This window comes from Trichomycterus rosablanca, chromosome 6, assembly GCF_030014385.1.
Source record: "Trichomycterus rosablanca isolate fTriRos1 chromosome 6, fTriRos1.hap1, whole genome shotgun sequence".
In the NCBI taxonomy this organism is placed as follows: Eukaryota; Metazoa; Chordata; class Actinopteri; order Siluriformes; family Trichomycteridae; genus Trichomycterus; species Trichomycterus rosablanca.
Genome location: NC_085993.1, coordinates 23,572,648 through 23,716,826, shown reverse-complemented (window position 1 = coordinate 23,716,826; position 144,179 = coordinate 23,572,648). Strand labels below are relative to the sequence as shown.

Below are 144,179 nucleotides of genomic sequence, written 5' to 3'. Positions count from 1 at the left end.
AAAATAGATGTTAAAAACTTAGATGAGGGAAAAAAGGATTTCTGAAAGATTTTACTTCTTTCATTAAGATGTAGTATTACAAAGTGTGGACATGAAAAAATAAATTCAGTGTTAGAGGGAGTTTATTAACATTTTAAATTATATATCCTAAATTTGCAATTGCAGGACATCTTGCTCAATTAAAAATTAATAATTTAAAAGTTAATTTTCATATACATGTCTTGGTGATGGAAATGGCACAGATTTGGTGGAATGGCCTTTATATTGGTGTGTTTACTCTGTACAGACTCATGTATGCACTTATAACATGAATAAATTATTACAAACCAAATTGTTACTTACTATGCCTTAATACCAGCACCATTTTAAATGTATTGGTTTATTTGCCACTATTATTAGAAACTTGCTGTGCCCCTTCTATGTATTCAACATGCTTTCCTCTTTAGCTGCTTGTGCATCACAATTGTACTTGTGTGTGTGACCTTATGTGAAACGTTTTTATACATTAAATTATTGTTGTATGTAGTCTATGAAATTTTAAATTTTAGTTTGTACATGCTAGTTAGACAGTGGTTTTATTTTTTAGGTATGCTAGTATGGAATTAACAGACTTTCTAATAAATATGTAATTATAATTATAGGGCCGCTAAGTTAAATCTCTTAAAAATAAAAATAAGCAACAAATTAAGTTTTTGTAATTATTATTGTGTTCTGAAGCTGCTGACTAACAAGCTTTTCTTTTTCTTTTTTCTTACAGGGTATTTCCATCTCTGCATTCCTAGTGTGATCCTACACCTTTACTGCTGATTGCAAACACTGCTTTCTAATGTGCTCCCAAAATACAAATAAACTATTGGTATAACTACAGCAATGTAATTTTTTGTGTCCAATAAAATGTATTTATACCATATGTTTGTTTAATGTGTCAACATCTGTTAATATGTTTAGTTGACAATGGGGTAAGACATTTGTATTCTGTATTCTGTACACAATGCTTTTTAGTCTGTATTGAAGTATTTCACTGAAGAAGTAATATGTAGTTTTCTTGCATAAAGGCACTTGTGAATGCAGGTAAATTAGTACTAATTAAATGTATAATATTACATAAATACATTATAAATAATACTACCTTATTAAATTATAAAATTACTATCAATAATGGCATAATTTTATTGAATGGAGTGCCAGTCCTATCTACAAAATATTTCAATATGAGAAACTTGATTATGGTAACTTCATGTAGATATTAAAGTAATTTGACTAAATGTGAAGTAAATTAGATAGCTTAATTATTTGTAAATTGGTTAGTTGGTAGAACTTATTTGTGCCATGAGTACAAAGATTGCAAGTGAAGGCTTATAAACTCAGGTTGTGCTCTGGTTCTCTATTATTTCAAATTGCATTGAAATATTGCCTTGATGTCCTCTTGTGATGGTGCGAGATGAGAACTTGAGCTGCTGGATATCAGTACTGATCGAAGTTCAGTTGAACTCTTACCAAATTCTCAGAAGTTGTCCTTGGTCATTTTGTGATGACCGAGACAGATCAACATGGGGTGGTTGAGTCAAAAACCTAACTCAAGTTTTTGATCAGTGGTCCTGATGAATTTATATGTGATTTAGTTTCACACTAAAGAAACTGATGCAGAAGATAGTGATTGGTTAAGAAGTGTTCTGGGTGGGTGTTCCACCAACCCCTCTCACAGGATGGATGTAGAAAAAAAGTGAAGCATATTAAAACCGTGTTTAAAGTTTTAAACATTATTGTAGCATGCATTTAAGACCAAAATTATGTATTGCATTCCCTGAGTATTTTAGTAAAGCAAAGAAATTAAACAATAATGAAATATGCTACAATCTTATAAATTACATATGATGCAGAGGGTCTTATGAATGTCCTGTAAAAAGGAAATAGTCTTTAATGTTGCTTTTTCACACATTCAATTATCTTGTTATTTTGTCTTGTTAGCATACAAATTCAGTGTGTTACGCTAACAAGGACAAACGTGTACAGGACATTGTTATTGCACAACCTTTAACTACAGATCATGCTGGTGCCTGTTACAATTAACCCATAAATAACTTTCGCTATGAGCTAATCATAGTGGACGCTGCCATTTTTGTGTCTCAGAATGTCATGTCACTTTACAGAGGGGGGAGGCTGAGGGTGTGGTTATCCTGGCCTCTTCCAGGGTTCACTGCAACACACTAAATAATGTAATTACAAAATAATGAATGTGGCTTTAGGTGTCTACTGGATGGAAGCTGGCAATGTGTACATGATTTGTGTCCTTGGATGGAATACACTGCATGCCAATATCAAGTGGGGTGAGTTATTCCTACTGCAATCACACTATAAACTATAATGGTGTATGTAACGATTGATACCTGTTGTGTTGAGGTATGTGCATATGTTGCTTTTGGGGTGCTAAGCCCTATGTTCAATGCTAACTTAGTCTTAGAGTAGTCCCAGGAACTGCCTGTTCAATAAAAGCACTTTTCCTATGGCTGTGTCTTTGATTGATGTCTTGTTGGTGTCAGAAGCGGGGATGGATAGAGAGCTACCTGTTGGTGAGGTTGATTGGCTGCTGGGATGAGGAGAAGCCTGAGCTCAGTGTGTGGAGCAGGTCATCAATGACACTCTTTAGGGATTGGTTACTGAGCAGGATGCCTGCCCAACCCCAGCTGTCAGAGCCAGTGCATCACCCTAACGATGGTGAAGCTGAGTGGAGTTGACACAGGGACAGCGCTGAAAGACTTTAGTTGTCTACCGGATGGAAGCTGGCAATGTGTACACGATTCGTGTACCTGGATGGAAGTGCACTGCATGCCCATGTCAAGAGGGGTGAGTTGTTCCTACCTGTGAGATTTGTGATAATGTCTGTGCATATACTGTATATAGGCGTGGGTTTCCTCCGGGTGCTCCAGGTTCCTCCCACAGTTCAAAAACATGCAAGTGAGGTGAATTGGAGACACTAAATTGTCCATGACTGTGTTTGATATAACCTTGTGTGAACTGATTAACCTTGTGTAATGAGTAACTACCGTTCCTGTCATGAATGTAACCAAAGTGTAAAAACATGACATGGGGATAACATGCAAACTCCACACAGAAAGGACCCGGACCGCCCCACCTGGGGATCGAACACAGGACCTTCTTGCTGTGAGGAGACAGTGCTACCCACTTAGCCACATTTTTGTGAGATTTGTGATAATGTCTGTGCATATATACACATATATATATATATACAGTGTATCACGAAAGTGAGTACACCCCTCACATTTCTGCAAATATTTCATTATATCTTTTCATGGGACAACACTATAGACATGAAACTTGGATATAACTTAGAGTAGTCAGTGTACAGCTTGTATAGCAGTGTAGATTTACTGTCTTCTGAAAATAACTCAACACACAGCCATTAATGTCTAAATAGCTGGCAACATAAGTGAGTACACCCCACAGTGAACATGTCCAAATTGTACCCAAATGTGTCGTTGTCCCTCCCTGGTGCCATGTGTCAAGGTCCCAGGTGTAAATGGGGAGCAGGGCTGTTAAATTTGGTGTTTTGGGTACAATTCTCTCATACTGGCCACTGGATATTCAACATGGCACCTCATGGCAAAGAACTCTCTGAGGATGTGAGAAATATAATTGTTGCTCTCCACAAAGATGGCCTGGGCTATAAGAAGATTGCTAACACCCTGAAACTGAGCTACAGCATGGTGGCCAAGGTCATACAGCGGTTTTCCAGGACAGGTTCCACTCGGAACAGGCTTCGCCAGGGTCGACCAAAGAAGTTGAGTCCACGTGTTCGGCGTCATATCCAGAGGTTGGCTTTAAAAAATAGACACATGAGTGCTGCCAGCATTGCTGCAGAGGTTGAAGACGTGGGAGGTCAGCCTGTCAGTGCTCAGACCATACGCCGCACACTGCATCAACTCGGTCTGCATGGTCGTCATCCCAGAAGGAAGCTGACGCACAAGAAAGCCAGCAAACAGTTTGCTGAAGACAAGCAGTCCAAGAACATGGATTACTGGAATGCCTTGTGGTCTGACGAGACCAAGATAAACTTGTTTGGCTCAGATGGTGTCCAGCATGTGTGGCGGCGCCCTGGTGAGAAGTACCAAGACAACTGTATCTTGCCTACAGTCAAGCATGGTGGTGGTAGCATCATGGTCTTGGGCTGCATGAGTGTTGCTGGCACTGGGGAGCTGCAGTTCATTGAGGGAAACATGAATTCCAACATGTACTGTGACATTCTGAAACAGAGCATGATCCCCTCCCTTCGAAAACTGGGCCTCATGGCAGTTTTCCAACAGGATAACGACCCCAAACACAACCTCCAAGATGACAACTGCCTTGCTGAGGAAGCTGAAGGTAAAGGTGATGGACTAAACCCAATTGAGCACCTGTGGCGCATCCTCAAGTGGAAGGTGGAGGAGTTTAAGGTGTCTAACATCCACCAGCTCCGTGATGTCATCACGGAGGAGTGGAAGAGGATTCCAGTAGCAACCTGTGCAGCTCTGGTGAATTCCATGCCCAGGAGGGTTAAGGCAGTGATAATAATGGTGGTCACACAAAATATTGACACTTTAGGCACAATTTGGACATGTTCACTGTGGGGTGTACTCACTTATGTTGCCAGCTATTTAGACATTAATGGCTGTGTGTTGAGTTATTTTCAGAAGACAGTAAATCTACACTGCTATACAAGTTGTACACTGACTACTCTTAGTTATATCCAAGTTTCATGTCTATAGTGTTGTCCCATGAAAAGATATAATGAAATATTTGCAGAAATGTGAGGGGTGTACTCACTTTCGTGATACACTGTATATATATATATATATACAGTGTATCACAAAAGTGAGTACACCCCTCACATTTCTGCAGATATTTAAGTATATCTTTTCATGGGACAACACTGACAAAATGACACTTTGACACAATGAAAAGTAGTCTGTGTGCAGCTTATATAACAGTGTAAATTTATTCTTCCCTCAAAATAACTCAATATACAGCCATTAATGTCTAAACCACCGGCAACAAAAGTGAGTACACCCCTTAGTGAAAGTTCCTGAAGTGTCAATATTTTGTGTGGCCACCATTATTTCCCAGAACTGCCTTAACTCTCCTGGGCATGGAGTTTACCAGAGCTTCACAGGTTGCCACTGGAATGCTTTTCCACTCCTCCATGACGACATCACAGAGCTGGCGGATATTCGAGACTTTGCGCTCCTCCACCTTCCGCTTGAGCATGCCCCAAAGATGTTCTATTGGGTTTAGGTCTGGAGACATGCTTGGCCAGTCCATCACCTTTACCCTCAGCCTCTTCAATAAAGCAGTGGTCGTCTTAGAGGTGTGTTTGGGGTCATTATCATGCTGGAACACTGCCCTGCGACCCAGTTTCCGGAGGGAGGGGATCATGCTCTGCTTCAGTATTTCACAGTACATATTGGAGTTCATGTGTCCCTCAATGAAATGTAACTCCCCAACACCTGCTGCACTCATGCAGCCCCAGACCATGGCATTCCCACCACCATGCTTGACTGTAGGCATGACACACTTATCTTTGTACTCCTCACCTGATTGCCGCCACACATGCTTGAGACCATCTGAACCAAACAAATTAATCTTGGTCTCATCAGACCATAGGACATGGTTCCAGTAATCCATGTCCTTTGTTGACATGTCTTCAGCAAACTGTTTGCGGGCTTTCTTGTGTAGAGACTTCAGAAGAGGCTTCCTTCTGGGGTGACAGCCATGCAGACCAATTTGATGTAGTGTGCGGCGTATGGTCTGAGCACTGACAGGCTGACCCCCCACCTTTTCAATCTCTGCAGCAATGCTGACAGCACTCCTGCGCCTATCTTTCAAAGACAGCAGTTGGATGTGACGCTGAGCACGTGCACTCAGCTTCTTTGGACGACCAACGTGAGGTCTTTTCTGAGTGGACCCTGCTCTTTTAAAATGCTGGATGATCTTGGCCACTGTGCTGCAGCTCAGTTTCAGGGTGTTGGCAATCTTCTTGTAGCCTTGGCCATCTTCATGTAGCGCAACAATTCGTCTTTTAAGATCCTCAGAGAGTTCTTTGCCATGAGGTGCCATGTTGGAACTTTCAGTGACCAGTATGAGAGAGTGTGAGAGCTGTACTACTAAATTGAACACACCTGCTCCCTATGCACACCTGAGACCCAGTAACACTAACGAGTCACATGACATTTTGGAGGGAAAATGACAAGCAGTGCTTAATTTGGACATTTAGGGGTGTAGTCTCTTAGGGGTGTACTCACTTTTGTTGCCGGTGGTTTAGACATTAATGGCTGTATATTGAGTTATTTTGAGGGAAGAATAAATTTACACTGTTATATAAGCTGCACACAGACTACTTTTCATTGTGTCAAAGTGTCATTTTGTCAGTGTTGTCCCATGAAAAGATATACTTAAATATCTGCAGAAATGTGAGGGGTGTACTCACTTTTGTGATACACTGTATATATATATATATATATATATATATATATATATATATATATATATATATACTGTATATATATAAAATAACAATTTTAAAACTCCATTATTTGTTGAAAATAAAAAAGTTTATAAAAAATCTGCCTGTTCCATTACTGCAATATCTTCAGCTCAACTATACTAGTATAGTATCGAGTATGCGACGAAAGGAAACCATACTATGGTGGAAAACAAAAATATGAAGGTTCCATCCACTTTTTAATGGCATCTCGAAACTGACCGCGTTGCATGACAGGATAAAGTACCCCACGAAGATAGCTCTAGTCGCGTACTGAAATTTTTGGCAGGAGTAGTATGTCATCCGGTGTCATGTCGGTGTCTTTCTCATACTGGAAAAATCATTTTGGTCGGATACTGTATACTGCATACTGATTTGGGGACACGTCGGTATGTGAGTAGTATGTAGTAGGCTATTTCAAACACAGTGGATGTCTGCAGCCAGACTACCTTAAAATTATAATTTTTATTTTTATTACTTTACTACTTTTTTATGACTTTACTGGAACTGATGTATTTTTCTTTACACCGTATATATTTTTATGATTTATTATTTAAAGAAACAGTATATAGTAAAAAAAAAAACAGTACTGTAGACCCTTGAGTTACGAATGGTTTACCATACGAACATTTCGGGTTACGAACGATCTTTTTCAACTTAACGTAAGAACAAATTTCGGATTACGAACAAAAATTCACGAAATACGTGATGTCCCGATCAAGTTGACTCCAACCATCTCTCTCTCTATAAATATATACAGTGAGCGAACATTCGAACAGCGGACGGTGTTTTTCCGGTGTTTTCTTTATATTTTGTAAAATTCTATATTAAAATGTCCTCAAACAAGGTGCAGAGAATGTCCAGTGGTTAGAAAATGAAAAAATCACTATTTGTTGTGTTGTATAATTTCTCCTGCCAGTAACTGTCACTGTGTATCAGACAGAGGGGGCAGTGAGTGAGAGAAAAGAAGGAATTCGGCTCAGTAAAGTATTCTTTCTTTCGTGCAATTGCACCTACAAAATACAACACTATTGAAATAAAGAAGGAAATAATGAGAAATATGAGAGTTATTGTTTTTTCTGGTAGATACATTTTATATAAAAAAGAAGTAAATTTATTATGGTGTATAGTACAGCACACGTACTGTACTGAAATGTGATGTATGTGTTTTATGTACAGTACTACTGTGTATTGTTGTTTATTATTGTTTATTACAGTAATGTATATTCTATAATTTAAGATTTAAGGGAAAATATACTTGTATTTATAACAAAAAAGACCATTTAAAACATTAGAAAGGTTAGGTAAGGGGGGGTTTGGGAGGTCTGGCACGGATTAATAATATTTACATTATTTCATATGGGAAAAATAGGTTTGACATTTTGACTTAAGTACAGCCCTTCTGAGCCGAAGTCAAGGGTCTACTGTACACTTAATATACATATTACCAAAAAATATGCTTTAACATGAATACAACAATAACCAGTATATAAAAACATCAAAGAAAAAAACAAAGCCAGAGGAATAGCAAATCATTTAAGAAATCTTGTTCCAATAGCTTAACATATATAATAAGATAAAAGAAATGCGTTATCTTTATATAAATCTACACCATATTTACAACTGTGTCGGGTTTCGGTTTAAAAAATCAAAGTCTTCCTCAGAAATATTTTTTCTTTGAATACATTTACGTCAATTAAAGGTTGGATTTTACTCATTTCAGTGTAAGAATAATCTGTTTTATCAAAAGGTGAATTTCTTATAAGACTTTTATTTACTTTTATTAGGGGTGTTAATAGTTATGGCGAAGACACGACCGTTATTTTGAAACAGTCGGAAGTTGTTACCGTATTAACAACAACGTGTAGCACGGGGGCTGAAATATCTGACTGTACAATAATAACATTATGTGTTTAATATAGCTCTAGTTGTTTTTTATAGAAGGGTTTATTCCGGAGCGTCTTGCACTGCTCGGAGTGAATGTTAGGTAAGTTATAAGTTCATGCTGTGATTCCTGGGTGAGCTTTATAGCTCTTTTTGTTTTTAGCTCACTAGCTCTATGCAGCTGGCAGTGTGATGTCTGTACAAGATGCTTTTGTTTCTAACCAAGTTTCCCTCGTAGGCATGATAGTGAAATAAATGTTAGATCTCATTAATAAATCATTTATCTCTTTTACATCCATCTAAGTGACACTGATAGACCGTAACGCTTCAGGGGGATGTTTTGTCAATAGTTAGCCTTAGCTTGCTGCCGGAAATTAGCTAACCATGTACATGGCTTCCTGTCATTCTACAATATTGAAAAACTTAATAAAAAAAATAAAAATAAATATATTTATATAATATATATATATATATATATATATATATATATATATATATATATATATATATATATATATATATATATATATATATATATAATGTAAAAAAAATTAAGTCCACCTCACGTGCATTTTTGAATATATATATATATATATATATATATATATCATATAAACATAAATGTATGCAGTTATGTGAATTTATTGTTTACTATTTATTATTATCTTACCTCAGACTCCTTGCCTTCGGCTCATTTTGTTTTGAAGAACATATAAAATAACAAGTTTTTAATGAGTTCACTCTGTACACCCCCCCCCCCCCCAGACAGACAGACAGACAGACAGAGTGAGAGGCAGACAGACAGAGAGAAACAGACAGAGAGACAGAGAGCGAGAAAGACAGACATACAGAAACAGATGGACAGACAGAGAAACAAAGAGACAGGCAGAGAGACAAAGAGAGAAACACAGACAGATAGATAAAAACAGACAGGCAGGCAGAGACAGACAGCGAGAGAAACAGACAGACAGAAAAAAACAGACAGGCAGAGACAGAGAGAGACAGACATACAGAGAGACATACTGAGACAGACAGACAGACAGACAAAGACAGAGAGACGGACAACACACAGTAAAGCTGACCCTCATGTGTTGTATAGGCTAGCATGAATAGACTGTGTTCAATGGGACTGATGTGTAGACTGATACAGATACTGTATCTGTTCAGGCTGCTGTTTCTTACACTGACAAATGTTTTACATTTCTTAAGGTTGTTTCATTTCGATTTGTTCAAAGTAAACACGTTTTTCCAGCCATATTTTGATAGTGATTTTTCCTTTTTTATATTTTATCACAACAAACGGATGGCACTGTTATTTATAAATATGTTCCAACATAGGTAAATAGACAAAAAACTATGAACAACACACAAGGGTTAAAGATATACACTTGGTGATGTACGAATTTAACTTAACATGTAGTGCAAGAGTATACAGTTTTAATTTACAAATGACTCAGAAGCTACATTTAGTATCTTATTATATAGGTCTATACAGTGTACGTTAACACACTTAACAAAACGTTTCATTGGCTATAGTTTTATTAAAACAGACTAGATTTTTAAGGTAAATCAGCTGTCTTAGAGTGATCTGAAGTAATCAGATTATTTCCAACTTTATTGGCAGTTGTGTTAATGTTCTTGGTATGTAAATGCAGACATTAATGCAAAGCTTTTGCTGACAACAAGACTGCATGTCAATTTAAGAACATATATTTCATATGCAGTTATCTGTATTGTCTGTTCAGTTACACTTTACTGGTAGTTCAAAAGGATCATGTGACTGAAAACCAGTTGAGCACATCTGAGGTAAAATGAAAAAAGCATGTAAGGCTAAATAGCTTGTTACGAAAAATCTTAGCATAATGTAATTTGTCTGTCTTTTCTTCAGGTACCAGACTGGATCTGGACTTGCAACTGGAATAATATTCAACTTTGTTGAAATCATCAGACCTTGAAGAGTATAAAGGCCCTACTTTTTGTGGCCCACACATGAGAACAGAATTCTATTTCCACAGCGCTCAGCGCAATGCCTGACCGGGATAGCACCTACCTGGCAGGTGGAGGCGGTGGTAGTAGTGGGGCGGGGACTGGCAGTGGTGTGGGTGAGGACGGGGGCACAGGGTCAGGTTTAAGTGGTGGCACAGAGGGTCGAGGCGGAGTTGGGGTAAACTCAGGTGGTGGTAACGTTGGTTCCACGACCATGGAATGTGGCAGTGCCCTGGGAAACTGTCACAGCTGTGGTGGATGTTTTGGCTCCAGCTCTGTGTCCAACGGCGTTTGTCGAGATTTTCTGCGCAATGTGTGCAAACGCGGCAAGCGCTGCCGCTTCCGCCACCCAGACTTTAACGAGGTACCCGACATTGGTGCCCAAAAGAGCGAGTTTGTTTTTTGTCACGATCACCAGAACAAAGAATGTGTGCGCACTAACTGTCGCTTTGTGCATGGCTCCAAGGAGGATGAGGACTACTATAAGAAAACTGGTGAACTGCCACTGTGGTTGCGGTGGAAGGTGGCAGCAGGCCTGGGTTTGTCACTTACCGACCTGCCACAGAACCGAGGTGAGGTGCCAATATGCAGAGACTTTTTAAAAGGCGAATGCCAGCGGGGCAACAAGTGCAAGTTTCGCCATCTGCGGAAGGACCATGAGCATGAGGCTTCACGCTTTAGCACTGGGGGAATGATGAGTGTCTCAAGTGGGGTTGGTGGCATTATGAACGCAAGTGGAGCAGGTGTTGCCTGCGGTGGAATGGCCGGATTAGTTGGAGGAAGTGGAGGTAACCTAATGGGCATGGGCAGCCCCAACCTAGGAGGGTGCAGGGATCAGGTATTGTGTGGTGGGGCAGGAGGAGGATCTGTGGGAAGTTGTCTCTCCATGAGTGTTACTGGACAGCGGCGCTACGACAGGGGTCCCTGTTCTGTTTATGACCCACTGTTCGAAAATGGACTGTTCGATACTGGCCCACTGGAGAGCCCTGTAGATCACGCTGCTTACCAGTTAAAGAGGAGACGATTGGAATCATTGCGGCTGGCTGACGGAGGAGGGCATTACGACTTGGGGATGCAGACAGCCCTGTCCACTCGGCCACTTGAATACCGTTTTTTGGAAGAGGAGAATGCTCTACTGCGAAAGAGAGTAGAAGAACTCAAGAAACAGGTAAGGATGTTGGACTGTGCTGCACTAAGGCTGCTTTCACATGACCTGGTAAAACCGCTTTTGTGCTGGCTGTGCCATTGTTTCCTGTGTAGTCAGGCTGTCAGTTAACATTATGTATTGTTTTTAAGCTTACTGATTAGTGGCATGGCCAGCAGAAAGAGGTTTTGCCATGTATTAGGGATGTAACGATGCATCATGAATCTGCAAAAATTCAGCACTGGTCTGTAAAATGCGTTTGTCCAAAACGGCATGTTTTTTTTTTTTCCAGGGGGTGCGAAAATATACGAAAACGCAGCACTAAGGTCCACAAAACATGCACATATAATCAACAGTAAAATGAACAACACAAATAGATACGTAAATATGTAATGTAAAACCTGTAAATAAATATTAAAATTGGTGTACTGTAGTAATAGGGAGACATTTCATTTACCTTGTGTGGTGGAGGAGATGATTTATTTGCCATGATTGTATAGCGGGGACTCAGAGTATCTATTCTTCTGAGTCTAAAGTACAGCTGGTGGCTACTAGAGCAGCGCTGGTGCATAAATAAGCAATAGAACTTCTCAGAACCACTGAGAAAAAGGCGCAAACAAAGCGAGCCTCCTAACAAAATAAAGCCCATCACTCATGTAAACAGAGAGACTAGAAAAAGGCGAGAACAAAGCGAGCCTCACGACAAAATAAAACCCATCACCCATGTAAACAGAGAGACTAGAAAAAGGCGAGAACAAAGTAAGCCTCCCGACAAAATAAAGCCCATCACTCATCTTGCAGAAATTGTAAATAATCGGACTGGACTTTTGGTTTTCCAGATTTTGTCTGTTTAAACCTAAAATGGAGGTCCATTAAATCGAGGTCCCACTGTAGAAATGTGTAAGAATTAAAACTGACTTGAGATGAGGGCATAGGGCATAATCTAATTCTGATTTCACTTCTTCGACATCAGATGTCACTATGTGTTCGATGCCGTATGTCACATTCAGTTGTTGGTTGGTTATTCAGAGGGAACAAGAGACTTGGCTAGTGATTTTGAAATAGAGGATGCATTGACCAGTTGTAAGTCAGCAGTGTGACAGTATTTTGAAAATGATGTAAAAATCACAGACAAGACAAAAACAGCATACAAATACAGTAATAGGCAGCAGACGACTCACACCAATAGCACAACCAACATGTTACAGAATGTCAGCCAGCACCATAGTGAGTTCAATCCGCCACCACCTAAGCGAAAATTACCAAGAGAAGAAACTACGCTGACAAGTTACACTTGCCCCAACCAGTGCAATAGCCAAGGAGATTACAAGGTGCATTGGTGTTTTCATGGCAAAAGATATGATGCCATTTTCCATTGTTGAAAATAAAGCCTTTCAGCTGTCGTCAGTACACTGGAACCAAAAAACGCATTCCATCATACTTGCTACCTTTCTTCAGCCAGATGGTGCCAGAGCTTTACAGGAAAAACAAACCTACCATGTAATTTTTTATATTAAATATCATGTACATTTCAAGCTGCACATGCAGGTTATAGTTCATTTATTTAGTTATTTTGATGTGTTTTGTTTAAAAAATCCAATTGTTATTTAAAATAATGCAATTTGAGTTTCATTTTTGATAAGAAGACACTTGTTTTGTACAGTTTATACTAGGGATGCATCGATACAATTTTTGCCCAACCGAGTACGAGTACAAGTACATGTATTTTTGTACTTGCCGATACCAATACCTATTTAGAATACCGTTTTTTTTAAACAAAAACACACGTGAGAAGTGACGAGAAGTTTAATGATACCACGTCCAAAAATGCACGTCAACAAGTAGCGAGTGATCAAAGTGTTTGTGCGCTTATGTGATGAAATCAAGGAGGAAAAATAAATGAATCTGAGTGGATCTGGCAACACGAATAGCATGGATTGTTCTGTAGTGAGTTGGAGGTTAATAAATATTTTTGCAATGTTGGTGTTTTGTTGTTATGTTTTGTAGAGAACGATCAGGTCAGAAATACTGTATTCTGATATAAACTATATTATCCCCCTGTCCCACCTGTTTACACTCCTCTCCTGCATTTCCCCTCACACCGTATCCTGCGTTCTCACTGGCTGTTCGACATGTCACTCATTCCCAGTCGCACATCTGAGATCAGATATCTGACGTGCTAGAAAACTCGAGCGCTCGGTGAGCCGGTCGGATCGAGTTATTGGATAGTTCACACTTAGCGATCGAGAGCCGAGTTTTGATCGCCGAGCGAACGCAGAGTTGCTGCCGAGCTGGCAAATCTAGCGCCGACCAGTCGCCGAGTGAAAATCAAGGCAAAAATCGTGTGGTGAGAACTAGGCATAACGCAGCAACGTGCACTAGGCACACGGTATCGGATGTTTAGTATCGGAGCCTTGTTTGCGAGTACGAGTACAAGTTAATGAGCACGGTATTGGGCAAATAACCGATACCAGTATCGGTACTCATGCATCTCTAGTTTATACAAATTAAGGAATATTTTTTTAGTTAAAATTTGTCTGTAGCTCATTCTGTTAAAAATTGTGAATTGCATCAAATCGTGAGTTGAGTGTATTGTTACATCCCTTCTGCATGTCATGTAAAAAGCTTAAGCACCGTGGTAAACGTGTCTGGCCTTGTGGTTTTGAAACACAAAATGCTTATCATGTGAAAGCCACCCAATACTACAGTATATTTCTCAGTTCTGATACTTCCACATTTCTCATCTTTTACAATTCAAATCTGTAGTAGTTTCGGTTATGAAAAATTTTGGTTACCAAAAAAAGTGTATTTTTTAATGTGAGCTATCTGATAGGATTTGGTGCGGGTTTTTCTGAACATCACTTTCTACAGCCTTATCCTATATTGACACCAGCAGCAGATTTCGTATCACATAGGCCAGAACTTCTTTGCTTTTACTAGTGGGTGTTGCGTTTAGCTGGTTTTCACTGGTTGTTCTGTTTTCCTGACAAGCTATCTTGGTTTTTCTATACTTCTGTGAAAGCAAATGTTAGCAAATTCTTTAAATCCATAGCTGACTGTCATGCTTTCCATGCTAGTGTCATGCTTTCTGCACAGGTGCCTTTATCTGGCAACCAGGGTCCTTACACAGTATTTGAAGACCCCACCCACTTAGTCCGGTCATCCCACCCACATGGTGGCCAAGTATTGTCTGCTGCTGGCACTGCCAACTGTGCCCGCTAGATGGCGCCCGAGGTGTTTAGAATCTCGGGGCTGGTGTGTTAGCGGAATATCCCGCTGCACCACCTGGGCGACATTTTTGAATCTTAAATGCATCAGTGCTTTTCATATCAACCATTCTTGAGTTTATGTTTATATTACAAATGGTCCATGTCTACTGTGAAAGTTAAGTAGAAAAGTTACATGAACATAAAAACCCTTAGCACAGCAAAGTATTTAGAATGCACATTATAAACAAAGAATGCACGTAGCAGTCCATTTTGCGCAAGCGACAGCAGATCCAAAATCGTTAATTGGAAATGACTACATTGGGAGACAACAGACATATAATACAGTACTACCTAATAATTTATTTTGGTAAATGACATTACATGTTTATTACAGCAGATAATTGCTATTTATGATTAACACACTTGTGGTCAGGTGGCCACATACTTGATCATATAGTATATGTTAATGATACAAAACATATTGTTGGAAGGTTCTAGACACTTAGCTGTTTTATTTGTTGTGTTTCCATTTCACATGTAAATGACACTAAAGGGGTTTTATCTTTGAAGAGAACAACCTGAGGTAAGCAGGAGCGTAAAGACAAATGGACAAAATATGCACATCAGAACAAGTGCATTCCATTTACATAACTGACCTTACAATCTTTATAAGCAATATCAGTAAAAATGTATTCATCTCTTCTAAAGTATACTTTGCTTACTTCAATTTATTTCTTTACTTTACTTCAGGTCTCCAACCTGATGGCCACCAACGAAGTCCTGCTGGAGCAAAATGCTCAATTCCGCAGCCAGACTAAGGTCATGACCCTCTCCTCAACGCCGGCTCTTTCGGAGCAGAGCCTACCTCTGCCGGTTGGATCCATAAGCTCCTACAACCACAGCATCGCCCAGACCCGCACTACACTGAGCAGTGCCGGCCTCCAGCCTCGAGCCGTGACCCAGCAGGAACTGGTGGCACCGGCTGGGGCTCCCACTGGAGCACTGCCAACCAATGCTGCACCTCCGCCTGCCGTACCCCCTCCACCTCACCTGAACCCTGAGATCACTCCGCTGTCAGCTGCACTCGCACAGACCATCGCCCAGGGCATGGCAACACCCGTCTCCATGGCACCAGTGGCAGTCTCTGTGGCACCAGTTGCTGTGTCAATCGCGCAGCCTCTACCGGGCATTACTATGAGCCATGCCACCACACCCATGGTGTCATACCCTATTGCCAGTCAGAGCATGAGGATTACTACCATGCCACATTAGTGAAGAATTTAACACAAAATGGATAATCACTGATTAACAGCACATTTGGCATTCAGGATGGCTACTGTTACAAGAAAGTACAGTAATGATCATTCATCTGTGGGTGTTTTAGAAATGCGTCCCAAAACCAGCTCATTAAGCTGAGGGGAAACCCTAAGAACATCCTCTTACCAGTATAAACTCATAGTGAAACTCAGCTAGCACCTTATACTTTAGACTTGGACAGTTGTGTGACTGACTATGAGTACATGAAGTGTGCTAGAGCCTTATTTTTAGTGAATAGAGTTTGTCTCTCTCTTTAATTAGTTTTTAATGTTGATTTCTTTGTATAAAGTAATATTTGTTGTTTTCTCACACAAAAAACTGTAAATAGCAATAAAACTGTAAAGTATGTAGATCATACTTTTATGTTGCTTTATTTGACTGTCCATTATATTGATGTGTTTTTTTTTTCCATATCAATGTTTGTTATGACATGCTAGTCCAGTATTTCTGAGATCCAGGTTTCAAATATCAGCGGTGCTGTCAGCTGGTCAGGAGTCTTTTATTTAGGGCTGCACGATATTGGAAAAAACTGACATTGCGATTTTTTTTTCCTGCGATATATATGCGATATTAAAAAAATTATTAATAATATTAATAATGCATGTATCTTACTCTAAATAAGGGGCTCATCTGTAAAAAAGGGTGTGGTGCCTACAAGGGATACAAAAGATTATGACAAGCTACATCTTTGTACTCGGTTGAAACTGAGCATTAAACTAAGAAAGCTTCAATATCACATGAGGGAATTAACAGGATTGACAAAATGGGTCATTTAATATTTTATTTCACAATCAAAACCTCTTCAAGTAGTAAACATTATTTTTTTTTAAAAACTATACAAACAAGAGCAGTTATACACCTGTTCGAAATCCGAGATGCCTTACTAAGCTCACTACTGAGGCATCTTAATATTTCAATGTTATTTTGACTTAAGAACGAGTGAGGGTCGGAAGCATCCTTAGTGATGAAGGCAATCCCAGAATTCATTGCGGTATCTCTTCTCTCACAGAAAAATAAACATGGCTGACGGTGCGGACAAAGTTATTTTCAAACGTAAATAAATAATTATTGATTTTTAACAAGTGTTTTTATTTGCAAGTTTGGGCTTGTCAGCAAATGTAACCGTTTTCTGTACACGAATCGAGATGTTATATTGACATGTTAGCGCTGTCCCACCTCATTCCATTGGTTTTAATGGCAAGATGCTAAACGCGAAACCCTATGGAATCGCTAAGTAGCGCGTTCAAATAATCTGCCTTATAAGTCAATGACTTATTAGAATCCTCTCTACTGAGGCAGTTGCATATGTAGGCAGTAAGACAGCGAGGCAGCTCCCTTGGTTTTCGAACACACTTGTAGATATGTCATGGAAAATGAGAATGGTGTGAATTTTCGTTTTGTGTCAAGCAGCAAAAAAGTTGTAGCATGACTTATTTGATTTAATTTGCATGAAGTGACAATGCACGTCCTGCGATGTGACTATTGCGCATGCACACATCGCGATGACGATGCTGAACTGATGTATCGTGCAGCCTTACTTTTATTATTATTATTATTAGTTAACCTTAATTTATTTAGACAATTAATAAGATATTCTTGTCAGCTACATGACATAGAGGGGAACAGAGGGGGGCAAATGAAATTACATAAAATTAAAGGCAATAAACATGACTAAAAGCACAAGTAAGCAATTAAAATCCTGTCATGCTTGGTGGCATAAAACTACTAAACAGGTAAATATTCCTGAAATTGGCACCTAGGTGGCACAGCGGTAAAACATGCTAGCACACCAAAGCTGACATTTTGAACTTGTCGGTTCAAAGCTGGGTGCCTACACAGGATGGCAGAGCTGAATCCATACAGGGTAGGAGCCGGACGGGACCTCATAACTGATGCAATTTTTTTTTTAATGCATTTTTCTCCAGATTTAGCACATCCAATTTGTCTTCCGCTGCTGACAGACACCAGATTTGCATCCAAGGAGAGCACGCCTCTGCCCACGCCTTCTTTACATGTGTACAGTCCTCTTCTTCTTGTCCGTGCTTCCTGCACGGGCGTCTTCTCTGCCAATCAGGGTCCTTACACAGCGTATGAAGACCACCCACCCACATATAGTCCGGTCCCCACCCTGCAGATACGGTGGCCAATTAGTATCTGCTGCAGGCACTGCCAATTATGCCCGCCAGATGCCGCCCAGCCGACTGGTGGCAACACCAAGCCTAGAACCCGGGAGTTCAGAAACTCGGTGCTGGTGCGTCAGCGGAATATCCCGCTGTGTCACCTGGGCACACTGATGCAATTATGACCTCTGCTGGCTGATTGATGGTGCCTGCACAGAGTCAAGAGATAATACGTTGTTCAGGGTGTTTCTCTCCGTACACAAAGCTGAACCGTATATGAAGGTGAAAAGATGCAGTCGGCTACTGCGCACGTGTTGGAGGGGTCGTGTGTTAGTCACTACTGTCCTCGGTCAGGAGTGGAGGTCAGCATTAGTAGAGAGGAAGCGTAATGCAATCAGGTAATTGGATATGACTAGAGTGGGAGGAAAATTGGGAAAAATGCAAAAAAATTCCTAAGATTATGTCAGCATAAGGAATCCAACTGATTTCAAAGGTTCATTATTGGGACACAGACAGCAGGAGCTTCAGTCACAAAGATTTCCCACCTGATTAGTGCTTTGGTTGAAACAGTAACTATCTGCATGTTATGTATACAACCTCGGTAAATAGGGTTGCCACACAGCTCTAAGGTTTTAGGGACCTGGGTTTAAACCTTAGCACCAATCACTGTCAAATATAAGTTTGGCATGTTCACCTAGTGTTCACATGTAATTTCTCATGGATCTCTAGTTTCCTTTTAACTTTCTAATACTTGCCAGAAAGTGGATTGATGACTCTAAATTTTCCCTTAGTAAATGTGAGTGGGTGTGTGATTTCCAACGATAGTTTGGCTTCCTGTACAGGGTGTGTTCTTGCCCTGTGACCCTGTTCGGAAGCGGCCACTGCAGAATCAGGTGTATTTAGTTCCTGTTTTGTTAACTATGCAGTAATATAAACCCCATTTTCAGAAAAGTTGTGGAATTTTAGAAAATTAAAACAAAAATCTGTTTTTGTTTAATTCTCTTGAATCTTCATTTAACTGACAAAACATGCAAAGTTATAATGTTTAATATTTTTCTATTTTATTTATGCATTTTCTCCCATTTTCTCCCAATTTAGCCTAGTCAATTTGTCTTTTGCTGCTGGAGGATCGCTGATTGTAGTCAAGGTGGTTTTATTGCTGCTCACGCCTCCTCCGACCCACGTGCAGCCCTTAGCGGAACCCTTTTTCACCCGTGCATTTTGCACAAGTGCCTCTCTATCTGCCAGTCAGGGTCCTTACACAGCATTTAAAGACCCCACGCACATAGTCCTGTCATCCCGCCCTAGCTGAAACGTGTCTGCTGCAGGCACTGCCAATTATGCCTGCTAGATGGTGCCCAGCCGGCCGGTGGCAACGCCGAGTTTCCAACCCGAGGGGTTCAGAATCTTGGTGCTGGTGTGCTAGTGGAATATCTCACTGCTTGGCTGACCATTTATCATTAAAAAATATAAACACATTTTGAGAAACCACCATGCTGCAATAATAAGTATAGTCACACGTTACTTAAAACAGTCCTCTACATCAAGGAATGCAACCTGAAACTATTATGTGAAGAGAAATCTGTACATCAATTCTATGCAGAAATGCATCGAGTTATCTGAGCCCAAGCTCATCTCAGATGACCTGAAAGCAGGCTTCATAGACAGTGTGTGTGTGTGTGATCTGTCTCCTGTTGAAATGTATTGAGCACCATGAGAGAAGAATTAGTAAATGGTAGCTCAGTGGGTAGCACTGTCGCCTCACAGCAAGAGGGTCCTGGGTTCGATCCCCAGTTGGGGTGGTCCAGGTCCTTTCTGTGTGGAGTTTGCATGTTCTCTCTGTGTCTGCGTGGGTTACCTCCGGGAGCTCAGAGACATGCAAATGAGACATGCAAATGAGGTGAACTGGAGATACTAAATTGTCCATGACTGTGTTTGACATTAAAGACTTGAACTGATGAATCTTGTGTAACCAGTAACTAACGTTTCTGTCATGAATGTAACCAAAGTGTATAAAACATGACGTTAAAATCCTAATAAATGAACAGTAAATGGCAATTAATGTTAACCAGCTGAAGTCTTACATCAATTAATTAATTGAGTAATTAATTGAAGCGCAGTAAACACAGCAGTAAACATGCCTCTGTCACAATTATTCGAGTGTGTTGCAGCCATCAAATTCTAAATTCGTTTAGATGTACAAAATACAATTAAGCTGGTCAGTGAAAACATTGGAAATCTTTGTACTTGTTAGTTAAATAATACATAAAGAATTAACAAATCATTGATTCTTATTTTACTATATTTTATAACATGTCAGAAATGGGGTTTATAATTACAAGTAAAAAAACTACTGTGAATTAGGTAAAAGCAGTCTGTTGGTATTCTCTCTCTGAGGAAGAGAGATAAACTGGTCTAAGGTGTATCCCTGCAAGTAAAAAATGTAAATGAATGTACATTCAGATCAAAGCAGTCTGTTGCCTCGTCTGTTGCTTTTTCTGTTGCCTCTTGGGACGGCAAACACAATTTTATTTTAAAAACCTATGGGTGGCTTTAAAAAATTGGGATTGCTTGCAACACATTTCCACTTGCACTATTATAGCAGTTAGTGTCCTTAGTTCCCATAGGATTGCAGAACAATGTTAAAAGTAAAGGTGATAACACACACTCATAACATTTTCTTGTCTTTTTTAGAATGTGTTGCCACCAGAATGCCCATATAGCTGGATATGTATGTATCTGTTTTTTGTTTTACCACTGTTGGTTACAGAGCAACACACTTTGGACAGGACGTCAATCTGTTGCAGAGCTTTGGCCACATGATCAATAGTACCTTCACATATATACAGGTTGCCCATGCCATTAAAGATGCTGGTTTTTGCATTTTTGTTGGTAACAGTCTGGATGGTCTTTTTTACCTTTGGCATGTAGAATCCAATGTCTGTTTTCCCCAAAAACAAGCTGAAATGGATGTTTGGATGATCCTTGTAGTGCCTTTCTTATAACTTGTTCTCCATGGATGTTAAACAGTCATGCTGAGATGTTACATCTTTGTCTGACTCGCGTTTTTACCCTGAACCATGCTGATGTGTGATTAACTGTCCTAACAGCAGGATGTTGTTCGCTATACAGATTTCTCAGTAGTTGGACCAGGTGTGAGGGTAAACCCATCTCAAGCATTGTTATCCATATTTGGTCACACTGTACCATGTCAACTGCCTTTGTTAAATCAATGAAACATAAATCTAGTGCCTGGTTCCTTTCTCTTGCTTTCTTCATGATGAGGTTTGTGATCTGATCCCAGCCTCCCACACTTTCCTGCAGACCATCAAACCTAAGCAGTTCAACTGTTATGTCATCTGGACCAGGTGCCTTTTGCTTATTCAGTTCTAGCATGTCACAATTGATTTCTTCATTCAGTTGTGGCTGTCATTTTTCTTGAACTGTGTGTTCAGCTCTTCAAAATCATACAGATCTTTACAGTAGTATTTCCATCTTTTTTTTCTATTTTTATTTATGTGTTTTCTTAAATTTTCTCCCAATTTAGTGTAGTCAATTTGTCTTCCGCTGCTGGGGGATCCCTGATTGCAGTCGAGGTGGGTATATTGCTGCTCACGCCTCCTCCGCGTAAACCCTTTATCACCTATGCACTCTGCACAGGCGCCTCTCTGTCTGCCAGTCAGGGTCCTTACACAGCGTTTGAAGACCCCACCCACATAGTCCGGTCATCCCGCCCTAGCAGAACCATGTCTGCTGCAGGCACTGCCAATTATAGCCACTGTGGCACCCAGTCGACCTGTGGCAACGCTGAGTTTTAAACAGAGGAGCTCAGAATCTCGGTGCTGGTGTGCTAGCGGAATATCCCTCTGTGCCACCTGGGTGCCATCTTTCCATTTTTTTACATATTTTCTTTGGTTGGACAAGTTTTTTCACTGTCTGTCTGCTGTGTGTGGTTCCTTAAGTATTTTAGGTCTTTACTGTTGGTCTGTTGGTCACTTCCACTTGGTATTGCTGTTTGAACTGGTGATGTCTAAGTTTTTCCAAAGTCCAACAGCAGTGACTTCCTGATTTGCTTCCTTTTGAATCTGAGTTTCATCATCAACATCACAAGATTGTGATCAGTCATAATCTGCACTGAGGCATGTGCATGCATTCACTGCTGACTGATCAGGATGTAGTCAATCTGAGTTCTGGTCTCTTGATTTAGATTCTTTCAGTTGTATCTGTGCCTGTTGTGTAGGCTAAAGTGTGTTGGTGATATACACTGATCAGCCATAACATTAAAACCACCTTCTTGTTTCTACACTCACTGTCCAGTTTATCAGCTCCACTTACCATATAGAAGCACTTTGTAGTTCTAAAAATTACTAACTGTAGTCCATCTGTTTCTCTACATGCTTTGTTAGCCCTCTTTCATGCTGTTCTTCAATGGTCAGGACCCCCACAGGACCACTACAGAGCAGGTATTATTTGGGTGGTAGGTCATTCTCAGCACTGCAGTGACACTGACATGGTGGTGGTGTGTTAGTGTGTGTTGTGCTGGTATGAATGGATAAGACACAGCAGTGCTGATGAAGTTTTTAAACACCTCACTGTCACTGCTGGACTGAGAATAGTCCACCAACCAAAAATATCCAGCCAACAGCACCCTGTGGGCAGCGTCCTGTGACCACTGATGGTCTAGAACAGAGGTCACTAACAGGCGTACCGCGGTCCGGATCCGGACCCAGAAGCTGTCCCATACGGACCCGGACCTACAGCCAAAACAGAAAGTTATTATTTGAAACCTGACGGAGCGCTTCTATTTTAACCGGCGCAGCTTTTGTAGTCTTTACGGTAGCGGTTTAGCGGATGAGGAAACGCACAGACCAATCACGTGACACCACTCAGCCAATCAAGTCTGTGCATTCCAGCCGGTAAACACTGCGACTCTACAGTGCAGACAGATGAGAGAGTTAGAGGCGAGTTACATGTGGAAAGACGGTGGAAAGAAAAAGAAAGATAGCGAACGTAGAAAAAACGAAGGGAGAGATACAGACGACTGTGCAGGAGAAAGTTGAGAAAAAGACGAGTGAGACAGGAGACAAATAGCGCTCTCCAAAAAAGAAACGTGTACAGCAAAAATACAGCATTTAATCCGTGATGGAGAGACTCATTTCTGTTCTTACTTCCCACTGGAGCACAATTTATTTTTATTTTCTCTTAATTTGATAAGAGAAAGGTTTGATAAGGTGGGGCGGCCCGGGTCCTCTCTGTGTGGAGTTTGCATGTTCTCCCCGTGTTCGCGTGGGTTTACTCCAGGTGCTCCGGTTTCCTCCCACAGTACAAAGACGTGCAAGTGAGGTGAATTGGAGACACTAAATTGTCCATGACTGTATTCGATATAAACTTGTGACCTGATGAACCTTGTGTAATGAGTAAATACTGTTCCTGTCATGATGTAACCAAAGTGTAAAACATGACGTTAAAATCCTAATAAACAAACAGACATCTGATTTGACAGTCAGTTATTGATTACATGCAGATGTTGATACAACTACTAGGCTATTTATATATAATATTTATCAATATATATGTTATATATATATATATATATATATATATATATATATATATATATATATATATATATACTGTATATATATATATATATATATATATATATATATATATATATATATATATATACAGTGTATCACAAAAGTGAGTACACCCCTCACATTTCTTCAGATATTTAAGTATATCTTTTCATGGGACAACACTGACAAAATGACACTTTGACACAATGAAAAGTAGTCTGTGTGCAGCTTATATAACAGTGTAAATTTATTCTTCCCTCAAAATCACTCAATATACAGCCATTAATGTCTAAACCACCGGCAACAAAAGTGAGTACACCCCTAAGAGACTACACCCCTAAATGTCCAAATTGAGCACTGCTTGTCATTTTCCCTCCAAAATGTCATGTGATTTGTTAGTGTTACTAGGTCTCAGGTGTGCATAGGGAGCAGGTGTGTTCAATTTAGTAGTACAGCTCTCACACTCTCTCATACTGGTCACTGAAAGTTTCAACATGGCACCTCATGGCAAAGAACTCTCTGAGGATCTTAAAAGACGAATTGTTGCGCTACATGAAGATGGCCAAGGCTACAAGAAGATTGCCAACACCCTGAAACTGAGCTGCAGCACAGTGGCCAAGATCATCCAGCGTTTTAAAAGAGCAGGGTCCACTCAGAACAGACCTCGCGTTGGTCGTCCAAAGAAGCTGAGTGCACGTGCTCAGTGTCACATCCAACTGCTGTCTTTGAAAGATAGGCGCAGGAGTGCTGTCAGCATTGCTGCAGAGATTGAAAAGGTGGGGGGTCAGCCTGTCAGTGCTCAGACCATACTCCGCACACTACATCAAATTGGTCTGCATGGCTGTCACCCCAGAAGGAAGCCTCTTCTGAAGTCTCTACACAAGAAAGCCCGCAAACAGTTTGCTGAAGACATGTCAACAAAGGACATGGATTACTGGAACCATGTCCTATGGTCTGATGAGACCAAGATTAATTTGTTTGGTTCAGATGGTCTCAAGCATGTGTGGCGGCAATCAGGTGAGGAGTACAAAGATAAGTGTGTCATGCCTACAGTCAAGCATGGTGGTGGGAATGCCATGGTCTGTGGCTGCATGAGTGCAGCAGGTGTTGGGGAGTTACATTTCATTGAGGGACACATGAACTCCAATATGTACTGTGAAATACTGAAGCAGAGCATGATCCCCTCCCTCCGGAAACTGGGTCGCAGGGCAGTGTTCCAGCATGATAATGACCCCAAACACACCTCTAAGACGACCACTGCTTTATTGAAGAGGCTGAGGGTAAAGGTGATGGACTGGCCAAGCATGTCTCCAGACCTAAACCCAATAGAACATCTTTGGGGCATCCTCAAGCGGAAGGTGGAGGAGCGCAAAGTCTCGAATATCCGCCAGCTCCGTGATGTCGTCATGGAGGAGTGGAAAAGCATTCCAGTGGCAACCTGTGAAGCTCTGGTAAACTCCATGCCCAGGAGAGTTAAGGCAGTTCTGGGAAATAATGGTGGCCACACAAAATATTGACACTTCAGGAACTTTCACTAAGGGGTGTACTCACTTTTGTTGCCGGTGGTTTAGACATTAATGGCTGTATATTGAGTTATTTTAAGGGATGAATAAATTTACACTGTTATATAAGCTGCACACAGACTACTTTTCATTGTGTCAAAGTGTCATTTTGTCAGTGTTGTCCCATGAAAAGATATACTTAAATATCTGCAGAAATGTGAGGGGTGTACTCACTTTTGTGATACACTGTATATATATATATATAGTTAAACATTCCGGACCTTTGCTTCAAGAAATTTTCTCTAACTGGACCTCTTTACATTTTAGTTGAATACCCCTGGTCTAGAAGATAATCAACTAAAACAGCAGCAATAGATGAGCGATCGTCTCTGACTTTACATCCACAAAGGGGACCAACTAGGTAGGAGTGTCTGATAGAGTGGACAGTGAGTGGACATGGTATTTAAAAATTCCAGCAGCGCTGCTGTGTCTGATCCACTCATACCAGCACAACACACACTAACACACCACCACCATGTCAGTGTCACTGCAGTGCTGAGAATGATCCACCACCTAAATAATACCTGCTCTTTAGTGGTCCTATGGGGGTCCTAACCATTGAGGTACAGGGTGAAAGCAGGCTAAAAAGGTATGTAGAGAAATAGATAGACTACAGTCAGTAATTGTAGAACTACACAGTGCTTCTATATGATAAGTGGAGCTGATAAAATGGACAGTAAGTGTAGACACAGAGGTGGTTTTAATGTTATGGCTGATCAGTGTATGTTTAGCACAGAAATCCTCCTGTGTGACCCCTATTGTTTCTCGCACCATGGCCATATTTTCCAAGATCTTCACTTTCTTCTGCATCTTCTCGTCTTGCATTGAAATCAGTGCTGATCACAAGTAGGTTTTGCTTGAGATTTACTGCAATTACATGTTCAATTTAATTTCATCATCTGGTTTTTCACTAGTTGGTGCATAACACTGGATAATGGCTGATATGACTCTGCTACTCACTATGTTGTAGGATGTTAGGCATGTAGCAATGCTTCTGTGAACCCAGACTCCATCATTTGAGAACAACACTGCATCCAATGTCTTGAAGTGCTCAGTGCCTGACCACTTAGTCACAGACAACCAAGAAATGCTGATATTCAGTCTTTCCAATTCACTACAGAGTATTTTGCCTAGTGAATAAAGACTCGAACCTTTTACTTAGCATCGTGGCTCAGTGGGTACCTTTGTCGCCTCACAGCAAGAAGGTCCTGGGTTTGATTGCCAGGTGGAGCAGTGTTTCTTTGTGCTCCCCATGTCTACGTGGGTTTCCTCTGTGTACTCTGGTTTCCACCCACAGTCCAAAGACATGCAGTCAGGTTAAGTGGAGATACAAAATTGCCTTAGCTGTGACTGTGTGTGTGTGTGTGTGTGTCAAGTCAATTTGTATAGCCTTGTTAAGCAAGCCAAGGGCGACAGTGACAATCCTCCTTGGGTGAACTGGAAAATAATTTGAATGAACAGGATGTACACAAACCATACAGATACAAAATTAATTTAATAGTCAAAAGATTCAAGCAACTGGAGTCCTTTATTATTCAATTTAGTCTGTGATAAAGTCAATTGTGAGTTCTGGACATTTTTGGTGCAAACATGCCAGGTTCTCATCATGTCTAGCAGGAGCAGCAATGTTGGCACGGCAGTCTCAACTTGCAGGAGTCAACCTCAGGTGGGTAAACAGGGTTCCGTCAGAACCACCTTGGGGTAAACAACAAAAAAAGGAAGTTAAAATGGGATATGAAATCATCAATGGCAGTTTTGCAGAGACTCCAGCGCCGTAATTATTACAGCATAATTAAAAGGGCTAGCAGGTCATGAGGGCTTTCATAGGACGTCAGCACTCACAGTCAACAAACAAGTGAATGGACAAGAGAGGCAGAACAGCAGCAACTCAACATCCCTGATAACCACAAATTGCTATGACTAGAACTGAATGGAGTAAATGTGCTGGGTTGTAGTGCTTAATAGGTTCACTTAGATACGGTGGAGCCAGACCATGCAGTGTTCTATAGGTTAGTAAAAGTATTTAGTAATTAATGCAGAATTTAATTGGCAGTCAGTGTAGAGATGATAAAACAGGAGTAATATGATCAAATTTTCTAGTTCTGGTTAGAACTTGATCGCCTGCATTTTGAACCAACTGGAGTTTGTTTATGGCTCTATCAGAGCATCCAGTGAGAAGAGCATTACAATAATCTAACCAAGAAGTTATAAACGCATGAATCAGTTTTTTAGCATCATTAACAGAAAGTAGATCAGGCATAACATTATGACCACCTCCTTGTTTCTACACTCATTAGACATTTTATCAGCTCCACTTACCATATACAGTGGGGCCAAAAAGTATTTAGTCAGCCACTGATTGTGCAAGTTCTCCTACTTAGAAAGATGACAGAGGTCTGTAATTTTCATCATAGGTACACTTCAACTATGAGAGACAAAACGAGAAAAAAAAATCCAGGAAATCACATTGTAGGATTTTTAAAGAATTTATTTGTAAATTATGGTGGGAAATAAGTATTTGGTCAATAACAAAAGTTCAACTCAATACTTTGTAACATAACCTTTGTTGGCAATGACAGAGGTGAAACGTTTCCTGTAAGTCTTCACCAGGTTTGCACACACTGTAGCTGGTATTTTGGCCCATTGCTCCATGCAGATCTCCTCTAGAGCAGTGATGTTTTGGGGCTGTCGCTGGGCAACACGGACTTTCAACTCCCTCCACAAATTTTCTATGGGGTTGAGGTCTGGAGACTGGCTAGGCCACTCCAGGACCTTGAAATGCTTTTTACGGAGCCACTCCTTCGTTGCCTGAGCGGTGTGTTTGGGATCATTGTCATGCTGGAAGACCCAGCCAAGTTCCATCTTCAATGCTCTCACTGATGGAAGGAGGTTTTGGCTTAAAATCTCATGATACATGGCCCCGTTTATTCTTCCCTTAACACGGATCAGTCGTCCTGTCCCCTTTGCAGAAAAACAGCCCCAAAGCATGATGTTTCCACCTCCATGCTTCACAGTAGGTATGGTGTTCTTGGGATGCAACTCAGCATTCTTTTTTCTCCTAACACGACGAGTTGAGTTTTTACCAAAAAGTTCCATTTTGGTTTCATCTGACCACATGATATTCTCCCAATCCTCTTCTGGATCATCCATATGCTCTCTGGCAAACTTCAGACGGGCCTGGACATGTACTGGCTTAAGCAGGGGGACACGCCTGGCACTGCAGGATTTGAGTCCCTCTCGGCGTAGTGTGTTACTGATGGTAGCCTTTGTTACTTTGGTCCCAGCTCTCTGCAGGTCATTCATCAGGTCCCTCCGTGTAGTTCTGGGATTTTTGCTCACCGATCTCATGATCATTTTTACCCCACGGGATGAGATCTTGCGTGGGGCCCCAGATCGAGGGAGATTATCTTGTATGTCTTCCATTTTCTTACAATTGCTCTCACAGTTTATTTATTCACACCAACCTGCTTGCTTATTGTAGATTCACTCTTCCCAGCCTGGTGCAGGTCTACAATTTTCTTCCTGGTGTCCTTCGACAGCTCTTTGGTCTTGGCCATGGTTGAGTTTGGAGTCTGACTGTTTGAGGCTGTGGACAGGTGTCTTTTATACAGATAACGAGGTCAAACAGGTGCCATTAATACAGGTAACGAGTGGAGGACAGAAGAGCTTCTTCAAGAAGAAGTTACAGGTCTGTGAGAGCCAGAAATCTTGCTTGTTTGTGGGTGACCAAATACTTATTTTCCACCATAATTTACAAATAAATTCTTTAAAAATCCTACAATGTGATTTCCTGGATTTTTTTTTCTCATTTTGTCTCTCATAGTTGAAGTGTACCTATGATGAAAATTACAGACCTCTCTCATCTTTCTAAGTAGGAGAACTTGCACAATCAGTGGCTGACTAAATACTTTTTGGCCCCACTGTAGAAGCACTTTGTAGTTCTACAATTACTGACTGTAGTCCATCTGTTTCTCTGCATGCTTTGTTAGCCCCCTTTCATACTGTTCTTCAATGATCAGGACTCTCCCAGGACCACTATAGAGTAGATATTATTTGGGTGTTGGATCATTCTCAGCACTGAAGTGACACTGACATGGTGGTGGGGTGTTAGTGTGTGTTGTGCTGGTATGAGTGGATAAGACACAGCAAAGCTTTAAACACCTCACTGTCACTGCTGGACTGAAAATAGTCCACCAACCAAAAATATATACAGCCAACAGCACCCCATGTGCAGCATCCTGTGACCACTGATGAAGGTCTAGAAGATGACCAACTCAAACAGCGGCAATAGATAAGCGATTATCTTTGACTTTACATCTACAAGGTGGACCAACTAGGTAGGAGTGTCTAATAGAGTGGACAGTGAGTGGACACTGTATTTAAAAACTCCAGCAGCGCTGCTGTGTCTGATCCACTCATACCAGCACCATGTCATTGTCACTGCAGTGCTGAGAACAATCCACCACATAAATAATACCTTTAATAACCCCTGTTAATAACTCCTGTGGTGGTCCTGTGGGGGTCCTGACCATTAAAGAACAGGGTGAAAGCAGGCTAAAAGAAAGTATGTAGAGAAACAGATGGACTACAGTCAGTAATTGTAGAACTACAAAGTGCTTCTATATGGTAAGTGGTGCTGATAAAATGGACAGTGAGTGTAGAAACAAGGAGGTGGTTTTAATGTTATGGCTGATCGGTGTATACAGCTGTGTGTCGTCTGTAGAACAATGAAATTTGATACCTTGTTTATGAATTTTCTTTCTAATAATAGCATATAGAATGTAAATAATAGAGGTCCCAATACTGACCCCTGTGGAACACCATGCTTTAGTAGTTTCTGAGCATAATACATTTATAAATACGACTTCAAAATCAGAGTGTGTCACCTGGCACAATTCACTTTGAGCAGCAGGGATGATAATAGTGACTTATCCAACAAGTATATCCAACTAAATTCCTTTAATCCAATCTCTTAAACTGAGCTAACGGCAAATTCTTGGCTCTGGACAGTCAATTACTACTATCTGCCTCTACACTGACACCATAAAGCCTGTCACCTATGCTGCAAGAAATGAGAGCAGCACCCTCCCGCAAGGGCTGGATACTGTTTTGTTTCAATAGACCAGGTCTTACGTCAAAGGTGGACCAGTTATCTATAAAAGCAATGTTGTTTTCTGAGAATCATTAAGACATCCAGCAGTTAAGTGACAATAACCTGGTGTGGGTTTCGCCACTGCGCCAAATTGGTAAGGGGCCAGAGCATACTACTACCTAGCCAGAGCACTTTTATTAACAGGCTACTAAGCGGGTGAGTTGCTTAGTATGGAAAATCTGTTGGACACATGGACCTGAAAAGTTTTGTGCTTATCCCTACAATTATGTCACCGAGTCACACTGTTGCCTCACTGTAAGGGCTCTAATGCCATAGCTGCTGCAGCAGGCATAATAACAGTGAACAAGATACTTAGCTTTAAATGAAGAGTTAAAGTGCTGTTTATGTTGGATCCATGTATCTGCTGGTAGTCACAGAAACCAGCTTTAATAAAGCTTTAATAGCTGGAGCAAAAAGTAAACAAAAGCATGCTTTGTTTTAATGCCAGTAGCACAAGTTTCCTGGCAACATACTTCAAACAAATAGGGATTTATGTCAGAGAACACGAGTTCTACTTTAAGATAAACAAAATAAAACACTATAAATCTATAAAAATGTTAATTACCAGTGCAAGATTATTTTTCTAATTTTTAACTTTGCTAATTAAAAAATTACTTAGCTAATGGCTACAAACAACCCGTTTACAGAGTGTGTTTGTTTGTGTGTGTGTGTGTGTGTGTGTGTGTATGTGAGTGTTTGTGTGTGTTTGCCCTGTGATGGAGTGACAACTTGTCCAAGGTGTTTCCTACCTTTCGCCCAGTGAACTGCACCCACTGCGATCCTGACTGGAATAAAGCGATGGTAAAACAGACAATAAAAGAATGAATGAACTTTTTACTGTCCTATCTTGCCATGAACGTTAATGTTATGGAAGAAGAACAGGGTGAAACGGGGGGAAAGAGTTTTATGGAGAGACAAATCCAAGTTTGAACATTTTGGGTCCAATTGTAAACAATATGTGAGAAGAGTTAGAGAGAGATAGAAGAATAAGTGCTTGCGGCCTTCAGTGAAACATAGTGGAGGGTCTGTTCTGTTTTGGGGCTGCATTTCTGCCAGTGGTGTTGTCGATATTGTCTGAATTGATGGGATCATAAGTGCTAAAAAGTACAGACAGGTTTTAATTGTTTATGCCATTCCTTGAGGAAAGCAACTGATTGGGAATGGTTTTATTTTGCGGCATGATGACTATCCTAAGCAGATTGCTGATAAAACACTGACAGTCATGGACTGGCCTCAGAACTGAATATTATAGAGGCAGTATGGGATCACCTGGACAGAGAAGGAAATAAAAGACAGCCTAAATCTAAAAAGGAACTCTGGAAAGCACTAAAAGAAGTCCGGTATAATATACTAGAGGATAACTTCTCCCCAAAAGAGTTTCAAGATGTGCTTAGTCCAAAGAGTGGTCACACTAAATACAGACTTTTGCCTGTAGAAGGCATTTTGTTCTTAAAATAGTGTTTTTGTGTTTATATTTCCTGTATTTTCCATTTGTATCTTATAAGACTGATATACTGTTATATAGAAGGGTTCTTCAATAAGTTTCCACACTTTTTAAAACTATTTTTTTTTAAATTCAAAAACATATTACATCACTTTTCTACAAGGTCATCTTCCAATAAATTTTTCCCAGGGTCATACCAACCTTTTTATGCCATCAGCAAAAATTGTTTTTGGTTGAGCACATAGCCACTGATGCACCGCTGCTTTCACATCATCATCACATGAAAATCTTCTTCCTCTTAAAGCTTCTTTGAGCGGTCCAAAAAGGTGGAAATCACATGGCGCTAAATCCAGACTATAAGGTCTCTCTGTAATCCAGACACGTCCAATTACTACTCCTCCCACCCTCACTGTTTCCAACCAAAATATAAAAGTGCTGAAACTTTTTGAAGATCCTTCATATATACAGTACGTATATAAAAGTCATGTAAAATGCAGACAGTGTATACTGCAATATCAAGGTCCATTTACATAACTTTTTTACTACAGTGTGCCCATTTATGAGAAATTTTTATTGTTCATTGTTGCCAAGCTTTATGATCTATTAGGAATACAAATGGCCATTAAAACCTGTAGTGTATCTGTAATCATTACCTTTGGTGCAGGTTTTAAAAAAAAGAAACCTTCCTGACATCTTATTTAAGTGTCATATTCCTCCACAAGCTGAAGATGATATTTTGATGTGAAAGAAAAGAGCATTTGCCATGTCACGGTCTCAGTAAAAAAAGTGCACAGGTTGATTGTGGTACAGGCCTTCTCCAAGAAGCTTCTCCTGCTTTTTATAATAACTTACTGAAAAGTAAATAAGTAACTTTTGATGTTTCCTATAAAACACCAGATCATCATGCCACTCCCTGACTGTTGTGCCACTCAGAGATTTTAGGGTCATTCCCATAATTGACAGACATTCTCTGTCCCATCCATGAAATTGCAGTTAATCCATGCACAAAATTCTAGAACATGCACGCTTTGTTTTAAATTATTACTTGTCCTGTGACGTATTCTAAATTATGCTGTAGAAAATTTTTTTTAAAAATAGCAAATAATATTTATTTAAAATAGCAAATAGCTCAAGTACTACACCCCCCCTTTTTTCTCCCAATTTAGCGCATCCAATTTCTGCCCGTCAATCAGCCTCTCACTAATGCTGGTCCCTGCTCCTGATTGAGGAGGACGAGGCTGCTCCACGCCCCCTTCAACATGTGCACAGCAATCGAACATCTTATCACCTACACTTGACGAGTGCAGTGCAGTACAGCGCTGTGTACGGAGAGCCACACCCTCTACCGCACTCCTTTCCCATCTCCATGCAGGCGCCACCAACCAGCCAGCAGAGGTCGTAATCGCACTAGTCTGAGAGAGAGTCCCCATCCGGCTTAGTCCCGCCCCTATCTGAACAACAGGCCAATCGTTGTTCATGTGGCTGCTCAGCCTCGGACGGCAGGCAGAGCCGAGATTCGATATGATTTATTGGAGATCTCAGCTCTGGTGAACAGCGTGTGTTTTTACCGCTGTGCCACCTGAGCGGCTCTTTTTTCCTATTATATTTCTGCATTTTCTCCCATTTTCTCCCAATTTAGTGTAGTCAATTTGTCCTCTGCTGCTGGGGGATCCCTGATTGTAGTCGAGGTGGGTATATTGCTGCTCACGCCTCCTCCGACCCGTGCGCAGCACTTAGCGGGACCCTTTTTCACCTATGCATTCTGCACAGGCGCCTCTCTATTTGCTAATCAGGGTGTCACAAAATATTGTCACATGACGCTGAAATAATGACATCGTCATTTGCTAACACTATGGTAAGACCAACGGTAAGTCCTCTTCTATGTGTCATAGTTTTCCAATCTTTTCAGCCTTGATTGAGTGTCACTCTAACCAATGTAACCCTGTTACTCATATTTTCAAAATCAGACAAATTAACTTTAAAGTATTCATTCTTTTTTTATATAAGTACATTTGTTCTTGACTGCCAGCTGGATATTCCTGTTCACTCAGAAGTGACAATTGATATGGTGCAATTAAATGTGTATGTATAATTTAGCATATTCTTCATGTTTACTATCTTACATGCCTTTACTTATATTACATGCCAATTTAGTTTTATTGCCACTAGTTAACCTACTTGTAAGCAGGGTAATATTTGAACAGCTACCTGGAGTAAGAATCCAAAGTGTGATTGCCAAAAAACTAAGCGCTTCAGCTTTAATAACACAGATGTCCACACATCTGTGCAGAAGTGCAGTGGCACAGTTCCGAGGCTAGGGGAAATGGTGTGCTGTAGTGTATGACCACAGAATCTACCCAGGGATCATCCAAGAGTGAAATGTATGCATATAGTGGGGTAAACCATTTATACACTGTTGAGGGAAGATCTCATTTGGTATCTTTTCAAGGTGCTGACCCTTATTCCTCCCCCAGAAAATGTTACCTCACGCCACATGGACATCACAAGAGAGCTATGGAATACTCTGGCCGGCCATAAAAATTTAATATTCACGTTATAACCAGCTTTTTAAAATATTAATAATTCCATGAACATTCTGACATGCTTATTTATTTCAATGCCAGATAGTTGACCTATTATAATATGACACTTTTATGTTTATCAATTTGAAAATTGATCATATTCAGTCTTGCTAAAGTTTTTTTTTATCATTTCTACTCATCCTGTTGATGCTTTTTTAAAAGGCTATATAAAACATTACTAAGCAACACTCTTGTGGTCCTGAGTATTTATTTGTCACATTTACAGTATGTCATAATCTACAACCAAATGTAATGTATCCATTCAACCCTGAAATTTTGTGCAACCCTGTAATTTAAATTGTTATTTTAATTTAATTAAAATAAACATATATTATATTCTAAGCTCACAAAGGTTTAAGCTTTTGTTTATGATGAATAAACAAATGAATAAATGACTATAGGCATAATGTATTTAATCTAATATATAAAAATAAAAACTGAACTCAGTAAAAAGAAAGGTGTGACTTGAAAAGTTGGGCATGATACATTTTAAAAGTTGCTTAAATTAATATGTCAAGTTTGAGCTAAAATTAAATGAGTATTTAATGTGAATGTGACTTCCTTTATTAAATGATAACAGATGCATTAAAATCTTTTTTTCAGGTTCCCCAGCGTTTGTAACAGGGTTGTGCCAAGCTTAGCACATAACAAATTAAACATCTAATAAAAAGTTTTACTTTGATGCCTGGACTGGATAAAAGAAATTATTTGATGGTTCATGAACTGTTTTTTTTTTATTACAACCCCAAATCAAAAAAAGTTGGGACTGTATGGAAAATGCAAAAACATTTGATCCCTCAGACAGCACTGCATCAAGCAATAGCAATAGCCACTCACCAATATCTGATATAACCACATGGGTAAGGGATTACTTTGGCAAACCTTTGTCAAGCTCTACAATACAGAGTTACTTGCACAAATGCCATTTACAACTTTACTGTGCAAAAAAGAAGCCTTACATTAATCATGTCCAGAAGCGTCGACTTCTCTGGGCTTGGAGGCATCTAGAATGAACCATCACACAGTGGAAACGTGTATTGTGGTCAACTGAATCAGCATTCCAAGTCTTTTTTGGAAAAAAAATGAATGCCATGTGCTCCAGACCAGAGACGACTGTTATCAGGTCATTTACACTTCTGTGATTGCAGCATTAATGCAGGAAAGTACATTGAGATCTTAGAGCAACATATGCTGCCTTTAAGATGTCATCTTTTCCAGGGACGTCCATGCATTTTTCAACAAGACAATGCAAAACCACATGCTGCACACATTACATGGCTGCGGAAGAAGAGGGTACGGGTACTGGACTGGCCTACCTGCAGTCCTGACCTGTCCCCAATAGAGAATTTTGAAACAAAAAATGTGACAACGACGACCCTGTACTGGTGCACATCTTAAGACGTGTTTGCAGGAAGAATGGGACAAAATAAAATCTGAAACACTAAATCACTTGGTATCATCGGTGCCAAAACGTCTTTTAAGTGTAGTGAATAGGAATGGCAACATTACAAAGTGGTAAATGCTTTACTGTCCCAACTTTTTTTGGAATGTGTTGCAAAGTAAAGCAACTTGTTTGTTTATAACACTCACTCTCATAAATGTGTAATCTATCTTAATATGATTGTTAGGAATCTTAGTCTTTTTTCTATCCCCATTATCTAAGAATCTTGTCATTTCCAATTACCTACTACAATTCCTTTGCCACTTGCACACCCCTCCCTCTGACTGAAAAGAGCCACAGACTAGCAGTTGCTCCCTCCTACATGTGTGCAGTTGCCAGGCTGCTTCTTTTCCAGCTTGCATTGGAGAGAGACATACTGCATAGTTAGAGTAATGCTATGCCGTATGTGTACCCACTACTCCTGCTAGTGCTTCAACCAAACAGCAAAGTTGCTATTGCAGTGATAGTGAAGAGAAACTCTATCTGACCATTCTTGCCTCATGACTGATCATGTCTGTTGAGTGCCCAGTCAGGCCATTATAGAGCCCAAATTACTGTTAAGGTGGGAGCCAGGTGATGCAGCAGTCCAGTACGCTAGCCCACCACCTAACAGAGTTTAAGCTCTTGAGTTTAAATCTTAACTGTGCTTGTTAACTGTGCTATTTAAGCTTCAAGTGGTGGGCTAGCGTATTGGACTGCTGCCCCAGTAATTTGACTAATAAATATTGAGAGACTGATAAATGCATCCAAATACAGTAACTTTGAAAAAAACCCTTCCAGAGTGCATGTAAACTCAGAACAAGACAATGTGCCAAAACATGCAGCCAAATCTTTGAATGTTCCCTAAGTGACCATTCATATCTCAGACTTAAACCCCCATTAAATGTCTGTGGAGAGACCTGAAGATGAAAGTTTACAGATGCTCACCGTTCAATCTGACAGACAGCAACTTGTCATGAAGAATGGTATGAATTCAGGTTAGCAACACTTGTAAAGACATATCTAAGAACATCTGCAGCTGCATTTGCTTCCAGTGGGGCTTTTCTGGGGTTAAGCTCATCTGAGATGGACTGACAACCAAGTGGAAATGTGTACTTTTTCGAAATAATAGATGTGTTTTATGTAGTAAAAAGGAAAATGACCATACCCTTCTTAACAAGGCAATATTCAAAGGGCTGAATCTGTAATGGTATGAGGGTGTGTCAATGCCATGGCCATTTGGACACGTACTAATGTTGAGGTATAAATACTCATTTTAGAGCAGATGTTGCCTTTTTAGGAATGTCCTGCTTGTTTCAGCAAGGCATTGCCAAGCTACATGATGCATGTGTTACAGCAGTAATTTCACAGTAAGAAAATGCAGGTCTTAAGACTTGGCCTGCCTACAGTCCAGACCTGTCTGGTGCTCTATGAAGAAATTACAAACATACAATACACACAATGTGCTCAAAATGGGTACACAGTAAAAGAAGTATAGAGTAGGAAGTCAGTGTGTGCGTAGTGGCTATTAAGTGAGTATGCTATTGGCACAGAGTGGGTACTCGTTATTTGCTGCAGATTGAGTTAACAAGGGGTACAAAGTGTGTAGATAGTGGGTACAGTGTGGGCACAGAAGGTGTAAAATGGTCTCAGAATTGGTACACAGTGGGTTCATAATGGGTAGACATTGGATACTGAGTGTGTAGATAGTGGGTACAGTGTGGGCACAAAAGATGTAAAATGGTCTCAGAATTGGTACACAGTGGGTTCATAATGGGGGGTACTGAGTGTGTAGACAGAGGGTACAGTGTTGACACAGTATTGACACAGAAGGTTAAAAATAGCAACGAAGTGGATATAAAGTCAGCACAGAGTGGGTACTCATTTGTTGCTGCAGATTGAGTAAACAGCGTGTACAATGTAGGTACAGTGTGGGCACAAAAAGAGTAAAAATTGTCTCAGAATTGGTACACAGTGGGTTAATAATAGGTAGACATCGGGTACTGAGTGTGTAGCCAGTGGGTACAGTGTGGGCACAAAAGATGTAAAAATGGTCTTAAAATTGGTACACAGTTGGTTCATAATGGGTAGGCACTGGATACAGGGTGGACAATGAACAGACACAATTGGAACACAGTGTGTACAGAGTAGGTAGGGGTTACAGACTGGGCACAACATGGATATACAGTGGACAAGAAGTGGGTCCACACAGGCCACAGAAATAAAAATGGCTGCAAAGTGGATGTAAAGTCAGCACAGAGTGGGTGCTCATTAGTTGTTGCAGTTTGAGTAAACAGTGGGTACAACGTGGGTACAGTGTGGGCACAGAAGGTGTACAAATGGTCTCAGAATTGGTATACAGTGGGTTCATAATGGGTAGATATTGGGTACTGAGTGTGTAGACAGTGGGTACATTGTGGGCACAGAAGGTGTAAAAATGGATATACAGTGGACAAAAAGTGGGTCCACACAGGGCACAGAAATTAAAAATGGCTATGAAGTAGATATAAAGTCAGCACAGAGTGGGTACTCATTCGTTGTTGCAGATTGCAATAAACAGTAGGTACAGAGGGTACAGACAGTGGGTACAGTGTGGGCACAGAAGGTGTAAAAATGGTGTCAGAATTGGTTCATAATGGGTAGACGTTGAGTACAGAGTGGACAAAGAACAGACACAATTGGAACACTGTGTACACAGTAGGTAGTGGTTACAGTGGGCACAACATGGACATACAGTGGACAAAAAGTGGATACACACAGGGCACAGAAATTAAAAATGGCTACGAAGTAGATATAAAGTCAGCACAGAGTGGGTACTCATTATGTTGCAGACTGAGTAAACAGTGGGTACAACGTGGGTGCAGTGTGGGCACAGAAGGTGTAAAAATGGTCTCAGAATTGGTACACAGTGGGTTCATAATGGGTAGACATTGGGTACTGAGTGTGTAGACAGTGGGTACAGTGTGGGCAAAAAGATGTAAAAAATAGTCTTAGAATTGGTACACATTAGGTTCATAATGGGTAGACATTGGGTACAGGGTGGATAAAGAACAGACACAATTGGAACACAGTGGGTACAGAGTAGGTAGTGGTTACAGACTAGGCACAACATGGATATACAGTGGACAAGAAGTGGGTACACAGGGCACAGAATTTAAATATGGCTTCGAAGTGGATATAAAGTCAGCACAGAGTGGGTACTCATTAGTTGTTGCAGACTGAGTAAACAGTGGGTACAATGTGGGTACAGTGTGGGCACAAAAAGTGTAAAAATTTTCTCAGAATTGGTACACAGTTGGTTCATAATGGGTAGGCATTGGGTACAGAGTGGACAATGAACAGACACAATTGGAACACAGTGTGTACAGAGTAGGTAGGGGTTACAGACTGGGCACAACATGGATATACAGTGGACAAAAAGTGGGTACACACAGAAATTAAAAATGGCTACGAAGTGGATATAAAGTCAGCACAGAGTGGGTACTCATTTGTTGCTGCAGATTGAGTGAACAGCGTACAACGTGTGTAGACAGTGGGTACAGTGTGGGCACAGAAGGTGTAAAAATGGTCTCAGAATTGGTACACAGTTGGTTCATAATGGGTAGACATTGGGTACTGAGTGTGTAGACAGTGGGTACAGTGTTGACACAGAAGGTGTAAAAATGGTCTCAGAATTGGTACACAGTAGGTTCATAATGGGTAGACATTGGGTACTGAGTGTGTAGACAGTGGGTACAGTGTTGGCACAAAAGGTGTAAAAAGGGTCTCAGAATTGGTACACAGTTGGTTCATAAAGGGTAGACATTAGGTACAGAGTGGACAAAGAACAGACATAATTGGAACACAGTGTGTACAAAGTAGGTAGGGGTTACAGTGGGCACAACATGGGTATACAGTGGACAAAAAGTAGGTACACACAGGGCACAGAAATAAAAATGGCTGCTAAAGTGGATGTAAAGTCTGCACAGAGTGGGTACTCATTAGTTGTTGCAGACTGAGTAAACAGTGGGTACAATGTGGGTACAGTGTGGGCACAGAAGGTGTAAAAATTGTCTCAGAATTGGTACACAGTTGGTTCATAATGGGTAGACATTGGGTACAGAGTGGACAAAGAACAGACACAATTGGAACACAGTGTGTACAGAGTAGGTAGTGGTTACAGTGGGCACAACATGGATATACAGTGGACAAAAAGTGGGTACACACAGGGCACAGAAATTAAATATGGCTACGAAGTGGATATAAAGTCTGCACAGAGTGGGTACTCATTCGTTGTTGCAGATTGAGTAAACAGTGGGTACAACGTGGGTACAGTGTGGGCACAAAAGGTGTAAAAATGGTCTAAGAACTGGTACACAGTGGGTTCATAATGGGTAGACATTGGGTACTGAGTGTGTAGACAGTGGGTACAGTGTGGGCACAGAAGGTGTAAAAATGGTCTCAGAATTGGTACACATTGGGTTTATTATCTAGACATTGGGTACTGAGTTGACAAAGAACAGACATAGCTGGATACAGTGTGTACAGAGTAGGTAGGGGTTACAGTGGGCACAACATGGATATACAGTGGACAAAAAGTGAGTACACAGGGCAAATTAAAAATAGCTACTAAGTGAATATAAAGTCAGCACAGAGTGGGTATTCATTTGTTGCTGCAGATTGAGTAAACAGTGGGTATAAAGTGTGTACAAAGTGTGTAGAAGTGGGTCTACACTGGGAACAGAAATAAAAATGGCTGCAAAGTGGATATAAAGTCTGCACAGATTGGGTACAGTGTTGGTACATACCGGATACAAAGTGGGCACAGAATAAACACAGTATGTCTAAACAATAGGCACATAGGGTGCAGGTTGGTACACTGCCAGTCTGCAGGAGCACACCATAAGTAGTTTACTACCCAATCATTTAGTGAGTGAGTGAGGAGGGGGAAGATCTCTCATTCTTTCTGGCTGAGTCACGACTCGAAATGATCCGCACTGCGACGTGTTTCTTCCTCTCGTTTTTATCCGAGTATAAGTAGTTTTACAGCTGTTAGCTAGAACCGATGCACAGTTTCAGCACTGCTGCACTGAACGCTGCGTAAGATCTGAATTCACTTCTTAAATCGTTTCACAATGTCTGAGAAAGAGACAGAGCCGAGCGCTCCAGAAACTAAGCAAAAAGAAGAAAGCAAGGAGAAGATAGTCGCTAAAGTCAAACGCATTGATGCGATGGGTATTTTATGGACTTTTGGGAAATGCCTGACAGCTTTGTTGCCTATGTACCTGGCTGGATATTACCGTGTGAGCAGCAGTTTGGTTGTGTTTGGATTAGCGCTCTATTCAGGATGGAAACACACACGGGAAGCCAAAGAGGCGCGTCTGAAATCCGCCATGCAGTTACTGAACCAGGACTCAGACAGCGAGGACAAAAATTACAGAGATCTGCCTGCATGGGTAAGAAACTTAAAAAAAAAACCTTAAAACCACAATGTAATATTTTACACATCAATATAACTGTTAATTCTACGTGTTGGAGTTTAATTTCCTGCAAAATAGAAGAAACGTGTTAAAACCGTTAGTACCACGTGGTGGCGCTACTAAGCGTAATAATAAGGTAATGAGGCTGCAGCAGCTGCTACACAGTGGTGATATAAGGATTGTTTCAAGGCCCTACACGGAAAGGAGCCAGACACTTTTTGAAGTTAATTTCAGATGAGCTTAAGCACCAAAAAGTTAGCAGCGTTTCTGTCTCAACTTGAATTCTCAAACCTATGTGTCTGTATCAGTCACAGAAGCATGCAGAGAGTTTTATGCAGTACCATCAGAGGGCTCAAAGGCTTTGGACATTGAATAAGAATTTTCTGTTCACCTAAATCTTTTGATGATATTATGCACTGTATAGTGTCATACATTTCATTGGCTGTAATGCAATATGTACACTATTTTCTGGGTTCTCCGGTTTCCTCCCACAGTCCAAAGACATGCAAGTGAGGTGAATTGGAGATACAACCTTGTGAAATGATGAATTATGTGTAATGAGCAACTACCGTTTCTGATGTGGATGTAACCGAAGGGTATAAAACTTGACGTTAAAAATCCTAATAAACAAACAAACAAAATTGACACTTCTATGTTTCAGCCCCATTATCTAGTAATTCAACCAGTAAACCAAATTCATTTGATTATTGGGTTCAGTTTCACTAGCCACACCCAGGCATGATTTCTCCCAGAACTACTGAATCTAAACATCGCTTAAATAGAACCTTTCTGGCAATGTGAATCAGGCTAGAAAGTCTCAAAAAGCAGTTAAGTTCAGTGTATATGATTTTCCAATAAGAAAAACACAGGACCAAAATGACAGATGATGGGAGAGTTGCATTGTGCAAAACACTGCTGTCAAAAACGAGCCCCTAAATGTCTCACATGTGCCATAGACATCTAGATAACCCCATTCCATTCTGCAGACTGATAAGTCAAAGGTGGCACTTTTCGGAAGACATGGATTCTGTTACATATGGTGTAAAGAAAACATGGCATTTCACTTTAAGATTATAGTGGTCAAACATGGTGGTGGTAGTGTGATGGTTCACAGAACCTGGACGATTTGTCATAATTAATGGAACCATTACTTCTCCTTTATATCACTGGGACAGTGGTAGCCTAGTAGGTAGAGTTTTGGGCTATTAATCGAAAGGTTGAGAGTGTGAATCTGGGCTCTGCCATGCTGCCACTGTTGGGCCCTTAAGCAAGGCTGTTAATCCTCTCAACTCCAGGGGCGTTGTACAATGGCTAACCCTGCGCTCTGACCCCAGCTTCCAAAACAAGCTGGGATATGCAAAAAAAGAATTTTGTTGTTCTGTTCAGCTGTATATGTATGTGTGACAAATAAAAGCATTCTATTCATTCTTTTATTCTAAAAACAGCAGTTTTTTGTATGAAAGTCGTCAGCTAAAATGTTATAATCACAACAGGCCTAGAATCTGGTTAAAATCTGTCAAATTTTGCTTCCATTGCCTTGCTTCCATGTTTTTTTGCCAAGACAACACTGAACTTTGATAAACACCCCCTCTTTTTTATAGATCAAAGTTTTAGCCATTTTAAAGCCTGTTTTGAGATTCTTTCCTATTACTTGGCTGTCTTCCCTCTGTGTTTCTCTCTCCTTTTCCCTAGTGTATTATATTGATGTGGTTGTTTCTGTTTTTGGCATTTCAGATCAGATGAGCTGCCATGTGCTATGCAGGGGTGGGGGAAAATTTCTTCTGAACACATAGGGAAAATATGCATGCTATTTTTCCATAAAAGGTGTACCACAGAGTCTTTGTAACAACTGGTTTGTCTGTGAATTTGCCTGAAGTTGTGTGATTGCTCTAAACTCTAAAACTCTAAACTGATGCAGCTCAAAACATATTTTAAATAAATATTATGTCTCTGTATTCCTGCAGGTCAATTTCCCAGACGTGGAGAAGGTTGAGTGGTTAAATAAGGTATGCCATTTTGTTCAGTCTGACCACGCCCTTTTCATAGATCTTTACATCTGCTACCCTGCTTATCCTGCATACACAGCCACCAGCACAACCACCCCCTCGGGCTACACACACACACTCTCAAAGACCCAAACGTGTAAACAGTGCAGAATCTGTCATCTTCAGTGCTGGTACATGCTGAGACTGTCCTGTCTAGAATTTGTGTCAAGACTTGTCTGCCTAATTATCTCCTTTTTGATTTTTTAATTATAGCATAGACTATGAAGCAACAAATGAGAGTCAGATGCATTTATACTAAGAAAAACCCAATTTGTTACTAATGTGCTGGTTTTTGTATGTGCACTAGTAATTTGAAGTTCTGATAATGTTATCATTTAAATCAAGGACGCGTATTAACCAATAACTGACTGGCATTAGTTGATAGTTAACTGCATATAGCTTGTCAAAATATAAAACATCACTGAGGTACTTGTGCGCGTCCTCATGCTTTATGGATTAAAAAAAGCTCAACAGAGACTGTGTCAGTAATGAAGAACAGTAAGATGAACATAAACACTATGAGCATAACAGAACTAATTCAACATTCAGAATGAATTGGTAAAGCTGAGTCACATATTTCTTTGCAACTCTAAATCAGTTTAAAAATGCAGCAGCGTACTAACCTGTCAAATTTAATATAAGCAAATTTTATCATAATATTTATTAGCTAAATATTGCTATAATATACACTGATCAGCCATAACATTAAAACCACCTCCTTGCTACTACACTCACTATCCATTTTATCAGCTCCACTTACCATATAGAAGCACTTTGTAGTTCTACAATTACTGATTGTAGTCCATCTGTTTCCCTACATGCTTTTTTCGCCTGCTTTTACCCTGCTCTTCAATGGTCAGGACCCCCACAGAGTAGGTATTATTTAGGTGGTGGATGATTCTCAGCACTGCAGTGACAATGACATGGTGGTGGTGTGTTAGTGTGTTTTACTGGTATGAGTGGATCAGACACAGTTGTTAAATACCGTGTCCACTCACTGTCCACTCTATTAGACACTCCTACCTAGTTGGTTCACCTTAGATGTAAGATGTAAAGTCAGAGATGATCGCTCATCTATTGCTGCTGTTTGAGTTGGTCATCTTCTACACCTTCATCAGTGGTCACAGGACGCTGCCTACATGGCACTGTTGGCTGGATATTTTTGGTTGGTGGACTATTCTCAGTCCAGCAGTGACAGTGAGGTGTTTAAAAACTCCATCAGCACTGCTGTGTCTAATCCACTCATACCAGCACAACACACACTAACACACCACCACCATGTCAGTGTCACTGCAGTGCTGAGAATGATCCACCACCTAAATAATACCTGCTCTGTAGTGGTCCTGGTAGAGTCCTGACCATTGAAGAACAGCATGAAAGGGGGCTAACAATGTATGTAGAGAAACAGATGGACTACAGTCAGTAATTGTAGAACTACAAAGTGCTTCTATATGGTAAGTGGAGCTGATAAAATGGACAATGTGTGTAGAAACAAGGAGGTGGTTTTAATTTTATGGCTGATCAGTGTATTTTTAATGATCACAGTGCTACTTTAGTGTTTACAGACAAATGCATGCAAATCAGTGTTTGAGTGGGTTGTGTAATAACCTGATAATAATTAATACAAATTTATACAACAAAAGAAGTGTTGATTTTTAAAAAAATGCGAAATGCTTTTTAATAAATAATTTGAGGCCTAAATTAGCAGTGATAAATACACAATCACAATTACAATATTGTGCAAACTAATCAAAACAATTGTTGCTGTTATTGTGCAGTTTTTCTGATTTTATATTGACCCTAAAAGTATTGAACAAATTAATAACATATATCATTAATCCTTTTTTACTCTTAATAACAGCTTTGCAATATCCAGCTTCATAAACCAATAACACTTCTTTTAACATTTTTTTTTCCAAATGTCGTTACCTAAATTATTGCCAAAGAATTGTATTTTTGTTTAATCAGTAGCTTGTTGGCAAATTTAATATGCACATCACTATATTTCTTTTTTAGTAGACGAGTTCTTTATTGGTTTACTGTGTCAATCAATGCTTATTGATTATTGTGCAATTCTACAGCTTTTAAATTGTCTGATTTACTGATGGTTTTCTGTAATGGGTTGATTACCTTCATCCATTTCATCTTGTGGCAGAAAGAGTTAGATGACGTTGTATTTTTAATCAGACTACAAAACCCAGGAGCTGTAGTGCTCATGCAATGCACCTGATTTCAAGGCTATTTAAAAAACTTAGGATATCAGTGTAGTGCTGAGTCATTATCTTCACATATTCTGTAAGCAAGTTGGCCAGTGTGCATTCTTTTTTGCTTTTGAGATCTCTTTCAAATTTGAGATCTCTTTCACGATCTGTTTACCTTAGTGTACGCTTCCGCTTCAATTAAAGTCATGTTTCCTTATTTTGAATCTCTACTGTTTTTGTTTTTTTATACTGACTCATTTTCTTCTTTTGCAAGTTTTTTGTCAGTTTATTATTTAAATTGAGAATCATTGGAATGTTGGTGGTATGTCAGTTGATTGGTAGACCCAATAGCTAGTTGTCTACCAATGGTCACAGTTCTGCTTAGCACTTTATGTAGTTAGACACATAAGACAACCATGTCGGGTAAAGAGTCGACTCCCTGACTCCTTCCCCTCGCTTTACTTATTGTTAGGCCAGGCAGCCATTCAGCTCAGACTGTAGAGCTTTTGAATTTAAATCTATAAAGCCTAATGGTCTGCGAACTATTTATGAACCAACCATCCATAAACCCACCTACCTGAAGGGGAACTCTGTCTTTGTAGGGGCTTCCTTTTGCAATTCTTGTTGGCATTCGAGCCCAATGTGTGTGGTTGTCCACATTATTGCCTTTCTCTCTATATTGGCCCTCACATGACACTTCATTTACACTACCCTTTTAGGGGCAATGGGCATACCCGCAACACCCCTACAGGCTCTGTTACCAATTACAGCCATTGATGGTCAGTCACTGGGGTCTGGAGGGGTTACCCAACAAACTTGACCTGTAACCTTGCAACTGGGTAAGATATTTGTTCTCCATAGTAAGGCACCGAACTTGCCTTGGATCTTAGGATTTCCATGGTTGGTGCACACATTCAGCATCTTTTTGGGCACTGCTTTGTAAAAAGACCGGTCTCATAGAGGCACCAGGGGCAACTTGCAGATGGAACCAGATAAGACCAAGGCCATCACTGAATGGCTTTGTCCCACCTTAGTCAGGCTGGTCCAGCACTTTCTGGGCTTTATCAATTTATTTAGACATTTTATCCTTAACTTTAGCACCATTGCAGCACCCCTTAATGCCCTAACCAAGAAAACTGCAGGCATGTATTAGGTTGAAGCCTAATCTTATTAGGTTGAAGCCTAATCTTATTAGGTTGATGCCTTTGAAGTAGGGGTCAGTGCAGTCTTGTCCCAACATGCAGGACCCGACAACAGAACACCCTGGCGCCTACTTCTCTTGTTGACTGACTTCTTAGTCTGAAATAATTTATGATGTTGGGAACTGGGAGCTATTTGCAGGCCATGCTTGTGTCAACAAAACAAGAGTTTTATGCAGATGGTTGTGGTGGCCTAGGGACATGCTGGTCTCCTGTCCCTTGGTCCCACCTTTCCCTTGACTTTATGACAGAGTTACCTTTCTCCTTCTCAAGGAAACTACCTTGTGGCACTCATCTACACATGATGCCATTTGAGTGTTAATTCAGTTATCTACCTTTTAATGTTCTAAGAGCATGTTTCTAGAGCAGTAGGCAGACACTGGTGTGTCCTCTGTGCAGCATTTTGTTAAACGCTGCAAGAGAGCCTGTCAAAGGGCTTGTAACATCCTCCTAGCCACCACAGCCTCTAGAATGCCTGCTGCCAACTGAAAGCCTTGGGTCCTTCCCTTTACCTGGGGCAATGGGTCTGGTTATCCACTAAGGACCTTCCTCTGTCTCTGGAGTCAAAGAGGTTAGAGGACCAAGATATGTGAAACCATTTAAAATAGTAAGAAATCCTCTACCACCTCAAGTGGTTGCTGTGGCCACAGCTTTACTGTTAAGTGCATCCTCAGTTTGCATCAGGGCAAGGGCAGGGGCTTTCTTCCTTTTTTTGTCAGATTCTCATTTAGGGAGAGTGTTTGGGACTTTGGCCATATGTCAGTTGATTGGTGGACCAAGTAGCTGGTTGGTTGACTGTGGTTGAAGTTTTACTTAACACTCTCCCCCTTTAGCTGTAGATAGGCAGGTGAGAGAATCATATGTATTTGACTCCCTGACTTTTTACTCTTACTTTACTGTGAGATCAGTGGGCCAGCCAACCATTCAGCTCTGACTGTAGAGCCTTTGCCTTCAAAGCTTTACAGGCTAATATCAAATCCTGCCTTTACGGTTGTTAATATTTTAATTTTTTTCTTTTGCACCTTCCTTCTTTTGAATTTTTGAGTTAGTTATATTTTTAGACTCCCTTCATTCATTCTAAATTGGTCCAGCTTTTGGGCCCAGAATCAGTGTGGTGGTGATTTCCCTTCTGTTGTTCTTACCACCCCATTACACTTATCATTAGTTTAAAATCATGTTGTGCAAGATGTGTGTGAGGGCACCTGTCTGGGCATGATTGTGGTTCCATAAACCTTTCAGTTGGAACCACAGTTTTCCTGTAGTTATAATTAGATGGTAAGTTCTTTATGCTGTATGTTGTGGCATGATGCAAAATATCTACATCATTTTTGTTAAAAGCAAACAAACAAAAACAACAATCAAAAAAAAAAATCAACATTACACACAAATCTGCATATGCTGAGTTTAACACCCAGTCAGACTTCATACTGACGCAAGACAATGTTATTTTTTGTGATTTGAATCTGTAATTTTGTTGTTTGTGAAAAATGCATTATAAAGCATGTCTATTGAAATTAGAATTTTTTGAATGCATCTGTAAACAGAAGTGGCAAACACACTAATAGTGCATTACAAATCAACACCCTTACTCTGTATAGAAATGTAACTCTGCTTGCAATTGAAGTCAAACATCAACTGCTGGAAATTAATTTAAATGACATTTTTAACTGACATCATTATGCAAACAATGACTTCTTTATCAGTTATCAATCAACCATTTAATCAATCAATTTGGCATGTACAACCCCAAATCGGAAAAAGTTGGGACAGCATGGAAAATGCAAATAATAAAAAACACTTCTTTCTTACATTTACTTTGACTTTTATTTCATTGCAGACAGGAGGAACCTGAGATATTTCATGTTTTTTCTGCTCAACTTCATTTCATTTATTAATAAACATCCATTCCTGCATTTCAGGCCTGCAACACATTCCAAAAAAAGTTTGGACAGTAAAGCATTTACCACTTTGTAATGTTGCCATTCCTTTTCACCACACTTAAAAGATGTTTTGGCACCAAGGATACCAAGTGATTTAGTGTTTCAGCTTTTATTTTGTCTCATTCTTCCTGCAAACACGTCTTAAGATGTGCAACAGTACGGGGTCGTTGTTGTTGCATTTTTCATTTCAAAATTCTCTATTGGGGACAGGTCAGGACTGCAGGCAGGCCAGTCCAGTACCCGTACCCTCTTCTTCCACAGTCATGCCTTTGTAATGTGTGCAGCATGTGGTTTTACATTGTCTTGTTGAAAAATTCATGGACGTCCCTGGAAAAGATGACGTCTTGAATGCAGCACATGTTGCTCTAAGATCTCAATGTACTTTTCTGCATTAATGCTGCCATCACAGAAGTGTAAAGTACCTTAGCCAAGGGCACTGACACATTCCCATACCATGACAGACCCTGGCTTTTGAACTTGTAGCTGATAACAGTATGGATGGTCCTTTTCATCTTTGGTCCGGAGCACACAGCGTCAATTTTTTCCAAAAAAGACCTGGAATGCTGATTCATCTGACCACAATACACGTTTCCATTGTGTGATGGTCCATCCAAGATACCTCAGAGCCCAGAGAAGTCGACACCGCTTCTGGACATAGTTAACATATGTATACATTCTTTTTTTAGCACAGTAAAGTTATAAGTGGCATTTGTGCATGTAACTCTGTATTGTAGTGCTTGACAAAGGTTTGCCAAAGTAATCCCTCACCCATGTGATTATATCAGCTATTGTTGAGTGGCGGTTCTTAATGCAGTGCCATCTGAGGAATTGAAGATCACGGGCGTTCAGCTTAATCTTGCGCCTTTATTCATCATTTAGTTTTTTCACCTCATTACAATCCCTAAATTGCTCCCGTCCCAACTTTTTTTAGAATGTGTTGCAGGCCTGAAATGCATGAATGGAGGTATTTTAACAAATGAAATGAAGTGGAGCAGATAAAACATGAAATGCCTGCAATCAAATAAAAGTCAAAGTAAATGTAAGGAACACATTTTCCATACTGTCCCAACTTTTTCTGATTTGGGGTTGTAATCATTTGCTGATCCATGTTAAAGTCTGTTGTTCTATGTTAACCCAGCCTGATTGTACAATATTCAAGAAACATCTTGTGATGTTACCACATGCATGGCTTTTTCTGTCTTCAAGCGCTTCTATAAATGTTTGATGGGGTTTAGGTCAGGTGACTAGTTTTGTCCATAATTCTGCAGCTGTATTAATCCTTTTGCACAAAGATCCAGACCAGAGGGTAAATTGTCACTGAAAAATAAGTGGTACTTCTTCTTTGTCAGGGTGTGGTTGAATATTTCCACCACCATGCATCACTGTTGTTTTGGTACACTGTAAGATAATTTTCTTTTCTGTATTTCACCTTACTTAAATTCTCAGTGGGTAGCACTGTCGCCTCACAGCCAGAAGGTCCTGGAATTGATTACCAGGTGGAGCTGGCCGGGTCCTTTCTGTGTGAAGTGTGCATGCTGTGGCTGTGTGAATTTTCTCCAGGTACTTCGGCTTCCTCCCACAGTCCAAAGACATGCAGTCATGTTAATAGGAGCTACTAAAATTGCTCTTAGATCACACCTGGGCATTGTACGGTCCACGGGCCACATCCAGCCCTTTGGCTGTCCTCAACCGGCCCGCGTGAGGTCAGTGGCAATTAAAAATCAGACGTAAATAAATGTACATCACACATGCCATACAGCAGGATTGTTTTTATTTTGAAGGGACCGCTATTTCTTTAAATGCGCGTAAATTTCATTTTATGTGTGTGCAAGTGTATCCAGCTTCACCATAATGTGTTAGCGAACAGGACTGAGTGTGATTCATAGAGACGGTAGAGTTTTAACAAGCCATGAACTAAGTATTTATGTACTGGAATCAGATGTAAAGCTGTTTAAGGATCACAATTTAAATCTAGGGCTTAATTCGCCATTACGGTACTAAACACAGATAAATACAAGAACTTGAATAATGCAGAACGTTTACATTTACTGCTTTTTCTAAAGAGATACAAGAGATAATATTGAGCAGAATTGTGTTCAGCCTATTGGTCTGGCCGTCCACAACACTCCCAGTTTTTTATGTGGCCCCTTGGAAATCTTATTTGCCCACCCCTGCCTCAGATGTAAATGTGTGTTTGAGAATGTGATTAATGGTGCTTGCACATGCTTTAATGGAAAACATGACTCAAACAAGACTCAGGAAAATCTGTTCTTTTCAATTAAGGCAAAATGACATGGTCATTTTCACAAATGTGTTTACTTGCTAAGACATACTGAAATATCAATAATAATTGAAATTATAGTACTTTATACTTTTTTTCTTTTATAGGATGACTAGTAAATACATCTCAGTAAGTACACACACATAGAGTAGCCAGAAACAGCTAACGTTCTGCCATAATAGTTTTAAAGACTGACTTGGGTCGAGTATGACATTATTGTGTAACAGCAAAGTCATGTAGATGTTTCACAATCTTCTGTTGTGTAGTATAATCTGGTCTGTGTTTAAATTAAAGTAGTTTTATTTTTCAAGTCAAGTACCTAAACATGACTAATTAGGTAGTCGATATTTAAAATAACCAGAATTGTCATTTTATGATCTTTGAATTAAAAACACTGTAGGTAGACATTTAGGACATCTAATTGTGTAAGGGTGGCCGCTCAGGTGGCGCAGCAGTAAAAACACATGCTGGAACCAGAGCTGGGATCTCGAATACATCGTATCGAATCTCAGCTCTGCCTGCCGGCTAGGCTGAGCGGCCACATGAACAACGATTGGCCTGTTTTTCAGATATGGGTGGGACTAAGCCGGATGGGGTCTCTCTCTCATGACTGGTGCAATTACATGCTGATTGATGGCGCCTGCACAGAGATGAGAAAAGAGTGCTCTCAGGGTGTGTCTCTCCGTACACAACGCTGAGCTGCACTGCACTCGTCAAAGTGTAGGTGATAAGATGCATACGGCATGCTGCCCATGTGTCGGAGGGGGCGTGGGTTAGCTTCATTCTCCTCAATCATAGCAGGGATCGGCATTGGTGGAGAGGAAGCATGACGCAATCGGGCAGTTGGACACGCTAAAAGGGAGAAAAAGGGGAGAAAATGCATAAACAAACAACAACAAAAGAAATTGTGTAAGGGTGTGGTTCTTAGCCATTTTTGTCAGCTGGGTTGGTCCAGGCCACACAGGCCACAGGCAGAGAATGCCCTGGCATTATGTTTGACAACACAAACCACAGTAGGAGCTGCTGCTGCAGCAACACAGACATGGATAACAGTTCTTACAGGTCACATCAGTCAGGTAGCACCATTCCCACTGTAAAATGTAATGAAGGTAGCATTATGTAACATTGATGCTTTTTTATGAGCAAAACTGGACATCTGCTCAGGGCTACCCTGTGGTATGACATGTTTTTAAATCCATGAGCCCACATTTAGTGGTTGGTTCCGTTGTCAAGTGACTGTACCTAAATACCCATGCTAAATTTGGTCCACAGCAACTGCAGCAATGCAATTAAAACTACTATTCAAAACTATTCCTACTTTCATGTGTACCCATTCACAATTTAAACACACAATTAAAAAATAGCACATTATGTACAGCACATATAGTTTTAAATTTAGATGTGTGAAAAAGAGAACAGCTAGTCTCCTGGGGAGACGGTGGTGGATTTCAGGTGCAATCCACCCCCCAACATCCACGAGTCTGTGGTCTCCACTGTGGAGTCACTGAAGTTTTTGGGCACCACCACATTCAGAGACCTAAAGTGGGAGAACACACTCTTTATCACCAAGAGGGCTCAGCAGAGAACATTCTAGTTTTTAATTTATTGTGGAATAGAGTACTGAGCAATGGAAACCAATACTCTGTATCGGTATCGGTCCGATATTGCCCAAATCACTGAATCGGATATCAGAAGAAAAAAAAACATGTAATCCGATCCGATACTGTTGCTTAATGTAAATAACACTTAATGTAAATAACACTTCAGAAATTCAGAAATTAAAACACACTGATCTACTTAAACTTTTAGCATTTTTAAAAATCATCTAAAAACACTGTTTTACGGCGTGTCATATAAAGTGTCTACAACTGGAAGATGTGGATGTCAGTCAAACCCGATGGACCAATTAGAATTGACGCAGTGCTTGGTTGAGATTTTCTGTTAAAGTTCTGTCACGTTTTTAGATTATTAAAAACCAAAGCGCGCTTATTAAAAAACCCTTCTGTATGTTGAAGAGGACGTCTGTGGCTAAACAGGAAACGGTGTAGTTTGTTTTATTTCATAACACTAATGGATTCAACTTCGTTGAGGATGTGAGAGATCTCCAAGCTGGGACAAGATAGATACATTTGTTTATTTGTTATTATTTAATTGTTTCATTTTTATTGTTTATAAATAATATTTTTTATTATTTATTTTATAATGTTTTCGCTGCCTCTTCACGGTGTAGACTTGAGAGTTGACAGATCTAGAATTTTATATTGAAATTATAATTTGTTTGTTAAATACAGATAAAGTTGCCCTTTAAATTTTATTTTAAATGTTTGTACGGTTCTGTTAAACAAGCCAAAAATGCTGCTAAATGTTCTGTGTGTAAAAGTGAAAATAAAAACAGCAGTTTTGCAGAAGTGTGATGTTGGAGGTTCTGTATTTATTCCTTTAGAATCTTTGTTTAACAGTCTGAGCATTGTTATTTAGATAGCTAGTTTAACCATGGTGCATTGAGACGTATTATTACTGCTTAGTTGTTTTAAGAGGAGAAATGACGGTATCAGATTGGTATCGGTATCGGCAGATACTCAATTTGCAGTTTCGTATTGGACATAAAAAATGGTATCGAGCCAGCCCTAGAAAAAGGGACATTATACAGATCACAGAATATTAAAAAATTAGTACATTATATGGCCAAACGAATTCAGTCACCTGACCATAAACTTGGACATTCCATTTTAAAAACAAATGGCATTAAAGTAGTGACCGCTATGTGATTCTTTCAGCTATAACAGCAGCCACTCTTCTTAGACTTTTCACAAGACTTTGAAGTATGTCTATGGGAGTTTGTGTGTATTCAGTTAAAAAAGCATTTGTATGGCTGGGCACTGATGTTGGTCAAGAAACCCTCAATTGATGTTCCAGTTCATTCCAAAGCTGTTCAGTTGGGCTGAAGTCAGGGTTATGTGCAGACCACTGGAATTTATTTAAAACGAGCTTTTCTTCATGTTTTTATAGACTCTGCTTTGTGCACATGGTCATGCTGGAACAGAAAAGGGTTTTCTCTAAACTGTTGTTGCATGGTTGGAAGCATATAATTTTATGTATTTATTACATGTGTTTGCAATTGTTGTGGCTAAAACACACAGATTCAATCACTAGAAGGGGTGTCCCAAAACTATTGTTCATATAAGACTAGGTCAAAATGATCTAAATAAAATGCATGTAATATTAATATTGTATTTAAAGTACATTATTAAAATTAAGCTCATTTAAAGATTGCTCACATTGTTGCAGTGCTTGGATTGCATGTTGAATTTCTTCACAGTATAACTTATGCACCTGATTCAAAATGCTTCTTCTGAAAAAGTGTACCTTATCTAGATTCTAAGAACAAAATGAAGAAATCCCCAGTTACAGGAAAAAACTGTTTTTGTGGTTGGTATCACATCCGTGAGTAAAAACATTGCAGCCTGTTGCTGTAGTAACAAAGCAAACACTGTTGGTAGGGTCGGTGTGAGTGTGTGTAGTAGGGTAAAATGAAATGGTTGAAAGTTATACTTAGAGATAGGTAATACTGTTCCACAAGCATACGTTTTAATAAAGCTGTGATGAAGTGAATTCTAACCACTAAACTCAAACCAAAACTATTAGAAACAGGAATGCTTACACCTATGATAACTACTATGCTAAGCTACCAATAAACATGGCAAGCAGGGACAGAGTTCAGGGAGACTGTCTGGGACCGGCAAGTATTCAGGCAGGCCGGCTGGAAATGCAGACAAGATCATAAGATAGCCACCTGGAAACGGTAATGAGACCACAGGATAGTTGCCTGGATATGGCGAAAAGGACCCTGGAGCGCTGTATGGAGTAGGCGGTAAGGACCTTGGAGCGCTGTATGGAGTAGGCGGTGAGGACCCTAGAGACAACAGACATAGGACCTCAGAGAGCTGGCTGGACCTGACAGGCTAGCTATATACAGTGTATCACAAAAGTGAGTACACCCCTCACATTTCTGCAGATATTTAAGTATATCTTTTCATGGGACAACACTGACAAAATGACACTTTGACACAATGAAAAGTAGTCTGTGTGCAGCTTATATAACAGTGTAAATTTATTCTTCCCTCAAAGTAACTCAATATACAGCCATTAATGTCTAAACCACCGGCAACAAAAGTGAGTACACCCCTAAGAGACTACACCCCTAAATGTCCAAATTGAGCACTGCTTGTCATTTTCCCTCCAAAATGTCATGTGATTTGTTAGTGTTACTAGGTCTCAGGTGTGCATAGGGAGCAGGTGTGTTCAATTTAGTAGTACAGCTCTCACACTCTCTCATACTGGTCACTGAAAGTTCCAACATGGCACCTCATGGCAAAGAACTCTCTGAGGATCTTAAAAGACGAATTGTTGCGCTACATGAAGATGGCCAAGGCTACAAGAAGATTGCCAACACCCTGAAACTGAGCTGCAGCACAGTGGCCAAGATCATCCAGCGTTTTAAAAGAGCAGGGTCCACTCAGAACAGACCTCACGTTGGTCGTCCAAAGAAGCTGAGTGCACGTGTTCAGCGTCACATCCAACTGCTGTCTTTGAAAGATAGGCGCAGGAGTGCTGTCAGCATTGCTGCAGAGATTGAAAAGGTGGGGGGTCAGCCTGTCAGTGCTCAGACCATACGCCGCACACTACATCAAATTGGTCTGCATGGCTGTCACCCCAGAAGGAAGCCTCTTCTGAAGTCTCTACACAAGAAAGCCCCCAAACAGTTTGCTGAAGACATGTCAACAAAGGACATGGATTACTGGAACCATGTCCTATGGTCTGATGAGACCAAGATTCATTTGTTTGGTTCAGATGGTCTCAAGCATGTGTGGCGGCAATCAGGTGAGGAGTACAAAGATAAGTGTGTCATGCCTACAGTCAAGCATGGTGGTGGGAATGCCATGGTCTGGGGCTGCATGAGTGCAGCAGGTGTTGGGGAGTTACATTTAATTGAGGGACACATGAACTCCAATATGTACTGTGAAATACTGAAGCAGAGCATGATCCCCTCCCTCCGGAAACTGGGTCGCAGGGCAGTGTTCCAGCATGATAATGACCCCAAACACACCTCTAAGACGACCACTGCTTTATTGAAGAGGCTGAGGGTAAAGGTGATGGACTGGCCAAGCATGTCTCCAGACCTAAACCCAATAGAACATCTTTGGGGCATCCTCAAGCGGAAGGTGGAGGAGCGCAAAGTCTCGAATATCCGCCAGCTCCGTGATGTCGTCATGGAGGAGTGGAAAAGCATTCCAGTGGCAACCTGTGAAGCTCTGGTAAACTCCATGCCCAGGAGAGTTAAGGCAGTTCTGGGAAATAATGGTGGTCACACAAAATATTGACACTTCAGGAACTTTCACTTAGGGGTGTACTCACTTTTGTTGCCGGTGGTTTAGACATTAATGGCTGTATATTGAGTTATTTTGAGGGAAGAATAAATTTACACTGTTATATAAGCTGCACACAGACTACTTTTCATTGTGTCAAAGTGTCATTTTGTCAGTGTTGTCCCATGAAAAGATATACTTAAATATCTGCAGAAATGTGAGGGGTGTACTCACTTTTGTGATACACTGTATATATATAGTATGTAGAGAAACAGAGGGACTACAGTCAGTAATTGCAGAACTACAAAGTACTTTTATATGGTAAGTATAATATATAATATATATACAGTGTATCACAAAAGTGAGTACACCCCTCACATTTCTGCAAATATTTTATTATATCTTTTCATGGGACAACACTATAGACATGAAACTTGGATATAAGTTAGAGTAGTCAGTGTACAGCTTGTATAGCAGTGTAGATTTACTGTCTTCTGAAAATAACTCAACACACAGCCATTAATGTCTAAATGGCTGGCAACATAAGTGAGTACACCCCACAGTGAACATGTCCAAATTGTGCCCAAAGTGTCAATATTTTGTGTGACCACCATTATTATCCAGCACTGCCTTAACCCTCCTGGGCATGGAGTTCACCAGAGCTGCACAGGTTGCTACTGGAATCCTCTTCCACTCCTCCATGATGACATCACGGAGCTGGTGGATGTTAGACACCTTAAACTCCTCCACCTTCCACTTGAGGATGCGCCACAGGTGCTCAATTGGGTTTAGTCCATCACCTTTACCTTCAGCTTCCTCAGCAAGGCAGTTGTCATCTTGGAGGTTGTGTTTGGGGTCGTTATCCTGTTGGAAAACTGCCATGAGGCCCAGTTTTCGAAGGGAGGGGATCATGCTCTGTTTCAGAATGTCACAGTACATGTTGGAATTCATGTTTCCCTCAATGAACTGCAGCTCCCCAGTGCCAGCAACACTCATGCAGCCCAAGACCATGATGCTACCACCACCATGCTTGACTGTAGGCAAGATACAGTTGTCTTGGTACTTCTCACCAGGGCGCCGCCACACATGCTGGACACCATCTGAGCCAAACAAGTTTATCTTGGTCTCGTCAGACCACAGGGCATTCCAGTAATCCATGTTCTTGGACTGCTTGTTTTCAGCAAACTGTTTGCGGGCTTTCTTGTGCGTCAGCTTCCTTCTGGGATGACGATCATGCAGACCGAGTTGATGCAGTGTGCGGCGTATGGTCTGAGCACTGACAGGCTGACCTCCCACGTCTTCAACCTCTGCAGCAATGCTGGCAGCACTCATGTGTCTATTTTTTAAAGCCAACCTCTGGATATGACGCCGAACACGTGGACTCAACTTCTTTGGTCGACCCTGGCGAAGCCTGTTCCGAGTGGAACCTGTCCTGGAAAACCGCTGTATGACCTTGGCCACCATGCTGTAGCTCAGTTTCAGGGTGTTAGCAATCTTCTTATAGCCCAGGCCATCTTTGTGGAGAGCAACAATTCTATTTCTCACATCCTCAGAGAGTTCTTTGCCATGAGGTGCCATGTTGAATATCCAGTGGCCAGTATGAGAGAATTGTACCCAAAACACCAAATTTAACAGCCTTGCTCCCCATTTACACCTGGGACCTTGACACATGACACCAGGGAGGGACAACGACACATTTGGGCACAATTTGGACATGTTCACTGTGGGGTGTACTCACTTATGTTGCCAGCTATTTAGACATTAATGGCTGTGTGTTGAGTTATTTTCAGAAGACAGTAAATCTACACTGCTATACAAGCTGTACACTGACTACTCTAAGTTATATCCAAGTTTCATGTCTATAGTGTCGTCCCATGAAGAGATATAATGAAATATTTGCAGAAATGTGAGGGGTGTAGCCTGCTTTCACCCTGTTCTTCAATGGTCAGGACTCCCCCAGGACCACCACAGAGTAGGTATTGTTTGGGTGGTGGATCATTCTCAGCACTGCAGTGACATTGACATGGTGGTGATGTGTTAGTGTGTTGTGCTGGTAAGTAGATCAGACACAGCAGCGCTGATGGAGTTTTTAAACACCTCACTGTCACTGCTGAACTGAGAATAGTCCACCAACCAAAAATATCCAGCCAACAGCACCCCATGAGCAGCATCCTGTGAGCACTGATGAAGGTCTAGAAGATGACCAACTCAAACAGCAGCAATAGATGAGCGATCGTCTCTGACTTGACATCTACAAGGTGGACCAACTAGGTAGGAGTGTCTAATAGAGTGGACAGTGAGTGGAGACAGTATTTAAAAACTCCAGCAGCGCTGCTGTGTCTGATCCACTCATACCAGCACAACACACACTAACACCATGTCATTGTCACAGCAGTGCTGAGAATTATCCACCACCTAAATAATACCTGCTCTTTTGTGGTCCTGTGGGGGTCCTGACCATTGAAGAACAGGGTAAAAGCAGGCTAAAAAAGTATGTAAAGAAACAGATGGACTACTTTCAGTAATTGTAGAACTATAAAGTGCTTCTAAACGGTAAATGGAGCTGATAACATGGGCAGTGAGTGTAGAAACAAGGAGGTGGTTTTAATTTTATGGCTAATCGGTGTATTTATATTTATTGTGGTGTCGACGAGAAGGAACAAGACATTTCTGCAGGAGGCAGCGCTCTATATTTAGTTGCTTCTGAGTTACAAAACCACAAGGTAGAGGCTACATCTGAAATACACAGACCACTCCCACTATGCTTTAACAGTCCAACAGAACTCAAAGGTCACTAAATATGACATACTTAACGTAGACGGGAACTTATACATTCAACATAAACATGAACACAAAACACACCATTAATCATGTCATAACAAAATAACTATGTGCATGTGAGCAAATCGACATTCTAACCACAAAACCCACTTTTTTCCCTTAAAAATGCTTCAGCTGTTGTATTAAATGTTGTATTTTGTAAATAAAAAAAATTAGAATTTGATGCTAGCAACACACTCCAAAAAAATTTGGGACAGAAGCACATTAAGAGATTTATAGAATATTTAAGAGAGCTGTTAAAGCTGAGGCAATCATATTTGGTTATTAGAGGAAGATGTGTTAGTCAGTTCAAAAATAACATTTCTCAATGTAAGATTGCAAATAATTTCACCATCTACTCTTTATAATATTGTGAAAATATTCAGGGAATCTGGAGAGATCTCAGTCTGTGTAGGGCAGGAGTGTCCAAACTTTTCTTGTTGGGGGCCAAAATTATGCACACACTGGCTATATGACTCTTTTGTAATAAAACTAATAAAAATATAATAGACCTACTTGATTACTAACAATTGGCCTTTTTTATTTGGATAACTATGTTTGACAGAGTTGTGTATAATAAGATTTTGCCAATTTTACTAACCAGTATATAATTCTAAATGGAAAAGGTAGTATACTTCTTTAAATTAAACGCACATACTTTCCTCTGAACTTACTTAAAAATATTCATTTTCCCAGCACTCCTGAAATCTTCTGCATTCGCAAAAAATGTTTTTGGTTGAGTGTGTAGTCACTGATGCACTGCTGCTTTCACATCATCATCACATGAAAATCTTCCCCTTAAAGCTTCTTTGAGCGTCCAAAAAGGTGGAAATCTATGGAGCTAATTTAGTGCCAAAACTTCGCAAACAACCAGAACGTATTCTGTAAATATGATTCGATTTGCAAACAAACACAACACGATCTACAAATAAAAAACACGATTTGTAAACAAACACAACACGATCTACAAATAAAAAACATGATTTGTAAACAAACACAACACGATCTACAAATAAAAAACACGATTTGTAAACAAACACAACACGATCTACAAATAAAAAACACGATTTGTAAACAAACACAACACGATCTACAAATAAAAAACACGATTTGTAAACAAACACAACACGATCTACAAATAAAAAACATGATTTGTAAACAAACACAACACGATCTACAAATAAAAAACATGATTTGTAAACAAACAACACGATCTACAAATAAAAAACACGACTATCTAACGCACACAGTGTGATTTACAAATACAAAACACCACTGTTGCAAATGCATATGTGACTTTCAAATAAATGCACAGCTGTTTTCTAATACACTGCACTTCACAAACAAATAGAACAAGTTTTACAAATACAAACGCTGTTCCGCAAATGCCGTTTGTGAATCACGTGACTTTTGGCACCGTTCTGGCGCCGTGTGTCATTTAGTGTCAGATTTTCTCACAAATGCATCCAGACTCGTACAAATGCGTCGCACCTGAGCAGTAGGGGGCGCTGTGGTACACTTTTCAGCATTTACTGGAGCGGTCAAGCCAGCCTCCACTTCGAAATGCTCAATCAAATCAGCCCCCACATTGTTTGTGAAGATGTGCGCATACTAAACATTACGGTAAAGGCAAGGCAAGTTTATTTGTATAGCACCTTTCATACACAGTGGCAATTCAGTGTTTTACATAAGGAAAAAAAAAAAAAAGCATTAAAACATTCCTGAGATCTAGAACCTCAGAAACACTTCTAAAAGCATCTGGCGATACTGGTTAAAAAAATCACGACGTGAACGTGACTATATCAGTATCAGTATAAATATATCAGTTAAAATAATATCTAAATATATCAGTTAAAATAATATATAAATATATCAGTTAAAAAATGAATACATTAATAAACCCATATCTTCCTGCAAATTGTATTTGGGATACAACTTCAGACTTTGAAAAAAAGTGTTGGTAATAACTGCATATAATGATTTTACTTTAAATTTAAAGTAAACTAAAATGTCATCTAAGCTCTTCCGTTTTAGATTTAGATTATTATTAGTTATTAAATGGAATAATCTTGATTACATAAAGTGTTATGGTCATTAAAAGGAATTCCACTTCATAATGATAGTACACCACCTGTAGTTTACACTCAGTATCGGGGCGGCACAGTGGCTGAGTGGGTAGCACTGTCGCCTCACAGCAAGAAGGTCCTGGGTTCGATCCCCAGGTGGGGCGGTCCGGGTCCTTTCTGTGTGGAGTTTGCATGTTCTCCCTGTGTCTGTGTGGGTTTCCTTCGGGTGCTCTGGTTTCCTCCCACAGTCCAAAAACATGCAAGTGAGATGAATTGGAGACACTAAATTGTCCAAGACTGTGTTTGATATAACCTTGTGTACTGATGAACCTTGTGTGTAATGAGTAACTACCGTTTCTGTCATGAATGTAACCAAAGTGTAAAACATAACATTAAAATCCTAATTAACAAACAAAAGAAAAAACACTCAGTATTAGACCATTCTGATGTATCATTTCTAAATAAAGACTTTTTTGTCACATTTTTGTCACTATTATTTTCACTCTAAACTGTTATTAAAATTCTCTCATTATTATTAGAGATTATATGCGCACATCTTCACAAACAATGTGGGGGCTGATTTGATTGAGCATTTCGAAGTGGAGGCTGGCTTGACCGCTCCAGTAAATGCTGAAAAGTGTACCACAGCGCCCCCTACTGCTCAGGTGCGACGCATTTGTACGAGTCTGGATGCATTTGTGAGAAAATCTGACACTAAATGACACGGAACAGCGTTTGTATTTGTAAAACTTGTTCTATTTGTTTGTGAAGTGCAGTGTATTAGAAAACAGCTGTGCATTTATTTGAAAGTCACATATGCATTTGCAACAGTGGTGTTTTGTATTTGTAAATCACACTGTGCGTTAGATAGTCGTGTTTTTTATTTGTAGATCGTGTTGTGTTTGTTTACAAATCATGTTTTTTATTTGTAGATCGTGTTGTGTTTGTTTACAAATCATGTTTTTTATTTGTAGATCGTGTTGTGTTTGTTTACAAATCATGTTTTTTATTTGTAGATCGTGTTGTGTTTGTTTACAAATCGTGTTTTTTATTTGTAGATCGTGTTGTGTTTGTTTACAAATCATGTTTTTTATTTGTAGATCGTGTTGTGTTTGTTTACAAATCATGTTTTTTATTTGTAGATCGTGTTGTGTTTGTTTACAAATCGTGTTTTTTATTTGTAGATCGTGTTGTGTTTGTTTGCAAATCGAATCATATTTACAGAATACGTTCTGTTTGTTTGCGAAGTTTTGGCACTAAATTAGCTCCATAGGAAATCAGATGGTGCTAAATCTAATTAAAATATAAAAAGTTGATGTGTTAGAAGCAGGAAATTAAGCGAGTTTGACAAGGGCAAAATTGTGATGGCTAGACGACTGGGTCAGAGCATCTCCAAAACTGCAGCTCTTGTGGGGTGTTCCCAGTCTGCAGTGGTCAGTATCTATCAAAAGTGGTCCAAGAAAGGAACAGTAGTAACCGGTGACAGGGTCATGGCGACCAAGGCTCATTGATGCAAGTGGAAAGCGAAGACTGGCCCGAGTGGTCCGATCCAACAGACGAGCTACTGTAGCTCAAACTGCTGAAGTTGATGCTGGTTCTGATAGAAAGGTGTCAGAATACACAGTGCATCTCAGTTTGGGGCTGCATAGCCGCAGACCAGTCAGGGTGCCCATCTTGACCCCTGTCCACCGCCGAAAGTGACAACAGTATGCACGTGAGAATTGTAACTGGACCACGGAGCAATGGAAGAAGGTGGCCTGGTCTGATGAATCATGTTTTCTTTTACATCACATGGATGGCCGGGTGCATGTGTGTTTCTTACCTGGGAAACACATGGCACCAGGATGCACTATGGGAAGAAGGCAAGCCGGCAGAGGCAGTGTGATGCTTTGAAAAATGTTCTGCTGGGAAACCTTGGGTCCTGTCATCCATGTGGATGTTACTTTGACACGTACCACCTACCTAAACATTGTTGTAGACCATGTACACCCTTTTATGGAAACGGTATTCCCTGATGGCTGTGGCCTCTTTCAGCAGGATAATGCACCCTGCCACAAAGCAAAAATGGTTCAGGAATGGTTTGAGGAGCACAACAACAAGTTTGAGGTGTTGACTTGGCCCCTAAATTTCTCAGATCTCAATCTAGTCAAGCATCTGTGGGATGTGCTGGACAAACAAGTCTGATCCATGGAGGCCCCACCTCACAACTTACAGGAGTTAAAGGATCTGCTGCTAACATCTTTGTGCCAGATACCACAGCACACCTTCAGAGGTCTAGTGGAGTCCATGCCTTGATGGGTCAGGGCTGTTTTGGCAGCAAAAGGGGGACCAACACAATATTACGAAAGTGGTCATAATGTTATGCCTGATTGGTGTATATAATTTTGTAAAGTAAATATTAACTGCCTTACTCAAAGAAGAACTGTCACACCCAAAGAATATTTTTTGTCCATGCACTCACTAAGTAAACATCAAGTATTACTGCAAAAAAGACAGCAGTAGTTAACCCCTCCTAAGCAAATACTTTGTGAGCAGGACATACAGGAACATTTCCATTTAAAACAAAACTGTGTAAATATGTTTCATGGTGTTGTAATGCTTATGATGAATGATAGTATTTTAAGCACCAATGTCCTATACATAGTCTTGCAAATGCAAGAAAAGAAAATGGCATGCTGATTATGTTCTTTAACGACAGTTTATAACATAATGGCAGTAGGATGGAAGTAATATATTATTGGAAAATTAGATTTAGCTTAATCACATTATGGTGCCACATTATGACTGTACTGAACTCTTCCTCTTCCTCTGTCTGTCTATAGGTGATTAAACAGGCATGGCCTTATATTGGTCAGTATTTGGAGAAGTTGCTAACTGAGACTATTGCCCCATCCATCCGAGGGTCCAGTTCTCACCTGCAGACCCTCAGTTTTACCAAGATTGACTTTGGTAACAAGGTTTGTCCTCCTTCAGATTGATTTTTTTTAAAATATTTTTATTAACGGTACAGTGCCAGATTCTGGGCAATCTAGGTAAATGCCAAGGGGCCTGGGGCATCAGGGGCTTTAAAATATGTATCTTATAAGGCAGACCTGTTCAGTTGGACATTAATTAAAGGTACTGTCTGTGCTTTTTACAGTATAACAACATTCATTGACACATTTAAAATATTTTAATCTTTAAAATATTTATATTTTATTAATATAGATTTTGGACTGACACTACATATGCATGTTTTGTAGCCTATGAAGGTAGTAGGGGTGAAGGCTCATACAGAGAATGACAAGGGACAAGTGCTGCTGGATGTCTACATCAGGTAGGAACTACATTCTAATTTTAACATGTTCATGGTCACATTTGACATAGGAATTAGCATATATTTACATAAATAAATACGAATGTTTACAGATCAGATTCATACTTTACACTGTCTTTATTAATCACTAATTTAATCACTAGTGGTTTTCCCATGTTCATGGGCCTGTAAATTCTATTTCTGGCAAGTATTTACATACCATATATACTAGGTACACTATATAGTATAAGTATTTGGACCCCTGACCATGAGCTTGTTGGACATCCCCTTTTCAAATTGATTGTATTAAAATAGTATAGATTGTATTAAAATAGAGTGACCTCTTCATGAACTTTTCAGTTATAACAATAGCCACTCTTTGAGAAGGCTTTTCACAAGACTTAAAAGTATACTATATTGCCAAAAGTATTCACTCACCCATTCAAATCATTGAATTCAGGTGTTCCAATCACTTCCATGGCCACAGGTGTATAAAACCAAACACCTAGGCATGCAGACTGCTTCTACAAACATTAGTGAAAGAATGGGTCGCTCTCAGGAGCTCAGTGAATTCCAGCGTGGTATCGTGATAGGATGCCACCTGTGCAACAAATCCAGTCGTGAAATTTTCTTGCTACTAAATATTCCACAGTCGACTGTCAGTGGTATTATAACAAAGTGGAAGCAACTGGGAACGACAGCAACTCAGCCACGAAGTGGTAGCCACGTAAAATGACAGAGCGGGGTCAGCAGATGCTGAGGCGCATAGTGTGCAGAGGTCGCCAACTTTCTGCATAGTCAATCGCTACAGACCTCCAAACTTCATGTGGCCTTCAGATTAGCTCAAGGATGCAGTGGTGTAAAGCACACCACCACTGGACTCTAGAGCAGTAGAGACGTGCTCTCTGTAGTGACGGATCACGCTTCTCCGTCTGGCAATCCGATGGACGAGTCTGGGTTTGGCGGTTGCCAGGAGAACGATACTTGTCTGACTGCATTGTGCCAAGTGTAAAGTTTGGTGGAGGGGGGATTATGGTGTGGGGTTGTTTTTTTAGGAGTTGGGCTCGGCCCCTTAGTTCCAGTGAAAGGAACTCTTAATGCTTCAGCATACCAAGAGATTTTGGACAATTTCATGCTCCCAACTTTGTGGGAACAGTTTGGGGATGGCCCCTTCCTGTTCCAACATGACTGCACACCAGTGCACAAAGCAAGGTCCATAAAGACGTGGATGAGCGAGTTTGGTGTTGAAGAACTTGACGGGCCTGCACAGAGTCCTGACCTCAACCCGATAGAACACTTTTGGGATGAATAAGAGCGGAGACTGTGAGCCAGGCCTTCTTGTCCAACATCAGTGTCTGACCTCACAAATGCGCTTCTGGAAGAATGGTCAAAAATTCCCATAAACACACTCCTAAACCTTGTGGAAAGCGTTCCCAGAAGAGTTGAAGCTGTTAGGGTGGGCCGACATTATATTAAACCCTATGGATAAAGAGTGGGATGTCACTCAAGTTCATATGTGTGTAAAGGCAGACGAGCGAATACTTTTGGCAATATAGTGTATGTCGGTCATGTAGTCAGTGCTCCAGGACACAAGGACCTGCAACGCACTCAGTGGGGCTGAGTGGTGTTGTGCTGTAATGGGTCCAGTTTCATTCCCACCTGCATCCTAAAGTGACCAAGCATTGACTTCATCAGAGTGCTACTGGTCCTAGTCATTCAGTTTCTTGGGGCACTGATACCATCTGGACCCTCATCTTTTCCTATGCGCAGTCTCTGTAGTGTAGTTCTGAATAAGGATGGGAGAGATGTCCTGGGAGATAAGTCTGCATTTTATTTGTGTTTGCCCATTATCAAAACTATTAATAATGTGTGTATTTCATCTGTTCTCATCAAACTCTCTTGGTGATGGCTTGGCAGTTTGTATCCAGACATCATGTCTCCTAACACTGTTATCATAGCAAGAGAAACAGAGCAGTGTAAGAAAACAGCTCTTGAAAAAATGGAGCACTTGTTTACATTTCATCAAGGGCATTTTATATTACCACAATCTGTGTTGCTAACAAAGACACAGTAAACTTCTTTACTAAATGACTAGCATCTTATGATATAATTATTGTGGGTAAAAATGCCAACATATCCTCCCCCATGCAGCTTTAAATATTGAACACATATTTTTTATGATTATTTAATGGAATGTACATCAGTTAACTAGTGTAAAAATTTTATGCGTTTTTCTCTCATTTTCTCCCAATTTAGTGTAGTCAATTTGTCTTCTGCTGCTAGGGATCCCCGTTTTTTTGCCGTTGAGGGGGGTTTATTGCTGCTCACGCCTCCTCTGACTCGCGTGCAGCCCTTAACGGAACCCTTTTACACCCATGCACTCTGCACAGGCACCTCTATCCACCAATCAGGGTCCTTACACAGCATTTGAAGACCCCATCCACATATTACGGTCATCCCTCCCTGCTCCACTGCTAATTATGCCCGCTAGATGGATGCCCAGCTGACCGGTGGCAACGCTGAGTTTCGAACCGAGGAGTTCAGAATCTCAGCGCTGGTGCGGGATATTCCGCTAGCACACCAGATAGTGAGGCACAGGCGAAAAAGGGTTCCTCTAGGGGCTGCACGTGGGTCGGAGGAGGCGAAGGCAGCAGTGTACCCACCTCGACTGCAATCAGGGATCCCCCAGCAGCGGAAGACAAATTGACTACACTAAACTGGGAGAAAATGCATAAATAATTTTTTATTTTTTTTCCTATCTAGACAGTAGGGATGCAAACTTTACCAATTATTATAATTACAAGCACAAAGCATCCTATAAAAATATAAAACACATCACTGACTTTCATATCAGCAAGCAGACATTCTTTACTAGTACTAGTATAATAGTAAAATCAGCATAAACACCATGAGCAGATTATTTTGAACAGTTCTACACATGCTACTAAACATGCTAATTATAATGTACAGTTATATATTAAAACTTTCTCACAGCATTACTGTAGTTATTAAGATAATAAGCAGACCTTCACCTTTATACTGAGACAAGATGCAGACACACACGCTCACACACAAAGTACACACAGATGTGCCAAGTTTAACATGCAGTGAGATTCGTACTGACACAAAACAGCTGTCACAAACAAGCTGTCTCATTGTTTGTGTACTTAATGTGTAACAGTTTTGTTGTTCATGATTAAAAATACATAAATACATAAAGTCCAAATTAGAAAAACCAATGTGTACATTTAGGGTGGGTTGGGGTATAAAATCAGCTTTTTCAATCTGTAGAGACTCACTCACTCACTTTCTTAATCGTTTATCCAATTAGGGTTGCAGGGGTGGTGGTGGGTTTGGGTGGTGTGGGGGGTGCTGGAGCCTATCCCAGCTTTTCAATGGGCGCAAGGCACACAGTAGCATCCTGGACGGGGCGCCAGTCCATCGCAGGGCAGACACACACACACATACGCACACCCATTCACCTATAGGGCAAGTGTCTCCAATTAACCTGACTGCATGTTTTTGCATGTTTTTAAATTCCAAATAATTAACCACTTTGTAAGTAACATCCAGTCTTTTTAGAAACTGCTTTGGTTGGAAAAAAAAAGATAGTTATTATTTATTATTAAATGTAAAAATCGTATCATAAGATTTACATAAGACTTCATTATTATTATAATTTATTTTTTGCATTTTCTTTGCAATTGGTCTACACGGAAGAAACTTTACTTGAACTAAAACCTTACTACTGATCTAAATTTTAAGATAACATTGTTTGAATAAACTTTCATGTATGTCTAAGTGTTTATCTCAATCCCTGGTAGCTACGTGGGGAATGTGGAGATCAATGTGGAAATAAAGAGGTACTTCTGTAAAGCTGGAGTGAACGGCATACAGGTGAGCAATAGTACTAATCCCTCACTCTGTTCTGTAATTAGTTTTGAAACAATTAACTGATCAGACTGTAATTTATGTAATGACTAGTACTGACATAATAATACTCTTGCTTATTATAAAATGCTGCACACGGCATATTATGTGTACAGACCTTGCACAAGTGTTATGAAATGTTTGCTGGTGCTGTCGTTTTCAGCTCAATGGGATGATGAGAGTTATTCTGGAGCCTTTGATTGGCGATGTGCCCATTGTGGGGGCGGTCACAATGTTCTTTATCCGGAGGCCTGTAAGTTCCTGTACTCTTCTTAAAACCAAGTCTTTGTAATGTAAAAAAAGAATGAAAATGCACATCTGTATATTTTAAATCCTGATCACATTGCCTCACATATAATAAATATATAATGCTGCTTTAAAATGTTGTAATTCTCAGTCCCTTATTTATTTATTTATTTATTTTGTTCTTAACAGAAACTTACCATTAACTGGACTGGCCTAACTAACCTGTTGGACATCCCAGGACTGAAGTAAGTCAAGCATGGACTTTTGAAATTGCAGTTGTTCAGTATCTTCTGTATATACACACATAATGTTACAGCTCCACCCTTGCCTGGCTCCCAGAGCACATGGACTTTTGTTTATTGTTGATGTTCCACACTTCCCTTGTCTAATTACCTTGTGTTTAAGTTACCCATATCCCCCCCTAGATTGAGGGCTGTAGGTGAAAAATTAGGTTAACTTAATCCATTACACGTAAACCATCCTTGTTGTAGCTTGCTCATGTAACCTTGATGTCCATGTTCATGTTTGTAGCCTGACTTTCAGATTTTTGTTCCTTGTTGTAGCTTAGCTCTAGTAGTACCTTGATGTCCATGTGTCTTGTTATAGCCTGACCTAGATATCCATATTCTTTGTACTAGCCTGACCTTAGTACAATCTTAGTCGTGTGCTTGTCCTTTTCTTGGTGCTTCCGATGGTGTCCTGTCACTTATGTTCCTGTTAGCAGTTATCCTAGCCTTAGCTTAGGATTTAGTATTGCATGTTTAGTACAGTATAGGGTTGATGTTAGTTTATGGATTGATTATAAACATTTCCAAGTCTTAAATGCTAACATTTAACAAGTTAACATTTAGCGTTAACATAGCTGTTAGCTTAGCATTAGCCATTAACATAGTCATCCATTTTTATAGTGTTGCTCTCCTTATGTTCAGTGTGTATTGTTGTGTTCACCTTGATTATTGTTTTGTTCCTGCCTTGTCTTGTTTTTTATCTAAATAAATTAGTGTTCAGTTCGTTGCCCTTGCATCTTGTAATACAATCCATCTCTGACAGGCAGACTATGCTAATATTTCTTACTTTCTTTTGCAGTGTAATGTCTGACACCATGATAATGGATACCATTGCCTCCTTCTTGGTTCTGCCTAATCGCCTCACTGTTCCACTGGTGCCAGATCTTCCAGTAGCACAGCTCCGCTCCCCTCTGCCCAGGGTACATACACATGCACACACACATATGTTGTATACATTCACACATTCACAGTATTTTTGTCAGAGCAATTGTTATGCAAATATTCTACATAGATTGGCTCTTGTTTTTCAGGGTGTGGTTCGTATTCATCTGTTAGAGGCTGATAATTTGGCTGCAAAGGATAACTATGTAAAGGGTGTGATGGCAGGCATGTCTGACCCTTATGCTCTGATCAGAGTGGGGCCACAGTCCTTCAAGTCCCGCCACAAAGACAACACAGACTGTCCGAAATGGGGCGAAATATATGAGGTTAGAGACATAAACACCTATCACCAGTAAAATCACCATTAAAATGTTGACAAAGATGCATGTGAACTCATGTGAGATTATTTTTTTCATTGTAATACTTAAAAACATGATACATGATAAACAACACAATATTTGATTTGTTTCTGTTTGCCAAAAAATTGCCAACAAAACATCCTTGTTTTCACCCAAACCTTTTAAATTGTTTAAAAGAATAACTTTTATACTCCTAATCGCAGTGCTGTAGTGCATATCACCATTGGAATACACAGACTGGACACTAAAGCAGAGTATAACATAGTGAATTAAAAGTTTTGCATATAAACAGCAGTGTTCTATACAGCGGTCAATCGTATTATTAAACCACTCGCACCCATCCTGCTGGGCTGGGTGGCCACATGAGCAACGATTGGCTGGGGTGAGATGAGCCGGACCAGGGTTCCTTATAACTGATTCAATTACGACCCCTGCTGGCTGATTGATGGCGTCTGTGCAGAGTTGAGGAATAATGCTGATCAGGGTGTGGCTCTCCGTGCACAAGGCTGATCTGCATATTTCACCTCGTGCAGGTGAAACGATGCAGTCGGTACTGCACACGTGTCAGAGGGGGCGTGTGTCAGTTGCGAAGCTCCTCAGTCAACAGTGGAGGGTTGTATCGGTAGATGTAAAGTGTAACGAAATCAGGGTAATTGGATACGACTAGATTAGGGAAAAAAAACCCAGCTCTGACCTGCTGAGACATGAACTGAGTTCCATTGCTCTGAAGTAGTCCTGTTGTATCTGTTATCAGGGCATTACCTAACTTCTGTACATTGCTAGGTGGATTGGATTGTCCAACAGTGTACACTGGTGCCATCAAACAAGCAGTAATTGATGTGCACATGCTCAGCTGTCTGCATGATTTTGAAGAAAAAAGGATTTGTTGGACAGTCAACATTCTTTTATTGCTCTGATGTCCAGTTTCTATGCCTGTGTGGCCATTGTAGGTGCTTTTGACAGTGGACACTTTGAATGGTCTGCGCTGACACAACCCCAATCACTGAAGGGTTTGATGCACTATGTGTTGTGACATCTGCTGTTTGAGCTACAGTAGCTCCTCTGTTGGTCTGTTCAGACGCCATAGCCATGTCATCTGTAATCAATAAGTTTTGACTGGCGAAAAACCTGCCAGCTGTTTGTGACTTGTCCTTCTGCAGACGAACGTTGAACACCCCTTGCTGTTTCAGACATACTATAACTCATTCGGCTGGCCATAATGATTTGGCCCTTATTAACACAATTGTTATGAAATAGGCATTGCTAAACACAATTTCCACCTGATTGAAGGCAATGGAAATAACTGTAGAAAAGTGTAACATGATGTTTATGTATTACAATATTTAATGCAATAAATCATTCAATTCATTAACATATTTTTATGTTTCTTGCATTGCACATTGTTTTGTGATCCATGCTGTCTGTAGTGTGTACATGTTTGTGTGTATTGGTTAGGTCATTGTTCATGAAGTGCCTGGTCAGGAGTTAGAGGTGGAAGTATATGACAAAGATCCAGACAAGGATGATTTCCTGGGAAGGTACCATTTTTGTTTTGTCTTTCATGTGTTCTCATATGTTTATTCATAGCTTTTCACCTTTCTGGCAAACTGTTCTGGCAAAATATTATTGAATTGGTTGACCTTTTATCTTCAAATCTAATTTTATGTAATTTTAATAAATGTAATATTGCAATTTTAGCTTATAGAAATACAATTCCTTTGTTTGTACCTGTGACTAGTGCAAGTGACCTATACGATAATATAAATTAAAGAGCCAGCATGCTAATTTGGCATCTATTTCCTCAAAAAAGATCTGAAATACTGATTTGTCTGACCACAATACATGTTTACATTGTGTGATGGCCCATCCCAGATGCCTCAGAGCCCAGAGAACTCAACAGCTCTTCTGGACATGGTTAACATAATTTTTTTTTTTTTTTTTTTTTTTTTTTTTTTTTGCAAAGTAAACTTTTAAGTAGCATTTGTAAATGTAACTCCGGAGTGTAGTGCTTGAAAAAGATTTGCAAAAGTAATCCCCTGCCCATGTGGTTATATCAGATATTGATAAATGCCAGTTCTTGATGCAGTGCAGTATTAGGGATCAGAGATAATGGGTGTAATGATATAATGCACTGTACAGGGAAAAATATGCAAATCTTTCTTTGACAAACATCGTTTAACGTTTCAATAATTGTCTCAGCATTTGTTGATAAACTGGAGATCCTCTGCCCATCTTTACTCATCAAAGATTCACAACTTTCGTGGATACTGCTTTTGTCCCAAATCATGATTATAATGACCTTTTGGCATCACCTGTTTGAAATGACATAATTATTCATTTTTTACCTCATTACTAGCCCTAAATTGCCCCTGTCCCAACTGTTTGGAATGTGTTTCAGGCCTGAAATGCAGAAATGGAGGTATATTTACAATAAATACTTTTAATGATATTGAAGTTATTAATAAAAATCAGTTTTTTTATTATGTAATAAAGGGTAAAAGTGTCAGTATAAGAGTTGTTGTATGTAATGTGGGTTACACTTGATAAAATACAAATGAAATTAAGTTAAACAGACCAAACATGAAATATATCTGGTTATTACTGTCTGCAATGAAATAAAAGTCAAACTAAATGACCATAAATCCAGTTTTTTGTTTCACAAATATTCATAGATCCTGCTATGTTAAAAAAGGGTAAAGATGGTATCAATGCTTTAGGTGTGATATTTTGTACTAGTTCATTGGGCATAAAGACCCTACATAAAACATAGAACCTTTATTAAGTAGTTAATATTCACATAATAATTGTTTAAATGAAATGTATTCATGCATTTCTGAGATTTGTTGCTTTTTGATTTTGTAACTCAAGTTTATATCTTTATGCTTTTTATGCTCTTTATGTACTTTTATTTACAACACAATCTTATTATAGATTGATGAAAGCAGTGAACTTTATCTTTAGTAACAAAGACATTTAACAATACAGCATACATTTAACAGTGTACAGCTAAAACAAACACTGCGTTAATGCAGTTAGCTAAATAGGGCTGAAGTATGATTAGTTTAACAACAATTGTTTATTTATTAATAAATGTATTACATCTGTATTGCTGATTATTTTGTTTTTTATTCCTGTACAGAATTACGATGGATTTGGGAATTGTGAGAAAGTGTGGAATTGTTGATGAGGTGAGAACTATAATGTAATTCATTTGAAATCAAAGCTTTTGTTTGTGTGCATTCAATCAAGAATGTACAGAAATCTGTTGTTATTCATGTGTATGTAATATGTGTAAGTGTTTAAGGCTTATATAGTTCTTCTATTTACAAGACCAATAAAAAAAATTATTTAAAAAATAATCTAAAACTTCTTTCTAACCTGTATTATAAAATAAATTAACTTTTTTGTGTATATATTTATATATTTTTAATTTAAAGGCTGCAAAAATTTAAAGTTAAAACATGGGCTAACTTTCTTAGTATGAACCCAAGCTGTTGTAACATGTGCAGTGTATTGCTATTGTCTCATTACAACCAGAATAGATGTTATTGGAAAAGTATAGAATCCCACCTATGTTGCTACAAAGTGCATATGTATCCCTCAGTATTAATAGTAATGTGGCACTAACACCGTTATACCATGGCATATGCTGGCTTTTGAACTTCGCAATGTTTGCAAATTTTAATGTTTTGTTCACTGAGCCACTTAGTTATCACTTTTGCCTTGTGACATGGTGCTCCATCATGCTGGAAAAAGCATTATTCATCACCAGATTGCTTCTGGATCGTTGGGAGAAGTTGCTCTTGGAGGATGTTTTGATACCATTCTTTATTCTTGGCTATGTTCTTAGGGAAAATTGTGAGTGAGCCCACTCCCTTGGATGAGAAGCAACCCCACACATAAATGGTCTCAGGATGCTTTACAATTGGCATGACGCAGGACTCATGGTAGCGCTCACATTTTCTTTTCTGGACGATAATTTTTGTCACAAACAGCCTAAAGAGTGTTTTATCAGAGAAAATAACTTTACCCCAGTCCTCTGCAGTCCAATCCCTGTACTTCCTGCGGAATGTCAGAATGTCATCGGTGTTTGTCTTGGAGAGAAGTTTTTTTCCTCTAGTAAAGCTGTCAAAAGTCAATCTAAAAATTATTCAATTATTATCTGTATTATTGTTTTTAGTGGTTCAATCTGAAGGAAGCTGACACTGGACGTGTTCACCTCAAACTGGAATGGCTAACACTTATTGAAAACACTGATAACTTAGAGATGGTGAGTAAAAGTTAGGAGTTAAAAGAAAGTGAAGAATGATGTTTTTAATTATTTATATCTACATAGTTCTTTCTTTTTTACAATTCTTTGTCTCTTTTAGGTTCTAAAGAGAAATGAAGCCCTGAAAAGTACAACAGCAGAACCACCCTCAGCAGCCATTTTAGCAGTGTATTTGGACAAGGCAGAGGCACTTCCTGTGAGTCACACTCTCACTTCTTTTTTCCTGCGCATAAGCTGTTACCTTGGCTATAAAACAAGAACAAACTGGTTTCACATAACCTTTTGTACCCCGTTGACCATGTTGTACTAATATGTACCTTCACCAGGCTTGCTTTGTATTTTTTCTAACTTTGTAAATCTGGAATTTAGAACACTATCTACTATTGATCACAAATACCTTAATGTTTTCTTACATGAACATTATCTTGTTTTTTGTTTCAACATTGAATATTTGTGTGACACTGGGCATAGAAAGAAGACAAGACATTTATAATCTAAAACAGGCAAGGGTCAATAAATAGGATAGCACATAGGAAACAAGAACTCAAATCAATAACAGAAGCTTGGAACTACAAAGCTACAAACCATGCTAAATATAATACAGCAAAATCTATACCTGTAGATATTTCAAACATCACAGTATATACTATCATATTGGCCTAGTGTAGAGCAGAACATAAGGCAGCTATGCTGTGTTTTATATTAGACATTTCACTGCTAACCTATTTACTCAAAGTGCAAATGCTGAGATGCTGATGATTCAGTAAAATGAAAAAAGAATCTTTAGTCTCTAGTGACCAGTCAGTCCAGTATTGATTTGTGCTGTGATGTTCTGTGACATAATGCAAATGTAAAATTTATTTTTCTATTTTCTAATTCTACATTTAAATGTAGAATTCACCAACATAGTCAATTTACCTAAATGTAAACCTAAATGCCAAAAATTTGAATGTAAATTAGATTCTTAATAAAATAATATTTGATTGCCAATTTTTATTTTATAAGTAGAGTGCTACCAAAGTCACAGGAAAATGTGCTTAATTTCACGGACCTCATTTTTAAAAAATCACAGATTTCATGAAGATCACAGACTGATTTTTGAAGAAAAGTGACACATTTCACGGCAGTCATTAAATAACATAAATAAAGTGATTGATAAATGAAAGCTACAATACACAGCACAGCCTACCTTAATAGTAAAATAATGTAATGGAATGTAAACTAGAATATTTGGCGGCTGGGAGTTTTTCAAACTCAGTTACCTGAGTTGTGTTTTTAGCTGCTTTAGACTTCGACATCTTGGACATTTTGTCTAACCGATTGCTAGTGTAACCGAGCGTCTTTAGAGTTTGCTGAACTTAAGAAGTAAGAAACTTTACATTACATAGACAAACTATCAAAAGCATTATATTTTGCTGGTTTGTTCTTTTTGAGGTGCAGCACAGAGAGATGATCACGTGTGTAGAGAAGCACACTTTTCCATTGATTATGGAATCCCCAGAGAAACAGAATGCACTCAATACATAAACATACATTAAACATGAGGGGTTTGATGTACACCACAGAAAATCTGTTACACTACCTTAAATGACATATGATTGCTAGGACCTCCTTATATTGCATATTGTGCCTCATATTTTATACGCTATGTGAATGAAAAATAAAAATTTTTACAGCAAATTGCATATTACACAAGAAACAGCTCATTTCACTGTTTGTGACGCGATTTTCACTGCCGTGAATTAGGTAGGGCCTTATTTATAAGATATGAAAAAAATTATGAGTGTTGCACCCATTCTTTGAAAAATCAGTTACTTTATTGGTCAAAACATATGATTCACAATATTTTTATTCTTGTCAAAGCATTCAGTGACCCCTCATGTCCACTCCCATGAGGGTAGAAGTCTGTATTGATTTGGTGATCAGTCAGAATAACTTTGCATTGATTTGCATTGACCCAAACCATGTCAGCAAAATTCCTTTTACTACAGAGCAGAGGTGCCCAATATGTTGATTGCGATCGGCCAGTCGATTGCACAGTGCACGCTGGTAGATCGCGCCTCATTCAAACAGGTCAACGTGATTGATATAAAATGTGGCCACTGTTTCTTTAATTTGCTGTTTGTTACCATAGCTACGCCTCAGCCTGCCTAAAGCAGCGCTAATCTAGAAAATTTTAATTAATCAGTAGCCAGTTTGCACATTTTTTTTCATTTTTACTTTTGTATGCTACACAGTTTGTGAAGATGAGTGCACAACCAAGCACAAAGAAACCAAAAACGGTTTGATTTGGGCAAGAACACTGCAAAAACAGCTGTCTTATTCATACATGGAAGAAACTGACAGAGAATATTCAGATCTCATGTTACATATAGAAATTTTAACCCTACAAAAAGTCAGGGGCCTCTGCTGGACAATTTTGGAACTTGCTGGCTGAGGAAAAAAATCCAAACAAAAAATGTGCCACATATTTGACTGCCAGCGTTTTTTTGGATCAACCTACTTGTGTGAATCAGCCTTTTTCAACATGAAAATAATTAAGTCTAAATATTGGTTCACTCTTACTGATGAACACCTGGAAGCCAGCTTGAGAATTGGCATCAGCAGCTATTGTCCAGACTACATAAACCTGGCTGACACCATTCAGTGCAAATCATCAGAATAAAGTTAGTGTGATTTTCAGTTGCTTGCCCTGTATTGCTGAATATCAATATAGGCAACTAAAGTGCATTTAAAAAAGATTCAAAGCTTTTTTTTTAAATGACGAGGCCAACCTTTTTAAAAAGTAGATCGCGATGATCTCAAGCCATGAAAGTATGGGCACCCCTGCTACAGAGCAACTGGACCCCTTATTGTAGTGGTTAAGCATTTGGGCTTTTACTGTTCTATACATGCATTTCCTCATTGAGAATATCACTGGTTTTCATATGTCTGTGGACTATTGGTATTGTTTTTGCACCACTGATTTTACGTTTCCTTCTTGCCATTATGATCACAATAATGGTTAGCATTTTTATGCACTATATGGACAAAAGTGTTGAGACACACCTCTTAATCATTGAATTTACTTAGTCCCTTTGACTTTTATTTAGTCCCATTGTCATAGGGGTAATAAATCAAGCGCGTAACTGTGCACAATGGGTGTTTCAATCACAATAGTGATTCATTGTAAAGAATCACTGAACTAGAGTGTGATACTGTAGTAGGACACCACGTTCTTCCATCCTAGATAGTCCGTGTTCAACTGTGAGTGGTTTTTTTGCTTACATGTACACTTTATGGACAAAAGTATATGAACACTTGAATATGAGCATCTATACCAAAATTTGGATTTTGCATGGAGTTGCCCCCTTCTTCTGCTATTACAGCATTGTCTAGTAAAGCTTTGAAAGGATTTTGTAGTTTGTCTGTAAAAATTTGTGATCATTAAGCCAATTTATTGAGGAATGACCAGGGCACCTCTGTCTGGTCTCCTCTTTCTGAGGCCGTGATACAAGGCTCCGTCCAGCCAGGTTTTTTTCCACTGGCACTTGTGTTGGCATTCTTCTTTCCTGGGGAAATCAGCTGGCTCTCCAGCACCATTTTAGCTCCAGGGATGGAGTGGTTGTTTTGCTTTCTTTCTTTTCTTTTTCGTAGCCGCTGACAGTTTTTACTGATTTTCCTCCCTATTCTTTTTTGAGAACTTGTTGTGCCACATGATGGTGGATCGAGTAGCTGTCCTCTTTTTTGGCTTCACTCTGCTGATCTTGGTTTGTTTTTTGATGCTTTTATATTTTGGACATTTTGTATTTTGTTATTAGCCATTTCATTTTTATATTTGTGGCTTATTAGCCACAGTATTGTTCTGCCTTGGTAAAGCATCCTGCAATTTGGGTTCATTTTCTCAAACCTTACAGCTGTGGGGCTCCATCTACATGATTTGCTTTATTACATTTATGTTCTTTAAAAAAAGAGGAAACCTGGTTGTATCTAAAGGTTTGCATCATGTATTTCAAAGACTATGCTGTTATTTTCAGATGAAGAAGGGCAATAAGGATCCCAGTCCCGTGGTGCAGCTCTCTGTGCGGGATACAAAGCGAGAAAGCCGAGTGAGACACACTCACATACACACACAAATACCTCTTGATTTTTCATTGTTGTAAAACTAGAATTAAAACTTTTTTTCACCTTTCGCCATGCAGACCTCGTGGAACACAGTCAATCCAGTGTGGGAAGATGCCTTCACTTTTTTTATTCAAGATCCTCAAAAACAGGACATTGATATCCAGGTACGGCAGTACAACATTTCTTAGTTTCAGTAGAAATGTCAGCATCACACAATGACAGGGCTTTTATTCGCCAACACAATTTCGGAATTTGCCAAAACATAAAAACATAAAGATAAGGAGAAACAGTAAAGTTGAGCTTTTTAAATATGAGAACAGGCTGCTAATTGTTGGATCTTGAAAAAAATGACATTTACATACATTGTGTCTTTACATTCCTCTTTAACTGGACTTGGTAAAGTTTGTAAAGTATTTAGGTTTTCATATAGGACATACATACACATTATTAATTTATGAAATAATGTGGACTTTGATATTTAGACCCCGTAACATTTTGCACATTTTGCACATTCATACTTTTGTAAAATCTTGATGGATGTAATTGTCATTTTTGCCCATCAGTCTACACTTAATCACCTCATGAAAACATGTTTAAATAAATAAAATATCACCTGGCCATGATTTTGACAAACCATGGGCATTTATACTAATCTGCAATCCGACAGGCTCCACTCTTTTAAGAGATTTGGTTGGATCACATGTTGGCCAATCTGGCCTGGCTTATAATTGTCATTTGAATTCACGTGGCTGTTTGCCTGCTACTGAAGTTCTATTGATCATGCTTAGTGCAAAAGAGCAAAGTCATCCTGAAACAGGAAAAAGTATTTCCAAACTGTTTACACAGCATTGGAAGTATATAATTTGTTTTATATAATACACTTTTTTTTTTACACCTGTTAGCAATGAGCTGAAATATAATCACATACTTTGGCCATGTAGTGCAACTTGCCTTTGTTATATATGTTATATGTTACATAAAACATGTATAGACAAACTCAGTAATTATAATCAGAATTGGAATTGAATTGTTGGTTTGAAATGAGATTTGCTTACTTACTTCAATATTTTGATTTTTAACCGCTTTATAAATCACTGTTAAAGTGTTTTGCCTTAAATTTTGTTCAATCGCAATTTAACTGTCACTCACTGCTCGAGTTCTTTCTTTTCTCAGGTGAAGGATAATGACCGTGTGCAGACACTGGGCAGTTTGACCATCCCTCTCTCTCGCCTTCTTTCTTGTCCTCAGCTTAGTCTGGATGAGTGGTTTCAGCTGAACCAGTCTGGCCCAGCCAGTCGTATCCACATCAGCACTGTACTTAGGGTAATGTTAATGCTAATATTATATAGTGTATAATAATCTAGTGTAATATACCAGTGCAGAAGTTTGCGCAATTTCGTAACAAAGGCCTTCTTAAAAGTCCTACTTACCCAATATGAATACTACTACTACTACTACTACTACTACTAACAATACTACTTCTACTAATAATAATAATCATAGTAATCATTTTTGAGCATGAACTGCCATTCTGTGTCTTTCTTATTGTGGAATCATGTACATTGACCTAAACAGAGGCAGTGAGGCCTTTTTTCGATGTTAGTTTGAGTTCTTTTGTGACATTCTGGACGAGTCATCTGTGTGTTCTTGTTGTAATTTTCTTAGACCAGCCACTTTTGAAAAGGTTTATCACTGTTCACACTTAATCCATGTTTACTCTATTTGTGGACAGTGGCTCTCACTGTGGTTCTCTGGAATTTCAGATACTTTGAAATTGCTTTGTAAACCTTTCCTTATTGGTAGATTTCAGAGAATTTGTTTTGGACCTGTATTTGAATCTCTTTAGACTGTGGCATCATGTGCTGCATTTTTACAACTTCTATATTGCTTCACATTGCAAGACAGAATATTCTTATGTAATGATTAGGTTCATTCAAATTCTAAATATGCTAGAGATATATTTTGGAAGTCTTTTCTTTCTACTTTTGTCAGTTAAATAAAGATTCAGAAGAATTAACATCACAGATTCTTCTTTTAAATTGCTTTTTACAAAACGTCTTAACTTTTTTTGGAAATAGGGTTTGTACATAGGGCCAGGTGTGGCTTAACAGCATTTTGCATTTACTTGGGTTATCTTTGTCTAATATTAGCTTGACGAAACATGTAAGTGTGACACATGCAAAATAAAAGAAATTGTATCACTTTATTTCTAAGGGACACATGCAGTTGTGCCACTTTGTAATATATCCAGTGATTCAGTCATAACTTAATTTTTAACTGAACCATCTTTTGTATGTCTATGTAAATCTGCAACATATAGATTTTTGTTAACACTTTTTTGTTTGCCACACTTCAGAATATTAGCAGGTAATGCAGACATTGAGTTTAATTTTGTCTCTGTTCTTCTTGCAACTATTAATGTTATTACTGTTAATAGTTAGCCTGGATTTTGCCGTAACTGTAGGTCACTTTGACTAAAACAGGACATTAAAATTAAATGCAAATGTATCTTTGTGTGTCTTAGGTGCTTTGGATGAATGAGAATGCTGTGTCAGCCTCCCTTTCCTCAAGCAGCCTCGATTACTCACAACCTCAACACACCACCCCTGATCCCAGTTTTGCCACTGAGGTAAGAAAAAGTCAATGAACATTGATGGTACATGACTCAAATATCCACTGACTATTAGGTTGGATTTCTTCAGGCTTTTCTTGCATTTTGCCTAAATGTGTTTAGATTTTACATATGTTTATATTTACTGAATCAGTTACAAATATTTTACAACAAACTTTGCATTTGAGGGTCAACGCATTGACATAAGTGAAATTTTTATCTTTATTATTGATACGCTTGGGCGAAATTTTACAGTGAAAAGGATTTACACCGTATAGATTCTCAATGAATGTATACAGTTGCTTACTGACCATCTATTAATACATTAATTCTGTCAAAAAACTTATAACTATTGATTGTTTAATAAGACAAAATCTGACCATTGTTAGCACAGCAGCAACACAGCCATTATAACATTAGCAGGTTTTGCACTGGTAAATCACTACACTGTTACACTTAATAATATATACTCTTATTGCCACTTCATCAGACACATACCTTGTTTACATTGTTTGTATATATGTCTACATTTTCACGAATGTGGACCTGCACAATGCCTACAATATTGTTAGGGTGACTCATGTAGGACTGCCTGTATTACCCATTTAGGCCACTATAAATACAGAGTGATGCCCTTTAGTCTAATAAATGCCCCCGCTGTCTTCCAGTGGTTCATAAATGACGTACTTCGGGAAGCATTGGGGCAGTACATGTTTGTATATTTTTTCTTGTTGTTTTATTATTCTTTTTTGTCATTTCCCCTCTCTTTAGGGAGTGCTACGTATTCATGTATTGGAGGGCCAGAATTTGATCCCCAAGGACAACAAGATGGGGGGCATGGTGAAAGGGAAGAGTGACCCTTATGTTGTCATTAATATTGGGGGCAGCACCTTTAAGAGTCGCGTCATTAAGGAGAACCTTAACCCCAACTGGAACGAGATGTATGAGGTAGATATGCTAGGAATTGAGATTTTACAAACTAAGTCATTGTTTTTCCTTAAGGTGTGTTATATTTTAGAGCATCATTCATTGGTGGCTCTTCAGTTTAGTTTGATTTTGATGCATTGCACTTTCAGGTGGTTCTGACTGATCTTCCTGGTCAAGATGTATCACTGGAGGTTTTGGATAAAGACATGGACATGACGGATGACTTCATGGGAAGGTGCTGTCAAACACTGTAGCTGTAATTTAGCTCTCATTATATTCTCCAACTGCTAAATTTTTGGTTGTTCTGCTTGTAGATTGAAGATCAAGCTGTGTGATATAATCAAGTCCCAGCACATGGATGAGGTAAAGTCTGGTTAATTACTGTTAATTTGTTAATCCAGTGAACTAACATAATAACAATACAATAGCTTTTTAAGAGACTAACTTTACTGGTTGCTCTCTATCACAGTGGTTTACTCTAAATGATGTCAAACGTGGACGTATTCATCTTGCTGTAGAGTGGCTCCCCAGATTAAAAGAATCTGATAATCTTCAACAGGTATGCAGCATTCTTTTCTTTCTGACCTTAATCGTTTGAACATTCACAATGGGTAACATTATTTATAAATAGTATTTATGAATCTGCCATTTATTTTTACTGCAGGTGTTGCATTATCAGTCTAAGTGTTCATATCTGAATAAAGCTGTTCCTGCTGTGGCTCTGTTGTTTGTGTATCTGGAGGCTGCAAATAATCTTCCCGTGAGTGTTACTAAGTACTATAATGTATAATAATATGTCTTTCTTAGTTATGTATGTATTTACTTTCACACACCATTGAACACTGCTAAGAAAACAACAGTTGTGCTTTTTGAATCTGATTTATCCAGCTGGGTTGATTTTTTTTAAATTCAAAATGAAAACTGGTATTGGCTATTTGCATAAAAACAACCAACACAATAAACAATGATTACAATTTTATATATAGATTTTTTTTTTTTTGTTCTAATGACCTTCACACAAACCTATTAGATGTTGTCTTCTTCTTCTTGCTCTCATTTGGAGTCAAACTCAGACTCAAATCTAGACCAAGTCTTTACAGCTATGGACTTGTATTCAATGTGATAAAAATGCTTTGACTACAGGTTTACCTATATGCCTTATATTTTATGCTTCTGGCATAAAAAGTCCAGTGTTATGCACCACCTGAAGGATTTTACTACTTATTGGGGTTGTACATACAAACCCATTTACAAAAAGTTGGTACAGAAGCTAAAGTATAAAAAAAAGTAATAATTTGCATTTTATAGATATAGATATATAATATAATATTATAGAATATTGTATATATATACAGTAGTGTTCAAAAAAATAGCAGTGATTTAAAAAAAGCGAATAAAGCACAAAATCATTATAATAACTTTTATTTCCATGAATGCAAATGCACAGAAAATACTACAACTTCAATTCTAAATCAAAACATTTAGCCAGTTTGTGTTAATTCTTTACAGAAAGTTAAGAAAAATGAATATTAGGCTGTTCAAATAAATAGCAGTGCAGCATTTTTCTTTAAAAACTCAAAAAATTTATGTATAACATAAAAAATGTTTGAGGTTCCACTTAACTTTGAATTACTGAACTAATATTTAGTGGCATAGCGATTGTTTCCGAGATCTGTGTTGCATGGAGTCGACCAACTTCTGGCACCTCTGAACAGGTATTCCAGTCCAGGATGATTAGACGACATTCCACAGTTCTTCTGCATTTTTGGGTTTTGCCTCAAAAAAACGCGCTTCAGATATCAGCCCACAAGTTCTCTATGGGATTGAAGTCAGGGGATTGGGCTGGTCACTCTATTACCTCCATCTGGTTTGTCTGTAACCAAGATGTTTTGGGTCATTGCCATGTTGAAACACCCATTTTAAGAATTTCTTCTTCGACACAGGGCAACATGATCTCCTCAAGTATTCTGATACAGTGGGGTCAAAAAGTATTTAGTCAGCCACTAATTGTGCAAGTTCTCCTACTTAGAAAGATGAGAGAGGTCTGTAATTTTCATCATAGGTACACTTCAACTATGAGAGACAAAATGAGAAAAAAAAATCCAGGAAATCACATTGTAGGATTTTTAAAGAATTTATTTGTAAATTATGGTGGAAAATAAGTATTTGGTCAATAACAAACAAGCAGGATTTCTGGCTCTCACAGACCTGTAACTTCTTCTTTAAGAAGCTCTTCTGTCCTCCACTCGTTACCTGTATTAATGGCACCTGTTTGACCTCGTTATCTGTATAAAAGACACCTGTCCACAGCCTCAAACAGTCAGACTCCAAACTCAACCATGGACAAGACCAAAGAGCTGTCGAAGGACACCAGGAAGAAAATTGTAGACCTGCACCAGGCTGGGAAGAGTGAATCTACAATAGGCAAGCAGGTTGGTGTGAATAAATCAACTGTAGGAGCAATTGTAAGAAAATGGAAGACATACAAGACCATTGATAATCTCCCTTGGGGTCAAGATCTCATCCCGTGGGGTCAAAATGATCATGAGAACGGTGAGCAAAATCCCAGAACTACACGGAGGGACCTGATGAATGACCTGCAGAGAGCTGGGACCAAAGTACCAAGGCTACCATCAGTAACACACTACGTCGAGAGGGACTCAAATCCGGCAGTGCCAGGCGTGTCCCCCTGCTTAAGCCAGTACATGTCCAGGCCCATCTGAAGTTTGCCAGAGAGCATATGGATGATCCAGAAGAGGATTGGGAGAATATCATGTGGTCAGATGATACCAAAATGGAACTTTTTGGTAAAAACTCAACTCGTCGTGTTTGGAGGAAGAAGAATGCTGAGTAAACACCATACCTACTGTGAAGCATGGAGGTGGAAACATCATGCTTTGGGGCTGTTTTTCTGCAAAGGGGACAGGACGACTGATCCGTGTTAAGGGAAGAATGAACGGGGCCATGTATCATGACATTTTAAGCCAAAACCTCCTTCCATCAGTGAGAGCATTGAAGATGGAACGTGGCTGGGTCTTCCAGCATGACAATGATCCCAAACACACCGCTTGGGCAACAAAGGAGTGGCTCCGTAAAAAGCATTTCAAGGTCCTGGAGTGGCCTAGCCAGTCCGTGTTGCCCAGCAACAGCCCCAAAACATCACTGCTCTAGAGGAGATCTGCATGGAGGAATGGGCCAAAATACCAGCTACAGTGTGTGCAAACCTGGTGAAGACTTACAGGAAACGTTTGACCTCTGTCATTGCCAACAAAGGTCATGTTACAAAGTATTGAGTTGAACTTTTGTTATTGACCAAATACTTATTTCCCACCATAATTTACAAATAAATTCTTTAAAAATCCTACAATGTGATTTCCTGGATTTTTTTTTCTCATTTTGTCTCTCATAGTTGAAGTGTACCTATGATGAAAATTACAGACCTCTCTCATCTTTCTAAGTAGGAGAACCTGCACAATCAGTGGCTGACTAAATACTTTTTGGCCCCACTGTGTATTTAAACTGATCCATGATCCCTCGTATGTGATAAATAGGCATAACACCATGGTATGAAAAACATCCCCATATCATCATTTTGTACCACCGTGCTTTACTGTCTTCACAGTGAACTTTGGCTTGAATTCAGTGTTCGGGGGTCGTCTGACATACTGTCTCCTTCCACTAGACCCAAAAAGAACAATTTTGCTTTCACCAGTCCACAAAATGTTGAGCCATTTCTCTTTGGACCAGTCAATGTGTTCCTTGGTAAATTCGAACCCATTCAGGACGTCTTTATCTTTACAACGGGACTTTGCAAGGAGTTCTTGCTGGTAAATCAGCTTCACTTAATCATCTTCTGTACTCACTGCTAACTTCAGATGTTCCTTGATCTTTCTGGAGGTGATCAGTGGCTGAGTATTTGCCATTTTGGCTATTCTTCGATCCTTTCGAACAGTAGTTCCACGCTTCCTTCTGCATCTTTCAGGTTTTGGTTTTCACTTCAAGGCATTTGAGATCATTTTAGCTGAGCAGTCAATAATTTGCTGCACTTCTCTGTATGTTTTTTCCCTCTACAATCAACTTTTTAATCAAAGTACGCTGTTCATCAGAACAATGTCTGGAACAACTAATTTTACCCAGTATTTCAGAAGGAAATGTGCTATGACCAACATGTGAAACATTTGCCCCCCTCCTACCTTAAATAAGGGCCAAAATTGACACCCGTTCTTCTGCAGAATGAATGACTTCACCAGTTGAACTCCTCACTGCTATTATTTTGAACAACCCCCTTTCAATCAATGCTTCGATTACTCAGAATGAGCGGCGTGCACGTCCTAATTGTTGGGTTTGTTTTGTTTTTATTACTCTACTACACTTTCAAGTACATTTTTTGCTATGTAGAAATATCACTTCTACTGAAAACAGTGATTTATCAGGTTAATGGTGTTGGACTGCTATTTTTTTTAACACCACTGTATATATATATACAGTGTATCACAAAAGTGAGTACACCCCTCACATTTCTGCAGATATTTAAGTATATCTTTTCATGGGACAACACTGACAAAATGACACTTTGACACAATGAAAAGTAGTCTGTGTGCAGCTTATATAACAGTGTAAATGTATTCTTCCCTCAAAATAACTCAATATACAGCCATTAATGTCTAAACCACTGGCAACAAAAGTGAGTACACCCCTTAGTGAAAGTTCCTGAAGTGTCAATATTTTGTGTGGCCACCATTATTTCCCAGAACTGCCTTAACTCTCCTGGGCATGGAGTTTACCAGAGCTTCACAGGTTGCCACTGGAATGCTTTTCCACTCCTCCATGACGACATCACGGAGCTGGCGGATATTCGAGACTTTGCGCTCCTCCACCTTCCGCTTGAGGATGCCCCAAAGATGTTCTATTGGGTTTAGGTCTGGAGACATGCTTGGCCAGTCCATCACCTTTACCCTCAGCCTCTTCAATAAAGCAGTGGTCGTCGTCTTAGAGGTGTGTTTGGGGTCATTATCATGCTGGAACACTGCCCTGCGACCCAGTTTCCGGAGGGAGGGGATCATGCTCTGCTTCAGTATTTCACAGTACATATTGGAGTTCATGTGTCCTTCAATGAAATGTAACTCCCCAACACCTGCTGCACTCATGCAGCCCCAGACCATGGCATTCCCACCACCATGCTTGACTGTAGGCATGACACACTTATCTTTGTACTCCTCACCTGATTGCCGCCACACATGCTTGAGACCATCTGAACCAAACAAATTAATCTTGGTCTCATCAGACCATAGGACATGGTTCCAGTAATCCATGTCCTTTGTTGACATGTCTTCAGCAAACTGTTTGCGGGCTTTCTTGTGTAGAGACTTCAGAAGAGGCTTCCTTCTGGGGTGACAGCCATGCAGACCAATTTAATGTAGTGTGCGGCGTATGGTCTGAGCACTGACAGGCTGACCCCCCACCTTTTCAATCTCTGCAGCAATGCTGACAGCACTCCTGCGCCTATCTTTCAAAGACAGCAGTTGGATGTGATGCTGAGCACGTGCACTCAGCTTCTTTGGACGACCAACGCGAGGTCTGTTCTGAGTGGACCCTGCTCTTTTAAAACGCTGGATGATCTTGGCCACTGTGCTGCAGCTCAGTTTCAGGGTGTTGGCAATCTTCTTGTAGCCTTGGCCATCTTCATGTAGCGCAACAATTCGTCTTTTAAGATCCTCAGAGAGTTCTTTGCCATGAGGTGCCATGTTGGAACTTTCAGTGACCAGTATGAGAGAGTGTGAGCGCTGTACTACTAAATTGAACACACCTGCTCCCTATGCACACCTGAGACCTAGTAACACTAACAAATCACATGACATTTTGGAGGGAAAATGACAAGCAGTGCTCAATTTGGACATTTAGGGGTGTAGTCTCTTAGGGGTGTACTCACTTTTGTTGCCGGTGGTTTAGACATTAATGGCTGTATATTGAGTTATTTTGAGGGAAGAATAAATTTACACTGTTATATAAGCTGCACACAGACTACTTTTCATTGTGTCAAAGTGTCATTTTGTCAGTGTTGTCCCATGAAAAGATATACTTAAATATCTGCAGAAATGTGAGGGGTGTACTCACTTTTGTGATACACTGTATATATATATGAAATCAGTGCAAATATGATATATTTAACATTTTTACATATATTACAATTTACATTTTTTGTAAATATATGCTAATTCAGAATTTGTGCAGAAATGTCTGCAGCATGTTTCAAAAAAGCTGGAAAAGGGGCAATACAGGTCTAGAAAGTTTGTGGAATGAGTAAATACACAGTAGTCCTTAGTTCCCAAATAATTACAGAGCATTCTTTAAAGTAGAGTGAACACTGGTTGGGTATTACATTGGTTGGATAGTACACTACCGCTGTGAGCGTTTTATTTTATTTAAAATTACCCAAATGTGTATGTAGTTAACTGCAATTGTAAATAAAGCTTTTTTTCCCCTCACAGACCTATTTAATTTATTATTGTGATGCTCATACCTTTTGTGTTTGTGTAAACAGTTAAAGAAGAGTGGAAAGGAGCCAAAGGTTGGGGCTGAACTTGTTCTGGGAAGCCAATCCTACAAAACCACAGTAAGAAAATGCTTTTATTTCTAAGAGGAAATATTTCATGTTACTTTATTAAATATTTTAGTGCTACTGGCCTGGCCGGGCACTTAACAGGCCCAGTTGTCAGTGTTAGGTGAAGGAGAGTCTGGATAACAGTGACTCCTGCTGTCTGGTTAGAACTCTCTGTATAAATCCACCACTTTCTGGTGTAAAGGTGTACCCAGCAGCTTTATACATGTTGGAGGTGGTGTATTCCAGCCTGTGGCCCATCTTGGGCAGCAAGGGTGTTGTTCAACAGGCAAAGGTCTCCAAAGTGCACAGAGAAATTAAGCATATACAAATTGTGTGCAAAAGTTGAATAGCTACCAGTTAACAGTTAACATGTTCACTAGAATTATGTTGCATTACCTCTTGCTTTACACCTTTTTAAAAAACACCCTAAAGAAGTTTGAATATGACTGGTTTCCTTCATGATCATTAACTAATGATATTATTTTAATGTTCTTTATTAAATGTTTATTTAATAACAACAACTGAAATTTTGTGAATATTTCCTCTGTGTTTTTCACCTAAAGGTGTGTGATCGTACTAGCTCACCCAAATGGAATGAGGCTTTTCATTTTCTGGTCTACAATCCTAACAAGGAGGACCTTATTGTAAAGGTATAGAAATGTGCCCTCTGTACAACATGCTAACATTAATGTCTAGTTTGTAGTTATTCAAACATCACATTTTAAAAATATTTTAACCACTAGATACATATAATCAATAAAAGTTATTACTGAATTGTCTTTGTGGTATCTGTATTACTTTAAATCCTTAAATATTTTTCTACAGATGTTATTTTCTTACATATTTAAGTTAATGGCTTTATATTACTAAACATGCTCTTAATATAGGGTAAAACTTAAAAGTGTACAAATTCCATCTCCAGAGAAGTTGGGACATTTTGTAAAATGTAATAAAAAGTACAGTACAAGTAAGAAATAAATGCATATTTCATACATTTACTTGTATTTCATTGCAGACTGTGAACCCAAGATTAAACCATTTTCAAACATTCCTCAATAAGTAGGTGAACTGGAAACAGATGAGGGTGTCATGATTGGGTATAAAAGGTTATGGCTCACCACTTTGTGCCAAACTTAATAAAAATAATTGTCAATCAGTTAATAAAGAACATTTCTCAATGCACAATTGCAAATATTTTTGGTCTTTCACAAACTCTCATACATAACAGTATAAAAAGATTCAGGTAATCTGGATAAATCCCAGTCCATGTAGGACAAGGTTGAAAATCACTGGTAAATGTGCCTGACCTTGCTTTTGGGGAAAACGGACAGTAAATTCTGTCTGCCAGAGAAAAACAGACCATCCAGACTCTAAATGGTGCAAAATCTATCATCTGTCATAATATGGGGGTGTATCAATGGCCGTGGCATAGATGACTTGCATATAAGTAAAGGTACTATTGATGCAGAGGCATGTACCACATTTAGAGAGACTTATACCACCATCAAGACATCATCTTTTCCTCCGAAATCTATGGTTATTTTAGCAACACAGTGCCAGGTGTCATTCTACAACAGCATGGACACTGGGCATCTTCTTTTTAATTACTTGAATACACATTTAAGGAAATGACCAAATAAAATATTCTTGTTTTATTGCAACTAACAAAATGTCCCAGCTTTTCCAGAAATGGGGTTTGTAGACCCTATTCAAATGTAATCAAATGTTACTTAAATAAACATTATGGAGTGAATGTAGTTCATTAATACACATGTCCAGACATCCAGCTGTTGTTACTATGCTCTATGAGATTGTACTTACACATCGTTTTATAAAAATATATTACTTTCCATTAAATATTATTTTCTTTCTTCCTCTAGTTGTCACACTGCTGGGATTTCTCCCTTGGTTCTGTAGTGATTCCTGTCAGAGATCTTCTCTCACAGTCAGAGCTGGTTCTGGATCAGTGGCTGAATCTGGATGGAGCTTCACCTGAGAGTCAAATACTTTTGAGAGCACAACTTATGGTACAACATTCTCTAGCCAGTTCATTTTCTAAACAGAAATGTCATTAGTCAATGGTTTACTGATAACTGATAAGCTTGTAGCATCTCACGAAAATGTAAAACATAACAGAGTTTATTATCAAAAAGTCTTTTAAACGTATTTAATGATAAAGCATAATGCTGTATATGTGGCAATAATGTACTATGTGGCAGTAATCGATACGATGTATTCGAGATCCCAGCTCTGGTTCCAGCGTGTGTTTTTTTTACCGCTGCGCCACCTGCTTTTTGATGTTAGAGTAATTATTATGAGATGCTAAGCAGAGTTTAAGCTTTATACTGCGACTTATTAAATATTGCAAAATATGTACATCATTTTGATTGAAAATGTTGCACACAGGTCCGTAAGTGCATAGTCAAACTGCATACTGATGCAAAACAGTTCATGATCTTTGAATGCAAACACAGCTGGCACTGCACACAGACAGTGGGTGAGGGTGCTTTTTAAATCAGCACTCTTAATCTGTAAAGATTTGCAGCTGTGCTCTCAATTGGTATCAAGTGTCAGCTGTTATAAATTCATTTTAATGATGGCTTTAATTGAACTTCCTAAATTAATTGACTTCTTTGTTGGCTTTCAGGTATTTGGTTAATCATAGTCCAAAAATAGATCTGTAGGTTTCAAATAGACCTACTGTACATTTTTTAGTAGAAGGTGTTGACCTAGAAGTTTACGTTCTAAAGATCTAGCTATTTTGCATTTTTCCTTTCATTGCATATCTAGGCATCTAACTCAAAGCTAAAGACTAACAAATAAAACCCTTTTCATCATTAACAGTCAGTATGATCCTTTTCCTCAATGGAAAAAGCATATAGTTTCCTTTATAAATTTGGTTTATCACACCTCTTAGAAATTGTTGTGGCTGAATCACATGAATTCAATAATAAGTAGGTGTGTCTAAATACTTTTGTCCATATAGTGTATCTTTCAGATCATCAAACTACTTTTAATATTAGACAAAAATAACACTAAATTAACACTAAATGCTTTTTTAATGATTATTTCATTTGTTCAAGACAAATTCTGTTCAGCCCTACCTGGCACAATGTGAAAAAGTAATTGCCCCCGTAGCTTTAAAATCAATCAGTTAACCAAATTCAGGTGACAGTTGAGTTCAATTTTACTAGCCACGCTCAGAAATAATTACTGCCAGACCTGATTAATCTAATTATTACTTAAATAAATTTGCCTATGTGAAGCAGACTAGAAAGCTCTGACAAGGTAGCTTGTTATATTATAACAACCAGTTTTCATTTCTATTTAGAATTCCTTTTCTATCCACATTCTCCACTGAAGGCTAGATATGTTTCCATTATTTTGACCCTTGCTTTTCCCAGTACATTTTTGTTTGTGGCATATTAGCCATGGTATTGTTCTAACTATGGTTAGTCATCCTGTGTGACCAGCTTCATATTTAAATAAAACATAATTTATTAATTAATTATTGAATCCAAAAGACAAAATGTGCAAATATACACAGATTGTGTTTGTCTCTATGGGTTGATAAACATGCTTTGTAATGCTCCCTCAATGCAAAAATCTGAGGCTAGTTCTTAATGAATGTGATATAATTATGCAGCTTTGTAAATAATATAATTTTTTGCTGGTATAGATTCTGTGCCCAAATGTGACGAAGAGTATTAAAGAGGAGACAGAGACATCTGCTATACCCAAAACATCCATCAAAGAGAGCAAACCAGAGAAAGAATCAGTTCAAACGTGAGACTGAATACACACTAACCCACAAACACCTTACAAACACTTTCAATAAAACCTGTAAAATAATAATAAATATATCAAAACTGCTACTGCTAAACACACTTGTGTTTTTATCTGTTTGTTCTAATGGTTCAGTGAGCCACTGAGGCCAGCCACCATCTCCTCCTCTGTAAGTACTGCTAGTAAGCTGACAGAGAGGGAGAATGAGAAAGAAAAGGAAAAAGTGAAGGAGAGTGAGAAGGCTCCAGAAGTTATCGGTCCTGTTGATGTTCGTCCTTTGCACACCAGCCCAGATCCCAGCTTTAGCACTGAGGTGAGAAAAAAGCACAAGAAAAATGACATGTTTAAAATGTTTTACAGTCATGTCTTAATTTACATTAATCAAATAAAAGTAAAGACTCAAATTCTTGGCTGATAATGATGACAAACATTACAATTTTACAACTTTAGCTGTTAATTATCTACATTTTATAAAATAAAAAGCCATATAAGAGGCATTGCTACTGTCTTCTTACAGTACAGATACAGTCCCCACCACATTTATTGGCAGATGGTAAAAATGGTTATAAGAAATTTGTGAATTAGCTTCATCTCTCTGAAAACAATGAACAAAATTTTTTATCTTTAATTAAAGTAAATTTATTTCGAGGCAAAAAATCATCAGTAAGAAATAATAATTTTGAACAGAATATGCCACAGTTATTGGTACCTCTAGAGGTCCTTAAAAAACAAAATGTGGGGTGCCTAGGTGGTGCAGTGGGATATTCCGTTAGCACACCAGCGTCGAGATTCGGCGTTGCCACAGGTCGGCTGGGCGCCTTCTAAGATAAGATAAGATAAGATTCCTTTATTGATCCCCATGGGGGAAATTCGAGTGTTACAGCAGCTCCAGTACAGTGTAAGTACAGTAAATACAGTAAATAAAAATAGAGTAGAATAAAATAAAGAATTATACAGAAATTACTATTATACAACAGTATGGTAATTACAACAGTATAATAAAAACACTATATAAACTATATGTAGATATATACATATGTGTGAATAATGAAATATAGAGTCCAGTGATGGGAAAAAGGGTAGGGGGGGATCTTGAGTTATTGTAGGGGGTGGGGGGGGGGGGGGTGGCTGGCTCATCAGTGTGAGGACAGTCTGTGTATTCTGCTATTGTTATGCAGTCTGATGGCAGTTGGCACAAAAGAACGTCTGAAGCGCTCCGTCTTGCTCTTTGGTGGAATTAGTCTATGACTGAATGAACTACCCGGCTGCCATAGTTCCTCATTGAGAGGGTGAGAAGGATTATCCAGTATGGCCCTGATTTTGTCCTTTGTTCTCCTCCCATATATTACCTCCAGACCGTCCAGCTGTAGACCCACAACAGAACTGGCTTTCCTGACCAGCTTACAGTAATCCCTCGCTATATCGCGCTTCGACTTTTGCGGCTTCACTCTATCGCGGATTTTATTTGCAAGCATGTCTAAATATAAACCGCGGATTTCTGCTAGTGATGGGTCGGTCGCGAACGATCCGGCTCTAAGAGAGTCGTTTTTTTCTGTTAAAGCCGCACGTGATTGGTCAAGATGCGTAGTGGCGTGCACAGACAGCGTGCACACGAACAGGAGGGAGAGAGAGAGAATTTGATAAAGTTCTGCAGACAAGAGGGGTGTGTTCGAAAAGCTAGCTCTCTCGCTACATAGACGCATTTTACGTCATCCTGTGCGCGCTCCCGATAAGGAGGCTGTTCAAACATGGCTGACGGTGCGGACAAACGAATGGAGTTCTTTTCAAACGTAAATAAAATATTACTGATTTTTAACTTGTATAAACTTGTACCGAGTGTTTTTATTTGCAAGTTTGGGCTTGTCAGGAAATGTAACCGTTATCGTTACATGAAGGGAAATGTTATATTGACGTTAGCATGCTGTGCTACCTCAATCCATTGGTTTTAATGACAAGATGCTAAATGCTAAAGCCGATGGAATCGGGTTATAAAAATAACCATATAAACACATGGTTTTTACTTCGCGGATTTTCACCTTTCGCGGAGGGTTCTGGAACGCAACCCCCGCGATCGAGGAGTGATTACTGTATTTAGTTTATTGGCATCTCCAGCCTTGATGCCACCACCCCAGCACACCACCGCAAAATAGAGGGCGCTGACAACCACAGACTGATTAAAAGCTTTCAGCAGTTTGTTGCACACATTGAAAGACCTCAGCCTTCTCAGAAAAAAACAGTCTACTTTGTCCTTTCCTATAGATGGCATCAGTGTTATGTGTCCAGTCCAGTTTGTTATTTATATGTACCCCAAGGTACTTGTAGGAGTCCACCCTCTCCACCTCCTTTCCATGGATGAAGACTGGAACAGGGGTGTTTCTGTTCCTCTGGAAATCTACCACAATCTCTTTAGTCTTGTTGATGTTGAGCTTCAGGTGATTTTCACTGCACCATGTAGTGAAGCTCTCGATCAGTCCTCTGTACTCCTCCTCGTTGTCTCTGGTGATACATCCAACAATGGAGGAGTCATCGGAAAACTTCTGAAGGTGGCAGGAACCAGAGTTAAATCGGAAATCCGAGGTGTACACCGTGAAGAGGAATGGTGCTAGTACAGTTCCTTGGGGTGCACCAGTGTTGCAGATCACAGACTCAGAAACACAGCCATCCACTCTGACATATTGTGTCCGGCCTGTGAGGTAGTCTGTGATCCATGATGTGGTATCGGGGTGCAGGTGCATCTCCAGCAGCTTCTCACTCAGTAGGCAGGGCTGGATGGTATTGAAGGCACTAGAGAAGTCAAAGAACATCATTCTCACAGTGCTTCCCTGCTTGTCCAAGTGAGAGAGGGCCTTGTGTGTCATATAGATGATATATGACGTGCCGTAGAACCAGTCTCTCAAAGGTCTTCATGACGTGTGATGTCAGAGCCACAGTTCTGTAGTCATTGTGATTGCTGGGACGATTCTTTTTCGGCACCGGAATGATGCAGGAGGTCTTCTACAGTGTAGGCACCTTTTTCAGTCTCAAAGAGAGATTAAAGAGGTGCTGTAGTGGAGCTGCCAGCTGCCATGCACATACATTTAGCATCCTAGGGTTGACGTTATCAGGTCCACTGGCTTTGGTTCTCTTAAGCCTGGAGAGCTCCCGCTGTACCTGGTTGATGGTGAAGGTAGAACATGGTGGAGATAGAAGGCTGTGGGTTTCTGGCTGTGGGTGACTAGTTGGTAGGAGAGATGGTGTGAGTGGTGAATTGCCATTGTCCAGTGTTATGTTAATGTTTGCTTGAGTGTAGATTGTAGGAGAGTCAGGACTGTCCGAGGTCAGTTGTCTGCTGAGAGAGGGTGTGAGAGCAGAGGTGTCGATGGGTTGGAATGCATTGACTCCTGCAGAGGTGTAAGTGGGGCTATGGGTGTAGAGTGAAGACCTGTCCTCACTGTCTGAGCACCCAGTGGTGGGGGTTATATCAAACCTATTGAAGAACAGGTTTAGCTCAGATGCAAATTTCAGGTCTCCCTGTACTCCATGTGCAGGCCGACTGCAGCCTGTCATCTGTTTCATCCCGTTCCACACCTCTCTTGTGTTGTTCTGTCCCATTTTAGCCATCCATCTTCTCCCTGTAGCAGTTTCTAGCCTCTTTTAGTTTCTTCTTAAGTTCCTTTTGAACAGCCCGAAGTTCCTCTCTGTCCTTACACATGAAGGCCCTCTTCTTCCTGTTGAGAAGGTTTTTAGTTTCTTTACTTATCCATGGCTTGTTGTTCTGGTAGCAACGAACCTTCTTGTTGGGTACAATAGTGTCCTCACAGAAGCGGATATAGTCCATGATGCAGTGAGAGAGGCCTTCGATGTCCCCCCCCCGTAGTCGTTCTGGAATAGCTCCCAGTCTGTGTTCTGGAAACACTCCTGGAGAGTCTCCTCGGCTTCTCTGGACCAAACTTTCACAGTCTTTGTGTTGGGCATCTGTTGCATAACCAGTGGCTTGTAAGTGGCCATCAGGTGTACTAGGTTATGGTCAGATTCTCCAAGCGGGGGAAGAGTAGAGGAACTGTATGCCCTTTCCACATTGACATAAAAGAGGTCCAGGATCTTGTTCTCTCTCGTTGCACAGTTGACATACTGTTTAAAGTTGGTCAGTACAGAAGAGAGGGAGACAAGGTTAAAATCCCAGCAGATCACTGTGAGGGTGCTGGGATGTTGTGTCTGCAGTCCAGCAGTGATTGAGTGAATGATGTCTCTGGTGTTCTTTGCCTCCTCTCTTCTTACCGCTTTGCTTCCCTCTGTCTGCTCGAGCTAGCGAGAAACCAGCTAGCTCAATATGACTATCCGGTACATTCTCATGCAGCCATGTTTCAGTGAAGCACAGTAGGCTACATTCCTTGTAGATTTGCTGGTTGTTCACCAAAGCTGATAGTTCCTCCACCTTGTTAGTGAGAGACCTCACATTTCCAAAAATGACCGAAGGAAGAAAGGGTTTAATTCTCCTGTCCCTCTAGCGGGCATAATTGGCAGTGCCTGCAGCAGACACGGTTCTGCTAGGGCGGGATAACCAGACTATGTGGGTGGGGTCTTCAAACGCTGTGTGAGGACCCTGATTGGCAGATAGAGAGGCACCTGTGCAGAGTGCATAGGTGAAAAAGGATTCTGCAAAGGGCAGCACGCGGGTCAAAGGAGGCGTGAGCAGCAATATACCCACCTTGACTGCAATCAGGGATCCCCAGCAGTGGAAGACAAATTGACTACACTAAATTGGGAGTACATGGGAGAAAATGCATAAATAAAATAGAAAAAAAATGTACCTAAACCATATTTTCTTCTTTTTTTTTTACATTTTTAAGTTGATCAAAGTGTCTTTTAAGCAGTTTTAAGCAGTAATCCATGGAGAACAATAAACTGGTAACTAAGACAAACTTGCCTGGATGAGGACCCAAATTTAGTTTAACCCAAATGCACAGTGCATAGGCCTTCCCAAGAATCACTGTTTGAAAGTTATAGAAAAATAGCATCTTGGAGTCACCTAGTTTCTGAAACTATCATCAGATACCTCTCCTATGCCATAAGATTATATGGAAGGTTTGCCAGAAAAAAAGTAGGGAAGAAGATGAGAATTTAGCAGACTGATCTACCAGTTGACGGATGCCCCAGTGAGTTGGCAAAAGCCCTTCCAGAATCTGCAGTCTGTGAGTTCTAACCACCTTCTCTCAGAAGTCCCTTTTGCCAAGGGGAGCTTGGATAACGTGACAAATTTGCATGTCTTTGAGAACCTGTCCACAATGACTAAAATCATGGAGTTACCTTGAAAGAGTGATAGGCCCATGATAAAGTTGATGGACAAGTGGAACCAAAGACTTAGTTCTGCTAAATGTACACCAAGATTTCTTGTTGCTCTATATCATGAATTGATTTTTTGCTTCCTCTAGCCTACATTTCTTAAGTGAAAGCTTTATTGCTAGCAGTTTTTTTTTTTCCACATTGTAATTTTTCTCACTGGAAGACAGCTGGTGAGAGTAACAGGCACAGGGGTGTTGTACATTGTTGGGGCCTATGCGCTGGGAAAGAACTGCTCCAGCCTCTTCATCAGAGGCGTCTGCCTTAGCAATGAAAAAGCTTTTGGGGTTTTTAGCACTGGGACTTCCTGGGCTTTCGGCATCCACTTGAATTGGCCTGCATTTTTCTGTGTTAGGTTGATCTTGGGAGCCGTGATTGTGCTAAAGTTTTTGATAAATAGAAGAAAGATGTTAGCAAAAACCCAGGGAGCACTGGACCAGCCAGTCTGTAATGGGATGAGGCCATACAGAGATGGCTTTGGTCTTGGCTTGATCCAGCTGCATATCACCCCTTGAAACAATGAACCCCAGGAACGATTCAAGATTCAAGATTTACTTTATTGTCATTTCACTGTACACCAAAGTGTACCGAAAAAACGAAATTAAGTGCATTGGTTCATGCTAAAAACACAGCCGGTTTAAAATAGAAAATATATATAAAATAGTAATGTAAAAAAAAAATATATAAAACTAGGTACATCAAAAGTTGAATAGAATAATATTCACATTACGAAAATTGCACATAGTAGTTGTTAAGTATTTCAAATGCAGAAAAATTCACAGCGATTATACATAATGATAATTATTGCACATTGAGTTATTGCACATTTCGTTATTGCATGTTAAGATATTAGGATATTGCACATGTTATACCCATAGATGAAATATGTATCAGATTTGGATTAATTTGTTCTGTTCAGAAGTCTGATGGCAATGCAGAGTCTGTTTGACATACAGTTTGTTTTCTAGTAGTAGTTGCAGAATTTGCCTGGCATGTGCTGTGTGTTTGTGTTTGTGGTTCTTGCTGTCTTGCTGAGATAAACAAATGTGTAGTGACCAGTGCTTCATTGAGTACCTTGATGATGAACCACTGGAAAACAGTGTGGGTAAGAGGGTTTTCATGAGACCAAAGGGTATAACTTATTATATAATATATATATTTTGCTAGTTTATTTATATTTACTCTAGTTTGGGTCTAGTTGGGTAAAAACAAATGCTTCCTGCAAAGATTTAAAGGCTGTGTGGGGTAGCAGTCTTTGATGCTTATGCTCAGTAGTATATGCAATTACATAGGGACCCATCTCGACTGCACTCGAATGGATGACGTCTCTCGTCAAACTTTTTGAGGTCCACATATCTAACAGGTATTCCCTACTTAGCAATGCATCTGCTGAGAAACCTGTTAATAGAAGTGCCCTGGTTACAAGAGCTTCAACATGTGCGAGTTGCTACTCCCATAGAGAGATGGTCATGTGGTCCTTATTCAGAACTTAAAAACATTTGTTGATTTTCTTTCTGAAATTAGTCAACTGAAAAGGCTTTAAATTCACTGGCTTAATCTTTAGAAAAAAACAAAGTATAGGTGTCATACATTTTGACTAATGAGCACAACAGTGACTGGTTTTTGTAGTTGTTTTGGAAGCGGTAGACACTGAACGCCCATTTCAGGTAGCAGTCTAGCATATTTCGCTTGATTATTTTTAATATCCATGCTTTGTTTTATAGGGAGTGCTGCGTATTCACCTGCTGGAGGCTGAGAATTTGATTCCCAAGGACAACTTCATGGGAAGCATGGTGAAAGGAAAAAGCGATCCATATGTTAAAATGACTATCGGGAGCAACACATTTAAGAGTCATGTAATAAAAGAGAATCTCAACCCCACCTGGCACGAGATGTATGAGGTGAACAGACTGTCCTGTTGGTTACAGTTTTTTATTATTAGTAAAAGTAAACAAATCAGTAGACAGTAATAGTAAAATCTAATGCCAGTGTTTCTATTCTTCATACAGCTGGTTTTGGCCCCTACGATGGCTACAGAAGTTGTACTTGTAGAGGTGTTTGATAAGGACATTGATAAAGATGATTTTCTGGGGAGGTAGGTGTACTATAATTTACATGTAAAGACAAGTATTAGCATGGGCTCTGCCGAATACATGTAATTGGAAATTGTTTAAAGTATAATCCACTCAGGATCTTAAGTCTGGACATAATCTATTTAGAAAAAAATAACTGTCTAAAGCAAATTTACAGAAGTCAGTACCTTATGTCACTTCACATAAATACTTTAAAAACAGCATGTATTCATTCATTCATTTATTTTTTACTTATCAATTTATTCTGGTCTGGTTAAGTAATTGCAGGACAGCACATGTTCCCTTAATTACTCAAAGCTAGAGACTATTTAACGTACCCAGTCCACTGTCTGCGTGTTTTTAGAAGATGAAAGGAAATCCATGTGCACATTAGACAAACATGCTAAATTCTTCTCACATAGTGGCCTGAAACAAGGATTAAACCTATGTCCCTGGGACCCATGTTCTCTGCTCTACCTAGTGTATCAGCTATGTCAGTGTACCATGCTTTAAAATAGGCAGTTGTAGTTCAGCAGTTAAGGTACTGGACTAGAAATCAAAAGTCACTGGTTCAGTCCTGGCCACTACCAATTGCCTTTATTGCTTGAATTATATACAGGAATTGATCTAAATGTGTAAAACCCCCAACATGTCTTAAATCTGAAATGATAACAACAACAATACGGTCAATAATAATAAAAATGAGGTGACATAATAGTGTAACTGTGAACCATTCTCCAGTTATTGAGTGTTTAAACATCACATATTTTAGATAGTCAGTATGATTTCAGATGGTCAATATGACTTCCAGAGATTCATTAGATCTCCCCTTTTCTCTCATTTTCATCCACCTCCCAAAAACCTGTACTCTTCTGTCACCCTAGGTGCAAATAGGTAAGTGGGTGAGTGGCATCAAAGTGTTGGTGTATACCTAATTTCATGGCAACACTTTTAATGTGTAGATTTAAGCATGATGCCGATGGGTAGCGATAGTGTTTGTTGTGCTAAATTAACAGGTCACAATTTAGTGTTACAGCAGAATTCAGCTAAAGAGAATTTAAATACCAGGGTTTGTGTACATTTGATTTTCACCACTTGTTAATGATTTTTTGTGGGATTTTATGACATTGTAACATTAACATTGAGGTTTTTTTTCATTAGGCTTCACATTAACATGAATGAAATCATCCAAACTCAACACATAGACCAGGTGAGTATTTATTTTTAATGTTTGTTGTTGTGTTTGTAGTATGAGGGCTTTATATAAGTTTTGTTATATTATGTTTCTAGATCATTGGTCTTGGTCTCTCCACATTGTTGTTATTGCAAGAATGTGCTTTTATTATTTTCAGTGATTCATTTTGATTCATACTGTTGATTCATTTTTGTGTTTTGGCCTAATGTAATAGATAATTTTGATTAATGGAATTGCCCTAATAAAGCAAGACTTTTATATTATATTATCCACCTTTGTCTTGCTTCATCTTGCTTTAAATTAAAGAATACTTAGTGTGAAACAATTGAAACAAAGGTTATATACATTTATATATTCAGGACAGGGAATGAGAGGGAAATAACTGCAGACAAGGGCTTGAGAGACAAGGTGTTGTAAACGATAAAAAGCAAAACATGGGGCTTTGCCATGGCAACATCAGAAATGTAAGGAAGATCAGGAGGGATATTACATAATTATTTAAATAGTGTAGACAACAGAGATTTATGTTATAACTTAGATTAATGTTCATGGGATAGTAAAGAAGTGAATCTCTTTCTCAGTGGTTTTCCCTGAATGATGTAAAACATGGCCGCCTTCACCTGGTTCTAGAGTGGCTTCCCACAGTAACACAGCCTGACCAACTGGAACAGGTACATACATAGAATTCAAATATAATTGTATACAGGGTTTTTAAAAAATCATACTAACATTTGTGTAATTATTAGGAATAACATTATTTATGTTCCTTTTTGGATATTCAGGCCCAGCAGTTGCAGTCTGTGTCTTTTCAAAATAAAGCGGTGCCTTCTGCAGCTCTGCTGTTTGTCCTTATTGAGAGAGCACATGCACTACCAGTGAGTAACACACACACAAACACAATAAAATGTCTTTTCTTTTATACATCCATTATTATAATTCATTATCATACTGTATGTAGACACAGTAATCAATACATTTACACTTTCATTAACCATCTTTTTCTAGTTAGGCCTGAAGAAGGTCCAGTGCCAACTGGAAACAATAAGCGCAAGACATGAATACACACTGCCACTATGTAGCAGGACATCACACATTCACTCATTCATTTACACACTGGGCAGTTCAGACCAGCCAGTCTAAAGTCTGCAGGTTTCTTAATTGATTGATTGTAGTGCCTGTGGGTCAGAGCAACAACAACAGTGCAAATGGCTCCACAGTACAAACTGAATTAGTATTTAGTAACTTTTCACTTCCAGTCCAGAATTTAAAAAAGCAATTTAATCTGCCAACACAGTCTGAACAGCCATTAACATTCTAAAATCAAACATTCTAGGGCACAGCAGTGACATAGCTGGCAGAGTGGCTGCCACACTACAAAAATGCCTTTAGTGAGTTTCTGTTTGGAGTCTTGCAAGTTTTCTTCATGTCATTTCTGTTTCCCCTCCTCTTGTAAAAATATGCACTTAGTGGAATGTATGCTGTAAATCTCTCTAAGTGTGTGAGAATAAATATGTTAGTGCATGTTTGCTCATGGGGAAGTGGAGCCCTGTCCAGAGTATGTTATGTTTACCTGGTCACCCCTCTATCCCTCTATCAATCAAAAGGACTCCTGTATCAGATGATGTTTTGGTGGTTAACCATTCTCAATACTGCAATGACACTAACATGGAAATATATCAGGTGCCGCAGTGCTGTTGACATTTTTTAACTTACTGCTGCACTTGATACACTCATTCCAGTACAAACTCACAGTTCCATGTTAGCTACACAATTGCAATTAGTTACATTGTTAATTAGATAATAATAATTAGTAAATTAGTTAATATAAATTATTAGTACTTACTATTTGGTTGGAAGTTAAGAGTGAATAACACAGTTCATTCTCAGTAAAACAGGCTTAAATGTAGATCATTAGTAAAGTGTCATGTTTTTTAAAATGGTCATTTAACATCCAGTAGAAAATTGCATAACGGAAGTAATTCCATGGAATGCTTACTTTGGTTTAATTTTTTAATGTAAATGTTTGTGTAGATGGTAAAAGGTGGGAAGGAACCAAAGGCAGGAGCAGAGCTTGTTCTCGGGAACAACACTTACAAAACCAAGGTGAGTAGTGATTAGTTTAAAGCAGTAAAAAGTGGCTTGTTGGTTGTCGTAATGTATTTTACAGCCCTTTCTAAAATTTGTGTCATTTCAAGATGTGTGAACGGTCTACCTCTCCTCAATGGGGGGAGGCTTTCCATTTCCTACTTCAAGATCCAAAAGAAGACATGATAGTCATTAAGGTAATCTAGAGTTCATTTAAATATTGTGCACTGCTAAAAAAATTATTTTTTGTAAGATTTTTATATGTATTTTCTTTTTTCTTCCACACTCCTCTGTAGGTTTTGAGTGGCTGGGATCAGCCTCTAGGTTCTTTTGTTTTACCAGTGAGAGATCTGCTTTCCCAGCCAGAGATGCTGCTGGACCAGTGGCAAAATCTGGATGGAGCTTTACCTGAGAGTCAGATTCTACTGAGAGCACAACTCAAGGTAAAATAAAAAACACATTTCCACATCAAGTTTCCCACATTTTTTTACTGTTTACCTGTGGTCGACTTCTATATTCTTGGGATCATTTGTTAAAGACAAAGTTAAAGAATACATTTGTTGTTGATTGTCTCTCAGTCTGAAACAAGGGAAACCTAACTTTAAATAATAAATGTATTCTAAGAAAAATGATTATCAAAAACGTATTATAAGGATAAAAAATGTTTTTTTAACAAAGCCATGTGTCATATTTTTGGCACTTAGTCTTTTGAGTAGCATATGTCAATAAAACTTCACTAACTATTTTCTTATAATTCTTGATAAGATGATGAAATCCAGAACAATGAGTATGGAAGCACTTTTCAATACAAAACTTTTTCCAAACCTCTACTCTTCCTGTCCTGTGTTTAGTTCCAATTTCCTTCTCGGCTCAGTTTACAGGTGTTTAATAGGGTTTAAGTCAAAGCACTGGCATTATTATGAAAGAAGCTTGATTCTGTTTACAATCAAACCATTGTTAATATGGGCATTTTTAGGATTGTGCTGTCGAATGATTTAACCAGCACTCAATTTTATCTTCTTTTACTAAAAATCTCAAAGATGGTGTGTATCCTAACCAGGTTCCCGGTCCTTTAGCTACAGAACAGTCCGAAAACATACGATTTTTACCACATTTTACAATGGGGATAACATTGTCTCTGTAAAACTTTTTTTTTTTCATATGCCAACTTTTACCTATGTATACACTATAAAACTATAAAACCTATCTCCAATTAAAGTAGCATCTAACAAATTCCTGGTGCTTAAAATTGGAGGAACGAAAAGGCTTTCCTTTGGCATGACTTATAAATAGTTGATGTTGAGATAACGATGTGTCTAATAGTAGGTTTGGACACTATATGAATCTCTTTCCACATATTTTTACTGATTAAATAATTTTCCTCTCATTATACTCTTTACTGCATGGGTACAGAATACTTTTCTACCCTCTTCTAGGCAGGCTTATTACATCTAAGATTGGTTTAAACTTTCTTAATATTGCTTTAACCGAGGATGTTGGCTTTTCAAGTTATGTGGCATATGTTAATAGCCATTGTCTGATTTTTTAAGGTCATTATAATTAATTTATTTATTCTCCAATTTTTCTCATATAGTTGTATGGACAGTGGAGCTTGACTTTTTGTTACTTCATATTTATGCCCCAGTAAAACAAGAAGTTTGTGATTCTAAGTGAACCAATAATGTTTTTTTTAGGACTTTTTTTTCCTTTATTTAATGGTTAGATTTCTTTAATATGTTACAACCCCAAATCAGAAAAAGTTGGGACAGTATGGAAAATGCAAATAAAATAAAAATGCAGTGTTCTTTACATTTACTTTGACTCTTATTTGATTGCAGACAGTTTGAACCCAAACTGGTTCATGTTTTGTCTGCTCAACTTCATTTCATTTGTTAATATAGAGCCATTCCTGCATTTCAGGCCTGCAACACATTCCAAAAAAGGCAATTTAGAGCTAGTAATGAGGTGAAAAAACTAAATAATGATGTGATTTCAAACAGGTGATGTCAACAGGTGATTGTAATCATGGTTTGGTACAAAAGCAGCATCCAGGAAATCTTTGATGAGCAAAGATGGCCAGAGGATCTCCAGTTTGTCAACAAATGTGTGAGATAATTATTGAAATGTTTAAAAAACAATGTACCTCAAAGAAAGATTAGAAGGAATTTGCATATTATTCCCTCTACAGTGCATAATATCATTAAACGACTCAAGGAATCAGGAGGAATTTTAGTGTGTAAAGGCCAAAGGCGCAAGCATAAGCTGAACGCCCGTGATCTTTAATCCCTCAGACGGCACTGCATCAAGAACAACAATAGCTGATATAATCACATGGGTGAGGGATTACTTTGGCAAACCTTTGTCGAGCACTACAATACAGAGTTACGTGCACAAATGCCACTTAAATCTTTACTGTGCAAAAAAGAAGCCTTATGTTAACCATGTCCAGAAGCGGTGTCGACTTCTCTGGGCTTGGAGGCATCTAGGATGGACCATCACACAGTGGAAACGTGTATTGTGGTCAGATGAATCAGCATTTAAGGGCATTTTTGGAAAAAAATGGACGCCGTGTGCTCTGAACCAAAGATGAAAATGTGTGGAGAATTTTAAAACAAAAAATGCGACAACAACGACCCCATACTGTTGCACATCTTAAGACGTGTTTGCAGGAAGAATGGGACAAAATAAAAGCTGAAACACTAAATCGCTTGGTATCCTCGGTGCCAAAACATCTACATTACAAAGTGGTAAATGCTTTACTGTCCCAAATTTTTTTGGAATGTGTTGCAGGCCTGAAAGGCAGGAATGAAGGTTTATTAATGAAATGAAGTTGAGCAGAAAAAACATGAAATATCTCAGGTTCAAACTGTCTGCAATCAAATAAAAGTAAATGTAAGAAACATTTTCCAATCTGTCTCAAATTTTTTTGATTTGGGGTTGTAGATTCTTTAATATGATTAATCACAGACATTTGTCATATTCAATAAGGGTGCTAATAATTACTGAATGTAGCTTTTGTGTATATTGTATATTTATTGTGTATAAAACAAGTCTTATTTGGGTTTTAGATTCTGGCTTCAAATGTGGACGGTAAACAGGTGGAAAAACCTACAGAGAAAAAACCTGTGGAAAAGTCTATTGATAAACCAATAGAAAAGCTTGTTGAGAAGCCTGCAGAGAAGCCTGCTGGTGCAAGCAGCTCTGCTGGTGGGCCAGGTGCAGGGAAAGCATCAAACAATGCTGAACAGTTGCAGTCAGCAGCCAGTAAGGATATAAAACATGAAGCCAAGCCAAAACCAAGGTATGATTTAGATATGCTTTTACTGTATTTATTATTTTATGTAGGATGTTATGATAATTGTATTTTCCTAAAAGATTATTCTTCAAATGCAGTTCTTTACAATTCCCAACACTATTATTTAAATCTCTTCTCATCTCATGACAGCAATCACCCTGGGAAGGTGAGGGCTAGCATAGTGTGCTTTAGAAGCCAGTTATTATCCCTTTTTTACAGCATCATAACCTAGCTGTATATGTTTGAATGGGCGGATACCTTTCATTAATTAATTAAAACAACTTTATCCTATTCAGGGTTTAATTCACTGGGCAAAAGAAAGGGCACTTCCAGGATAGGCCAGTCCATTACAGGGCAAACACAATCACACAGTTACACACACTCATACCTAGGATTTAGCATAACCAATTAACCTGACTGCATGTCTTTGGACTTTGGGAGGAAACCGGAGCACCTGGAGGAAACCCACGCAGACACAGGGAGAACATGAAACTCCACACAGAAAGAACCCGGACCATTCCACCTGGAAATAGGAGCCAGGATGTTCTTGCTGTGAGGCATCTGTGCTACCCACCGAGCCACCATACTTGTTTGGTTATATAACATTGCAATGAAACACTGTAAACTACTAAATGTATTTATATATTATATATAATATATTATATATATTATATATATTTTTTTTAATATGTATTTGTATATTTTCAAATGACTAATTCTGCTTATGAAAAAGTGTGAATGCCACAGTGTTTGCTTTGGTTATTGGTAAAAAAAAAAGACTAAATTGGCATTCCTTGTAGCAACTTTATTTGCTTTTTATAATATAATATATCTGATGCCTCAGTGCCGAGGTACGACCCGGCCTCTTAGAGTTGGCACATCATTTAGTACAGTACACTGTACATTTAGTACACAGACCGATCTATTAGCAGATCTAAGCAGCTGAGGTTCAACCATAACAATAAACATATTTAATAAACAAGCTCTGCACTTGTGGCCCTACATACTTCTAGTTCCGAGACTTTTTCAGAGCTGCAAAATATTAAATATTACTTGTATAATATCCCAATTATTCTTCAAATGACTGATATTTTAAGTGAACCTCTCACCCACTACAACTCATATTAGTAAAATGTTCATTTGTCAATGTGACAAGGTTTGCTGTTAAAATGACACTACAGATTTAACTAAAGTTATTGAATTAAAGTTGAAGTGAGTATGAAGTAGAATGTGCATTTACTTGTCTCTACATTTCTGTAAGGCTTAATGAATTGGTGGCTTCTACAGTCCCAATGTCTGTCCCACATACTGAAGACTCACACAGAGTTCCAGAAGCAGATCCTACTCATGACCCAAAGGTATGTTTGTATGTGTATGTGCATCTGTATTTGTATGTTTATGGATGTGAACTTTCACTTAGCATGTGGCAAAAATGTTGTGTTACGCTTACAGGATTTGAGTAAAGCATCGTCTGTGGGAGAAGCTACTAAGGTGACTGAACCAGTCAGAATAAGTGACTCAGCATCTGCAGGCAGTAAGGACCAACATGTGGACAAGCCATTGAATAGGTGAGAAAAGATCTGACATCATTTTATAACTTGCTTATGACTCTCTTTTTACAAAAGTGCTGGTAAATAAGTATTATTTTTTTTCCATTAGTGGCTACTTGCAGTGCATTGGTAGGAGTATTAAATAAATCATTGTCCTGTAGGATTACCTGAATGTGTCGACTGATTTACTCACAAGTTGCTTGTAATAAGTTAAAATCTGCAGTCAGGTTTACTTATGCCAAGTTCACACTACACAACATTTCAAGTCATCAGGTCGCTGTACAGTTCACACTACACAACTGGACCTCTTGTTATCGGGAGTCTTTCAAGTCGGTGTGGCTTTCACACTACACGACTGATCGGCGATAGGGGGTTTCACACTACATGATCTATCACCAACTGGAATCTCAGGCGAGCTTCTCTGGTCTCCCAAACTACATTTTGTCACGAAAACAAACGCGAGAAGTGACGTTAATGATTAATGATACCACGTCCAAAAATGCACGTCAACAAGTAGCGAGCGATCAAAGTTTGTGCGCTGATGTGCAGCGTAAAAGCAAGTAGGAAAAATAAATGAATCTCAGTGGATTGGCTTACGTGACCAGCAGGGATTGTCTGTTCTATAGTGAGTTGGAGGTTAATAAATATGTTTTGCAGTGCAACGTTGGTGTTATGTTTTGTAGAGAACGGTAAGGTCAGAAATACTGTAAGACTTGACTGCGTTTTCCCTTACCACGTATCTTGCTTTCTCATTGGCTGTTTGACACCACACTCATTGCCAGTCGGCTGACTCATATCCAGATAATTAGCAAACTAGATAATTTATTTGTCACCGAGCGGTCGGCAAGTGCTCAGCAAGCCGCTCAGATCGAGTTGTTGAGCAGATCACACATAGCAATTGAGAGCTGAGTTTCAATCGCTGAGCGAACTCCGAGTTGCTCCTGAGCCGGCAAATCTAGCGCCGACCAGGTTGACGAGCGAAAATCAGGGCAAAAATCATGTAGTGTGAACTAGGCTTAAATCCTTTGTATCTCAAATAGGTTGTAAATAAAATGTATTTATGAGTATTAAATAGCTTCAAAATGCATAAGAAGCAATGGTAAAACAATATTGGAAAACAGTGTGATATTTTCACAGTTTTGGAGGTTTCAGTGACCCCTGAATGTTTTTACAATATTATGTTTAGTACAACCCCAATTCCAATGAAGTTGGGACGTTGTGTGAAACATAAATAAAAACAGAATACGATGATTTGCAAATCCTTTTCAACCCATTCAATTGTATTCAATTGAATACACTACAAAGACAAGATATTTAATGTTCAAACGGATAAACTTTATTGTTTTTCTGCAAATATTCACTCATTTTGAATTTGATGCCTGCAACACGTTCCAAAAAAGTTGGGACAGGGGCAACAAAAGACTGGGAAAGTTGAGGAATGCTCAAAAAAACACCTGTTTGGAACATTCCACAGGTTAATTGGAAACAGGTGAGTGTCATGATTGGGTATAAAGGGAGCATCCCCGAAAGGCTCAGTCGTTCACAAGCAAGGATGGGGCGAGGTTCACCACTTTGTGAACAACTGCGTGAGCAAATAGTCCAACAGTTTAAGAACAACGTTTCTCAACGTGCAATTGCAAGGAATTTAGGAATTTAATCATCTACAGTCCATAATATCATCAAAAGATTCAGAGAATCTGGAGAAATCTGTGCAAGTAAGCGGCAAGGCCGAAAACCAACATAATTCTGTAACGGATATTACCACATGGGCTCAGGAACACTTCAGAAAACCATTGTCAGTGAACACAGTTCGTCGCTCCATCTACAAGTGCAAGTTAAAACTCTACCATGCAAAGCGAAAGCCATATATCAACAACACCCAGAAATGCCGCCGGCTTCTCTGGGCCCGAGCTCATCTGAGATGGACTGACGCAAAGTGGGAAAGTGTCCTGTGGTCTGATGAGTCCACATTTCAAATTGTTTTTGGAAATCATGGACGTCGTGTCCTCCGGGCCAAAGAGGAAAAGGACTGTCCGGATTGTTATCAGCGCAAAGTCCAAAGGCCAGCATCTCTGATGGTATGGGGGTGTGTTAGTGCCCATGGCATGGGTAACTTGCACATCTGTGAAGGCACCATTAATGCTGAAAGGTACATACAGGTTTTGGAGCAACATACACTTCCATCCAAGCAACATCTTTTTCAGGGACGTCCCTGCTTATTTCAGCAAGACAATGCCAAGCCACATTCTGCACGTGCCTGCCTGCAGTCCAGACCTGTCTCCCATTGAAAATGTGTGGCGCATTATGAAGCGCAAAATACGACAACGGAGACCCCGGACTGTTGAGCAACTGAAGTTGTACATCAAGCAAGAATGGGAGAGAATTCCACCTACAAAGCTTCAACAATTAGTGTCCTCAGTTCCCAAACGCTTATTGAGTGTTGTTAAAAGGAAAGGTGATGTAACACAGTGGTAAACATGCCCCTGTCCCAACTTTTTTGGAACGTGTTGCAGGCATCAAATTCAAAATGAGTGAATATTTGCAAACAAACAATAAAGTTTATCAGTTTGAACATTAAATATCTTGTCTTTGTAGTGTATTCAATTGAATATGGGTTGAAAAGGATTTGCAAATCATCGTATTCTGTTTTTATTTATGTTTTACACAACGTCCCAACTTCATTGGAATTGGGGTTGTAGATGGTAAAAGAACTAGAGAAAAGTTTTTTATAAGTGAATGACAATTCTATCATGAAGTTTACACAAACTGGTGAGCCATGACCCATCTTTGCTTTTAAAGACTGAGCCTTTCATTCTCTTTTTGTACCCAATCCTCACCTGCTACCATTTCCCCTGCTTTTTGGTGGAATGTTTAAACAGTGTAACTTGAGTATTCTATAAACTTTTCACTCTTGTCTCTGTCCCAACTGGCTGCTTTTGAGTGTGTTGCAGGAATCAAATTCAAAATTAGGTTTCTCTTACTATTTTCTCATATAGTTTTGAGTAAAAGTAATGCCTTTTCTTTAAGAACGGACATTACACCATATGTTCTGCTTTTTAAACTAGTCAAACCTGTGCTCTCTGTTACACAATGTTATCCAGTTGAGATTATTATGTTAATAAACATATGAAGCCATAATTACGTTTGTAAAACATGTAGTTTTTAGCACCCAGGTGCAGCGTGATATTCCACTAGCACACCAGCGCCAAAATTCTGAACTACTCGGTTTGAAATTCGGTGTTGCCACCGGTAATTGGCCACCGTATCTGCTGAGGGGGGGATGACCAGACTATGGACCCTGATAGGCGGAAGAGACGTCTGTGCAGAATGCAGGGGCGAGAAGAGTCCAGTGACATGCTCTTCTCGGATGCAATCGGATATCCCTCAGCAGTGGAAGCCAAACTGACTGAGAAGTGTGCAGTGACATGCTCTTCTCGGATGCAATCGGATATCCTTCAGCTGTGGAAGACAAACTGACTGTGCTAAATCGGGAGGAAAATGGGGAGAAAATGCATAAATCTTCTGTGAAGACCTTCTAGAGGGCCTGGTTTGGTATCAAAGTTTCAGTTAATAGATTAAGGTCATTGCTCTGAGTAGACCACTGTATTTCCAAGCATTCCAAACTCACAATCACAAGGGCACAGTCATGCTGGAACAGTAAAGGGCCTTCCCCAAACAGTTGTCACAAAGTTTCGCCTACCATTTATTTTATATAGTTGATTTTCTACACCTGTTAGGATGGATGTGAATGAAACACCTAAGGTCAATAATTTGGAGGGGTGTTCACACACTTGGCTGTATAATGTTTTTAGGTTTGTATTGGTGTGTATATGACTGTGTTTGTGTTCCTCAGTTCACAAGAAAAGGTTCATCCAACCATTCCTGCCGCTGAAGAAAAAACAGACATCAAACACACATTGCCTCAACACACAAATCCTGACTCTGGCTTCAGCAGCCAGGTAAGAGTTGTGAATCTTTGTTATTACTAATTTAACACTAATAATGTTTCATATATTTTTTACTTTTTATATGATGTTCAGTACATATTATGAAAAAAATTGGACGGATCAACCAAGTGCTGTTTTTATTTCTAATCATTGTTAACAAGCTCTTCATACTGTGATGACTACTTATATACTATTTTCTGCTGAACAGTTTGTTATTATCTAAACATTTTTATTTAAAATTATCTAAAAATCTTCTCCTGATTTGTCCTTGTAGGGAGTGCTGCGTATTCACCTTCTAGAGGCTCAGAATTTGGTTGCTATGGACAGTTTGATGGGGGGCATTATGAAGGGGAAGAGTGACCCCTATGTTAAGATAACTGTTGGAAGCCTCACATTTAAAAGTCATGTGATTAAGGAGAACCTCAACCCCACCTGGAATGAGATGTATGAGGTGTGTATGGAATATAATGTCATAAAAATAGATGTGGATGTAATACACAGTAATCGTCACTAAAAGGAGCTTGTCTTTATTTTGTACCAGATGATTCTGAGCCCCGATTCCAATCTAGAAGTGAAGTTTGAACTCTATGACAAGGACATTGACTCCGATGACTTTCTTGGAAGGTTAGTGTAGAATATGCTGATAAGAACACTACAATGGATGGGTGTTTAATTGATTTGTCAAACATAGTGCAGTATGATAGCATCACATCACTGTTTTACATAACTGAAATTACTTCAGCAGTGTAGATCACCAAGCTTCTGTAAACCTTAATTAGAACAGTTTTTGGTCATTATGTATTAGGAAATGTTTTATTTGTGTTTTAGTTTTTTGTGAAAAAAATATAATTACTTTTTATACTTTATTGTTTGCAACAGGTTCAAAATTAAACTTGGGGATATCATTAAATCCCAGTACAATGACGGGGTAAGTTTTTTACTAAACCTATTGGTTTGATTGCTGAATGACAGACACTCACTTGAATCTGTACAAAATGTATGTATTTAATAGGCTACATTGCTTCTATCACAGCAGCATGACAAAGCATTTTGTAAAAAATATTGCCACAAGCAGCGTCCAAGTCCAAATACTAAAACAAAATTAGGGCCAACATTGCAATTACTGTTAAAGCAGCCCATATTGATTTGTGTCCACCAGTCTCTGCAGTTTTTGCAGATAGTGTACTGAACAAGGCACTTAGGTTTGGCACCGATCAGATATTGTATTTCTGCTCAATTTTTGCTGATGTATTTAAATGTCATAATACCAGACTGCCTGTACAACTGATCTGTACAGTTACCGTTTTACTACTGTACCTTATTTTAAATGTAGCAAACAAACGCATTATTGATCAAGGCGGTGCCCACAGACACTTCAAATATAAAAGTGCTTTATAGACTGACAAATGTTTAAATCCGAAAACACAATTAGCACATCTTAGATTTGGGTTTTATAGTTGGAACTACATAAAACCCACTTACACTGACTGACACTGTGTTATAAATTACTAAAAATATGTTGGTTCCTTCTTGAGTTTCTTTTGGTCACTGTGGCAACCTCTTTCTTAAGTTGCTTTATTTCTTATCCTTTTTCACTTCTATTTCTCTAGTTAGCTTTTGGGCTTTAACTTGTAAGTGAACTGAATACCTGATTGAGTTACACCAAATTGCTCTGTTGTTTTTTTTTTACCTTTGGTCTCTCTCTTTTCTTTTTACCCAATTACCAATCATCACTGTTAGTGGGCACTTGTCTTCAGCCCTCTACAACTGCTGGTCAAACTTAGCTTTGAGCTCCTTAGTTGTTGATTTATTCATTCACAATTATATTTGTTTTTATTTCCTTTCTCTAGTTTGCTTATTTCATTTGTTTAGTTAATTTTATTTTCCTTTTTTTATCTTGTTTCCAAGTTAAGTCTCCTGCACTTGGGCCTTATTAATCCCATGAACCAATGGGGTAACATCTGGAGCCTCAATTTGACACACTCGGCACACCATTATAAATAATCCATAATTATATAAGAAAATGCCAAATGTTAAAAAACAAGAAACTCAAAACAAGAAGCTCAATGCTTGATGATGTTTTTTAGCACAATGCTTTGTCAAGACCAATGACACACTAACGGAATTAGGAAAAAAAATCTAATTAAAGAGCCACTAAACTAAACCAGGTGAAATGATTTCTGGCTATTAACTGACCTTATATTTTATTCTTTATACAAATAAATGGCTATGAAATTAGTTAGAGCATTTAATTGACACACACAGATTCTCTTTTTATAATACTTACCTACTGTGTAATTTGTACACTTTGGTTTATTATACCTGTAGCATTTCTCTGTTGTAGTGGTTTACTCTGAATGATGTGAAACATGGCCGTCTTCATCTGGTTCTGGAGTGGCTGCCCACTGTATCCCACTCTGACAAACTCCAACAGGTATGTACTAGTTAATGTGGCTTTATCCAGTCAGATGTGTTTGTAAATGTATATTTACATTTACATTATTTAGCAGACACTTCCATCCGAATCAACTTACAATTTTGGCCGAGTACAAGTCAAGCAATTGAGGGTTAAGGGCCTTGCTCTTTTGTTTTTTTGTTTTGTTTTATTAGGATTTTAACGTCATGTTTTACACTTTGGTTACATTCATGACAGGAACGGTAGTTACTCATTACATCAAGGTTCATCAGTTCACAAGGTTATATCGAGCACAGTCATGACCAATTTAGTATCTTCAATTCACCTCACTTGCATGTCTTTGGACTGTGGGAGGAAACCGGAGCACCCGGAGTAAACCCACAAAGACACGGGGAGAACATGCGAACTCCACACATAAAGTACCCAGACTGCCCCACCTGGGGATCAAACCCAGGACCTTCTTGCTGTGAGATGACAGTGCTACCCACTTAGCCACCGTGCCACCCAAGGGTCTTGCTCTAAATCAAAACAGTTGCAACCTGGCTGTGGTGAAGGCTTGAAAGACTGAGCTTCCACCTATTAGTCCAGTACCTCAACCACTAAGCTACCCCTACCCTAAATACTACATGTGCATTACATGATATGATGTGTATTTTGTGAATGTGTATTTTCTGTTTGATCAGGTGCTGCATATGCAAAGTGCTCAGTGTTACCAAAATAAAACTTCACCTTCGGCTGCACTGCTGTTCATCCATATTGAAAGAGCACATGCATTACCTGTAAGTTACACACACAAACATACAATCACCTTATTGATTTGTTCATTTTAAATTCATAGTCTTTTATTGTGTGTGTAGTTGAAGAAGAGTGGAAAGGAGCCTAAAGCTGGAGTTGAACTCATACTTGAAGGAACCTCTTACAGAACTAAGGCAGGAAAGGTTTATAATTAAAAAAATATATTTTACATTTGGATAATTCACTAAATTTATTTTTTCTGTTTCCTTTCATCTTTATAGATGTGTGATCGCAGCACTTCTCCTCAGTGGCATGAAGCATTCCAGTTCCTGGTTCATGATCCCAGCAAAGACATGCTGGTTATCAAGGTACAATTGTATATTTGACACTTGACTCGCACTTTAACTCACATGATCAGAATTGTACAGTTTTTAATTTATAAACCTTTTTCTTTACAGCTTTTAAGTGGGTGGGATCAGCCTATAGGCTCTGTGGTTCTACCACTGAAGGAGCTTCTTTCCAGACCAAAGCTTCTGCTGGACCAGTGGCTGAATCTGGATGGAGCTTTAGCTGAAAGTCAGATCTTGCTGAGAGCACACCTCAAGGTATCAGCAATATGGGTCATGTGGACTAAAGTTAGATCCTCCCCTCTTGTTACTGTCTGTGAGAAGTTTGCCAGTTTATTCTTGTCGTTATGAGTATCCTCTCACACTGGTTTCATTCAATCTCTCTCTACAATGCAGAATGTGGATTGGCTGCTCCTAAAAGTCCTTTGTTTTGATAAGACTAAAATAAAACGTTTTAAGCAGTATCAGCTTATTACTACAACCCATTAATAAAGTATGGAAGTGTTAGCACAAAACAGCCAAAGGACTGACCTGGCAAAACCTAAAAGATAAAAAAAAATAGAAAGAATGGGCCAAAACTGCTTAATTGCTCAATTTAAAAGAATACTAGCTATCATAGCTGCTGAAGGTAGTTCAACCAAGTATTGAGCAAAGGGAATCAATACCAAAGGTTGAAATTTTAGTTCTTGTTTTTTTATTAAACATATTCTTACTTTGATTGCAGCGAACAGCGGTCCCCAACCTTTTTTGCACCACAGACCGTTTTTATATAAGATATAATTTCACGGACCAGCAGGATCAGAAGGATTTAAAATGAAATTATACGAGGAGCATAATAAAAACTTAAAGTGCATAACAATACTACTCACCAGTAATGGAAAATCAGTGGGAACCCTAAGCTTTTTTGCTGCTCATTTTAGCTAGCTTGTGAGCTTAATTTTTTGGTATTACGTGACTGAAATAGGTACGTATCAAATGCGTCAAGTATTGCTCCGTGGGTCATTTATTACCGGGCCGCACAAAAATAATAAATAATTTATTCTATTTTATAACATCTGTCTGTTCCTCTTGATATTAGCCTATGATGTTGCTTCTATTACAGCAGCATGACGAAGGATTTTCTACAAGTACTGCTACAAGCAGCGTTTATCAAGGACCAACAACTACTACAGCACAATTTGGGCCAACATTGCAATTACTGCTAAAGTAGCCATATTGATTTGTTTCCACCAGTCTCTGCAGTTTTAGCAGATAGTGTACTCAACAAGGCAATTAGGTTTGGCACTAATTCTGATGTTTTTGCTGATGAATGTAAATGTCAGAATACCTGATTGTCAGTTCAGTTGATCTGTACAGTTATACAACCTTTTTCTGTTGATACCATTTTACTAATGGCCTGTATTTTATAGTTACATCCAGACAAAACCCACTCACACTGACTGACATAGACTGTGCTATAAATCATTTAAAATATTTAAATTCTAAAGTGTTTAAAGAATAAACTTTATTCAAGTGATCTCCAGGACTAGTTTAATGGGGATTTAGGTTCAGTATTCTAACAACAGATTTGTAAAGATGAAAAATACTATTTAAGTTTTCCCACTCCAGATAATCAAACTCTAGTCATAACTGTTTGATCAAGATGGTTGTGATATAAAGTAAGAAGGTTGTGCAGAATCTCTATTGACTTCTCAAGGCAAATCCATTATCATAGTTACAGTCCACAGCTTGGGTCAATATAAATATATAAATAGATACAAGGATAATGTAACAACTTGACCTTCCAGGTCCCAGTTGCATTTTGTCTGCAAAAATATCTAGGTGTGCCAGTAATTGTAATTCATGTGGAAAATGTTATTAGATTTTAGATTTCTCCCATACTTTCCAATAAATCTGTGATTCAGTAATTGAAAGCTATTAAATAATTTCTTAATAGTGCACAGATTTATTTACTAATAACTGTGATGTTATATATTGTAATATATGTTTTGTAAAATGTATGTGTCGTTATTGCTCTTTGTTGAATGCTTCAGACATTGGCCTCTTAATTTTAAAAAGTCAGTTTGTTAAAGCAAAGAAAAAGGCACAGTTATATATTTTTTTCTGTTTGAATGTAGATCTTGGACTCTAAGATGGCAGCACTCATGGCACTTGGTACAGGCCCTGTACTGAGCAACAAACAGGCAGCCATCACTGGGCAGATCAGAATTTCATTGTCCTACCAGAAGAAACTTGTTGTGCTCATTCACGCCTGCAGGTCTGTATACAGTCTCACATTTGTTTTTATTATATTTAATGATTTAGATTAATTTAATTTAAAGTGACGTACACATGAGGCAGAATGTAGTCAAAGCAAACTCTTGAGGGTAAAGAACTAAGTAAAGCTTTAGTACATGTCAGTGCATTTCTGAAATTTGAATTCATAATCTGAAAGTAAAATATTGCCAGGATGTCTACAAAAGCACAAAAGCACCTATTGCAATTGGCATTTAATGAGTACATATTAGAGGTGCATAATCAGAATGAATCAAAATCAAAATTTTTATTTATAATTACATTCAACAATATGTTACTTGCATTGCAGTTTGATATAACTATCATAAGCAGGTGGTTGCACTTGTTCATTAATTTAAACTGTACTGTTCATTCATTTAAACTCTACTGTGTATTTTGCTGCATAAACATTGGAAACTTTTATAGAAATTATAGATTTGTGCACTTTAAATACAGTTTCCTAAGCATTAGCCTTATGAGGGATGGCATAGTTCATGGAATCATATGAAAATGAAATCACTGGCAGATCCAATTTGTGTGAATTTGATCACAGTAACCTGTAATGTGACTTAGTAGTGTGCATGGCCCCCACGTGCCTGTATGCACTTCCGGCAACATCTGGGCACGCTCCTAATGAGTCAGCAGATGCTGTACTAGGGAATCTTTTTTCATCTTTCATCTTCTTGCAGACAGCATAATGATCACCACAGCATCTTTAGTCTCTTTCACATGTCACATGTGCTCAGTGTGAACCTGCTCTCTGTGAAGACATTTGGGTGCCAGTGACAGACCTGTAAATTCTGATGTTCTCTGGCGAATGTCAGTTGAGCTGTCCAGTGCTGGGCTGTGAGCACAGGTCCCAAGTATATATGTACATACAGCAATATGTACACCACTAGCCTGCTGGGGGTCATTTTGTAGGGCTCTGGCAGTATTACTCCTATTCCTGCTTGCAGATATCATCTTGCTGCTGGGTTGAAGCCCCTGTATAGCTCTTCTCGTGTAACAGCCTGAGCATCTCCTCCATGCTCTTGAGACTTCTGGTAGATATAGCAAACCTTCTTGCAAAAACACGAATGGCTGTGCAATCCTGGAAAAGCTGGGCTACCTGTGCAACCTGGCTGCATTGGCTGCATTTACACCTCATTTTACCAATAGTGACAAGGACACAAGCTGAATGCAAAACTAGAGCAAAATTCATCAAAAAAGATAAGGAAAGAGTAACCAATGGTTACCACCACCTGCAAAATCTTTCCCTTTTTGGGGCTTGTCTTGCTGTTGCCTCTCCAATGTCACTTTCATTTGCACCAAAGATGGTAAAATTTATTCACAATTACTTGTACTTTCTTACTGGACAGATTGATATCTCTGAAGCTTAACTGACCTGGTGTTATACTGTAATGATTAAGTGTTCTCTTAATTTTTTGAGCAGTATATATTACATCTGACTTGTACTGGCAAAAATGTCCTTTGCAAAAATGTAGCAACTTCTCATACAGGCTTAGCTACCATAAACATCTTCAATAATGCTAAATATCTAAAGCATTTTTAATTTTTAAAACATGACACAGAGAAAGTGTACAGTTTTTATAACATATAGATCAAATATAAACTGCCAAATATAAACTGAAGAACAAAATCATTGTTTTATTGTTATTAAGTGCCATTATTTCATCCTCTGGCAACCGTAAGGTAAAGATTTGCAAGAATACATTCATTAATAGGTAATGTGTATTTAATGGTAATGTATGCTTTTCAAACTTTAGTAAAATTAGAATTAAAACAGTTAATTGTATTAGTGTTACATCTACCCTCCTAGGACAGATTATTTATTAGGATGCATATGCAGAGACATGAGCATAACTTTACTAACTGGCAAAGCAAGGAACGTGATTAACACACGTGACAAAACACTGAACACTAGGGGGGAGCTGCAATGTCAAACATGGATCTCTAGGCTACAGGCTATGCTAATGCTAAACCAATGGCTGTGGCCCCGACAGACAGACAAGGACTCAGAGACTGGCTGAATCAAAGAGCAAGCTTGGGTGGACAGAGGCTTTGGGAAACCAGCTGAACTTGGCTGAAACATAGTCATGGCCAGGGTATTCTGCAAGCATGACATAATAAAGCAATAAGCCACGAGAGGCCGTGCGTTACTGTGCGTTACTCTGCTTCGCGTCGTGCCAAAAACGTCATTCCCCGTGCTAAAATCATAGCAGTAACGCACGGTCTCGAGTGGCTTATTGCTTTTATAAAACGGCGGTCAACATAAAATACAATAAATACAACAATGTTTAATTCATAAATTTATTTATTGTGTATAAACTTACATTATAAAACGGATAGTTCCGGTCCTAAAATCTCATTGGCTGAGCCGCGTTCGAAGCGTTGTAAAATCCCCGATAAACGCACACCTAGGACCACCTCACATCATTCCATATTAATACGCCACTGAAAAGAAAAAGTTAATGTTATTTTCGCCCTCATGTTGCCTAGCAACACTGTTAATCGAACTACCTGGCGTGGCGGAAGAATGCTTTATTGTAAGTTTATACACAATAAATACATTTATGAATTAAACATTGTTGTATTTATTGTATTTTATGTTGACCGCCGTTTTATAAAAGCTATAAGCCACGAGAGGCCGTGCGTTACTGCTATGATTTTAGCACGGCCTCTCGTGGCTTATTGCTTTAATAAAGCATTCTTTCGCGATGCCAGGTAGTTCGATTAACAGTGTTGCTAGGTAACATGAAGGCAAAAATAACATTAACTTTTTCTTTTCAGTGGCGTATTAATATGGAACGATGTGAGGTGGTCATAGGTGTGCGTTTATCGGGGATTTTACAACGGCTTCGAACGCGGCTCAGCCAATCAGATTTTAGGACCGGAACTATCCGTTTTATAATTGTTATTTACCTATACAAAAACATTTATATTGTACATCTAACTACAGTACAATAAACTACATGTGGTTTATTACTTTAATGTTTGGTGCATTTCATAAACAAATTAAACCAATGTTAAGACAATGCTTTTCTCAAAAGTCCATAATACAGAGAGAAATATAGTTTTATATGTTGTAGTTTTATAATAATAAAGATTTTACAATGTTAAGGTGTAAGGGTATGGAAACAAAGTAATAATAAGTGTGATCGTTTAGAACAGTGGTCTACACCAGGGTTTTTCAAACATTTTTCCAGTGACCCACATTTTGTCCAGGATTTATTACGTGACCCAGGCAACACAATGCATCTTACTCTGCCTATACAAGATGTAACATAAAGCCTCCACAAGGGGGCGTTCGCATACAGTTTCATTAATATTTTTTCTGAGACTCATTTTTTTTCGGCTTGCGACCCACCTAAAGGTTTGAAAAACCCTGGTCTAAACAATGGTCTACTGCATACATGTAATACATGACGGTTGTGTTATTTGTGTTTAGAGGCCTGGTGACTTCATCCAAAGAAGGTTTAGACACCTATGTCTCCCTGATTCTGCTCCCTGATAAGAACAAAGCCACAAAGAAAAAGACAGCTGTGAAAAAGAAAGACCTAAATCCAGAGTTTAATGAAAGGTGTGTAGAACAATTGGTATATACAGTATGTGCATACATTTGTGATGTATCTATAGACTATATCTATAAACTACTGTCACTACCTGATGATTTAAGTTCTCGGTTAAAAGACAGAAGTGAATGTGAGATAAAACTAACAGTAGATTGGACTAGCATTTAATCACTTTAAAAATGTCAGCTAATTAATCCTGTAATTTGAGTTGGATGAGGCAGATAAAGCCACATTTATGACTATATCACTCTAAATTCGCTAGAGAGCATTTCATGATGCTCATCACTATTATCATAGATTAGAGTCTAAAATGCATTTGGGATGTTAAAAAGTGTGATAATTTGAAGTAGCTTGCTGCTTATATAGCTCTTTTCGACTAAAATAACTCTGGTTCCTGAACTGGTTCCGTTCAGGCCTCTTAAAACCTCAAATGCTTGCTGCTGTAAACCCAAACCCTAAGCCTTATTGCTAACTTTATCATATTTTGATGTTTTTGTTGGACTCAGCTTATGTTTATTTGCTTTAATCTGTTCAACGGCACATCTGATTACCATAAACTCTCAAAATTGACAGAGAAATTGATTTTTTTTAAAAGGGAAAATAATGTCCTGGTATGTTTACCTCCTCTATTTTATTTTTGCAGCCTTACATTATCGACTCATCAAACTAGAATGTAATATTAATGATTTGAGACTGAATTCTCATAATAGATTGCTGCATCACTTAAACTTTTGCATCATTCAAAAACAATATATTAACTTTTTTTTTTTTTTTTTTTTTTTTTTTTTTTTTGTACCAGTGATAAAATTGTCATGTCGACCGGGACAGTCCAGAAAATCAGTTTTGCTTTGCATTTAGTCTTGTAAAGCCACAACTAGAATATGCATCTTGAGTTGCTTGAGAGAATTTAAATAAATATCAAAAATTAATTAGGGTGTCAATAATTAAAATTTAAAACCCAGTAAACTAATGTTTACTGAAGGCACGGTTTAAGTTTAAGCTGCACCTTACACAACTAAAGTACATAGTATGGCAAATGTGTTATTTTGTAATACTAGTAGAGTGTTTAGCCTGTCATTCACACAGTTTAAATGTAATGTTGTAAGGAAGAAACAAACATTCATGAATTAGTATTTGTAATTAAGAAGGTTGGTATTTTTTCATAAGATCATGTTTGTCACTTTCCATAGTCTGTGTGTAAGTGTGTGTGTGTTTGCCGATGCAATAATCTAATAATATTTCTAAGGTTTGAATACGATATGAGTGTGGAGGATGTTCAGCAGCGACTTTTGAGTATTTGTGTGAAGCACAGCTCGTCCTTCATGAGTCGAGACAAAGACGTCATTGGTCAGGTAAGTGATTAATGATTTTTCATATTATCAGCTAAGTGTGGCAAATTATGGTAATTGAATATCTTTTTCTGCTAAATATTGCGTTGCTGCAGATATGCTTACTGGCCGCTATATAATAAACACCATACTTATATGGGGTAGAACCTCATTTGCTTTCAGAACAGCCTTGATTCTTTGTGGCAACAATCTTTTAAGATTTTGGTCCAATTAACATACAGTAGCATTTTAAAATGAATGCCAGTTTTTAGCTGCAAGGTAATGTTATAAATCTCTCATTATACCACATCCCTGCTGTACTGGATTCAGAAAAAGTGCTCTAAATGAATGTTTATGGAACCAGTTTGTGCACAAATGCCAGAAACAGCTAACATAAGATGCTAAGTTGTTGCCAAAAAAGGAAGCATATGGTCAGCAACGATACCCTCCTTTAAGCTTAAACCAGTCTGGATATTGTCCTCTGACCTCTCTTATCAACAAGGTGGTTCGGACCATACTGCCACTTACTGGAAAAACAACAAAAGCATGATTTGTACCAACAACCATACTAGAGTCAAATTCACTCACAGTGTATTTTCTCTGATGTTTACTGATATTACTCTTGACTCATGTCTGTATAATTCTATGCATTTCGGCAAAGCCACATGACTGGCTGTATAAACTATATACATAAGTGAGCAGGTGTACAGGTAATCCTAATAAAGTACAAATACAAACAATACATCAATGTTTAATATTAATAACAAACTTTTATTGTTTAGGTGGAAATAGATCTGAGGCAGGTTGACTTTGTCTCAGGTGTCACAGAATGGTGAGTTCTACACACACACACACACACTAAGTTGACATAACCAAACCCTCCAGACACACCTATCCAGAATACGAAACATGCAAAACAGTTTAAAAAAAGGTAGAATGCTGGAATTGGCTGTAATTAGTACTTACCTTTTGTATTATACCTTTATAAACTGTCTAACCTGTGACTCAATAAAATACAAGGAACAAAAAATACACCAAATAAAAACTGCATAGCTCTTTGCAAAAAGACTATGAGCTGTTTTACAAGCAGGGAAAGCCAGGGGACACTGAGACATACTTTGAAGCTAAAGATCTGAGCTGGTGTAAGTGTTGAGTTTTAAGCAAGGAATGTACATCATTTGGGGTGAAGCCCAGGTTAAGAATTTTGAACATGAATCTGGCTTCAACAAGAAGCCAGTAGAGTGTTTTTACTAAAGCAGTTACATGAGAAAACCTTTCTAGGTTATGATCCAGATGAGCGGCAACATTCTGAATTGTGCAAAGTAAAGATATGAAACAAAGGCAGTTCAGAAAGTAAAACATTGCAGAAATTAAGTCTGGACATAGCAAGACCTTGTATGAGAATCTGAGTGGTTTCAGTGGTCAGACATGGGTGTGTTTTTCTGATTTTGGCAAAGCATGTGTTATCTGGTGGTAAATAAAATGCATTTAAAAAGGTGAGGTTGATCTCTATAAATACAACAAAATACACCAAAAAGCTGTGTTACCAAAAGGAACTAAGGATGTCACGGTGAATATAATTTCTTTAACTAGACAGTCTTGACTTCACTCACTCTGTAGAGTGATTATATACACTGATCAGCCATAACATTAAAACCACCTCCTTGTTTCTACACTCACTGTCCATTTTATCAGCTCCACTTACCATATAGAAGCACTTTTAAGTTCTACAATTACTGACTGTAGTCCGTCTGTTTCTCTGCATGCTTTGTTAGCCCCCTTTCATGCTGTTCTTCAATGGTCAGGACTCTCCCAGGACCACTACAGAGCAGGTATTATTTGGGTGGTGGATCATTCTCAGTACTGCAGTGACACTGACATGGTGGTGGTGTGTTAGTGTGTGTTGTGCTGGTATGAGTGGAGACGACACAGCAGCCTGATGGAGTTTTTAAACACCTCACTGTCACTGCTGGACTGAGAATAGTCCACCAACCAAAAACATCCAGCCAACAGCACCCCGTGGGCAGCATCCTGTGACCAGTGATGAAGGTCTAGAAGATGACCAACTCAAACAGCAGCAATAGATGAGCGATCGTCTCTGACTTTATGTCTATACAAGGTGGACCAACTAGGTAGGAGTGTCTAATAGAGTGGACAGTGAGTGTACACGGTATTTAACAACTCCAGCAGCGCTGCTGTCTGATCCACTCATACCAGCACAACACACACTAACACACCACCACCATGTCAGTGTCACTGCAGTGCTGAGAATGATCCACCACCTAAACAACACCTACTCTGTGGTGGTTCTGGGAGAGTCCTGACCATTAAAGAACAGCATGAAAGGGGGCTAACCGTATGCAGAGAAACAGATGGACTACAGTCAGTAATTGTAGAACTACAAAGTGCTTCTATATGGTAAGTGGAGCTGATAAGATGGACAGTGAGTGTAGAAACAAGGAGGTGGTTTTAATTTTATGGCTGATCGGTGTACATATATATATGCATACATTGTGTATAATTACATTTGTATTGTGTTGATTAAAGCTGGTCTCAATTACAAAGTGTATAAACACATATTAGTCATGTTATTTAATATTTAATATTTAGTAAACTATTACAAAGTAATATTTATTTGCTGTTTTTGTTGATTACAAAAATAAAGTTGGAAATTTGTAAAGACAATATAATATAAAAACAGTGAACACTTTACCGTCATCCATGAATAAAATCAGAAATGTTTCAAGTACATTTTGAATGGTGGAATTGTCTAACAAGTCTTTGCAATATACCTATTTCAGGTTTGATCTGAAGGAAGAAAACAACTAAGCTTGTCCTTCAAAGTGGCCATAACCTGCAAGGTTACAGCAATGCCTTCCTGTATTCTATTTCCTGTTTGTGGTCCTGTTTTTTCTATCTCTGTTTTGCTGCTAATGTGTTTTGTAGTGTGCTTGCTAAAGAAGTAAATCGATAATAGAATCAATATGATTTACAGGCAGAGAATTATTGCTGTTTATTACCAAGATATGATTTTGCTTCCAAGAAACGTAATCTCTAAAGTGACTTTAAGATTGCCAGGATTTACTTATTCAATAGGTCATGAATGCAAAGACATGCTAATTGTGTTTGATTGTGCATTAATGAATGTTCTTTAGTGCTTCCAGTTGTAACATTTGCACTGGATTTTAAAAGAAAGGTTTTGTTATGGGACCAGACTATTGAAATTGTCTTTGTGGTACATTGACATACAATGATTGGGTCCATTTAATAGATTTGAAAAAGAGGACCATGGGTTAAGCAAAAAAAACAAAACACTTTTGTTTATGCTGAGTATTGGAAAAATGACAAACAATTTAAATGACAAGTGCTTTAGAAATATAATCGAGGAGAATTGAATCAGTTAATAATAAGAGTTTTAACACCTCTGCCAAAATAAATGCAATGTAATTGCAAGCGTGACTGACATGTACCCTTTGCAAACCTTTGCATGGTGTAAAGAGCACTGCTGCTTAAAAAGATCTATTTTGCAGGATCTGGTCATATACACACAACATTAGTGCTGAGAAACAGTACAACCTGCCCAAACACTCTCTCTCTCACTTTCTTCACCGCTTATCCAATTAGGGTCGCGGGGGGATGCTGGAGCCTATCCCAGCTTTTCAGTGGGCGCAAGGCACACAGTAACACCCTGGATGGGGCACCAGTCCATCACAGGGCAGACACACATACACACACACACATTCATACACACACCCATTTACCTATAGGGCAATTCAGTGTTTCCAATTAACCTGGAGCTCCCGGAGGAAACCTACACAGACACGGGAGAACATGCAAACTCCGCACAGGACCTTCTTGCTGTGCGGTGACTGCTACCCACCGAGCCACTGTGCCGCCCCCTGACCAAACAGGAATTACAAATCTGCACCAACAGCCAAGGTGACAGCATCCCAAACTTTAGGTTTTAAATCTTTATAATCTAGATTTTTAGGGGTCAGATAACTCGATGTACAGATATCCCTGTATTATTACTCTCTCCAGGAATCACATTAATGTAAAGAGTTTTTTACCCTTTACTATTTGACTTGAGCAGACATTTCAGAACTGTAGAATCAACCTATATTACAGAGGTCTCTCAGAAATATATAAGGCATAACATTATGGAGAGGAATTACTGCCAAAATGAAATGCTATCACTGCAGTGAAAAATAGAAATGCTTTTCCATAGTATCATGCAGAATACATGCCAAAATGAACAGCAAAATCTCTGTTGCATTGTTTTCATGTCACTTTACTGCTTCGCTTTACTGTAAAACAATACATGATGATTTGCAGTTAACAAAATGCTGGATTAATGTCCGAATTGTATACAATTAACTGTCAAATTAAACCAAGGCAAAGCTTTGCTTTTCACCATGCAGGGCTAAAGCATGCCAAAATGAAAGGTAAAAGATCCATTGCATTGATTTAATGTCACACGACCTCTTAACAATACATTTTGATTGCCTTTAAAAGAATGGAATGCTGAATTTGTGTGAATACAAATCAACTTGAAATTCAATCAGCTTGCAGTGGTATTTTATAGCACTGTGTGGTGCTTTAAATGTGTTAAAGGAAAATGTAGTATATTGATTGCATTTTAGTCCTGTAGCAGTGCTGTATTCATGCCACAATGAAAAGTAATCAGCATCTAATCACAATTCTTTACTGTATTTAGGGTGTGGTTAATGGGAATATAGACACAATTGATCCTAATCAATTACAGAAGACACATGGTGCAAGCAAAGTTCGACTGCAACGAGGTGCCCATTCCTTGGCTAGTTTATCATGCATAATAGCTGGCTGGCAGATTTGTTATGAGACGCTCTTAATGGCCTTGAAGAAAAAAGACACATCTAACGTCATGAACACCGACAGCAAAGTTACAGCTACAAACAATTACTTCTGCATGGTTCTCAGCCTTGTCCCAAATTAGATAGAGGACAGTGATTACTTTTTAAATTCAGTACTGTTACAGGACTGAAATACAATGATTGTACTGCTTTTTTGGCACAGTCAGAGCACCACAAAAATTTTGTACAGCTGTGAGTTGTATTCAATTTTGCATGAAGCAACAAATTAGTTATTCGCTTATTTTTTAATTGCATTTCCTAACACTGGTTACATTTTTGTTCCTGTTTGCTTTATTTTTTATTGGATTTTATATTTTGCAGCCCAATTAATAATGGTCTCAGGGCTTAAAATCTTAAGGCAATGCCTGTTCTACAACACTGGCAGTGTAAAAAAACTCTTACCTGTTATTATGGGCAGCAAAACAAAAAGCATGACGTTTCCACATTGCTTACAACACACAGAGGTAGTGTGTGTGTAAATCCAGCCTAATCCATGCATGCAGCCAACAAGACCTGCTTCCAGCCACTGTTGCAGCCTGATAAAATTTCAGGAAGCACTGCCTTGGTGAACCCCCATCACCAGCTTATTAACTCTAATAAAGATGTTTATTAACTTTTGGGGATGAAGTTGTTTGTAAGTCTAAGCAGACACAATTTAATACTCAAATCTCAAATGTACTTGGATTTATCAAGTTAAACTAGCTTTTATATTGTTATTTATACCTACCTTCATATTTTTGTTCTGCTAGCTGTGAGCAAAGTACCAACGTATCACACTAGCTAACTACCATTAGATCTGCAAGCTACTATACAAATTGCCAAGGAAATTACTTTGTGCTTCCTACCATGGCTCAGTTTGCTTTGAAAAATATTGTTATTATTCTAGTCTTTTGTCACAATCCAAATATAGCAGGTTTGTTAATATATGCAAATTATATGGGGGGGGGGGGGGGGGGGGGCTTTAAACTCGAAAACATTGTTTAAATTTGATGTGCCATACTAGTCATAGTAATTAGCAATACCATCAACATACATTGGCTTTAGTTTCTAAAATGCATTTCAGTAAGATCATCTGGATGCCTAAGTATCACTGTCAAGTGTATTACTTAATGCTTTTAGCTGTTTGCACTTTTCATTTCTACATATTAAAACAACATCATTAGAGAAACATTGTGAGATATATGAGTTGTAGGTGATAGTTTTAGTCAACATGCAATTATTAATGCTTTGCACTCTGCCTTGGATGGCCTTACCTGTCAGTGTTTCACTATGCATGCTTCATATTTTGCTTATTTGATTATTAAATGATTTTATGATGTTATTTCTTTGCTGGATTTTGTATTTTAGAACAAATAAGATGTACCATTCAACAATTTTGTTGATTTTTTTTCCAAGCTGAATTTGTATAATTAGGCTGTATTGTGTATACTGATTCTGTTGGTGTTCTAGTCCTCACAAAGTAATGAGAAAAATCTAATGAAACAATTTTCAAGCAATTACATTTTTCTTGTATACCTATTCTCCTTTTTTATAATTCTGTGATGTACATAGCGCATGCCTAAATGTAACTGCTGCTTAAATATAACAAAAAATAGCACCAAAGAGTCATTTGTTGTCAAGGTTACTGTCAAATACATCTTCAACTGCTATCTGTCGCTTGACTGTTGCCACATTACTGTGCTAATAAACCATACCAAACTTTCCCTCTAGATTTGCTGATGTCAATCAAATCTAAAACTTCTGCTATATCATTTGTGTAGTAACATTTACTTAAAAACTTCATTTGAAATGTAATTTAGTTTTAGTTCATTTTGGTGTCACCAATGATCAATTATTTCATTTAATTTCATTTTGCTCAACCACTTTTTCCTGGCCAGGGCCACAGATTGTCAGAATTTACATGATAATAAACACACAAAAACAGTTGTACATGTATAAAGTTTACAGAGTATGTAAAACGCTAAATTTCACATTTTATTTATTAATGGCCAAACCAAGTTTCCTTCAGATTTATCATAGATCCATACAATTGTAAGTGTTAATAATGCAAGGCTTTATTAATAATACACTACATTCACACAATGAAAGTGATAAAGTACAGCTTCACAGCAAGTACTCCAGGTAGACAGCTCTTGCTCTTACCTTGCATAAAAACAGATCAGAGATTTTGTCATGATAGTTGACAATAACTTTAGGTTGACATCACATGTTTATACAATACAAAACCATTTTATATGGTACAAAGAGTGTCCTGTGGAAGAGGCATAAAACGTTTAACTTGATGGTAGTCATCTTCAGACTTGTCCACTTTAAAACCATGCTGCATTTATGTCAGACTGTGAAGAAAAAAAAAAAAAAAAAAATTTTAGAAGCACGCAAACATTACAATTACGTTGGCCATTTTTAACGTCCAAACAAACAAGCTACTTAAATTTCCACTATTCAATGACCTATAAAGGCCTAATTACCATTTAAAGTTAGCATTTAAACACTATATACACTGTTTTAACCACCCTTAAAAACAAAGAGTAATGTTAGGAACTTTAATGGACTGAAGAACTGTATGCACATGGCTAGCATTAAATTGACTTCTAGAAAAGTTAACACACAGTTAAAAGATTCTAATGCTATGAGTCAAAGATTTTTTTGGCCAACTAAGACTCGGACTGATTTTTTTAACTGGCCTTGAAGAGCAAAGCCAAACACGGCACACCACCCGACATACATCACAGCATGAAGCATTGGGGGTGAAAATATTGTTGTGGGCTGTTTCTCTTTCATTGGAAATGGGCAGGATTAAAAGGGAAATTAATGTTAAGTATACACACATTCTTAAGAAAAGCTTGCATTCCTAAATACACTTAAAAATAGCAATAGCTTAGAAATGTATGTATTTATTAGGATTTTAACGTCATGTTTTACACACTTTGTTTGACATTAAAACTTGTGAACTGATGAATTTTGTGTAACCAGTAACTATCTGTTCTGTCATGAATGTTACCAGTCATGGACAATTTAGTATCTCCAATTCACCTCACTTGCATGTTTTTGGACTGTGGGAGGAAACAGGAGCACCCGGAGGAAACCCACCGAGACATGGGAAGAACATGCAAACTCCACACAGAAAGGACCCAGACCGCTCCACCTGGCGATCGAACCTAGGATCTTCTTGCTGTGAGGCGACAGTGATACCCACTGAGCTAGCTTAGAAATAAGAATTTGAGTGGCCAAGTGCTGCCCTAAATCTGAAATAAAATCTGTGGATAGATTTAGAGAGCAGTGCATTGCTGCTTACAAAAATAATTGACTAAACTTCTCTGTACTAATGTTCGATATGTATTTGATTTTGTTATTTTTATTTAAAAGTAGCAGAAGAAGAAAAAAGCTGACAATATGCAAAACTTTGACAAAAGTAAATGGACTGTACCTGTCAATAAGGGAGTCTCTCATACTGGTGGCTATGGCACTTGGCTGTGTTTCACCGAGTTTAAATACACTCTCAATGACGGACAGCTCTGTGCTTGTTGTATCCAAACCACAGAAGGCACACCAGTCATTCACCACCATACCAGCAGCAATCACCTCACTACCACGGTTTATAGTGCCAGCCTAAAATTTATATAAATACATAGAAACATATCATAAAAGTGAAACATTGTATTTTAAATGAATACAAGTGTCAACTGATTTAAGATTTACTTACAACCAAAGGCACTTGCAGTAGTGAGGACAGCTCGTCTTGGTCTTCAATAGATGTTTTGGGGTGAACAAGCCCCCCCTGGTTACTAAACACACAGTAACTACCCACCAAGACTTGCTCAGCCACAGTTTGTCTAAACACCTCCACCTTTAGGGTGTCAGCTAGAATCTCTTCTGTTTCCTGTACAACACATTACAGCAGTATTTAAACAAGACATTAGGAGAATTATCATTATCATTCTAAAACAGCGACAAAACCCACTACCAAAAATGTATGTATTTTGTAAAACTGAATTTAACTGTACTTGAAAATATTTAGTTGACAACAGAGGCATGTTTACAACTGTGTTATATTTCAGTCGTTTGGGAACTGAAAATGCTTATTGTTGCATTTTTGAAAGTGGAATTTTTGCCTATTCTTGCTTGATACAATACTTCAGCTGCTCAACAGCCTGTAATCACTGTTGGCTGATTCTCCTCTTCATGGTGCGTCATACATTTTTAATTAGAGAATATCGCACAAACAGTGTCATCAAAGGCAGGCTGTTGTAGTACATGCAAAATAAGGCCTGGCATTGTCTTGATGAAATAACCATGGACTTTCTTTTAAAAAAAAATTATTGCCTTGGTGGCAGCATAAGTCTCTCTAAAATCCCAACATACGCCCAGGTGTCAATGGTATCTTCACACATATGCAAGTCACCCATGCTATGCGCACTGATGCACCACTGTACCATGACAGGTGTAGGCTTTTTGCACCTTTTACTGATAAGTCTGGATGGTCTATGTTTTTACTGTCTTTTGGTCTGTCTGATATGAGCTCAGACCCAGAGAACGATTTTGCTGAAAATGTGCTTTTGGAACTGACTGTTCTCTCACAACGTTGGCATAAAGTTTTCTTGCTCGTCCCCTTTTTATATCCAATTAGATACCCTAATCTGTTATCAAATAAGCTGCTGTGAAAACATTTAAAAACTTGAATATTTAAAAACTTCTTGAGCATGTTGCAGGTATCAAGTTTGAATGGTTTATATTTACAAAATTCTAGTTTTATTTATAAAATCAAATTAGTCAGACAAAAGATTAGGTTATTTCTTTGTACCTTTGTCAGTGAATTAAAGCACAGAGAGAAAAAAAAAAGGTTTCTTTGCATTTTGCATGGGGTACAATAGAAGCCAAATGTTCACAATTCTACTTTTCACCACAAGGCCATAGTGCACTAGCACTATTTCTGACTGCTCACCCTCACCTATAGACTAGCAGTTTATTACATATTTGCATATTTTACACATTAAACTCAGTGGGCAGTGTTCATACTATTCTCAAAATATTTTGTGTCATTCGAAAGTGTGTGGTCAAAAGTATTAGGACACACCTCTTAATCACTGAATTCAGGTACTTCATTCAGACACCTTGCCACAGGTATATAAAATCAAGTACCTAGACATGCAGTCTGCCTTTACAAACAAAAATAAATGGGTCGTACTAAAGAGCTCCATAAATTCAAGCGTAGTACTGTAATAGGTTGCACTGTTGTAACAGGTTAGTTTGTGAAATTTCTTCCCCTCTAGATATTCCCCAGTTGACTGGAAAATGTATTTCCGTTTAGATATTCCGTGATCAACTGGGAGAGGTATTATTGAAAAGTGAAATAATTTAGGAACCACATCAACTCAGCCACAAAGTGGCGGACCACCTGAAATTACAGAGCGGGATTGCCGAGTTCTGGGGCACATAGTGCATAAAAGTCACTATTTCTCTGCTGACTCGGTATTAACATCAGCACAAAAACTGTGCACCAAGAGCGTCATGGCTGAGCAGCTGCATGCAAGCCTTACATCAGTAAACACAATGCCATGGGTGGGATGGAGTGGTGTTAAGTTTGCCGTCACTGGACTCTGGAGCAGTGGAAATGTGTTCTGTGGCATGATGAATCACACCTCTTTATCAAATGTCAAAAACATCACCTGCCTCACTGCATTGTGCCAACTGTAAAGTTTGGCGAAAGAGGGATAAATCTATGTGATTGTTTTTCAGAGGTTGGCCTAGGTCCCTTAGTTCTAGTGAGGTTAAAACCTAATGCTTCAGCATGCCAAAACAGTTTGAAGAAGGCTCTGTTCCAGCATGACTGTTCCCCAGTGCACAAAGCAAGCTCTATAAAGGAAACGTTGGGTGAGTTTGGTGTGGAAGAACTTGACTGGCCTGCACAGAGCCCTAACCTAAAGCCCATGCAACACTTTTGGAATTAATTAGAACAGAGACTGCGACAGGCCCTTTAGTCCAACATCAGTGTCTGACCTCACAAATACTCTTAAAGGGCAAAATTTCCAGACACACTCCAAAGTCTTGTCGAAAGCCTTTCCAAAAGAGAGGAAACTGTTATAGCTGCAAGGGGGGGGGGAAACGAACCTTAATTATTAATTATTAATGCTTATGGATTAGAATTGGAGGTCATATAAATGCCATTTGGTGTAATGTGTAGGGTGTAGGTGCCCCAATACTTTTGTCCATATAGAGCATGTCTATATTTCTATAATAGAAAAACAAGCAACATGAGTTCTATTCTCATTTTACTGCTACTAAAGACATTCAGAGCAGAATTCAGTCTTACTCTGTCAAGGTCTGGGTGAACGAGAGCCACATAGTCATTGCATGCAATGACGTTTCCAAGTGCAGACAGCCGTTCCTCCACTCTCTGAATGCGTACAGACTCTGGCAGGCAGTTTCTTATGTGTTGCAACTCCTGATCTGTTGTGTTGTTGGGTACAAGAAGTCCATGACGGTTTCCTACAAAATAAAAAGGTCTAAGTAAAAGTAGTTTTCTAGATGCTGATGTAACAAAAGTTTATGAATAAAAAGTCTCTACGTTATCATGAATATTTAAAAGAGCACAAAACTGATTTAAAAGAACATGCATTGTGTTTTCCTAAAAATCATCAATTTCAAACTTACCCACACACATTCTCCCGATGATCCGACATCCTGCAATGGAGGCATGCACTACTGGTATTGTTTCTGACAATTCACCCTCAAACACACTGCAAAGATTGCAAACATCTTGTTTATTTGACCAATTTAAACAAGAAACGCATTCACAGAGAATCAAAAGCTATTTTACCTCAAACTCAATATTACTTTTCATACATTTGGAATACGATGCTCAACAAGCTTCTAGTCAAGTGTCAGAATTGCACAATAGAGGTTAAAAAAAATCAGGCTGCACAAACTCTGGGATGATTATACAATCAAAAAAAGCCCAGAATCAACAATGGATACAGACTTAAGTATTCAGACCAAGTGTAAAAACGACCTTAATCTGGAGCTGGACTTACCTGTAGAAGTTTTCAGAGCCACCGACTGCCACTAAGCAGTATGTGTTTGTGAGCTTTGCAAAGCACCCAATTTCATTGTTCTTCTCAAATGAAGCTCTGACTGCCATTTTTATAGAAAACTCACAAAGAAGTTGATGAATTCTACCTGAAACTGTGAAACAAAAATTAACATGGGTTAGCAACATTTATAATAAGCAAACTGATAAGAGTTCAGAGAAACCATTAAAAGGAAAATGATTTATAATACTGGACCAATTAATTGCATCCTTTAACATAAACATATATAATAAAAAAAAAAATAAGAAGAATAACCAGACAAATTGCATCATTAAGTCTGTATTAAGAAAGGGTAAGAAATGCCAAAAAAGCACCTGACATCAGAGAGACATTCGTATCACATTTGTAATTGAACAGTTTAACATCCTGACTACACATTTTCAAGCTAAAAAAAAAAGCATTTGAATGTCATCAGAACAGACCAGTTTGGGTGGTTCACATACACACTATATTGGGACCGAAACCAAACTATCGAAGTCACTGACTAGGCTAAACCGGTAAGTGAAATAAAAGAATATAAACAAAACCTATACTCTATACACGCAAACCAAATGTGCTGTTAAATAAACAGAGCCGAATTTATCCTGTTAATGGAACGGTCAGTAAAACCGAAACTAACGTTAATATACTGTACATGTTTAGCCAGCTAACCAACGACATGAGTTCCATGGACTAAACCAACCAAAGTTGTGATTTTGGCTTACTTAGCCAAACAAATATGATTACTTGTGTAGTACCACAACCAGAACTTGACTTCAGTAATCATTTATATAAACTTAATTTAAAACTAGAACATGATTTAGCCGAGTGTATTGCATTTTACTGAAGTCTATTTTTGCGTCTACCCGGCCCAAAACTCAGTTATAATCATAATAACTATAAAGTAGCTGTTCTGATTTAATTTTCTGCGCTAATGATCTGATCTACATATCAGCACTTACAAATCATTAATATACATTTGGTGAAACTGATAATCCACATGATATATATTTTTACCTTAAATGAGCCGAAGCGGTATAGAAGCGTGGAGCCACTGACCCACGTGTTCACTTCCTGAACAGCGCATTTACGTCAGCATTGTGGGTTTCACTACGCAAGCCGCTGTGGAAGATAGGAAGTGAAGGTACTTTGTTAGGCAAAGCCGACAGAGCGTTATGGAAGGCCATCTGGGCCAAAAACGTCATCGCCCAAAAACAAACAAATTACGTTTGTAGACAACAACATTCAGTTGCCACGTGTTGGCATCTTACAGCCATTCTGAAAACTCATACTTGAATATATCTGCATGTCAATAAGGGACCAGGACCAGAGGTGGAAAGTAATGAATTAAATTTACTCGCGTTACTGTAATTGAGTATTTTTTTTGTGTACTTGTACTTTTTAAAGTAGATTTTACAACCGGTAATTTTACTTAAGTATGTTTTGTATGAAGAATTGTAATTCGTGTTGCCGCTCAGGTGGCGCAGCGGTAAAAAACACACGCTGTTCACCATAGCTGGGATCTCCAATACATCGTATCGAATCTCGGCTCTACCTTCCGGCTGAGACTGAGCGGCTACATGAACACGATTGGCCTGTTGTTCAGATAGGGTAGGGACTAAGCCGGATGGGTACTCTCTCTCAGACTAGTGTGATTACGACCTCTGCTGGCTGGTTGGGAGATGGGAAAGGAGTGCGGAAGAGGATGTGGCTCTCCGTACACAGCGCTGTACTGCACTGCACTTGTCAAGTGTAGGTGATAAGATGTTTGATTGCTGTGCACGTGTCGGAGGGGCCGTGGAGCAGCCTTGTCCTCCCCAATCAGGAGCAGGGACCAGCATTAGTGAGAGGATGATTGACGGGCAGAAATTGGATGCACTAAAGTGAGAGAAAAAGGGGTGAAATACAAAAAAAAAAGAAAGAATCGCTACATTTGAAATAACATCTGTTACTGAGTAATCGCGTCTGGGTAACTGCTGCAGTGAATGCTGGGATGGAAAATAAACTGGCGCTAAAACAAAGGAGCTGTAATCTAGGTATAGGATTTGGAGTTTGACGTTTTATTATTTGACAACATAGTCTGATGTCAAAGAATTGGCAAGGTTTTGTCTTACATCTTGAAGGTTTTCTTTGGGTCATTTAGTGAAAGTCACAGCACTTTGTAGCCTTGACTTGTTTTGAGTTCTGAGATTTGCAGTATGACTGTTGTTTGGTATTTGTTGGTGATGAATCCACTGGTCTATAGAATCCACAATTAATGCCAACTTCAGTGGTCATTCAGTGGAAAGTGTTTTTTGGGATGGTCTGTACTAAAATGACACATTACACATCCCTAAATTTTTTAAATGTTGTATCAACATGTTTTTGCTATTATATACCCAGGAAAAAATTTACTCTGAAGTTTTACAGTAAAACTGTTAAGTTTACAGTTGAACCATAAAAGTTCACAGTTCTACTGTCATTTTTACAGTTTGACCATAAGTACAACTGTGAACTCTCATGTTACCACGAAGTTCATGGTAACCTTTTCAGTGTTTAATAATATTGACTGTAAAGTTTACAGTAAAACTGTAAAGTTTACAGTTGAACCATAATAGTTCATAGTTCTACTGTCACTTTTACAGTTTGACCATAAGTACAACTGTGAACTCTCATGTTACCATGAAGTTCATGGCCACCTCCTCTGGTGTTTAATAATGTTGACTGTGAAGTTTACAGTTCAACTGTAAACATGATATTGTTGAATTGTTAAATTCAGTCAACTTACAGTTTAAAGTTCAACTAGGAATAGTTCATAGTCACCTCTTCTAATGTTTGATGTTTACAGTAATTTACAGTTTAACTATGGCCATATAGGTAAACGACAAGATACAAATATCAAGACAATAATAATGTATATAATATTTATGTATTATTTAAAGTAGGTATGTGAATGAAGGGTGTAAATGTATGTGTGTGGGGGTAAATTAATTACATGACATGAAAAACATGTCAAAAAGACATTATTTACAGTGTATCACAAAAGTGAGTACACCCCTCACATTTCTGCAGATATTTAAGTATATCTTTTCATGGGACAACACTGACAAAATGACACTTTGACACAATGAAAAGTAGTCTGTGTGCAGCTTATATAACAGTGTAAATTTATTCTTCCCTCAAAATAACTCAATATACAGCCATTAATGTCTAAACCACCGGCAACAAAAGTGAGTACACCCCTTAGTGAAAGTTCCTGAAGGGTCAATATTTTGTGTGGCCACCATTATTTCCCAGAACTGCCTTAACTCTCCTGGGCATGGAGTTTACCAGAGCTTCACAGGTTGCCACTGGAATGCTTTTCCACTCCTCCATGACGACATCACGGAGCTGGCGGATATTCGAGACTTTGCGCTCCTCCACCTTCCGCTTGAGGATGCCCCAAAGATGTTCTATTGGGTTTAGGTCTGGAGACATGCTTGGCCAGTCCATCACCTTTACCCTCAGCCTCTTCAATAAAGCAGTGGTCGTCTTAGAGGTGTGTTTGGGGTCATTATCATGCTGGAACACTGCCCTGCGACCCAGTTTCCGGAGGGAGGGGATCATGCTCTGCTTCAGTATTTCACAGTACATATTGGAGTTCATGTGTCCCTCAATGAAATGTAACTCCCCAACACCTGCTGCACTCATGCAGCCCCAGACCATGGCATTCCCACCACCATGCTTGACTGTAGGCATGACACACTTATCTTTGTACTCCTCACCTGATTGCCGCCACACATGCTTGAGACCATCTGAACCAAACAAATTAATCTTGGTCTCATCAGACCATAGGACATGGTTCCAGTAATCCATGTCCTTTGTTGACATGTCTTCAGCAAACTGTTTGCGGGCTTTCTTGTGTAGAGACTTCAGAAGAGGCTTCCTTCTGGGGTGACAGCCATGCAGACCAATTTGATGTAGTGTGCGGCGTATGGTCTGAGCACTGACAGGCTGACCCCCCACCTTTTCAATCTCTGCAGCAATGCTGACAGCACTCCTGCACCTATCTTTCAAAGACAGCAGTTGGATGTGACGCTGAGCACGTGCACTCAGCTTCTTTGGACGACCAACGCGAGGTCTGTTCTGAGTGGACCCTGCTCTTTTAAAACGCTGGATGATCTTGGCCACTGTGCTGCAGCTCAGTTTCAGGGTGTTGGCAATCTTCTTGTAGCCTTGGCCATCTTCATGTAGCGCAACAATTCGTCTTTTAAGATCCTCAGAGAGTTCTTTGCCATGAGGTGCCATGTTGGAACTTTCAGTGACCAGTATGAGAGCTGTACTACTAAATTGAACACACCTGCTCCCTATGCACACCTGAGACCTAGTAACACTAACAAATCACATGACATTTTGGAGGGAAAATGACAAGCAGTGCTCAATTTGGACATTTAGGGGTGTAGTCTCTTAGGGGTGTACTCACTTTTGTTGCCGGTGGTTTAGACATTAATGGCTGTATATTGAGTTATTTTGAGGGAAGAATAAATTTACACTGTTATATAAGCTGCACACAGACTACTTTTCATTTTGTCAAAGTGTCATTTTGTCAGTGTTGTCCCATGAAAAGATATACTTAAATATCTGCAGAAATGTGAGGGGTGTACTCACTTTTGTGATACACTGTACATCTAAAAAAAAAATAGATGATTAACAATATTCCAATAAAAAAAGAATACAGCACAGATTTACATATTTATAATATTACAAAAATACAAATAACCTCATGCAGACAGGACAAATATTACATTACATCAATATTACATCAGACAGATGACTTTATAGCGCCTTTTATTATGCCTGTTCTGCGCAAACCTCTCTTCTACAGACATCATGTCAGACATCATGTCAGTCTGGACATCTGGGCATGCGCACATGCGCACTTGATTTGAGACCGTTATTTCAACCAAGCGTCTCGAGCTTCGCGTCAGGTGAACCGCGCGAAATACAAATTTTGTGTCAGTTTCAGTGATTTAATTCTCAAAAACGAGTCTGTTAAAGTCCGCGCTGTGTATCTGCTTAAAGATAAAGTTCCTGCCACATGTGTTATTGAGTCAGAACTTATTAAAGGACAAGAATCTGACGACGGTAATCTCATCAACGGCTAAACTGTTACCTGGAAAGTGAGAAATGGATAAAAAGACGTTGGTGAAGCGGCGCCCTGCTAAACCCTGAAGTTCGATGGTAAGTCATTAACTTAAACAGTTTATAATAATACACAATAATATATTTACTATGCCTAAAATGTTATTAAAAATAAATGGCCATTTTAGAAAGCCGAAAATAACACAGGTCTCAGGATTCTATGTCTTCAAATTAGTTACTTGGGACGTTAGCTAAACCATTAGCATAAACAGTCTGTTATCTGACGGTAATTGATTGTGCTCTTTTTAAATGCGTAGTAATACTTGCAACGCGTTAAGACTGGTACAATTACTTAGTTTATAGTGTTGTTACAGTGCTAAACTGCACTATAATAAACCTATCACTTTTTATAATTCTAAGTGTACAGATAATATAAATGCTTTTAATATTTCCTACAAGACAATTCACCTTTTATGTCTTATTTATACACGTCTTAATTAAATGTGAACGTTAACCTGCAAGTTGCTCCTAAAATAGTGGAGGTCCAGCATTTTCTTTGGAATGATGGGTGATATGTGTGCTTTAAATTATTGCTGTGAAACTGGGGCAGTTGATCAAAGTTTATATGATTTATTCAGGAAATGTCTATTAACACACATTTCAGGTTTTCCCTACTCTTTCCCTACTCCCTATAAAACTTGGGCACCACCTAAGCCCAAGCCCAGTGACCACACCACGTAAGCCTGCCAACAACCCAGGGAAAACCCTGCATTTGTGCCACTGTGTTTAAGCTATTGTAGCATTCTGTTAACTACAGATTTTAAATATGAAATTAAAAACAGTATTTTTATTCCAGGAAAATGACCACATGTCAAGGAGGGCTGCTGAGGTTGAGAGAGTCTCAGTGTCCGACAGAGAAGACCCGGGTATTGTAGATAACAGTATCTGCCTACATTTACATCAGCACATAAGGATGGGTTTTTCATATTCTTGTTCATGATAGTAGCAGCAAGTTTCAGCCTGCATATCTATATATGCTTAAAGCCCTGACTGTTTTCAACTTCTGTTGGGTGTGTTACTAAATGCTAAACTGTGTACTGATTGCATAGCTGCTGATATTAATTGTTTGATTCTTTTTCTAGTAACTAGTGAATCAGACGGGCCATGCCAATCCATCTTAAGGCAGTCTGAGCTACTAAAATAATGAAATTAAAAAGAGAGAAGATCTGTCTGCGTCAGTGCTTTAGTGCAGATGAAGGTAAGTCATGTTTTTCAGCAATAAATATTTTTTGCACCATAACAATTAATGGTAATTAATGATACGCTTACCAAATATATGCCTTATGATACATCAGATGTAAGACATTGCTGATGAAATATATTAGGGCCCCTGTAGCTTAGAGGTGATGGCGGCAAATGTTTGATTATTTTTATTTATTTATTTATTTATTTATTTTTTTTTGCATTTTTAAAGGTGGCCGAACAGATTTTCCCCATGAAGGAGGTCCAGAAAGTGTACTTCACCAGCAAATTCAACAATGTGGACAAGCTAGGAAAACAAGAGGTGTAATTCATGTCACAATTCACACCCCCACACACACTCAGACATAGGACACATCCAAGCACCCAATACTGCCATAATTAAATGCATAGTGAATGCTTATGAATTCGATTTTTCATTATGTATGTATAGAGTTTATATATACTGTAGATTTATACCACAATACATTATTCAGTTATATAATTGTATATATTACTGTATAATAAAATTATATTATTGTATAATTACCATCGTAAAATAAATTATTAAGTGTAATATAATTATGTTATTATATAACAAATACAATCTATTACCATTATTTTTTATATTACTATTATTTTAATGCATTTAACATTACATTATAGAATGCCAAGTTGGTACATGTGTTATCAGTTTACCATTTAGAAGGAATCCTTACCAGTTGTTTTTGTGCGTGTTTGAAATTATACCGTTGCTGAATAAATGGAGTTGTGAGATCTATACATTGTATTGTATTGTATTGTATAATTAATGTCAAAGTACAGTAATTACAAAGTAAACTGTGAAGTCCAGGGTAAAACTGTTTACCAAGTTTACAGTGGAACTTTTAAACATCACAGTAAAATAATCAATCAGGTTTACAGTTTTACTTTGAAATTGTTTATAGTAGAACTGTGAAATAATTCAGTGTTTTACTGTGAAAGTTCATAGTGGAACTGTCAACTGGACTACTATGAAAGTTCACAGTAGAACCATGAAGTGGCCAAATTACCATCAATTCATAGTAGAACTGTAAAATAATTCAGTTTTACTGTGAACTTTTTTTTATAGTAAAACTGTGAAATAATTCATGGTTTTACTGTGAAAGTTGATAGTGGAACTGTCAACTAGATTACTATAAAATTTCACAGTAGAACCATGAAGTGGCCAAATTACCATCAAAATTTCAAAGTAGAACTGTAAAATATTTCACAGTTTTACTATGAAATTTCACAGTACATTTTTTCCTGGGTATATTAATTAAAAACAACTATTGTGAGATTTATATCCACTTGTCCTGTTTGCATTACACAGGAGAGACTTCTGTTAAAAAGTAACTAAGTAACGTTTACTCTGAGTACATTTTAAATGAGTTACTTTTTACTTGAGTAGATTTTTAGACTAGTAATTTAACTCGTACTTAAGTAAAAATTCGTCAAAGTAATAGTACTTGAGAACAATATTTTAGTACTCTTTCCACCTCTAACCAGGACAAAACATGACAAAGTTTACCGTATCATATTCCATATTCATGACATGCTTACAAAGCTTACAATGCAGTGTCTATGCACAGTGACATGTCTGCTTATTCTGCCATACATCATTTGAACGTAATGATGGTTTAATAACCACAACATGTGATCATGTGACCATGATGATAATAGATGTCAGATCGTTTGCTGGTAGAGATTAAAAAGTAATGTTGTTTCTGTAATATTAATTTTAATAGTTTAGAAAAGTATCTTAAGTATTGCTAAACACTTATTAGCAATTGTAAAAATAAAAAAAATAAACTACAGTACTATTAAACTTCACATATTCAATCTCCAAAACCACTTGGAAAGCTAATCCTATAATATAAGTTGTTCTCAAATCTGTTAAATTTTAACCTATTTTATTATTAATTTTGTTAATATTTAGATTTTATGATTTAAGTTGATTTTTTTTATGTAAAACACTGAGTATGAAATGTAGCTATACTGTAAATGAGCTTGCCTAACGTCGTATAAGTATGTACTCCGCATTTAACCCTTCGCAATAAACTCATAATCTATTTATTTCTAAAAACAAAATTACAAATATTGCTTAAATATAAAAGGTATTAAGCACAAAACAAAAAGCGTTAAGTTGTACCATTTTTTGCGATTTGTGCACGGACCAAAAAGAGATTTGCGTCCACTCATTAGTAAACATTGCCACCTATTGGTGACATACTGCCACTGCGGTTACATTTTGGACCAAGACACGTAAAATATTCTAGTTTGTACACGACAAAATCATCCTTGCAAAGACGCAAAAAAATGTCTGTACTCTTAAATATTTCGCATGCTGTGGACGTCTTTATCTCTTAAGACGTAATTTATTTACGTGTTATTTATTCGTGTGCTACGTCAAAGCGTTTTGACCTTGCTGGCCTTCCATAGAAGGCAGTGTTTTTAATGTGCACTTCTCACAAGCTAAAACAAATATATTTTTTCAAAAAGACTTTTTTTTTTACTTTTTTTTTCTTAAACTACATATCAAAATACTAGTTTGTTACATACAACTGTTAATCTGTTTTCATTTTAACTATAGTACACATGGTCAATGGTATTATAACTGAAGTTATAAATATTAATTATGATTATTATTTACAATAAAAGATAATTTATAATTTTTATCAGCTCCACTTTGTAGTTCTACAATTACTGACTGTAGTCCACATGTTTTTCTACATACTCTTTAGCCTGCTTTCACCCCGTTCTTCAGTGGTCAGGACCACCACAGGACTACTACAGAGCAGGTATTATTTAGGTGGTGGATCATTCTCAGCACTGCAGTGACAATGACATGGTGGTGGTGTGTTAGTGTGTGTTGTGCTGGTATGAGTGGATCAGACACAGCATTGCTGCTGGAGTTTTTAAATATTGTGTCCACTCAATGTCCACTCTATTAAACACTCCTACCTAGTTGGTTCACCTTGTAGATGTAATGTCAGAGACGATTGCTCATCTATTGCTGCTGTTTGAGTTGGTCATCTTCTAGACCTTCATCAGACACAGGACGCTGCCCATTGGGCGCTGTTGGCTGGATATATTTGGTTGGTGGTCCAGCATTG

The 144,179-nt window shown here is 38.7% G+C and overlaps 4 protein-coding genes and 1 long non-coding RNA gene across 5 annotated transcripts in view; 4 read left to right on the top strand and 1 right to left on the bottom strand.

The window, feature by feature from the left end:
* The window catches only part of LOC134316380 (cytochrome c oxidase subunit 6C-1), a 3,717-nt gene extending 2,807 nt beyond the window's left edge, over positions 1 to 910 (top strand). Inside the window, exon 4 of the mRNA XM_062996736.1 lies at positions 758 to 910. The gene's annotated coding sequence lies outside the window, so the exon portion shown is untranslated. The remainder of the gene's footprint in view (positions 1 to 757) is intronic.
* A 7,497-nt stretch (positions 911 to 8,407) lies between these two features.
* On the top strand, positions 8,408 to 16,643 carry zc3h10 (zinc finger CCCH-type containing 10). Its single transcript, XM_062996735.1, has 3 exons — positions 8,408 to 8,522; positions 10,308 to 11,573; positions 15,509 to 16,643. Exons 2-3 carry the CDS (start codon positions 10,446 to 10,448, stop codon positions 16,028 to 16,030), a joined length of 1,650 nt encoding a protein of 549 aa, XP_062852805.1. The 5' UTR covers positions 8,408 to 8,522; positions 10,308 to 10,445; the 3' UTR covers positions 16,031 to 16,643.
* Positions 16,644 to 40,981: 24,338 nt separating this feature from the next.
* On the top strand, positions 40,982 to 125,733 carry esyt1b (extended synaptotagmin-like protein 1b). The gene is made up of 52 exons (XM_062996734.1): positions 40,982 to 41,369; positions 43,358 to 43,399; positions 64,134 to 64,268; positions 64,554 to 64,627; positions 68,431 to 68,503; positions 68,700 to 68,789; positions 68,972 to 69,027; positions 69,869 to 69,989; positions 70,101 to 70,277; positions 71,766 to 71,848; positions 73,450 to 73,498; positions 74,491 to 74,580; positions 74,681 to 74,776; positions 78,597 to 78,668; positions 78,762 to 78,848; positions 79,858 to 80,007; positions 81,209 to 81,313; positions 82,067 to 82,243; positions 82,372 to 82,457; positions 82,537 to 82,585; positions 82,692 to 82,781; positions 82,887 to 82,982; positions 88,764 to 88,835; positions 89,387 to 89,473; positions 90,704 to 90,850; positions 92,503 to 92,609; positions 92,745 to 92,922; positions 99,653 to 99,829; positions 99,938 to 100,023; positions 101,162 to 101,210; positions 101,777 to 101,866; positions 101,978 to 102,070; positions 103,227 to 103,298; positions 103,391 to 103,477; positions 103,577 to 103,723; positions 106,349 to 106,581; positions 107,837 to 107,933; positions 108,028 to 108,143; positions 111,979 to 112,084; positions 112,347 to 112,523; positions 112,614 to 112,696; positions 112,952 to 113,000; positions 114,417 to 114,506; positions 115,172 to 115,267; positions 115,346 to 115,417; positions 115,505 to 115,591; positions 115,682 to 115,828; positions 117,688 to 117,827; positions 121,293 to 121,424; positions 122,663 to 122,768; positions 123,527 to 123,576; positions 125,546 to 125,733. The coding sequence occupies exons 1-52, from the start codon at positions 41,049 to 41,051 to the stop codon at positions 125,571 to 125,573; spliced, it is 5,520 nt and encodes a 1,839-aa protein (XP_062852804.1). The 5' UTR covers positions 40,982 to 41,048; the 3' UTR covers positions 125,574 to 125,733.
* A 3,727-nt stretch (positions 125,734 to 129,460) lies between these two features.
* eif6 (eukaryotic translation initiation factor 6) lies at positions 129,461 to 135,808 on the bottom strand. Its single transcript, XM_062997558.1, has 7 exons — positions 135,721 to 135,808; positions 134,668 to 134,818; positions 134,288 to 134,373; positions 133,947 to 134,122; positions 131,340 to 131,516; positions 131,064 to 131,245; positions 129,461 to 129,972 (listed from the first exon to the last, which is right to left on the bottom strand). Exons 2-7 carry the CDS (start codon positions 134,772 to 134,774, stop codon positions 129,963 to 129,965), a joined length of 738 nt encoding a protein of 245 aa, XP_062853628.1. The 5' UTR covers positions 134,775 to 134,818; positions 135,721 to 135,808; the 3' UTR covers positions 129,461 to 129,962.
* A 3,818-nt stretch (positions 135,809 to 139,626) lies between these two features.
* Positions 139,627 to 141,813, top strand: LOC134316971 (uncharacterized). Its single transcript, XR_010013148.1, has 4 exons — positions 139,627 to 139,902; positions 140,660 to 140,729; positions 140,946 to 141,061; positions 141,278 to 141,813. It is a non-coding gene; the product is annotated as an uncharacterized LOC134316971 (long non-coding RNA).
* The last annotated feature ends 2,366 nt before the right edge of the window (positions 141,814 to 144,179 follow it).

Excerpts from the sequence above, each read along its gene's own strand:
- esyt1b (XM_062996734.1), top strand. The coding sequence starts at position 41,049 with ATGTCTGAGAAAGAGACAGAGCCGAGCGCTCCAGAAACTAAGCAAAAA. Across the intron at positions 68,790-68,971 it reads TGTTCTTTATCCGGAGGCCT|AAACTTACCATTAACTGGAC; the intron begins GTAAGTTCCTGT and ends TGTTCTTAACAG. Across the intron at positions 82,458-82,536 it reads ACGGATGACTTCATGGGAAG|ATTGAAGATCAAGCTGTGTG; the intron begins GTGCTGTCAAAC and ends TTCTGCTTGTAG.
- eif6 (XM_062997558.1), bottom strand. The coding sequence starts at position 134,774 with ATGGCAGTCAGAGCTTCATTTGAGAAGAACAATGAAATTGGGTGCTTT. Across the intron at positions 134,374-134,667 it reads GGCTCTGAAAACTTCTACAG|TGTGTTTGAGGGTGAATTGT; the intron begins GTAAGTCCAGCT and ends CAATCTTTGCAG. Across the intron at positions 134,123-134,287 it reads CATCGGGAGAATGTGTGTGG|GAAACCGTCATGGACTTCTT; the intron begins GTAAGTTTGAAA and ends TTTATTTTGTAG.
- zc3h10 (XM_062996735.1), top strand. The coding sequence starts at position 10,446 with ATGCCTGACCGGGATAGCACCTACCTGGCAGGTGGAGGCGGTGGTAGT. Across the intron at positions 11,574-15,508 it reads TAGAAGAACTCAAGAAACAG|GTCTCCAACCTGATGGCCAC; the intron begins GTAAGGATGTTG and ends ACTTTACTTCAG.